This window comes from Triticum urartu, chromosome 2, assembly GCF_003073215.2.
Source record: "Triticum urartu cultivar G1812 chromosome 2, Tu2.1, whole genome shotgun sequence".
NCBI lineage: Eukaryota > Viridiplantae > Streptophyta > Magnoliopsida > Poales > Poaceae > Triticum > Triticum urartu.
Genome location: NC_053023.1, coordinates 535,050,377 through 535,194,555, shown reverse-complemented (window position 1 = coordinate 535,194,555; position 144,179 = coordinate 535,050,377). Strand labels below are relative to the sequence as shown.

Sequence of the window (144,179 nt, the reverse complement as noted above, 5' to 3'; positions counted from 1 at the left end):
TCAACAATATTAAATGTTGGTTAACATGGCAAGAGGTGGGGCATAACAAAACTACCCCATCTAAACCATTTAAATGGGGCCGGATATAACAAACAACAAATCCGATAAATCCCCATATGCCTTAGTAATTTATTGCAACAACAATTTAAACATTTCAATAGTTGTTATCATGATGCGGATGACATGGACAAGTTTATGCAATTTTTATTGAAGATGACAAGAGCAATAAGAAGCATTGGTCACCATGGCGGAAACAAAAGGGGTGCCACGACAACGATACCGAAAATGATGCCACGGCAACATATCGGTTCCGATAACTCGATTGAGATGTCGGTGCAAAAGAAAGTGCGGAGAGCGTGCCATGCAAGATGGTGGGGTGATCCCGGTTACCGGGTTCCCACGTGTTAACGGCAAGGCAATGAGGAACGCGCAAGGAACAACTCGGACATGGTGCAAAACACGGGCATCTCATACAACCCACATTCGCTCTCGGAAGGTCATCTCGGGGTTATACCTTCGAAGCGTGCATTTTCGAAGTGAATCGGTTCGGAGGGGAAGTAGTCGTTCTCGCGACGGTAGTGGTTCACGTTTCGAAGAGGAAGTAATTGTTCATGTTCCGTAGATGTTCGGGGTCATGACAAGGAACTTGACGTCCACGGGGTCTTCGCGGGTGGACGGTAGTGGTACACGTTTTGTAGATGTTCGAGCCATCTGTAGCGGTACTTGATGAATCCCGAAACGGACTTGGCGTCTTCGTGCGTATGGGTACTTGGCGTTTCCAGAGACGATGGTAGAGGTACTTGACGCGTCGTTGTGGTAGTTGGCAAAAAATCACAGAGAAGATGCTTGGCGGTCCTGGTATGGTCTTGGCGTCCATGTAGTCGATCTTGCAGATCTTGACGGTCCAACACAAAACATCACAAGGGGCCTCGGGGAGGCGGCAGCAAGGAGATGATGGTGGTGGTGAGCGGCAGAGGCTCACCGGAGAAGCTGGTGGCGACTGGGAGCGACGCGATGGGGCCCCTGGTCGCCGTAGAGGAAGCAGAGGATGGCACAGGTCCAACGGCTGGGCTCCGGCGAGTCCCCCATGGACCGGGACGAGGAAGCCACAGCCTCGGGCGCATGTGCAGGGGAGCACCGGGTCGGGAGGCGCGGGATACGCACCGGGCGGCGAAGCGGAGCAGTGGGCGGCTCCACGGGCCAGACGGCGATGGGATCTGGGCGCGAGCAGGGATGCGGTGGTCGGGGAGGTCTCGCGTGTGGGGCGAGGAAGGGCGAGGAGAGGGGCAGCACGAGGTGGAAGAGAGGAGTGGGGATCGGGCTGCGAGGGAAAGATGGGGGTCGGGCACGAGAGAGAGAGATCGAGGGAAGGAGGAGGTCGAGCGAGGAGGAGGCAGAAGGGATCGGGCGAGGCGCTCCTCTCGTGCGTGGTGACGGCGCGAGGGAGGAGATGAGGGAGAGTGGGGGATCGGGCAGGGGGGTTCGGGCTAGGGTTAGGAGGGATTGGTGGGGGCGGCTGGGCTTTGGCCTTGGGCCGGTGCGGGAGGTTGGGAGGCCCAGGCTGCTGGGCTCCTTCTCTCTCTCTCTTTCTCTAATTCTCTTTTCAAAACAGAAAAAAATAAAGAGAAAGAAAAAGGGAAGAAAAGAAAGGTTAGAGAAAGAGTTGGGCACGGGGATAATTTCCACGGACTCATAAAAATGTGCACGGTCCATGAAAAATAGGAGTGGCAAGATTGCAGGAATTAAATTCAAAATCATTTGAATTTAATTCAAAAGGTTTGAGCAAGGACTAGGAATTAGAGGTTTCCAAAAATGTTGAGGTTTTAGGAGGAGCCTCGATAAAAGAGATGAGAGATATTGGCAAGGTTTGAAGGTCAAACACGAAGAGGAATAGACATGGGGAATTATTGCACGTGTGTTCGTGGGTGATTCCGAAAATGGAATATTTAATATAGCTCCCTACACATATTGGGAGATATGTTATAAAGAGAATTTCACCATGTGAATATCCCTCGATTTAAATGGACCGAAGATCCATCCGATTTTATTTGGTTGAGTTAAGAAAAAGAAATGACAAGATGGCATGAAGACATGATGCAATGCACATGATGTAATGATGAATGCAAAGAACCAAACAAAACACACGACGGAACCCGGAAATATATGGAGGTCTTCTCGAGCATCGGTCTCGGGGCGTTACACATCGTGCGGTCCTGGCGGAGATGGAGATGGCTCTTGGATACCCACCAGTGCCCCCGGAGTCTCCCGAGGCTCCTGGGCCTAGGGGCTCCTGAGGTTCGACGTCTTCATTGCACATCGCCCGCTTCTTCAACATCACTCCATCTTCAACGGCACCAGGTGACACCTTTCTAAGTTCCATTCTTAGCTGGGAGCGCCCACAGGGCCGCATCATTCCCAGGCCGCGTGGGTCCGTCCCTACGGCATGTATCTGTTTTGCTTATGCTCTTTACATACCTTGTTGGGGGCGCCCCTCGGGCTGCATCATCCCCGAGCTGCTCGGGCCTGGCCCAGCGGCGTTTGCTTTTCTCACGTATATTTAAATGAATTTCCTCCTGCGTGCTTAACACACCCGACCTAATCGCCTGCTCAATTGACGCCTACCTATGGAGCTGCTCGCTCTGGCACGACATCTGCGCATGGGTCCATCCCTGCAACGCCGATAAATCTGAGTGGTCGAGTTCTGGCCGCGGCAGCCCTGCAAGGTGCCACCTCACCAGGCCCTCAGTGCCCCAATCACTTCCCCGGAGCGACAAAGGTTGGCTGGCAACCGTAACGATAGGTCTTGTTTCTCTTCATGATTGGTGTGCAGGACCTACTCCAGGAGCAACGCTAGGGACATCACGAGCTGTCTCTCCCTCTCTCCGGCACGGACCGCTTGCACGTTAAAAGGGGGGCGCCTGAGCATCACGACTCATGGGCTCCTACTGGCTCTCCAGCCCTCACACCCTGGCCTTGACCCACGGCATCGCGACCTGTCATACCAGCGGCGGCTGAGCTCGCTCGAGGGCCGGGACCTGAGGACGTAGAGCATTAAGGAAAGTGCGGGGGAGTGGGAAGAAGCTCGCGAGGACCTAACCCAGCAGCGCCTCAGCTGCCACCGCTCGGGCCAGGCGCTTCGTCGAGGAACTACACCAGACTCAAGAGATATGTCACGCCCTTACAGGAGTTGAACCAACGCAGCGCAAAAACCCTCGCCCAGTGCGGCTCTGTCATGGCGATGTTGCCTTCCTTTCTCGCCCAGCGAGGGCTGCTTGAGCACTAAAGGGGACCCCCCGAGCATCGCGACTCGGGGGCTCTTACCGGACCTCGGGCCGCACACCTCCTGGCCTTGACCACAACATCGCGACCTGGCATACCAGCAACGGCTGAAGCCTGCCTGGGGACTGGGACCTGTCAGTGTAGAGCGCCAAGTCCTCATGAGGATAGAAAGGGGGAGCCGAGTTGAGATAGGACAATCACCTCGCATTGATTCATATTAAGGATATAATATTCATAAAAGACATGGTAGATGCCTTACATGCCCCCGCGGGGTGTTGCTTCGATTCCTCGCAGGGAACAAGAGTACTAATCCCAAGGAACGCTAATCGCCCGCACCACCGCAAGGGACGCCATCATCAATAGTGGGCTGCCCAACGTCGACGCCAACCCCATCCAGATCAGTGGCGTCGGCGGCTGGACGCAGCTGCCCCGCTCTGAGCACGGCGCGAGCTCGAGGGCTCGTAGCTGTCGTCGCTCGTCTCTGGAGTCGCGAGGAGCTCGGGGGAGCCGCTGGATTCCCCAGCTCCTCTGCTGCCGCCTAAGGAGGTGCTGGAGGGCCGATGGGCGGGCCAGGTCCTCGCCGGTTCGTCGCCCCTGCTGCTCTCCCTAGGGCAGCACTCCAGCTAGCGTCCTTCAGCATCGAAGACCTTGAAGAACATCAGGGAGGCGCCGTCGTATTCAAGATGAATCACAAGGGCACCTACCGTCCGGCAGACCCGGGCGATTTCGCTCCAGCCCCGGGTCATGAAGACCTTGCCCGGAGCAACGACCGCGACCTATGCTCCGGTCGCAAGGGTACCGCAGTCAGCGTGCTGCAGCCAGAGCTCCAGAGCCCCGCTCGGTGGCATCTCGAAGGCGAAGGAGGGGGAAGGCGAATCCAAGAGCTCGGAGGCATGGCGGCGTGGAGCACGAGCTCGCGAGAGGAGCGCTCGGCGTGGACTCCAGGAGGAACGACACGCACCACCGTGACTCGCCGGTGTCGACGGCGGCACCGTCGATGTCGCTTGACGCCTTCTCCCCCAGGACCCACGACGCGGGCGTATAAGGGTGGCGGATACCCAGGCGGCGGCCGCTCGTACCAGGGCCTCGGTGCCTTCTGCTGAGCACCCTCATCTCGGTGGCAGAGGACCAGCCGCTTCTTCGGTGGAAGTAGGTCAGGACCCTCTCGAGGGGCCTTTCCCTTCTCTTCTGCAGAGAACCGGCAGATTGGTGCCATTGGCGTAAGGAGAAGCAAGAGCGAGGAATAAGAAGGAAAGGAGCGGCGACAAGGGATGGACTGAAGGGACTCGTGCAGCCCCGTACTTATAGCCGGAGGAGGCCAACCGCCGAGCGCCACGATCGCAGGTAATCATGACCGGTTTCTCTACATGCAGGGACATGTCAAGTCGTGCAGTTGCCGAAGCGTCGTGGGAAGCATAGACACCCACGTCCAATCGATCGCCATGCGGCGCCCAAGGCCGCATGCTGTTAGGGCCCGCGGCCCCTTCGCGCTCGCCCCTTCGCTTCCGTGCTAGGCCAAGCCCGGGCGCGCCTTGGGCCCGGGGGCTACTATTTATGTTCTGGGAATGGGGGTGCCCAGACTTGCCTGCCTACGGCCTGCGGCGTGGCTCAAGTGGGGGCCCAGCGCGGCTCATCTTCATCAGCTCAAGCTAAAGACCCTCGCGAGGGGCCAAGCCTCGTGGGGCGGACGATCGGAAGCTTCCTCAGAGGCAGCCTCATCAGGCAGGCTCGTGAGGAGGCAGAGAGATCAAGGCAGGGGTACCTCACGAGGAGCCCGTGACGCAAGCCATGACGATCGAGACCGGGCGGGCGCCAGGCGGGTGCCGGCCTGTGCAGTGTCCTTGTTTCCCCTTTGGTGCAAAGGGGGCAAGCACAGGCTAAGGCACCGGGCAAAGGTTACCATTCCGGTGCAACGAGACCAAGACCAGCAGAGCGGCAGGACGGAGGTCACCGTGGAGCCCAAGACGGCGTCATCACCAGTGCTTTTGGCAACCGAAGACCACCTTTGGTCAAGATAACTTGTACTAGATGTTCCCCTTCAAAATGGCCAATTGTTGGCGCCCTTCCCGCTCATTATTTGGGGAGAGGCCCAGGGCCTCTATAAATAGAGCTAGCCACCACAGAGTGGAGGAGAGAGAAGGAGGGACCGAAAAAGAGAGATAGAGAGAAAGAGAGAGGCGACTGAACTCGCCCAAGCAGTTCATCGCACCAGATCAAGAACACCTCTCGCGAGGTTGTTCTTCCCTTGTACTGTTCATCATTAGCCCCTGAGGCAATCCACCAACCACACACTGGAGTAGGGTATTACACCACAACGGTGGCCCGAACCATTATAAACCTTGTGTCCCTTGTGTTGTTCGTTGTTTCCAGCTCAAATCACGCGAGGAGATTGGACGTAGATTGGTAGGGTAGATATCTCCGCGCGCACCCCAGTGTTTGAACCTCAAGGGTCTGCCGAAACCCGAAATCCGACACACTATATGTTGTTCTCCTTGTCATCAGTATGTTACTTGACCGAGATTTGATCATCGGTATCCCAATACCTACTTCAATCTCGTTACCGGCAAGTCTCTTTACTCGTTTCGTAATGCACTATCCCGCAACTAACTCATTAGTTGCATTGCTTGCAAGGCTTATAGTGATGTGCATTACCGAGAGGGCCCAGAGATACCTCTCCGACAATGGAGTGACAAATCCTAATCTCGAAATACGCCAACTCAACAAGTACCTTCGGAGACACCTGTAGAGCACCTTTATAATCACCCAGTTACGTTGTGACGTTTGGTAGCACACAAAGTGTTCCTCTGGTAAACGGGAGTTGCATAATCTCATAGTCATAGGAACATGTATAAGTCATGAAGAAAGCAATAGCAACATACTAAACGATCAAGTGCTAAACTAACGGAATGGGTCAAGTCAATCACATCATTCTCCTAATGATGTGATCCCGTTAATCAAATGACAACTCATGTCTATGGTTAGGAAACTTAACCATCTTTGATTAACGAGCTAGTCAAGTAGAGGCATACTAGTGACACTATGTTTGTCTATGTATTCACACATGTGTTATGTTTCCGGTTAATACAATTCTAGCAAGAATAATAAACATTTATCATGAAATAAGGAAATAAATAATAACTTTATTATTGCCTCTAGGGCATATTTCCCTCAGTCTCCCACTTGCACTAGAGTCAATAATCTAGTTCACATCACCATGTGATTTCACATCAATAATTCACATCACCATGTGATTAACACCCACAGTTCACATCGTCATGTGATCAACACCCAAAGGGTTTACTAGAGTCAATAATCTAGTTCACATTGCTATGTGATTAACACCCAAAGAGTACTAAGGTGTGATCATGTTTTTCTTGTGAGAGAAGTTTAGTCTACGGGTCTGCCACATTTAGATCCGTATGTATTTTGCAAATTTCTATGTCAACAATGCTCTGCACGGAGCTACTCTAGCTAATTGCTCCTAATTTCAAAATGTATCCAGATTGAGACTTAGAGTCATCTGGATCAGTGTCAAAATTTGCATCGACGTAACCCTTTACGACAAACCTTTTGTCACCTCCATAATCGAGAAACATATCCTTATTCCACTAAGGATAATTTTGACCGTTGTCCAGTGATCTACTCCTAGATCACTATTGTACTCCCTTGCTAAACACAGTGTAGGGTATACAGTAAATCTGGTACACAGCATGGCATAGTTTATAGAAACTATGGCTGAGGCATAGGGAATGACTTTCATTCTCTTTCTATCTTCTGCCATGGTCGGGCTTTGAGTCTAACTCAATTTCACACCTTGTAACACAGGTAAGAACTCTTTCTTTGACTGTTCCATTTTGAACTACTTCAAAATCTTGTCAAGGTATGTACTCATTGAAAAAACTTATCAAGCGTCTTGATCTATCTCTATAGATCTTGATGCTCAATGTGTAAGCAGCTTTATCGAGGTCTTTCTTTGAAGAACTCCTTTCAAATACTCCTTTATGCTTTCCAGAAAATTCTACATCATTTCTGATCAACAATATGTCATTTACATATACTTATCAGAAAGGTTGTAGTGCTCCCACTCACTTTCTTGTAAATACAGGCTTCACCGCAAGTCTGTATAAAACTATATGCTTTAATCAACTCATCAAAGCGTATATTCCAACTCCGAGATGCTTGCACTAGTCTACAGATGGATCGCTGGAGCTTGCACATTTTGTTAGCACCTTTAGGATTGAAAAAACCTTCTAGTTGCATCATATACACCTCTTCTTTAATAAATCCATTAAGGATTGCAATTTTGTTATCCATTTGCCAGATTTCATAAAATGCGGCAATTGCTAACATGATTCAGACAGACTTTAAGCATTGATACGAGTGAGAAAATCTCATCGCAGTCTACACCTTGAACATTGTCAAAACCATTTTCGACAAGTCTAGCTTTGTAGATAGTAACACTACTATCAGTGTCCATCTTCCTCTTGAAGATCCATTTATTTTCTATGGCTTGCCGATTGTCCGTGTCAAAACCAGCGGATCTCGGGTAGGGGGTCCCGAATTGTGCGTCTAGGCCGGATGGTAACAGGAGGCAGGGAACACGATGTTTTACCCAGGTTCGGGCCCTCTTGATGGAGGTAAAACCCTACGTCCTGCTCGATTAATATTGATGATATGGGTAGTAAAAGAGTAGATGTACCACGAGATCAGAGAGGCTAAACCCTACAAGCTAGCCTATGGTATGATTGTATGTTGTCCTACGGACTAAACCCTCCAGTTTATATAGACACCGGAGGGGGATAGGGTTACACAAGGTCGGTTACAAAGGAAGAGATATCCATATTCGTACTGCCTAGCTTACCTTCCACGCCAAGTAGAGTCCCATCCGGACACGATACGAAGTCTTTAATCTTGTATCTTCGTAGTCCAACAGTACGGCCAAAGGATATAGTCCGGCTGTCTGGAGACCCCTTAATCCAGGACTCCCTCAGTAGCCCCCGAACCAGGCTTCAATGACAATGAGTCCGACGCACAGATTGTCTTCGGCATTGCAAGGCGGGTTCCTCTCCAAATTCCGTGTACCTGTTCAAATAGTGTCCGGCCTCTTGTGAATGTTGCGCTCCTTGGCTTCCACGCCCAATAATGGCCACTTTCCACGTGTCGAGCGAATGTGAAGAGGCAGGGTGTTTTTACATTTACCCCCCTAGCTGTGTGAATGAGCTGACGATTAAAAAGACGAGGATTCAGATCCAAATCACACCATCCTCCCTTGGCGAGCCTTCAATGGAGCGCATCCGACAGAGATCTATTCCATCATGGCCGGTCGACGCAGCTCCTCCTCTCGCTCCCCTAGCCCCAAGCCTGGAGATTGGGAGAGATGTTCCGTCCCGCACAGCAAATTAGTGATGCTTCAGACCAAGGGATTTCTTCCCCCAGCATTCATGGTCCCAGTTCGAGCCGGGCTCGCCACCTATAATGGCGGAGAGCAAGCGGAGAGCCTTCCCAATCCCTCCAAGGGAGAGCGGGTATGCCCTGTACCTCATTTGGTAAGAGGGCTCGGATTTCCAATTCATCCGTTTCTCCGGGGGCTCTTGGAGTTCTACGGCCTCCAGTTGCACAACCTTACGCCTGCCTCCATATTGCATATCGCGGGCTTCGTAGCCCTTTGTGAGCTGTTTTTGGGTTGTGAGGCTCATTTCACGCTATGGAAGAAGCTATTCTGCCTTGTGCCCCGTTCTCAGAAGGGGTCAATATATCAGGTGGGCGGAGCCGAAGTGTGTCATATTGCCGGGACCGGATATCTATCCGGAACCCCAAAGAAGACGTCCGAAGACTGGCCTTCAGAACGGTTTTATATAGAAGACGTCCCCCTCCCGGACCCTATTCGAATCGGCCTCCCTGAGTTCGACAACGCTCCTTTGAAGAAGCGCCGGAGCTGGCGTCCATGGAGCCCCCCGGAGGAAGATGACCGGGACGTTCTTTACCTGATGAGCCGGATAAGTTTGTTAGCTCGATCCGGATTGACCATGATCGAGGTCATGGCCACATGTATTATGCGGGGGGTGCAGCCGCTTCAGTATAGAGGCCACCCCATGTGGGATTTCAACGGGGAGGATGACACCACCCGCTACGGTCGTAAAGGGCCGAAATCGGTTGCTGCTCTAATAAAGATCTTATCCACTTTGTACAAGGGAGAAGAGGAGGAATTCCTCCGCGTCAACCCACAGGGCGGATTTTCTATGTACAATCCTCCGAGCTGGGTTAGCGGACACTTTTTTTTTGCCCATCCATTTCATATTCCCATAGTTAAGTATTCAGTCTAGCGATTTCAATGCAGGAGCTGCGCCAGGCTGTAAGGGAGATAAACAACGCCCCTCCACAACCCGAGGACCCGGAACGGTCCCTTGACCCGGCCTCCCAAGAGGATCCGGACATATCTGTGGAGCTAATCGATGGGGTATTTTACCAATTGAGCAATGACAACGCCTTGGTGGCCATTACGGCCGATTACCCTGGGCTACTTCCAGCCTCACAGGTAACTGAGACTGAAGTCCCAGTACTTTGAAATGGGATCCATCCTTGCATGTTTTTGATTATCGTATAACAACCATGTTTTGCAGGGGAGGTCCTCGAGGTGAAAGGCCGAGCCTGCGGCGACTAGCCAACAAGGGGCCGTGAGGCCAGGCAGGCTGAAAAGACACGCAGTCCAGATTGAGACACCGGCGCAGCGGTACGGCGTGCTGTCTCTATTCCAAGACATTATTCCCAAAGGCATATTAACGCCCATGCCTTCTTTTTAGGAAAAAGAGTGCTCGCCGGACTATACCCGGAGATGCTACTAATCGCGCCTCCACCAGCCAGGCTCCAAGGCCGGATTCGGAGGTGGGAACGAATACGAGGCGTGCGCCAGGCACTCCTCCGACAGAGGATGCGGATAGACTGCCCGCCACCAATTCCGAGGTGGAAAGTGCCATGAACCAAAGGCGTCGTCGGACTGTTCTTCGTGATGCTTGTTTCTCCCAAGAGGCATTGGATGCCTTCAACTCGGGAGACGCGTACCTCCGTGCCGCTCAAAATGGTCTAGCCAGAGCTACGGAGCAGTATGTAAAAGACATACGGGTGAGAAAATTTGGTGATTATATATATCAGCAGCCCCTGAGACTTGAAACAGTTAGAATAACTGATTTAAGGATCATTTGTTATGTAGGTTCATACAGAAAAGAATACCCAACTGTCCCAGGAGTTGGAAGAGTGCAAAGCCCAACTTCAGGCCGCACTGGCCGCAGCGGGGGAGCCCAAAGAGACCCCCTCTGGTAATATATCCTTCGAATGATAAGTATCATATAAAGTGCGGCGTTTATGCCGATCTGACGATAAAATTGCAGATGACGCTGGAGTAAATCCGGATAAGCAATAGCTCCTACGCTAGCTGAAGGCTGGTGAGAGCGTGCTTACGAGGGTGAGGTAGGAGAAGAATGATCTCCTAGATGCCAACACTAAGCTGGGCGTGGAACTAAAGGATGTTCGTGCCCAACTGTCAGACTCCGTTAAGGAGAATCAGCGGCTTCGACGCGGCATATTTAGTAAGTGCTTGAACGAACTTTGAAAAAGAGTTCGGCGAGGAAGTTGGCTGACAGAGTTATGTCTGTAGGTATGCTAACAGGTCGTCCTGCAAAGGAAATGCCCGGTTCTACGGGTGACCTTCTTCCCGAGCTCTCACAACTGCACGAATGAGTTCGGCACGTGATGCAAGGCGTCGCCCAGGCCTTGTGGCCATCCGTCTCCATGCCCGAAGGCCTTGGAGAGCTTGCAGAGAAGCTGAAGGGAGTGCGGTGGCGCTTCCGATTATGGAAGATATCGGTCTGCCGTCAGGGCGCCAGGGAAGCCTGGGCCATGGTGAAGACGCGGTACACGAAGGCTGACCCGAACCACATGGCCGAGGTCGGACCTGTGGGGCCCGATGGGAAGGAGATCCATGTGAGCTTAGTGTACGACCAAGTAGAATTGGCCGCAAAGTATTCCCAACAAGACTGTAGACTAGACAGTCTATTGGATGGTATTGAAGAGGAATTCAACCAGTCAAATTGACTATGTAATTTAAAGTGACATGTATAATGCCTTCTAGCCGGATTGTAGATCATTTGTCGTTGCGGACCTTTTCGCTTCAACCTCCAGGCCCAATAGTCTGGAGTGAATCCGAATACTCGCTCAGTTATATAAGAACTGGGGTATGCGTGGAGACCAGGCGTAGGGGTCATTAGTGCTTTATCAGACAAGTGCCCAACTAGTTATGTTATATTACATGGGTAGTAAGAAACATCTTCCAGGGAGAATAGTTCTGTTAAGGGTTCCTTTCCCTAGGTGAGCATGCCCTAAAGTGCATGTCCGGACTGTGATAAAAAACACAGAAAAAACATCTGGGGGCAGATATGGACAATAAATAAAATTCATCTTTTGTTCACCGACCGAATATTCCCTTAAGAACGCTAGCTTTCGGCTTCACCCAGTCTGAGGTACACATTCGGCTGACCCGGCAGTAACAATCGCAGAGGTGCTCCCCTTATGCCCTAGCCGAATTAACGGGAACGTAGGGCATAAATACAAGAGCTAGGCAACCCAGCTTGGCCAAAACTTAAGTCATATTGATGCATATAATGGTGAAAAAAGGTGCATGCGGAAGTGTAACACATGTGTTGGGTGTGAGGCCCAGGTAAATAATTTAAGCTTCTGTGAAAGAAGCCCCCAGGTATGGATAGTGCGGCTAGCGCATCTGTAATGTACAAGTGAGGCGCAAGGTCACCCTGGAAGGCCTAGTGAAATGATAAGAGAAAGAAAGAAAGGGAAACAAGACAGATGATGCATATGCAGAAAATGGACAAAGGGAGGTGACTAACATAGAGTCCGGTGCTAGGCGTACAATCTTCGGAGCCTGGCCGCGTTCCAAGGGTTCGTCTCGAGTTGACTAGTCGATGCATCCCGCAGTCGGTACACTCCACCGGTCAGAACTTGGTCAATAATGAAGGGACCTTCCCATTTGGGCTCGAGCTTATACTTTTTCTTATCCGGCAGGCGTTGAACTAGTTCGCCAACGTTATAAGTTTTGGCCCCTACTTCTCTGCTTTGGTATCTGCGAGCCTGTTGCTGGTAAAATGCGAAACGGGCTTTAGCTACGTCGCGCTCTTCCTCCAAGGTGTCCAGACTGTCCTGACGATCGAGCTCAGCTTCTCTTTCTTCGTACATGCGCACTCGAGGTGAGTCATGAATTATGTCACAGGGCAAGACTGCCTCTGCGCCGTACACCGTAAAAACGCTGTATATCCGGTACTACGATTCGGCGTGGTCCGCAGCCCCCAGAGTACGGAGTTGAGATCCTCTACCCAGTGCGTGTCAGACTCTGTTAAGGAACACATTAATCTGGGTTTAATGCCGCTCATTATAAGACCGTTTGCTCGTTTGACTTGACCGTTGGTTTGTGGGTGATAGACTGAAGCATAATCGAGCTTGATGCCCATTTTGCTGCACCAGAGTTTTACCTCGTCGGCCGTGAAGTTCGTGCCATTATCAGTGATGATGCTATGGGGGACGCCGTAACAGTGTACAACCCCGGATATGAAATCTATCACCGGTCCGGATTCGGCTGTTTTAACCGGTTTAGCCTCTATCCATTTGTGAATTTATCCACCATGACCAATAAGTATTTTTTCTTATGGGTTCCCCCTTTAAGGGGTCCAACCATGTCAAGCCCCCAGACCGCGAAGGGCCATGTAATGGGGATTGTTTGGAGGGCGGTGGGTGGCATGTGGCTTTGATTTGCAAAGAGCTGGCAACCGGCGCAATGTTGGGCCAAGTCCTGTGCATCTTCCCGGGCGGTTGGCCAATAGAATCCTGTACGGAAGGCCTTGCTTACAAGAGCCCGGGCTGCGGCGTGATGACCGCCGAGTCCGGCGTGAATTTCTGCCAAAAGATTCGGCCCTTCCTCTTCGGAGACGCACCTTTGAAGGACTCTGGTAGTGCTTTTCTTGTAAAATTCTCCCTCATGGACCCTGTAGGCCTTGGATCGCCGTACTATGCAGCGTGCCTCATTTTGGTCCTCTGGAAGTTCCTGTCTAGTTAGGTGGGCCAGGAATGGTTCTGTCCACGGGGCAATAATGGCCATTATTTCATGGGCTGAAGGTGTTATTTCGGTGGCGGAGCCTCCGATTGTGTCAGAGAGTTCGGTATCGGGTATTTTGGCCGGGTCCAGACTGTTGTTACCAGTGTCCCCTTCCCATGCTACGGATGGCTTGAAGAGCCTTTCCAGAAATATGTTGGGAGGGACCGCATCGCGTTTTGCGCCGATGCGGGCGAGGATATCCGCCGCTTGGTTGTTTTCCCGAGCCACTTGGTGAAATTCGAGTCCCTTGAACCGAGCTGACATTTTTAGGATGACATTTCGATAGGCCGCCATTTTTGGATCCTTGGCGTCAAAATCTCCATTTATGTGGGATATTGCGAGGTTTGAATCCCCACGCACCTCCAGGCGTTGAATGCCCATGGAGACTGCCATCCGAAGACCATGCAACAGAGCTTCATATTTGGCTGCATTGTTGGAATCTGTATACAATATTTGCAGTATGTACCGAACGGTATCTCTGGTTGGGGACGTTAGGACGACGCGAGCCCCTAGACCGGCCAGCATTTTAGAACCGTCGAAGTGCATGATCCAATTGGAGTATGCGCCATACTCTTTAGGGAGTTCGGCCTCCGTCCATTCGGTGATGAAGTCGTCCAGTACTTGCGATTTAATGGCTCGGCGAGGTTTGTATGTTATGTCGAATGGGAGGAACTCAATGGCCCATTTGGCAATCCGACCCGTAGCGTCGTGGTTGTTGATAATATCATTAAGTGGCACTTCCGAGGCTACTGTAATCGAACACTCTTGAAAGTAGTGTCGCAGTTTCCGTGATGCCATGAATACCGCATATGCTATTTTTTGGTAATGCGGGTAGCGTGATTTGCATGGAGTGAGGATAGTGGATACATAGTATACCGGCTTTTGAAGAGGGAATTTGTGTCCGTCTGCTTCCCGTTCGACAACGAGCACCGCGCTTACAACTTGATGAGTTGCTGCAATATACAACATCATTGGTTCGCCGATGTTTGGTGCGTCCAGGATCGGGTTGGTTGCCAGAATGGCCTTTATTTCTTCCAATCCGGCTGTCGCCGTGTTCGTCCACTCGAAGTGTTCAGTGTGCCGAAGGAGGCGATAAAGGGGTAAAGCATTTTCTCCCAAGCGGGAGATAAAGCGGCTTAGAGCCGCCACACATCCAGTTAGCTTCTGGATTTGTTTGAGGTCTGTTGGGGTAGCCAACTGTGACAATGCTCGGATTTTGGCCGGATTAGCTTCAATACCTCTACTAGAGACAATGAATCCCAGGAGCTTTCCGGCTGGTATGCCAAAAACGCATTTTTCCGGATTGAGCTTGATGTCGTATGTTCGGAGGTTGTCGAATGTGAGCCTCAAGTCGTCTATCAAAGAGTCGACGTGTTTGGTTTTGACGACCACATCGTCTACGTATGCCTCTACTGTTTTGCCGATTTGTTTCTCCAGACATGTCTGAATCATGCGCTGATATGTTGCGCCGGCGTTTTTGAGCCCAAAAGGCATTGTGTTAAAACAAAAGGGACCGTATGGTGTGATGAATGCCGTTGCGGCTTGGTCGGACTCCGCCATCTTGATTTGGTGGTAACCGGAGTATGCGTCGAGGAAACACAATGACTCGTGTCCTGCAGTAGCATCAATGATTTAATCGATGCGTGGGAGGGGGAAGGGATCCTTTGGGCAAGCTTTATTGAGGTCTTTGAAGTCGACACAAAGGCGCCAAGATTTGTCCTTCTTTGGTACCATCACCAGGTTTGCTAGCCAGTCCGGGTGTTTTATTTCTTTGATAAATCCGGCCTCCAATAACTTGGCTAGTTCCTCTCCCATGGCCTGTCTCTTAGGTTCAGAGAAACACCGAAGAGCTTGCTTGACCGGCTTGAATCCCTTTAGGATATTGTGGCTATGCTCGGCCAGCCTGCGGGGGATTCCTGGCATGTCTGAGGGATGCCAGGCCAATATGTCCCAGTTCTCGCGCAGGAACTCCCGTAGTGCGGCATCCACAGCGGGGCTTAGCTGTGCCCCGATGGAGGCTGTTTTTGTAGGGTCCGTTGGTTGGACTTGGAATTTGACTATTTCATCCGCTGGTTTAAAAGAGGTGGATTTGGATCTCTTGTCGAGTATCACGTCGTCCCTGTCCACTGTGGAGCGTAGCGTAGTTAATTCCTCGGCCGAGAGGGCTTCGGATAATGCCTCGAGGGCCAATGCGGCTGTTTTGTTTTCGGCGCGGAGTGCTGTGTCCGGATCGCTGGCGAGAGTGATGATTCCGTTGGGCTCGGGCATTTTGAGCTTCATGTACCCGTAATGTGGTACGGCTTGGAAGATTGTGAATGCCTCCCGTCCTAAAAGAGCGTGATAACCACTGCTGAACGGGGCCACTTGGAATGTAATTTCTTCGGACCTGTAATTATCCGGCGTGCCGAATACCACATCTAGTGTGATTTTTCCAGCACAGCGTGCTTCCCGACTGGGGATGATTCCTCTAAAGGTTGTGCTACTTTGCTCAATGCGGCTCCAGTCTATTTCCATCTTTTGAAGAGTTTCCTCATAGATGAGGTTTAATCCGCTGCCGCCGTCCATGAGTACCTTGGTGAGTCGAAAGCCGTCCATGATTGGACTGAGGACCAGTGCAGCTGGTGCTTGGGCTATTCGGAATTTGGGTTCATCACTGGCATTGAAGGTAATAGCCGTGTCACTCCAAGGATTTGTTGCTGCTACGTGGCAGATTTCGGCTATGCTGCGGAGTGTTAGCTTGCGCCTATTATTTGACGCAAAAGTCTCGAACACTGTTAACACCGTATTGTTGTCCACGGGATGGTGCTCTGTGGTATTTGGGAGAAGTAGATCCTCACCACTTTTGGCCACCTGCTGGAGTATCCAACATGCTCTAAGCCTGTGTGTTGGTATTGTATCCGTTGTACTATGAATTTTCCAGGGTCCATTGAGCCATCCCTCCAGTACGGTTCCTTGCCTCATAGAGGGTTTTTGCTTTTTGGTGGTTAACCCAGGTGTATTGTCATAATGCACCCTTTTATTTCGGACTGGGTTTATATTCATGGCCGGACTATCCCAAAATTTTACTTCGGTTTTCCAGGCACTTTCCATCGCACAGTTTTTTCGTACTATGGACGCCAAGTCAGCGAAGCGTGTTATCTCATGGCGACTTATGGCGTTAAGGATTCCCTTGTCCGTGCAATTATTGCAGAAAAATAGGATTGCGTCCTCCTCGCGACAGTCCTTAACCTTGTTCATCGCAAGGAGGAATCTGGCCCAATAGTGATGTACTGTTTCCTGGGGCTCTTGCCTAATGTGGGAAAGACCGCTTATGTTTGGGTGGGTGGGTGGAATTGGATCCGAACCCTCACCTGATCTGGAATCCAGGGGCCGAGGAATTTCCGATTTTGAAAGTTCCGATTCTGGGGTGTGACCCGATAATCCTGGCCCGCTGCCTGACTCTAAGTTCAGGGATTGGATGATGTCCTCCCGCAAATGGGCATCCGGCTCGGAGACCTTTGGAATCCGGACATATTTGGTCCTCGGGATAGAGGAAAGGTCGCCGCATTGTTCCTCCACCACTGCAATATGATGGGTGACCTGGGGAGAGTTGATCTCTCTCAGATCAGGTTTAGGCCCAATCTGATTGTAGTCTGTAGCGACTCCCAGGGCGGCGATGCGATCAAAGAGCTCGTTTAGGGAAGAAAGCTCCATTGGATCTAACTGCTCGGCGAGTTCTGACTTGACGTGACGCTTTTGATGACCCGAGAAGTCATCGTCGGCGCAGCGGCCGAACAGGCGGTCATAAGAAAACCACCTAGCCGGAGAGTTTGGTCGATAGCCAAAGCTTCCTTAGCAATAGTGCCATCTTTAAAGACGGGATGAGGCATCCTTCCTGATGACGACGGCACAGCGGAACTCTCAATGAAAGCACCAATGTCGGTGTCAAAACCGGCGGATCTCGGGTAGGGGGTCCTGAACTGTGCGTCTAGGCCGGATGGTAACAGGAGGTAGGGAACACGATGTTTTACCCAGACTCGGGCCCTCTTGATGGAGGCAAAACCCTACGTCCTTCTTGATTAATATTGATGATATGGGTAGTACAAGAGTAGATCTACCACGAGATCAGAGATGCTAAACCCTAGAAGCTAGCCTATGGTATGATTGTATGTTGTCCTACGGACTAAACCCTCCAGTTTATATAGACACCGGAGCGGGCTAGGGTTACACAAGGTCGGTTACAAAGGAGGAGATATCCATATCCGTACTGCCTAGCTTGCCTTCCATGCCAAGTAGAGTCCCATCCGGACACGAGACAAAGTCTTCAATCTTGTATCTTCATAGTCCAACAGTCCGGCCAAAGGATATATTCCGGCTGTCCGGAGACCCCTTAATCCAGGACTCCCTCACCGATCATTGGGAAGTCAACCAAAGCCCACACTTTGTTCTCATACATGGATCCTATCTCAGATTTCATGGCCTCAAACTATTTCACGGAATCTGGGCTCATCATCGCTTCCTTCATAGTTCGCAGGTTCGTCATGGTCAAGTAACATGACCTCCAGAACAGGATTACCGTACCACTCTGGTGCGGAACGTACTCTGGTTGACCTACGAGGTTCGGTAGTAACTTGATCTAAAGTTTCATGATCATCATCATTAACTTCCTCACTAATTGGTGTAGGCATCACTGGAACAAATTTCTGTGATGAACTAGTTTCCAATTCGGGAGAAGGTACAATTACCTCATCAAGTTCTACTTTCCTCCCACTCGCTTCTTTCGAGAGAAACTCCTTCTCTAGAAAGGATCCATTCTTAGCAACAAATGTCTTGCCTTCGGATCTGTGATAGAAGGTGTACCCAACAGTCTCCTTTGGGTATCCTATGAAGACACATTTCTCCGATTTGGGTTTGAGCTTATCAGGATGAAACTTTTTCACATAAGCATCGCAACCCCAAACTTTAGGAAATGAAAACTTGGGTTTCTTGCCAAAACACAGTTCATAAGGTGTCGTCTCAATGGATTTAGATGGTGCCCTATATAACGTGAATGCAGTTGTCTCTAATGCATAACCCCAAAATGATAGTGGTAAATCGGTAAGAGGCATCATAGATTGTACCATATCTAATAAAGTACGGTTATGATGTTCGGACACACCATTGCACTATGGTGTTCCAGGTGGCGTGAGTTGCGAAACTATTTCACATTGTTTCAAATGAAGACCAAACTCGTAACTCAAATATTCTCCTCCACGATCAGATCGTAGAAACTTTGTTTTCTTGTTACGATGATTTTCCACTTCACTCTGAAATTATATGAACTTTTCAAATGTTTCAGACTTATGTTTCATCAAGTAGATATACACATATCTGCTCAAATCATCTGTGAAGGTCAGAAAACAATGATACCCGCCGTGAGTCTCAACACTCATTGGACCGCATACATCGGTATGTATTATTTCCAATAAGTCAGTGGCTCGCTCCATTGTTCCAGAGAACGGAGTCTTAGTCATCTTGCCCATGAGGCATGGTTCGCAAGCATCAAAATGATTCATAATCAAGTGATTTCAAAAGCCCATCAGCATGGAGTTTCTTCATGCGCTTTACACCAATATGACCTAAACGGCAGTCCCACAAATAAGTTGCACTATCATTATTAACTTTACATCTTTTGACTTCAATATTATGAATATGTGTATCACTATGATCAAGATCCAACGAACCATTTTCATTGGGTGTATGACCATAGAAGGTTTTATTCATGTAAACAGAACAACAATTATTCTTTAACTTAAATGAATAACCGTATTCCAATAAACATGATCAAATCATATTCATGCTCAATGCAAACACCAAATAACATTTATTTAGGTTTAACACTAATCGCAAAAGTATAGGGAGTGTGCGATGATGATCATATCAATCTTGGAACCACTTCCAACACACATCGTCACTTCACCCTTAACTAGTCTCTGTTCATTCTGCAACTCCCGTTTCGAGTTACTACTCTTAGCAACTGAACCAGCATCAAATACCGAGGGGTTGCTATAAACACTAGTAAAGTACACATCAATAACATGTATATCAAATATAGCATTGTTCACTTTGCCATCCTTATCCGCCAAATACTTGGGGCAGTTCCACTTCCAGTGACCAGTCCCTTTGCAGTAGAAGCACTTAGTCCCAAGCTTAGGTCCAGACTTGGGCTTCTTCACTTGAGCAGCAACTTGCTTGCCGTTCTTCTTGAAATTCCCTTTCTTTCCCTTTGCCCTTTTCTTGAAACTAGTGGTCTTGTTAATCATCAACACTTGATGCTCTTTCTTGATTTCTACCTTCATCGATTTCATCATCATGAAAAGCTCGGGAATCATTTATGTCACCCCTTGGATACTATAGTTCATCATGAAGTTCTACTAACTTGGTGATGGTGACTAGAGAATTCTGTCAATCACTATTTTATCTGGAAGATTAACTCCCACTTGATTCAAGCGATTGTAGTACCCAGACAATCTGAGCACATGCTCACTGCTTGAGCTATTCTCCTCCATCTTTTAGCTATAGAACTTGTTGGAGACTTCATATCTCTCAACTTGGGTATTTGCTTGAAACATTAACTTCAACTCCTGGAACATCTCATATGATCCATGACGTTCAAAAACGTCTTTGAAGTCCCGATTCTAAGATGTCAAGCATGGTTCACTAAACTATCAAGTAGTCATCATATTGAGCTAGCCAAACGTTCATAACGTCTGCATCTGCTCCCGCAATAGGTCTATCACCTAGCGGTGCATCAAGGACATAATTCTTCTATGCAGCATTGAGGATAATCCTCAGATCACGGATCCAATCCGCATCATTTCTACTAACATCTTTCAACTTAGTTTTCTCTAGGAACATATCAAAAATAAAACAGAGGAGCTAAACGAGAGCTATTGATCTACAACATAGATATGCTAATACTACCAGGACTAAGTTCATGATAAATTAAAGTTCAATTAATCATATTACTTAAGAACTCCCACTTAGATAGACATCCCTCTAATCTTCTAAGTGATCACGTGATCCATATCAACTAAACCATAACCGATCATCACGTGAGATGGAGTAGTTTTCAATGGTGAACATCATAATGTTGATCATATCTACTATATGATTCACGCTCGACCTTTCGGTATCAGTGTTCCGAGGCCATATCTGCATATGCTAGTCTCGTCAAGTTTAACCTGAGTATTCCGCGTGTGCAAAACTGGCTTGCACCCATTGTAGATGGACGTAGAGCTTATCACACCCGATCATCACGTGGTGTCTCGGCACGACGAACTTTGGCAATGATGCATACTCAGGGAGAACACTTTTATCTTCAAATTTAAGGAGAGATCATCTTATAATGCTACCGTCGAACTAAGCAAAATAAGATGAATAAAAGATAAATATCACATGCAATCAAAATATGTGACATGATATGGCCATCATCATCTTGTGCTTTTGATCTCCATCTCCAAAGTACTATCATGATCTTTATTGTTACTGGCATGACACCATGATCTCCATCATCTTGATCTCTATCAATGTGTCGTCACATGGTTGTCTCGCCAACTATTGCTCTTGCAACTATTGCTATCGCATAGCGATAAAGTGAAGCAATTATTTGGCGCTTGCATATTATGCAATAAAGAGACAACCATAAGGCTTCTGCCAATTGCCGATAACAGAACATGATCATCTCATACAACAACTTATATCTCATCACGTCTTGACCATATCACATCACAACACGCCCTGCAAAGACAAGTTAGATGTCCTCTACTTTGTTGTTGCAAGTTTTACGTGGCTCCTACGGGCTGAGCAAGAACCGTTCTTACCTACGCATCAAAATCACAAGGATAGTTCATCAAGCTAGTGTTGTTTTAACCTTCTCAAGGACCGTGCGTAGCCACACCTAGTTCAACTAAAGTTGGAGAAACTGACACCCGCCAACCACGTGTGTGCGAAGCACGTCGGTAGAACCAGTCTCGCGTAAGCGTACGCGTAATGTCGGTCCGGGCCGCTTCATCCAACAATACCGCCGAACCAAAGTATGACATGCTGGTAAGCAGTATGACTTGTATCGCCCACAACTCACTTGTGTTCTACTCATGCATATAACATCTACGTATAAAACTGGCTCGAATGCCACTGTTGGGGAACGTAGTAATTTCAAAAATTTCCTACGCACACGCAAGATCATGGTGATGCATAGCAACGAGAGGGAAGAGTATCAGCCACGTACCCTCATAGACCGTAAGCGGAAGCGTTATGAGAACGCGGTTGATGTAGTCAAACGACTTCATGATCCGACCGATCCAAGTACCGAACGCACGGCACCTCCGAGTTCAGCACACGTACAGCTCGATGACGTCCCATGAACTCCGATGCAGTAGAGCTTCACGAGAGAGTTCTATCAGCACGACGGCGTGTTGACGGTGATGATGTTGCTACTGACGCAGGGCTTCGCCTAAGCACCACTACGATATGATCGATGTGGATTATGGTGGAGGGGGGCACCGCACACGGCTTGGAACAATCAACTTTTTTGTCTTGGGGTGCCCCCCTGCCCCGTATATAAAGGAGTAAGGGGAGGCCGGCCAGCCTCTCTAGGTGCGCCAAAGGAGGGAGGAATCCTCCTCCTAGTAGGAGTAGAATTCCTTCTTTCCTAGGCCTACTAGGAGGGGAAAGGAAGGAGAGGGGGAGGAGAAGGAAAGAGGGGGTGCATCCCCTCCCCTAGTACAATTCGTACTAGGCCCATGGGGGGCGCGCGACCTGCCCTCGTGGCTTCTCCTCTTTTTCCCTTAAAGCCCACTAAGGCCCATATGTACTCCCGTATTCCCGTAACACCCCCGGTACTCCGAAAAATACCCGAATCACTCGGAACCTTTACGATGTCCGAATATAGTCGTCCAATATATCGATCTTTACATCTCGACCATTTCGAGACTCCTCGTCATGTCCCCGATCTCATCCGGGACTCCAAACTACCTTCGGTACATCAAATCACATAAACTTTAAGCGTGCAGACCCTACGGGTTCAAGAACTATGTAGACATGACCGAGACATGTCTCCGATCAATAACCAATAGCTGAACCTGGATGCTCATATTGGTTCCTAGATATTCTACGAAGATCTTTATCGGTCAAACCACATAACACTATACGTTGTTCTCTTTGTCATCGGTATGTTACTTGCCCGAGATTTGATCGTCGGTATCCCAATACCTAGTTCAATCTCGTTACCGGCAAGTCTCTTTACTCGTTTCGTAATGCACTATCCCGCAACTAACTCTTTAGTTGCATTGCTTGCAAGGCTTATAGTGATGTGCATTACCGAGAGGGCCCAGAGATACCTCTCCGACAATCAGAGTGACAAGTCCTAATCTCGAAATACGCCAACTCAACAAGTACCTTCGGAGACACTTGTAGAGCACCTTTATAATCACCCAGTTACATTGTGATGTTTGGTAGAACACAAAGTGTTCCTCCGGTAAATAGGAGTTGCATAATCTCATAGTCATAGGAACATGTATAAGTCATGAAGAAAGCAATAGCAACATACTAAACGATCAAGTGCTAAGCTAACGGAATGGGTGAAGTTAATCACATCATTCTCCTAATGATGGGATCCTATTAATCAAATGACAACTCATGTCTATGGTAAGGAAACTTAACCATCTTTGATTAACGAGATAGTTAAGTAGAGGCATACTAGTGACACTATGTTTGTCTATGTATTTACACATGTATTATGTTTCCGGTTAATACAATTCTAGCATGAATAATAAACATTTATCATGAAATAAGGAAATAAATAATAACTTTATTATTGCCTCTAGGGCATATTTCCTTCAATATCAACCTCAGGGAGCCTCTGAGCTCAATGTCTGGCCTCATCGCAACACCTCCCCTCGGGAGAGTCGCGCGAGGGGGCTGGGCACGGGGGCTGTGCTTTGGTCATGCCTGAGCATACGCCACCCTGCCAGGTCCCTCGGACCTGGTCGTCATGCGCCCTCCCAAGCGGAGCCATGGTATGAAGGTCGTTTGAGCGTCAAGGGGGAATCCTGAGCATCGCGACTCAAGAGCCTAACTAGCCATGTAGCCCCTCACTCCTGGCCCGTCCTGATGATCTGGACGATCCAATGGCGGCTAAAGTATGCGCTGGGTCGGGCCCTGCCGACGTAGAACACTAGGCCTACTCCCGCATCTCCTTTCTATAGGTCGTTTGAACATCAAGGGGGACTCCTGAGCATGGCAACTCAGGAGTCTAACTGGCCACGTAGCCCCTCACTCCTTGGTCCGTCCTGGTGATCCGGACGGTCCAATGGTGGCTGAGGTATGCGCGGGGTCGGGCCCTGCCGACGTAGAGCACTAGGCCTACTCCCGCATCTCCTTTTCTATAAGCTGTTTGCGCGTCAAGGGGGACTCCTGAGCATCGCGACTCAGGAGCCTAACTGGCCATGTAGCCCCTCACCCCTTTGTCTCGTCCTGGTGATCCGGATGACCCAACAGCGGCTGAGGTATGCGCGGGGTTGGACCCTGCTGACATAGAACATAATGAAAATGGGAAGGAAATCGCAAAATCTCAAGAAAATATTACAAGACATACTGTTCTTCCGATACCGAACACAAGTTTAAACGCCTCCACGAGGCATGGTGCATATCGCAGGAGCTAAGAAGGAAAGGAGCCGCCAACAGGTCATCGCGTCATCCCCGGACGCCGCCGTCGCCCGCAAGGGATGCTTCTCCCATAGCGGCGTTGCCCTCACCTGCACCACCCGTCGGAGTTGCAGGATCAGTAGCACCGCTAGTTGAGGGCGCGAGATCGAAGGCGCGGAACCTCTTCAGCAGGGCCTCCACCTGACCCTTCACGGCTTCGTCAGCAGCTGCGCAGTGCTTGGCGTCCACAGGGTCTAGCAGCTTGTCGAGGTGGGCGGCAAGATCGCGAAGATGGAGGTGGCTGAAGACGCGCGTTTGCGCGGCTGAGGAAAGGATGCGGGCTTCTGCCTCTGCCAAGGGGCCGATACCGCTCACGACTTCCTCAAGCGCCCCGACCAGATAAGGAAGCAGCTGGGTGGGGCCCTCATCGTCGGTGGCCAGCGGCTCCTCCAAGCCCTTCTCGTAGAGTGAACACAGAGCCGCGCGAGACCTCTCCTCGAGGAACTTGAAGGCCATGCGGTCTTCTGCAAGGACATGTGTCTTGGCCTCTAGCTCGGCCTTTTCTGCCTCCACCTTCTACTCCAGGTTCTCCAACCGGCTGCACTCCGCAACCTGCGCCTCCGCCAACTGCCTTAGCTCGGTGTCGCGACCCCTGACGGCATCCTCCCGGGCCTTCATCTTCTCCTCCTCCACCCTGCGGCCCCGTGCTTCGTCCGCACGCTCACTGCGCATGGTCTTCATTTTGGCCTCCAGCAACTGGCAGCGATCTTGGGCGGCTCCGACATCCTTCAGCGCTACCTCGCGGGCAGCCGTAGCTTGGGTGACGGCCTGCTTGTCCTTCTAGGAGTCCACAACATCCTGGCTCAGCGCCGCCCGGACGGCCACGTCGGAATGGAGCTAACCAGAGATCAGCTCCAGGCACCCGGCTGCCAAGTGACGGTCGGTGCCTTGAAGATCCCCCCGCAGCAAGGTCAGTGCAGAAAGAGCGCGCTCCAGGATGTCGGGGAGGCGGAAGGATCCGGGGTCAGCGGAGCGGTGGAGGAAGGAAGAGGCAACATCGTCACGATGTCTTGGGAGGCTGAGGGCTCCTGTGCTTTGGGGACCTCAGCAGCCGAGCCGTATGCCGGCGCCTTTGGTTCCAGCGGGGCCATGGGGTGTGCCTCCTCCTGAGGACGCTCCCCAAGTTTCGTGAGGACGATCGGGCCGGGGAAGCACGAGCACCACCACCGTCCTTCCCTGTGGAGGAGGGAGCGGCCGCTGGGGGTAATTTGGTCCCGAGCAGTACCACCATGTCCTCCTTCCTCCTCTTCGCCGTGGGTGTCGGCCTAGTCAAGCAACAGAAGGCGTCAAGAATCAACAGCAGAAGCAGGAACAAGGCAAGACAAGGATACTTACTGGTCCACCGCGGTGTAGTACCTCTGCTTCCTGAGCTTGAAGCCTGAGAGCCTCCCAGCCAGAGGTGCTAGCGCAAGGGCTCTAGGCGCAGAAGAGGGGGCGGCAGGCAAGATGGAAGCAGCTTCAGGCAACGACAGAACAGGGGCGTCGTCTTGGGAAACCAGCACTGGCCTTCCTTTCATCGGAATACCGACCGGTGATTTCCTCCGGGGACTGACCTTGGACCTCGAGGAGCCCCCTGCAGTGTGCAGCTCCTCCCTTTCTAGGGGGGCATCGGCCTCAACATCGTCATCATGCAGGGTGCGAAGGATGTGGGCCTTGCGCAAGGGGGAGGTCTCCCCCGCCCCTTCGCGGGTCGCCTCCGAGTCGTGCTCCCCCTCCCCCCTTCTTCCTCCTCTCCCTCCTCGCGAGACTCACCGGAAGACACGACCACCGGAGTTGTCACCACCGGAGTGTTTGTGGGCGCAGGCGACATGAGCCCACGCTCGTCGAAGACAGGCAGAGCGGCGACAACCTTTTTATGTAGGGTGGAACCCTATACGGGCAATCTTTCATGAAAGGAGTGGATCCCGTGATGAACACGAGGGGAAAACACGAGGAGAAATCACAAAGGGGCACAAAGAGGAACACTCAAACCAACAAGATTAAGTCACACATGTGCTAGATCCACGGAACACGAGAGGAGATACAAGATCCAAAGTCAACAAAGGACGATGCAAGAGGTAACCGATTCTTCTCCGTAAGGAGGTCTTGAATCCATGAGGGGATCATCTCGTGAGGGGTCTTGGATCCAAGGTGGATCTTCTCCGAAGAGGGGTCGCGGTCTCTCTCGTGCAGTAGATCCGTATGGATGAGCGAAGCTCTATCTCACATATGAGCTAACACAACGCTACCCCTAACTTGGAGGAGGTGGAGGAGTATATATAGTCCAGTGCCACGAAGGGGTAAGTGGGGGATACATGGGCCTCGGACCGATACTCTGTGCACAGACAAGCGCCGGTCGTCCGACGGGTACCGGACGTCCGGTGGCTCACGAGGGTCCGGTCGTCCGGTAATTGTAGGACGTCCGGTGTTTCGGCTCGGTTGAGGTGGCGCCGGATTTCCGAAGACGGTCATACATCCGGTCGCTGGAGTGTGTCGGACGTCCGGCCGCTGTAGTTTTCGTTGGCTGGCCCTTCTTGCTGGATGAGTGCCCAGGCGTCTGACATCCGGCGTTGCCCGGTCGTCCGGTGGCTGAAGACTTCAGGCAGCTTCTTCTCTTGGTCCTTGTACTTGGCGTCCTCACTAGCTCGTTCGTTGGATGTGCTGGCTCTGTGGCTTTCCTCTAAGTACCTGATCATGCATAGCACACACGTTGGAGGTAGTAGCCATGTCTCACATGTGGAAAGTGAAAGTTCAGAGAGGAGCGAGTTCACCTTGTGTCCAATGGTGTATGTTCGATGCCTCGTCATATGTCCTTTTGGGGCTTGGAGAGTAGTCGGACTGTACATGGGGATGAACATGGGATGCTCCGCATCATCTCCCACCCCCCTTGGGAAAGATCCGACCTTGGATCATGATTCTCATCACCATGGAAACGGTTGTCGTGGACGGACTTGTAGTTGGACGGAGTTGAAGGCATTGCGCAATCAAAGTACTCCAAGGTGTCTCCGGTGTGATAGACATACAAAAAGAGCAAACACCACCGACACTCGGAAATACAATGGTTAGCGCACACAAAGTGTCCTTCAAGTAAGTATGAGTCCGTTCGGCAAGATTGTGCGTGGCAAGACACATGACGCTTATCCAAAAGATGTGAAATGATATGTAAAGCATTCATGGGAGAAAAAGCATTCATTGTGCACACAAATGTATATTGAATATGATCAGTGCAACCACGGTGCAAAATGATGTCATAGTGAGACGGTTTATCAATATCATGAATATGGCAATGGATGCTCAATATGATTATGCTATCATGCAATTGATGGTGGGAAATTTGATGATGATGTATAAATATGCCATCAAGGAAGATCACAACAAATTTGCTAAGGAAATGCACAAGCTCGTATATCATGGATGACATGGGAATACAAGGTGCAACAAGGCAATCATAATGTGAGTCGATCCATGCATAATATGCAAATTTGTCATGTATATGATATGTCCATCAAGCATGACATGTGTGAGCACAATCAACAAATATGGAGGTGTTGGTGTACCAATGCTCGATGTCGTGGCATGAGTGGATGTTCGAAGGTGCATCCAATAAGTCCGAGCGCTCCTCAATGTGAAGGTCCATAGAGCCAATCTCCCGTGTCGCTCCTCCATTCGCGAGATGTATCACGTAGACAACAACAAGGAGACAACAATGAAAGAGTGACCCCCCCCCAATATGCGTATTTGAGGATGGCTCAAAGGGAAGGAGTTCACCTTTATGAGAATGTCAAAAATGTTGGTGTCACGCATCGTGTACGCCTTCACATGACAAAGTTGTCTCGAGATGGTACCACCTTGTGAATCCTTCAAAACGAAAGAACATGACAAACACTCGGAAAAACAAATGAGGTTAGCAGTAGTGCAAAACCTATCATTCGTGTGGTAAGATATCCAACAAGTGTATGCATCATGCTCATCATAAGAAAGGACAAGGGAGCATGTCATAGTATGGAGGCATATGATGCGAGAACAACCAAATACAATAGGCTCAATCAAACAAGCATGCATCACAAGTGATATGTCCAACTCTCCAAGAGCAATAAGCATAGATGCAACAATTGGAGGCAAGCGACAATGAACAAGATATATCATCTGAGAGGCATTAACATATATCTCATCAACCCAAGAAAGAAAGTAAGAGTGGAACATGGGTGATGGGACAAAGCAAGCAATCATAGTGATCAAGTGGTGCAAGCTAGTAGTGCGAAGATGCAACGTACTAGAGGTAATCATGGCAAGCATGTCATGTGTGCGAATAGTGGTCATGGATAATGCACATGACATATCAAAGGCATCAGAGCAAGATATGAGAAATGTATCATCATAGTATTGGCAAGAAGTCCTATGTAATTAGCAATGGGACATCATGACTCTCCCAACACAAGAATCAACAATAGTATGAGGCACATTATAAACATGGCAATAGCAACAAGGATCTCCACCAAGCATGCAAATACACATCGGAGTATAATGATGAATGATGGGTAACTGCAAGCAAGGGTCACAATTGCATGGACATAGAAATAGGCATAACATGCAAAGTGAACATGGTACAATGGGCATAAATGAACAAGTAGTGTATAGCCCATAGCCGTGTGAGAACCAAGTAGAAGAGATGTGCATAGTCCTTGCACAAAAGGAACGGTGGTAAGGATAGTCCACGGGATCCCAAATCATCGTTGCTCTCAAGGGTTCATTTCGTCAACTCTTGGGATTGAGAGGTTGATGAGTATACGTGAGTACCTACACAAAACAAAGACAAAGGGAAAATTATGTGTGCGTGGTATATGTACACATCATCCATCATGATGCGCACATGCAAGTGTTGGTTAGCACAAAATAGCCAATGCTCAAATAAATGAGATGTGTGATATAGAAACATGTCATCCATCATGATTGGTTTGTTGTTATGTATAGCATAATGGAGACTCAAATTATGTAATGCATCATGGGAAATATCTAGAGCATTGTTATGCGTGGAATGCATATGGTGCAAGCAATTATGAGAATCATGCAAAGTATGGAATGCATCAAAATCTCCTAATATGTATGAGGAAACTATGGGGGTCTCCTCATGATCATTAGTGGAAACATCACACGGAGGATTTTGACAACATCCAAAACAATGCATATTTGGAACATTGTGATCATGGCATGGCATAGTAGATGAATTGCACAAATCATGTAAAGGAAGCATGGCAATATCATCACATGAAAAACAAAAGCCAATGACCATCATCTCGTCATCTATGCCATAGGTGCAAATGGGATTTATTGTAATGGGGCATGCATAGTTACTATGTTGAGATTGAAATGATCCAATATGGGAGATCTCACTCATAGCATATGACAAGTTCAATGGATTGTCAAACATGATGTGACCAATAGAATTTTCACATGGTGTCCTATGGAGCATAGCATCACAACTAGGGAAGTCAACATGCTCATCATCATATTCATCATAAATAGGTAAGTCATGACATGAAGAATTCGCACTAGCATGAATCATGGGAATAGGTGGATCAACATCATGCAAGCAATCATTGCTGAGATAGTCCATTAGTGGGACAAGAGAAGCGTCGTCACCTATGTTACGTTTGGAGCATCGCTCATGTGTTGTAGGTGAGGTGTCGAAGACCTAGTCATGGTCATCTTCATCTTCATGGAACCATGTGGGGGTGCATCATTGTCCACCATGGCCATCGTCGTCATTGGAGGTATGGACTCGTCAAGGATAGGTGTGTCGTCATGTAGGAGACCTAGCACCCAATAAGAAAACACACTCAGAGTAGAGGTTAAGTCATTAGAAATCATAGTGGCTCACATGCCGTGTCAACTACCTCACTCACTAAGTGTTGTGGCTCACTCACTCCCTCTTGGATGCTCTCACTCATATGGTAGGTGGAGTCACTCAAATGGCTCTCAACCTCACATAGGATATGTGGCATGCTCTCATGTGTGGGGGTAGTGGTGCTCACACTCATCCTCTCATAGGAAATGCACTCAATGTCATATATGGTGGAGTCACTCATGTCACTCATGTGGTGGTGGCTCTCCTCACATGGCAATTGGGGCATCTCATCATACGTGGGTGTTGGAGAGATGTTGGTGCAAATGTCTCCATGCTCAATCATGTCGTAGTTGTAGCCGTGGATGAAGGCCGGAGATGGCACATCATCACTCTCCTCTAAGACCAAAGATAAGGTCTCATGTGCGATCTCGTAGCTTGACTCAGAGTATGAGTCCAATATGGGTGTCGTCTTCATGTTGTTGAAGAGGTTCGTGCTCGTCGCCGTGGTCAAAGGGGATGGCCCTAGCTTGACCTTCTTGTCACCGTCTTGTTGTAGGAGGCCCATATGATGTGGAACCTCGTAGCTCGTCTCCATGATCGAAGGGAATGTACCATGCTCGGCCATCTTCCTTGGGGGGCTTCCGAAGATGGAAGTGTCGCCCTCGCTCGTAGGTGGTCTCCTTGTAGTTGAAGATGTTGATGTAGGCAAACTCATGGGAAGTAGGCGAAGATGGCGTACGTCCAAAGGTGAAGATGCCTTGATAGCACTTGGCGAAGATGCCGAAGTAGTTGTTGGAGCCGTAGCTCCGTCTTGGTGGTGCTTGTCTCGCGGTCTTCTGTCGGATTTCAGGTTCCGGCAAAACCCTTAAGGTTCGAACACTGGGGTGCGTGTAAAGATCACCCCTACCAACTCACGCCCTCAATCTTGCCATGATCTCAAAGGCAAGCTTGACGAACTCTCAACACAAGGGACACAAGATTTATACTGGTTCGGGCCACCGTTGTGGTGTAATACCCTACTCTAGTGTGGTGGTGGTGGATTGCCTCTTGGGCCGAGGATGAATAGTACAAGGGGAAGAACAGCCTCCTGAGGAGAGGTGTTCTTGTGCTTGGTGAACTTGTGGTTGTCCGGATGGATCTCTCCCTCTAATGTGGTGGCTAGTCCTATTTATAGAGGCCCTGGTCCTCTCCCCAAATATTGAGCGGGAAGGGAGCCAACAACGGCCAATTCGAAAGGGGACAACTAGTACAGCTTATCCTGACAAAAGTAGTCTTCGCCTGCCAAAGGCTCTGGTGGTGACGCCGCCTAGGGCTCCATGGTGACCTCCATCTTGCCGTCCTGCTGGTCTGGTACTCGTTGCACCGATATGGAAACCTTTGCTTGACGCCTCGGTACTCTGCGGCTGCGCTTGCCTCCTTAGCACCAAAGCAGAAACACGGACATTGTTCACGCTGGCGCCCGCCTGGTCTCGATCATCATGGCTCACGTCATTGGAACCTCGCTAGGTTTGCCTGGTCTCGATCTGTCTGCCCCTCGTGAGCCAGCCCGGTGAGGCCACTCCCGAGAAGATCTTGTGTCGTCCGCCTCGCGAGGGTCTTGAGTTCTTGCTGGTGAAGATGGGTTGTACGGGCCTGCTCGCACAGCCATGCCATGGGCCACAGGCAGGCAAGTCTGGGGAGCCCTATTCCCAGAACACCGACAGTAGCCCCTGGGCCCAAGGCGCACTCGGGCTTGGCTTCGAGGTGAAGTCAGAGGGAAGCGTGGAGTGCCGTGGGCCCCAATAGCCTGCGGCCTTGGTCAACACGTGGCGATTGATTGGACGTGGGAATATCCGATTCCCAACGTTGCCTCGGCAACTGCCTGATTTGACGAGTCCTTGCTGCATGCAAGGAAAAACCATCATTACCTGTGATCGTGGGGAGTTGTCGGTGTCAAAACCGGTGGATCTCGGGTAGGGGGTCCCGAACTGTGCGTCTAAGGCGGATGGTAACAGGAGGCAGGGGACACGATGTTTACCCAGGTTCGGGCCCTCTTGATGGAGGTAATACCCTACATCCTGCTTGATTGTTCTTGATGATATGAATATTACAAGAGTTGGTCTACCACGAGATCAGAGAGGCTAAACCCTAGAAGCTAGCCTATGGTATGATTGTCTGTTGTCCTACGGACTAAAACCCTCCGGTTTATATAGACACCGGAGGGGGCTAGGGTTACACAAGGTCGGTTACAAAGGAGGAGATATCCATATCCGTATTGCCTAGCTTGCCTTCCACGCCAAGTAGAGTCCCATACGGACACGGGACGAAGTCTTCAATCTTGTATCTTCATAATCCAATAGTCCGGCCAAAGGATATAGTCCGGCTGTCCGGAGACCCTCTAATCCAGGACTCCCTCAGTAGCCCCTGAACCAGGCTTCAATGATGATGAGTCCGGCGCACAGTGTTGTCTTCGGAGTTGCAAGGCGGATTCCTCCTCCGAATACACCACGGAAGAGTTTGAATATAAGGATAGTGTCCGACCCTGCAAAATAGGTCCCACATACCACCGTAGAGAGAATAATATTTCCACAAATCTAATCTGCTGGCACGTTTTGATAGCATGACATCACGCCACGGCCCGGTCATCATTAGAACTGTTTTTCTTTAACCAGCCCCGCACATAACGCGAGGCGGTCTCCTTGACACGTCTCGTCAAAGCAGAGATCGTGTTCCCCTTATCACGGGATTCTCATCAATACAAACGTGGGCAAACCCAACCGTGCCTGTTGGTATGACTCCTAGATCGTAGGTAAGTCTCAAACGGCCACGAGGAGGACGCATGATATTCACCCTCTTTATAAAGGTGACAAGGCTTTTTCTTTTTTCCCTCACGCGCTCAATCGAATCCTTCCCCCGCCTCGAGTTCCAACACCCAAAGCTCAGGTCAGGTGCTTCGGACCTTCAATCATGTCCAGATCCAGCCTTCAAGGCCGGTGGATGCCTTCCTCTGTCACGGAGGAGGACATCAAGAAGTTGAGGGAGGCCAGATATCTGACCGCCGAAATTTCGCATAGGCTGCCCGCCCAAGGGCAGGTCGTCCCTACTCCCGAACAAAACGAGAGTGTTGTGTTCGTCTCCCACTTCCTCTGAGGACTAGGCCTCGCTCTGGATCCCTTTGTTAGGGGTCTTATGTTTTATTACGGGCTGGATTTTCATGATCTGGCCCCGGATTCCCTTCTTCACATCTCGTCATTCATTGTCGTATGTGAGGCCTTCCTCCGCATTACCCCTCACTTCGGCCTGTGGCTCAAGACCTTCGATGTGTAGCCGAAGACGGTCGAGGGGCAGTACGTAGCGTGCGGAGGTGCTTTAATAAGCAAAATTGCTGACACTCCATGGCCAAAGGGTTCCTTTCCAGAGGTGTCCGGATTGTGGCAGCGGGAGTGGTTTTACATCACAGCTCCCCGAAGTGCCAAATGGGTAGCTGCCCCCACCTTTCGCTCGGGCCCCCCACCAGAACTGATGTCATGGATCAGCAGGGGCTGAGCTGGGGTCCAGCCAAGGACGTGCCAATACCGCAGAGCCGTATCCGAGATCTCTTCGAGGGAGATTTTAGTCTGGTTATGGCAATGCAAGTTATGCTGGTTCGTCGAGTCTAGCTTTGCAAACGCCGACCCCTCCGCATGTGGGAATTCAACCCGGAAGGACCACGCACTATTCAGCATTTACTCGACATGACACACGAGGAGATGTACAAATCATTCTTCGGACCCCAAATAGAGTGTCCGGACACCACAGAGGACGTGGGCCTAAGCTGCAACCGCCCCGCTACCCAAGTAAGTAATCCCATGACCGAACACACTGTCCTTTTATTTATCATGACATCATTCTGAAGAATCGCTCTTTGACCAGGATTGGATAACAAAGGCGAAGATGATCCGGTGTTCGGGCCCCCTTCCTAAGGGCTTGGACAATCCGGTGCTGGAAAAGATGCTCGAGCCAGCACCTTGTCTAGTGCACTCAAAGGAAGATGAAGGGGGGAATAAAGAGGGCGAAAGCGGGCCTCCATCGCTACCTATTCCAATCAAGGGAATGAGCAACTCCGCGAGGGAAGATAACCAAGGGGAAGAATCTGACATTCTCTCTCCCCGGGGAAGGAAGAGGACTACCTCTGAAGATCCGAAAACTAAGGTTTCCAAACGTGAGAAGAAATCTCCACCAGAGGGTCCTGCCTTGGAGGGTATTCTTGCCGCACAATGTCCGCACGGGGATCAGCCCTCTACCGAGCTGTAAGTAATCAAAAAGTACTTAATAGTGAAGATATCCTACCTTACTTCCGAGGACAATAACCGATGCTTATAAATTGTAGTCCGGATCGCAGCCCTTCTCGACAGTATTCATCTTCAGGGGATCTTCTTCCGGAGATGATGGAGAGCGAAACGCCCCCCCCCCAGACTCCCCAGCTCAAGAAGCGGGCGACCTTGAAGTGTCGTCGCGAAGGGTATCTCCGGATCCACTAGGGCCAGAGGATAACCCTTTGGCTGCCCGAAATCCCCAGTATCCGGCTCCTGAGGAGAGCGACAACAAGGGTCTTCTGGGGCAAGCTGTCGTCTCGGAAGCGCATCGTATGCTAATGGGTACGGTAATTGAAAGGATTTCAGCCGCTGAAAGCGGTTTGCACGAAGCTTTTATGAGTCTGCTGGAAGGCTTTGAGGTACGTGAAATATTGTATGCCTTTAAAGGTACCGCATACGTTAGGTATGACCATGCAAATAGTAGCCCCTGAGACTCTGGTTGTCGTCAAGAACGGCGGCAAACAGAGGATCATAGTCCCAGGTAATAACCAGACCGCCTTTATGTGCAGGTGGTTGAAGCTCCGGTGGCTAGCCCGACTGATGGGTTTGCCGAACTAAAGCAGCAACTGGATGCGGTAGATGCCGACATTGTGCTTGTCAACAAGCGGCTTGACGAGGCACAGGGTGAGTGATTTTTCTGGTGATCGTCACATAATGAGAGCAGCATGATGCCAGTATCTTTAATATGTTGTGACTGCAGATGGAGCTTCCATTGTGGAGACCCTTCGGGCGGAGCTTGCCCAAGCCAAGGAGCAAGCAAGGAGTAGCAATGTGGCCGCTTTAAAGGCGGCCGAAGAGTTAAGGGCCGAACAGGCCGCGCATTGCAAGAGCAAGGAAAAAATAGCTAAGATGGTTGTAGAGTTAAAAGATGCTGCTGACCATTACCAGCTTCTTGAAGAAGAAAACCGGGCGAAGGCGACGGACCTGGAGAAGGCCCGGGTGGCTGCCAAGGAAGCCCACTCCAAAATTAGAGCGACGAAGGAGGAGCTGAATCAAGCTGCAGATATCATGTCTGGGAAGCCCTTCCTGTTGCGGACTAAGTTCAGAGATCCGAAGTATGCTCCTCTGGACAGGCTATGGAGTTCTGCGGACGCGTACATGGATTTGGCTGCAAGTGCTGATGATGCAGCCGAGTACTTCAAGGATCAGAAAGGTCCAGAAGTGGAAAAGTTGTTTTGGTCACAGTTTCACGCTCCAGTCCGTCCGCTGCTGCTGAATGAGCGATTGACCGGTCGGGCCAAGCTCCATAGGTTGTCCGGACTTTCCATGAGGTCCGTTGTGGATCACCTGTGGCCAGGAGGGCCAAGGCCGAATAGCTACTTTAGCTTAGTGCAACAATTCCTTGATGCTGTGCCAGGCATCGATGTTGTAAAGAGATCGGCGTGCATAGAAAGTGCGCAGATGGCCCTTGCTCGTGTCAAAACATACTAGGCAGAGATGGTGGCCACCACTGTTGCGGCACAGGGTTCGACCATAGGTCGAGTGGCTGCCGAGCACTACTTTGAAGAAGTCCTTGAAGGCGCTCGTTCGATAGAGGCTCAGTGCTCGAAGAATATTATTTTCCCGTGACATGTAGTCCCATTGTACAAACAATGTTTTTCTGAATTCATCAAGGCGGTATTTATACTTTTCCCGAAAGTACTATGATGCCTCCTGTGCGGTCGTTTATGTATATATGTATATAACCTAAAAGTTTGCAGTCGCAGGCTTCCGCCCCCACGCATATAATGTGGGGGTGTTCGCAAAAGATGCATATCCACATTTGATGCAACGTCTTGGTCCGTTAAGGAGGTGATAGCATAGCGAACGAGGCAATCGGACTATATTGCTTTAACACTTTCACTTAGCCATAGGAGTTTGACAGTGGGGCTAATATATAGCCCCTGGTACTGCTGCGCTCGACCGAATACGGGGCGCGTACGTACATGACCGGGAAACGGCCCTTCGTTAATGCGGAGGAATCCCTAAGATTCCGATTAGTCATCGAGTGGTTGACCAGTCTCTCTCTATATCATGACAGTCAGTTTTCGGCTTTCTCTACTGAGGTGCTCATCCGGATGAACCAGGGCACAACGCAGTAGTTCTCCCAGTGCTACCTTAGCCTATATAACGAAACGTAAGGTATCAAAACATGGGAGCCAGGCAAACCCAACATTTGACCAAAGACATGATTCGGAGCTGATGCATATAGGGCCAAACTCGCGACGTCGAACACTCCCTAAGGTGTTTGGTCTTTATAACATATACCGGGCTAAACAATGCCCTTTATAAGAAACCCCATGTGTCCAGGTACATGCAAAATCCTGGCGTGGCCACATGCCAATAACGCCGGCATCCTTCTCGGTTGTGTGGAGTATCCGAAGGATGTGAGCAACAGGAGACAGTAAAAAAGGTTTACGCAGGGTCTTAATCTAAAAAGAAACCTTTGGGAGGGTCCCTGCTGCACGTCTGCGCCTGTGTCTCCGTTGTGCCGTGTCCTGGACGGGTGTAGCATGATTGTCATCTGCAAAAGGAAGGAACTTAGGTGAAAGTTACCGTGCCAAAAAGAAGAATGAATTATCAAAATTCCTGAGAGGCATAGTTGAGCCGGGCTGGCCCTGATTACACACGGGAAGCCCCTGGTATCGTTTTATGAGGGTTCGAAAACCAATCGCATGCATGTATGATGGAACGCCGGACTCGTCTAACCATGTCTGTGGTCTTGACGACCTACCGTGTTTTCTGGTTGGTGAGGCCGTCTAGTGTGCGGCTGTTAGAGCCGCCGCATCCTCTTCCGTACGTAAGGAACGGTTGGTATTTCCGCTAACTGTAATGACGCCTCGTGGACTGGGCATCTTGAGCTTGAGAAAAGCATAATGCAGTATTGTGTTAAAACGAGCGAAAGCCGCCCTTCCGAGTAGTGCTTGAAAATCACTTCGAAATGGAGCGATGTGAAAAGTTAACGTTTCACTTTGGAAGTTATCGGGAGAACCGAATACCACCTCTAGTAGTAGAGAGCCCGTGCAGTGGGCCTCTTGTCCTGGTATTACTCCCTTGAACGTAGTACTAGTAAACATGCCCGTGCGTTGCAACGGGAAAAGAAAAATATCACATTTCTTTAATCCAATAAAGACACCACATCCATATTAATCTAGACGGTGCTGGCGTGGATGAGGGCAAAGCCTGGACGGATTTGAAACAACCTCTGGCTTGGCATCGCGTGAGCAGCCGCGCCGTGCGCCGATCCACCCTGTCAATGTATTTGCCTTGCAAGCTCTACATCAACTTCTTCGGTTCGCTTCCCAAACGGCTCCTCCGTGCTTGCCACCACTGATCGGTAAAGTCAAATTCCGGGAGGTGTTTGTTTGCTGTAGTTGGCGAGAGTCATGACTATGATGCTTGCTCAAGTGTTGTATCAGCATACTTAGCGACCGAGGTGGAGTAATTTTGTCATAAATTTTGATGTTTTTGCCTGGAGGGACCAGACCAATTTATAATAGATGCCTGATAAATCACTTGACAGACTGATAAATCTGCCCCACCAATTAACACAACTGATATGACATAATTTTAGTTCTGACCCCCTATTGCGATAAATCGGCCTGACAAAATTTATATTTTTTACACAAAAAAGATTCCCTGTGCAGTGAATGAAATTTTAATTACAATTTTGAACACTGGCGAACTGTATATTTAGTTATTTACACAAAATGATTGCTCACGTGTTAAAATAAGTGGCATGTGCAAAGTAATGTCATTTCCATGCAAAGCATATATTTCCCACCTCGTCACATCTCACTGACAACATACAATCTATGGCCCACAAAAATTATCTAGAACCTCAAATATATGTCCTTAGATTGCATTGCTTACTAAGTGAACTGTCTCGCTGTGATCAAAGGGACTGCTTGCTTGGTATTTATAATTATATAAAATGTCTCGAGAATAAACACCAGACGAAAAAACTAAATCTTGTCGGAAAAACTGAGCTAACCTGAACCCAGTTAAGCAACAGTTGTCTAGCCTCGACCTGAACTGGCGGTATTCTTCTTATACAACCCAAATAACTCTATTGGCGTACTCTTCTTCACAATTAGGCGTGACTGATGTTTTCTTTTGATCCTTGTTAGTAAGCTTCTTCCTGATACAACATCTAGAGAAGAGGAATAATATCTGTGCCTCAGCCCTCGGAATGTAACCCCACTCCAACAATTAGCTAGCTGACTGGAATAACTGAAATTGAACTAACTTTTATCGTCAAATAATTGATGTTCTAACTGTGCAGGTAACGATTCCGAGATTACCAGGGATGTTCTCCATGAATACCATAGTTTAAGTTAGCAACAGTCAGAAATTCCCCAGGTTTTTCAATGCTCAGTGAAGAACACAGTTAGTGATCCCACCTTACACCAAAAAATGTATAGCTAAATCCTGCACAACGTGCTTGAAACCAGTTTACAAAACATCAGGGAAATCATACTCTACATCTGCAAGAATAAAATAAAACAAATCAACCTGGGAACCCAGCAACGATAGGCCAAAGCACGGGTAAAGAAATGAAATGACTGGCATGGAAAACTACATTTTCGTATATAATCAATAAGCAAGAAAGCTACATATAATATAAATTGTTACATCTAATGTGGATCTTGATGACTTCTCATTGCTCAAGCAAAAAACAATCACCATGGTTTAGTCACTTGTACTTCAAAACACATTATTTCACTGGAAAGATGGACAGAGATTATCCATGATGAAAGTGACATTATGACATGAATGTATAAAGACAGCAAAAGCAAATTTTCTAAGCTTCCCACTAATTTTATTACTTTTAGAAAATTGAAATACTCAGTAGATGTTTGTTTTCTTCTCAGTTAAATTGAGAGAAATATCCAATGAAACTTGATGGAGCAAAATAAGGATATATGGCCCAGTGACAGTCTGCTCGCTCGAGCTCTTGGTGGAATTTACTATTGTGGTTATAAATAGTTACGGATTTGATAACAATATATTCTGTCACAGTTGCTACGAAGACTCTATGAAGGCAAACTACCAACAACACGTTCAACTCTAGAAGAAAACTGGAAATTTGGAGGGACAAAGCAAAAGGTTTATATTGGCGGCAATAATCCTCTTAATGGCATATACTCTCAGACACTGTTTTGTACTGAAGATTTAAACACCGAAACCTGAAAAGTAGTACAATCCAGAAAAAAAACGATAGTGAAATTACAAACATTTAACTGAAGTTTAGGGTTGCATGAGCAACAACAATTTCCCGTGTCTCTACAGTAATACATATAAATGAAGCACTTTGGTGTAGAAACTGAAAAATATAAATTGGATCTCATAAGGCAGCTAAACAGTGATGAGGTCGTATATACAAACTCAATATAGAAAGCATCATTTATTTTCGTCGACAAATGTCCAACTAATGATTGGAAATTGTTGCAAATCGACTTGTTTCTTGGAAATAGTGTGATGTGCAGTATCAATCAGCTAACACTCACAGTTGGGGCCTACTTGACCAGCTTTCTAGCAAGCGTCACAGCTTCCGCATCCTGGACGCGTGGCTGAGCGTGGCAGTACTCAGTCGCGGGTTGAGCGCTTCATCAGAATTGTTTGAAACAATAAGATATCAAGCAGTCTCCCTCTAATTATTCAAGGAATGCCCATTGAGCAGTTAATACAAATTACACATCAAACTACAGTGCATTGGTAGTATATGACAAATAAAGGCGTGTGCATTATCTGGATGACAACCATGCTATCATATTCATGAAGCAGGGAAGATAACATATGAAATCTGAATTCACATCATTATACCATTTAGGCTTTGCTTTCTTCTTTCTACCATGTCCGATCCTGTCTTTAGCTCTTCCATAGGTTCCTCTTCATCTTCCACTTCAACAACTTTCTGCTGAACCAGAAGAGAACACCACCAATGCCAACAACCAAGATGTAATAAGAAAAAAGTTGTTCAGTACACACCGAGAGACATAGCCAACATACTCTACGATCTGATGCATCTTTTCAAGTGGAAATTCAGAATAGTTTGTCAGCAGCTCGTCCAACTTACTGAACCATGCCTTCAGATTAAAAGCCTTCTGCCTTGTAGCTTCATTCTTTCTGTCCTCCTCCTCTTCCTCTACATTGAGCTGGGCCTAACACAAATACAGAGATGGGGAATGGCAGGGGCTGGCTTCCTGTATCGACCGCTCGGTTTGGCCGTCCGCTAGATTGGTGATATTTCTCCTGATGACCGCGACGAAGCTATCGATCCATCAGGACGAACGTAAACTGATAATTCGAACTTTGTACCATTTACTCACTGATAAACACCATGTGCCGGACGACAGTGGCATCCAAAAAGAAATCATTTGCCTTCATGTATGGGAAGTGCAGGGCATACCTACAATTTTCTACATCATGCTCCAAGGCCCACTATGATTTTCAGACTAAAAGGACATGTAAATTTTTTCATCCAGGAACTGAATTATGCCAAGTCTAGACGTTAATTCTTCACTTCAAGAAGAACCAACACAAAGGGAGTTTAGCAAAGATTCTATAACGTTATTAATTAAAATAGCTAGTAAATATAGTTAGACCAACTAACCTCTGTCGTACGGACTATCAACTGGGCTGCAAATCAACATGAGCACACCATGATCCAAAAACAATGAAGAGTAAAGAAAACAAACTATGGCACCATCTAGCATCAATGCATCATATCCAGAAATCATAGCACGGGCAGACGGCCGCAAATTTCGGTGTGCGTCACGGGCTTTGGGCGGAGCAATTTTGGGCAGTACTTGGGCGCCAGCAGGAGGACGGAGTTGGAGGGGGGGGGGCTGGGGGTGCTTCGGTGAAGGGGCCGCCTGGGGGCGCATGACTGCTACTTGATGTGGTTAGATGGGATCATTGGCGTCGATCCGACCATATTGAAGGGGGAGCGCCGCAGCGGCAGCCGAGAGAAAGAATCCGTGCTGCGCCAGGTAGGAACCCTAGGTTGCTCGATATATATATACATATATATATATATAGACACACACACACATAGAGAGAGAGATAGAAGACCAGCACGAGCAGATCGGGACGGGAAAACCTGATGTTGGCCGCGCAGAAAAAAAATAGAAATAGGTGCGAAGAGCGAAGCGAGGGGATGACGAACGGAATTAATAAAAAGAGAAAAGGCAGAAAAAGGAAGAAATCGGGATCGAACCCAGGTCTCCCGAGTGGAAGAGTATGACTCTAGCCAGTAGGCTGCTTGTGCGAGAGTTACTTGTGGAGGGATTTTTTATATGAATCATGCGCGACGGTTGGAGACTCTAAGAAAAACGAATCGTTTTTGCCACTTACGGGTGGCATTGGTGGGTAATTTTTGTCAAATTTTAGGGCAATTTTTATGACGTACGACCAGAAGCAATAGGTGGTTTATTAGTAGGTAAAGATTACTGTGGCTTATTTGTGTCGGGTCTATCCCCATTTTGTGGACTGTGTCCTGATATATCAGATTTAGATCACTCCCGCCGTTCATGAGTATCCTTGTGAAATGGTACCTATTTATTATTGGGTCTAACACCAAGGCCGTCAGTCCTTCACGCCAGATATGCGTATCGTGATCCCTACGATCAAAAGTGATCGGGCAGGCCAACTAGGGGTTGGACCTAGGGGTGACGGGCTCTATGGCGCGTGTGCATCGGAGTGCGTGATTTCTTCTCCTCTTTGTCACATGGATCACGTTTACTGTTTTAACCTCTGGTGGGAACTTTTTTGTCCTCCAGTGCTTTGCTGGCGAGGTTCATCCTCGTCTTCGCTTGGTGTATCTTCCCCTTTGTGTTCGGCATTTAGCTTACCGGCCTGCTTGAAGAACAACAATCTCTATGGGTATGATTTGCAGGTTTGTCTGGGGTGCCGTGAATCTGACAAAGTTTGTCAAGAATTTTGTTTAGGCCAGATTGTCCTTCTCTGCTGCCTTTGAAAGGCTTTTTCCGCTAACCTGGTTGGGAGCCCCTGAATCCGGCGTTTACCGTCGTGTTATCTGGGCTACCTTCTTTATTTCGACGCTTGTTTTTGTTGCGTCATGGTTTACCATTGCCATCCCTGACTTCGGATGTGCTTGGGTCGCTGGTGCTACTACGGGCCAACCAGTTGTCCTCACCCGCACAAAAGTGGGTCATGAGGCTTGTTAGGGCTCCCATTGTTCTCGGTTTTTCTCGGCCGAGGTGTCTGGCGAGCCATTTGTCTCGGACGCTGTGTTTGAAGGCTGCTAAGGCTTCGACGTCCGGACAGTCGACAATTTGGTTCTTCTTGGTGAGGAACCTGTTCCAAAGCTTTCGGGCGGACTTTCCAGACTGTTGGATTATATGACTTAAATCGTGTGCATCCGGAGGTCGGACATAAGTCCCTTGAAAATTGGCCCTAAAAGCGTCCTCGAGCTCCTCCCAACTTCCAATTGAGTTTTCGGGGAGGATTTTTAGCCAGTGCCTAGCTGGCCCTTTAAGCTTGAGGGGCAAGTATTTAATGGCATGGAGATCGTCTCCACGAGCCATATGCATGTGGAGGATGAAGTCCTCTATCCAGACTCCAGGGTCTGTGGTTCCGTCATACGCCTCTATGTTCACCGGTTTGAATACTTCTGGGAATTTGTGATCCAGCACCTCATCAGTGAAACATAGTGGGTGTGCGGCACCCCTGTATTTGGATGCGCCATAGTGTTCGGACGGTTGTAGTATTCGGTGTTGATTGTGTACAGTAGCGCGCTTCCTAGATCCATAGATAGATCTGGTCGCACCGGATTTTTGACACAAGTTATCACGTAGAACGTGTGTTGACTTATGCATTACTTTGTTAGCCGCTCTATCACGTTCACAGGGTGGTGGATCCGGCCGGTTGGCCGTATCACTTTTCGGCTGTATGGGCTCTAAGGCCTCATCGTCGAATTCCGGTAATAGCTTGCGCTTTGGATAGCTATTTGGATGGTAACTTCCACTATACTTTGTTACTTTGTTTCACTTGCTGTTGAGCGTATCTTGTGCTACCTTGAGCCTTTGCTTCTATTTCTTCAGGCTTCTCGCTATGGCAGTAAGCCTTCTGCGGAGGTTCTCTTGCTCCAAGTGTGTTTCCGGGATGATGGATGCATCTTCGTCTGGACTGTTTTCTTCCCTAGACGGGGATTGATGAGGCTTATCTTTGGCATCATCGTGTTCGGACGTCGGATCCGTACTATGTTTGCAGTTTGCATCTTGATCGTTTTTTGCCACCGGGGTGGTGCAGTTGTCATCTCTTCCAGAGTCGCGTGGACTATCATTATCGCTGTTCTTGCTATGGCGGGACTTAGAGCGGCGCCACTGACGTCGGCGCTTGGGTTGCTTCTTGGAGGGGTCATCCTCCGCTTTCTCGTCGCCATTGGCTTCTTTGGGGGTGTCCACCATGTATATATCATATGATGAGGTGGCGGTCCAGTGCCCCGAGGGTGGTGGATCCTGTTCGTCTCTGGCTTCGTCGTCCATACCGTCGAAGTCTTCGGAGTCGAAGTCAAGCATGTCGGTTAAGTCGTCGATAGTGGCTACCAAATGGGTGGTGGGTGGGCAGTGAATTTCTTCGCCGTCCGCATCCCATTCTAGCCGGACATAGTTCGGCCAAGGTTCTCCTGACAGGGAGAGAGACCTTAATGAATTTAGCACATCTCCGAAAGGTGAGTGCTGAAAGATATCCGCGGAGGCAAACTCTATGATCGGCACCCAGTCAGACTCGACGGGCACGGATATGAGCGGCTCGGAGTTCGTGGCCGAAGATGAATCCAGTGGTTCGGCGACACGGCTCTCGTAAGGGGTGAAGTCAGTATCCGGCTCTATCGCCACTGAGAGTGCGGCCTCCATGGCAGGGTCCATCCCTCCTCTCTCGGATGGCGCGACTTGCTCCGGATTAAGGGCCGGAGTAGCTGCGGATGCGATCTCCCGAACACTGTCCGACGGTAGAGTTACGTCTTGCTTGCCATGACAGCGTGGCGCGTCCGGCATGGGCTCGAATCCGTCGAAGATCAAGTCTCCGCGGATATCGGCCGTGTAGTTCAAGTTTCCAAATCTGACCTGATGGCCAGGGGCGTAGCTCTCAATCTGCTCCAGATGGCCAAGCGAATTGGCCCGCAGTGCAAAGCCGCCAAATACGAAGATCTGTCCGAGGAGGAAAGCCTCACCCTGGACCGCATTGCTAGCGATGATCGAAGGAGCCATCAAGCCTTATGGTGACGACACGGTGGAACTCTCAATGAAAGCACCAATGTCGGTGTCAGAACCGGTGGATCTCGGGTAGGGGGTCCCGAACTGTGCGTCTAAGGCAGATGGTAACAGGAGGCAGGGGGCACGATGTATACCCAGGTTCGGGCCCTCTTGATGGAGGTAATACCCTACGTCCTGCTTGATTGTTCTTGATGATATGAGTATTACAAGAGTTGATCTACCACGAGATCAGAGAGGCTAAACCCTAGAAGCTAGCCTATGGTATGATTGTCTGTTGTCCTACGGACTAAAACCCTCTGGTTTATATAGACACCGGAGGGGGCTAGGGTTACACAAGGTCGGTTACAAAGGAGGAGATATCCATATCCGTATTGCCTAGCTTGCCTTCCACGCCAAGTAGAGTCCCATCTGGACATGGGACGAAGTATTCAATCTTGTATCTTCATAATCCAACAGTCCGACCAAAGGATATAGTCCGGCTGTCCGGAGACCCCCTAATCCAGGACTCCCTCAGGGGTGCTGGTTGGCCTTCTCCTTCTATAAATGGGGAGGGGGCAGAGCCCCCGTCGCCCATCTCTTCCCATTCCGCTCACTTCTCCCCCTTTGCTCCATCGCCAGTTGCGACACCAATGGCGCCGCCGAAGAGGTTCTCCACCGCGGAGAAGGGGAAAGCCCCTCGTGAGGGGCTCGGCTCTTCGGTGCCCAAGGGTGGACGCGGCCGTCCCCGCAAGCACATTGCGACCCCCGCCGCGGCCCCCCGCAGCCGTGGTGGTGCCGCCTCGCGTGGTAGGGGTCGCTCCAGTCATGGCAGTCCTGTTGATGAAGGGAGACGTGTCGTGGTCGCGCGGCCTCCCCGTCCGCTCTTCCACTCGGCGGAGGTGCTGCTGGAGTTCGTTGTCTGGTCGGAGAACCCTTCCGGCAACTGGCTTCAGCTCCCGCGCTTCTTCGCCGGCGAGCTGCCGACCTCGCATCCAGGCGGGCTCTGGCTACAGGCGGACGGCTGCTGCAGCAGGGCCTCATGGGTCGCGGTTGAGGTCTCCGTCATGGGAAACATAGCCCTGGCCCCGGCTGGCAGACGTTTGCCCGCGCGCGCGGCCTGGGCAGGCGGTGCACCCTCCATTTCAAGTACAACGGTGACGCGACCCTCTACATGAGGGTGTTTGGGGAAGATGGTCGCCGCGCTGGGTGCTGCCCTGAGGTCAATGACGGTGAGGAGGTGCTCGGCCTTGGCGATGGTCATGATGAGGATGAGGGTGAACCCGCCCTTTGGGCCGACCACGTCTCGTCCAGCTACGGCGGCTCTTCCTCCGGCGACAGCTCCAGCAGCGGTGGTTACGACCAGCCGCCACGCCTGCTTCGAAGGCGGCAATGGATTGTCCCGCCTCCGTGCCTTTGTGAAGCGCGAGGAGGGGTCTGGCTGAGCTCGGGATGACGCCAAAATCCCGTCTTCGCGGACCGCCGTAGGGGCACGCGCCGCCTTTATTTCGTTCTTCCTTCCCTTCATGTATTACGAAAGAAGCTAGTATGGGCCCCGGAGGGGCGTGCAACAAACTATGATTTCTTAAGTATTATGCTATGTTTATCGTTCCTGTGCCGTGTCGCAACATCGTCATTTTATGTAGGGATAACTTAGCTTGACTTGCTCGGAGTAGTCTCCTCCTCACGAGGCGCTTGCTTCCCGGTGCCTGTCGAGGCCCCCTTGGCCTAGTGGCGCTTAGGAACTATAAAAAATTCGTTAAGAGGCTTATCGTTCACCCGAGCCTTGGTCACAGGCGCCGCTGGCCTTGACCCAACGTTTTGTATCACGGTACCCGAGGGGCATGGATTAGGAGAGGTGCACCAGCTTGTGGGCTCGAACGAGGGTGCCTCGCGAAAAGCAGACGAAAGGCAGAAAAGGGAAAAGGCTCATGAGGGCACCCGTCCAGCCCCCTCGCGAGGAATGCGAGAGAGAGCATAGGCTAAATTGAAGACGGAAACAGAGGCACAAGGCGACAGAACCAAATCGGCGAAGAACACCAGAAGCAAACTTCAATTAAAAGAGGGGCGAGCCAAATTCAGAAAGCAAATGAAAAGCCGCGTCCGGCACCTAGTCTAGTCTTCATGTCTTCTCACCAGCGCGAAGCTAAGTGTCGAATTTCGGGTTCCGGCAGACCCTTGAGGTTCGAACACTGGGGTGCGCGCATAGATCTCTCCCCTACCGATCTACGTCAAATCTCCTCGCGTGATCTAAGCTGGAAACAACGAACAACACAAGGTACACGAGGTTTATACTGGTTCGGGCCACCGTTGTGGTGTAATACCCTACTCTAGTGTGTGGTGTGGTGGATTGCCTCAGGGGCTGACAATGAATAGTACAGGGGAAGAACAGCCTCGCGAGAGGTGTTCTTGAGCCGGTGCGATGAACTGTTTGGGTGAGTTCAGTCGCCTCTCTCTCTCTGCTAGGGCTCTACCAGATCTCTAGATCTCTGTGGTGGCTAGCTCTATTTATGAAGGCCCTGGGCCTCTCCCCCAAATAATGAGCGGGAAGGGCGCCAACAATTGGCCATTTTGAAGGGGAATATCTAGTACAAGTTATCCTGACCAAAGGTGGTCTTCGGCTGCCAAAAGCACTGGTGATGACGCCGTCTTGGGCTCCACGGTGACCTCCGTCCTGCCGCTCTACTAGTCTTGGTCTCATTGCACCGGAATGGTAACCTTAGCCTGATGCCTTGGTCTGTGCTTGCCCCCTTTCTACAAAAGGGGAAACAAGGACACTGCACAGGCCGACGCCCGCCTGGCGCCCGCCTGGTCTCGATCGTCATGGCTTGCGTCACGGGCTCCTTGCGAGGTACCCCTTCCTTGATCTCTCCGCCTCCTTGCGAGCCTGCCGGATGAGGCTGCCTCTGAGGAAGCTTCCGGTCGTCCTCCCCGCGAGGCTTAGCCCCTCGCGAGGGTCTTGAGCTTGAGCTGGTGAAGATGGGCCGTGCTGGGCCCCCACTTGAGCCACGCCGCAAGCCGCAGGCAGGCAAGTCTGGGGACCCCCTTTCCCAGGACGCCGACAGTAGCCCCCGGGCCCAAGGCGTGCCCGAGCTTGGCCTAGCAGGGAAGCGAAGGGGCAAGCGCGAAGCGCCGCGGGCCCCAATAGCCTGTGGCCTTGGGCGTCGTGTGGCGATTGATTGGTCGTGGGCGTATGCGCTTCCCCACGACGCCTCGGCGACCGCACGACTTGACAAGTCCCTACATGCAGAGAAACCGGTCATGATTACCTGCGATCGTGGTGCGCGGTGGTTGGCCTCCTCTGGCTATAAGTACGGGGCTGCGCGAGCCCCTTCAGCTCATCCCTTCCTGCTGCTCCTTTTCTTCTTGGCTACTCGTCGTTCCCATGGCTCCAAAGAGATTCTCGGCCGCGGAGAAAGGAAAGGCTCGTCAGGCAGGGCATGACTCCCTCCCGACCAAGCGCGGCGAGGCCGCCCTCGCAAGTATTCCACGGTCCCCTTAGTGGCCTCCCGCGGCCATCGAGGCGGTTCCCTGCGCGGTGGTGAGCGCCCGGTTGCCTATGGGGGGCACGCCGTGGCTGCGCGCCCCCCTAGGCCACGCTTTCGCTCTACGGAGGTGCTGCCGGAGTTTGTCGTGTGGTCGGCGGACCCAACCAGCACCCGGCTCCAGCTCCCCCGTTTCTTCATAGGTGAACTGCCGACCAGCGCCCGGTGTGGCCTCTGGCTCCAGGCAGACGGCTGCTGCAGCAGGGCCTCCTAGGCTTCGCTGGAGGTCTCCGTCTCTGGGAATGGGGCCCTGAACCGCGGCTGGCAAACGTTTGCCCGCGCGCGTGGCCTTAATCGGCGGTGCACCCTGCACTTCAAGTTCGATGGCGACGCCACCCTCTACGTGAGGGTGTTCGGGGAAGACGGTCGCCGTCCTGGGTGCTGCCCCGAAGACGACGACCGTGGCCGCCTGCCCAACCCCGGTACCGACCAGGATGAAGACGGCGACAGGCGTACAGGCGGCGGTGCTCGGGGTTCGCTAAGCTTCGGCGACTCCCTCTTAGGCAGCAGCTCCTCCAGCGGTGGCCGCGACCAGCCCCCTTGCCGTCGCGCCCGCCTGGGTGAAGGTAGTGGGTCAGCCCGCCGTTGCGCCCCGGTGAATGTGAGAGGAGGGATTCGCCTGAGCCCCAGGAGCAGCTCGAACCTTCGCCGTGGGTCAGTGCAGGACGGACCGCGCCCATTTTGTTTTTCTTCTTTTCCTGCGCAGAAATAGAAGGTAGTATAGGGCCCCGCGGGGGCGTGTTAGAACTGCAGCTGTTAACCATCGCACCGCTTCCTCTATTTCTGTGCTGTGTTTCCACGCCATGCACCCATGTGCGGGAATTATTTTAGCTCGGTAAGGCTTGACGCGGTCCTCGCCTCCCGAGGTCGTGGCCTCGCCATGCGCTTCGTGCCCTGCAAGGATTAGTAGGAGGGGTAACTTTTGGTCTTGGTTGTGGGGGCGATCGGCCCAGGTCCTACGCTTGTGTCGCGTTGCCCGTGGGGCACGGACTGGGAGGGGTGCTCCCACAGAGGACTCGGATAGGAAAGCTCCAAACGATCGGGGCACAAAACACTCGCGAGGGCGCCCGCGAACCTCCCTCGCGAGACTTGTGCGAGAGAAAACGAGGCAAGCGAGTGAAAAATATAAAGAGTCACAAGCCGAGAACGCCAACAGCTCCAATAAAACTTCAAACGGGAATAAACAAGCCAACTGCAGAAAGCAAATCGAAAAGCCGCGTCCGGCACCTATTCTAGTCTTCGATGTCTTATCACCAACGCGGAGCTAAGTGCTGCCACTGGGCGTGGGCGGGAGCCCCCGAGGCCCGAGGGCGGCACCCCGAAGACTCCGGGGCGTGTACAGCCCCACTCCGGGGTGGTGAGCTTCACATGCATTGGCCTTCTTCACAGGCACCGGGCCTTTCCTGAAATGCGGCAGCTTCACAGGCATTTGCCTTCTTCACAGGCATCGGGCCTTTCCCAAAACACGGCAGCTTCACAGGCATTTTCCTTCTTCACAGGCACCGGGCCTTTCCCAAAACACGGCAGCTTCACAGGCATTTGCCTTCTTCACAGGCACCGGGCCTTTCCTAGGTGCTAGGCCTCGCTCAGGGGTCGAACCTCCGAAGATGTTGAATGTTCCACCTGTTCTGGATGGGTCCCCCCTCCATGGTCTCCAAGCGTGCGGAGCCAGGCCTGGAGACATGAACAACCTTGAATGGGCCCTCCCACATGGGAGAGAGCTTGTGCAGCCCCTCCCTGGAGAGAACCCTTCTGAGCACGAGATCCCCTACCTCAAGAGTTATGGGGCGGATGTTGCGGCAGTGGTATCGTCGCAGCGCCTGTTGATACCTTGCCGCTCGCAGTGCGACTTCTCGATGGTGTTCCTCCCCCAGCACGAGATCCGTCCCCCGCATGGCGTCCTGCTGCGTCTCGTCGAACACCAGGACCCGTGCGGAGCGACGCCTGACCTCGTGAGGGAGGACAGCTTCTACCCTGTAGACGAGGAAGAACAGGGTCTCGCCAGTCAGCTTGGTCGCAGTGGTGCGGATTAACCACAGCACGGACTGGAGCTCGTCGTACCAGCCCCTGCCACAGGCCTCCAGCTTCTTCTTGAAGGTCCTGGCTTTGAGGCCCCTCAGGACCTCCGCGTTAGCTCGCTCGGCCTGGCGTTGCTCCGGGGGTGTGCTACCGAAGCGTAGCATATCTGCGTTCCAAGGTTAGCACAGTACGTTTTGAAGAGATTACTGGTGAATTGTGAACCGTTGTCGGTGATGATGCGGTTGGGCACCCAAAATCGGCTCACAAGGCCCTTGATGAACTTGACCGCATAGCTTGCCGGGATTGTACGGATGGCTTCCACCTCAGCCCACTTGGTGAACTTGTCCACAGCGACGTAGAGGTAGCGATAGCCCCCTGGCACCCGAGGAAACGGGCCCAGAATGTCCAGCCCCCAAACTGCGAACGGCCATGAGAGGGGTATAGTCTGTAGACCTGCCGCAGGCTGATGGATCTGCTTAGCGTGAAACTGGCAGGCCTCGCAAGCCTTCACTAGCTCAACGGCGTCGTTGAGCACCGAGGGCCAGTAGAACCCACTACGGAACGCCTTGCCAACGAGGGTTTGCGACGACGAGTGGTGCCCGCAATCTCCGCCGTGTATGTCCGCCAGCAGCTCCTTCCCTTGCTCTTGGGAGATGCAACGTAGGGACACGTCATTTAGTCCCTTCCTGTAGAGCTCTCCATCCTTGATGCAATAAGTTGTGGCCTACCGTGCCACACACTCCGCTTCCTCCTCGTTCTCCGGCAGTGTCCCTTGCGTCAGGTAGTTCTTGAGCTCCGGGATCCAACACCCTTCCTGAGGCCCCAACTCCAGGAGCAGGCGTGCCCCTGAGGCCAGGCCGCAGACCGGGGTTCCTGAGGCGGGCGGCTGAGGGAGCTCCTCCCTTGGTTGTGCCGTGCTCGACAGTGATGGCACCGCCAAGGGTTTGAAGAACCGCTCCTCGAAGACACCTGGCTCCTGAGGCAGCTGCCTAGATGCCCTCTTGGCAATGTCATCAGCCTCCTGATTGGTGCCGCGAGGCACATGCTGCAACTCCAGCCCCCCAAACTGTTTCTCCATCTTGCGAACCTCAGCGAGGTAGGCCTCCATGTGCTCGTCCTTTGGCTTGTATATCTTGTTGGAGAAGTTGACGAGGAGCTGCGAATCCCCCTTGATGATGAGGCGCTTCACCCCTAAGGCAATTGCGGCCTTCAAGCCTGCTATCAGGCCTTCGTACTCCACTATGTTGTTGGAGACCTTTTCTCCGTGCTACAAGTAGAGTTGTACGGCATAGTAGAGTTTGTCATGGGTAGGGGATATGAGCACTGCGCCAGCTCCCGCACCATGTCGGGAGAACGCCCCATCGAAGTACATGACCCAGCCGTCCGGTGCTTCACTTCCCGGGGAAAGTGATCGGTCTTCGCCTGCCTCGAGACCCGGTGCTTCTGCCCATTCTGCCACGAAATCCGCAAGTGCGGCTCCCTTGATGACTCTGGTCATACTGAATTCTAGCTGAAATGCCTGTAGTTCAATGTTCCATTCAGCAATCCTTCCAGCTGAGTTGGGGCTCCTGAGCATTCTTTCCAAGGGGTATGCTGAGATGACTTTGATGGGATGGCCTTGGAAGTAGTGGCGCAGCTTGCGTGAGGCCACTAGTAGTGCGAGGAGGAGTTTTTGAGGCATGGGATACCGTGCCCTTGCGTCCCGTAGCACCATGCTGACGAAGTACACGGGATGCTCGACGAGGTTGAGGGTGCTGGCGCAGCTTGCGTCCTCCAGAGGTCCAGACGTCTCTTGAGACGACGGAGCTCCCAGCGCTTGGTCACCTGAAGAGGCCTCTCCTGCTCCGGGTGCGTTCTCCTGCTGCGGCTGTTCCTTTCCGGCCGCGGTTGCGGCCTTCGCGAGGCCCTCCTAGCTCTGCTTTGCTTCAGTTCGGACGGTCGATGCGGCCTTGGCACAGTGCTCCTCCCTGACCGCCACCAGGGCTGCGCTAGCGGAGTAGGGGGTGGCCGCAAGGTAGAGCACCAGGGGCTCCCGAGGAAACGAAGCTACCATCACTGGTGGGCTAGTAAGGTACCTCTTGAGGTCTTGGAATGCCTTGTCGGCCTCTTCAGTCCATTTGAAGGACCCCTTTTTCTTCATCAGCTTGAAGAAGGGCAGCGCTCGTTCCCCCAGCTTGGAGATGAAGCGCCCCAGCGCAGTTACATGCCCGGTGAGCTTCTGCATTTTTCTGAGGGTCCTTGGCGGGCTCATGTCTTCGACTGCCCTGACCTTCTCTGGGTCGGCCTTGATGCCCCTGTGGGACACGAGGAAACCCAGGAGCTTGCCCGAGGGGACTCCAAACACGCACTTCCCCGGGTTGAGCCGTAGGTCCACTTCGTTTAGGCTCGCAAAGGCTTCTTCTAGGTCCTGTATCAGGGTTCTTGCCTCACGACACTTCACCACAATGTCATCGACGTAAGCTTCAGCGTTCCTCCTGAGCTGCTGGCCTAAGGCGATGTGCATCAGCCGCTGAAAGGTCGCACCTGCGTTACGCAACCCAAATGGCATGCACGTATAGCAATACACTCCACACGGGGTCAGGAAAGCCGTCTTTTCCAGGTCTTCTACCACCATCTTGATCTGGTGATAGCCCGAGAAGGCATCTAGGAAGCACAATAGGTCACACTCTACGGTGGAGTCGACTATCTTGTCAATGCGGGGGAGCGGAAATGGATCCTGCGGGCAGGCCTTGTTGAGGTTGGTGAAGTCGACACACATGCGCTCCTTTCCTCCCTTTTTTGGCACAACGACCGGATTAGCCAGCCAATCAAGGTAGCGGACCTCGTGGATGACTCCTGCCGCCTCTAGCTTCCGGGTCTCTTGAACGATGAAAGCATGTTTCTCAATGGACTGCCGCCTCGCCTTCTGCTTCATGGGGCGCACATTGGGGCACACGTTGAGGTGATGCTCAATCACATCCCTTGGGACCTCTGCTAACTGATCAGGTTCCCACGCAAACACCTTCTTGTTCGCACGCAGGAACCTCACCAGGGCCTTCTCTTGCTCGGGCTCGAGGTTGGCCCCTATGGTGAAGGTGGCGTTAGTGGACTCGTCCTCGTCGACTGGTACCTGCTTGGTTTCCGCCTTGTCTTGGGTGAATAGCTGCTTCTTTTTAGCCGGCGCAGCCCCCTTCGGCTCAAGGGCGTCGGTGCTAGTGGGCTGCGCCACCACGGCCTCCTTGAAAACAAGCTGGAGCACCTGCAGCGCATCCCTTGTGTCTCCTGACACGGTGAGGACGCCGCTGCTCCCAGACATCTTCATAAGGTTGTACGCCGGGTGAGTTGCTGCCATGAACCGAGTCAAGGCCGGATAGCCGAGGATGGCGTTGTAGGGGAGGCCGATGGGGGCGATGTCGAAGTCGATCAGCTCCGTGCGGAAGTTGTCGTAGGTGCCGAAGGTCACTGGGAGGCGGATCCGTCCCCAAGGAGGCGGTGGAACCGGCTCCGACGCCCGAGAAAGGCCTGCTGGGTTGGAGCCGCTCCAGCGGCACGTGGAGGAGGCTGAAGGCCTCCACCGAGAGCACGTTGAGGCCGGCACCACCGTCGATGAGGGTCCTAGTGACGGCCACTTGGAAGATGGTGGGAGTGCACAGCATCGGGAGCGCGCTCGAACCGATGGGGTTGAAGGGGTGATCCTCCGAGTCGAAGGTTAGATCGGCCTCGGGCGCCACCCAGCCGGGGGGGCTTCTCGGCGCTTGGAGGCAGTGTTGATCCGGTGGGTGAACGGCTTAACGTGATGGCTGGAGGGTGGTGCCTGGGAGCCACCTAGGAGAGCTGCGACGACGGGCGGCGCTGGTGCGGCAAAACAGGCAAGGAAGAGGTCGCGCAGCTCCTCCTAGGAGGTGACAGAAGCCGTCGGCAGGTGGAGGAGCCACACGCACGGGACGCCGCTGAGGGCCATGGGTAACCAGTTGGCCATCACCCGGACGTCGCCCCCGGCTCTGAGGACGGCCTCCCCGTATGCCAGCAGGAAAATCATCAGGTCCGTCGCGTCGTTGTAGCACAGCGGCATCTCGGTCTTGAACTTGCGTGGCCACTGCACCTGTCGCAAGGTGGGGGCCAAGGCCCGGAGCCCCCTGGCCCCAATGCTGGCATCCGTTGCTGGAGCGGCCGGCGCGTTGTCCGCCATGAGGGCGGAATGCGATGTTGGGGGAGAGCGGGTCGTCAGGAGGGAGGACTCCGGTGCACCCCTACCCGGCGCTCCAAATGTCGGATTTCGGGTTCCGGCAGACCCTTGAGGTTCGAACACTGGGGTGCGCGCAGAGATCTCTCCCCTACCGATCTACGTCCAATCTCCTCGCGTGATCTAAGCTGGAAACAACGAACAACACAACGGACACGCGGTTTATACTGGTTCGGGCCACCGTTGTGGTGTAATACCTACTCCAGTGTGTGGTGTTGTGGATTGCCTCAGGGGCTGACGATGAACAGTACAAGGGAAGAACAGCCTCGCGAGAGGTGTTCTTGAGACGGTGCGATGAACTGTTTGGGTGAGTTCAGTCGCCTCTCTCTCTCTGCTAGGGCTCTACCAGATCTCTAGATGTCTCCCCCTCTACTCTGTGGTGGCTAGCTCTATTTATAAAGGCCCTGGGCCTCTCCCCCAAATAATGAGCGGGAAGGGCACCAATAATTGGCCATTTTGAAGGGGAACATCTAGTACAAGTTATCCTGACCAAAGGTGGTCTTCGGCTGCCAAAAGCACTGGTAATGACGCCGTCTTGGGCTCCATGGTGACCTCCGTCCTGCCGCTCTGCTGGTCTTGGTCTCGTTGCACCGGAATGGTAACCTTTGCCTGATGCCTTGGCCTGTGCTTTCCCCCTTTGCACAAAAGGGGAAACAAGGACACTACGCAGGCCGGCGCCCACCTGGCGCCCGCCTGGTCTCGATCGTCATGGCTTGTGTCACGGGCTCCTCGCGAGGTACCCCTGCCTTGATCTCTCCGCCTCCTCGTGAGCCTGCCTGATGAGGCTGCCTCTGAGGAAGCTTCCGGTCGTGCACCCCGCGAGGCTCGGCCCCTCACGAGGGTCTTGAGCTTGAGCTGGTGAAGATGGGCCGCGCTGGGCCCCCACTTGAGCCACGCCGCAAGCCGCAGGCAGGCAAGTCTGGGGACCCCCGTTCCCAGGACGCCGACACTAAGTGCTACCGCTAAGACATGGGAGGGAGCTCCCGAGGCCCAAGGGCGGCACTCCTGAGACTCCGGGCATGTACAGCCCCACTCATTATTACGTAAGAGTGTCACAGGGGGAGACCTTCACAGGTACGGGGCTTTGCTTCACAGGCACTGGGCCTTGCTTCATGGGTAGAACTTCCGGAGGTGCTGGATGTTCCAGGCGTTCTGGATGGGTACCCCGTCCTGTGTCTCCAGGCGCACGGCGCCAGGCCTGGAGGCATTGTCGACCTTGAAAGGGACCTCCCACATGGGTGAGGACTTATGCAGCCCTTCCCTGGAGAGCACCCGCCTCAGGACGAGGTCACCCACCTCGAGCATCCTGGAGTGGACGCTGTGACAGTGGTACTGCCGCAGCGCCTGCTGGTATCTTGCCGCCCGTAGTGCATCTTCACGGCGGCATTCCTCCCCCAGCACGAGGTCCATCCCCCGCCTGGCGTCCTGCTGCATTTCATCGAACGCCAGGACCCGTGCGGAGCGATGTCTGACCTCGTGAGGAGGACTGATTCTGCTCCGTAGACGAGGAAGAACGGGGTCTCGCCCGTCGGCTTGGTGGCGGTGGTGCGGATGGACCATACCACGGACAGGAGCTCATCGTGCCAGCCCCTGCCGCAGGCCTCGAGCTTCTTCTTGAAGGTCCTGGTCTTCAGGCCTCTTAGGACCTCCGCGCTGGCGCGTTCGGCCTGGCCATTGCTCCTGGGGTGCGCCACCAAAGCGTAGCAGATCTGCGTTCCAAGGTTAGCACAATATGTCTTGAAGAGATTACTTGTGAACTGCGAGCCATTATCGGTGATGATGTGGTTGGGGACCCCAAAACGGCTCACGAGGCCCTTGATGAACTTGACCACAGATCCAGTTGGGATGGTGCGGACAGCTTCCAGCTCCGCCACTTGGTGAACTTGTCGATAGCAACGTAGAGGTATCAGTAGCCCCCAGGCGCTCGAGGGAACGGGCCCAGGATGTCCAGTCCCCAGACTGCGAATGGCCACGAGAGTAGAATGGTCTAGAGGCCCTGAGCTGGCTGATGGATTTGCTTGGCGTGGAATTGGCTAGCCTCACAGGATCTCACCAGCTCAGCTGCGTCATTGAGCGCCGTAGGCCAGTAGAACCCGCTGTGGAATGCCTTGCCGATGAGGGTTCGTGACGACGAGTGGTGCTCGCAGTCCCCGTCGTGTATGTCGGCTAGCAGCTCTTTCCCCTGTTCCCTGGAGATACAACGCAATGAAACGTCATTTGGCCACTTCCTGTATAACTCACCGTCCTGGATGCAATATGCCGTGGCTTGCCATGCCACACGCTCCGCATCTTCCTTCTTCTCCGGCAGCGTCCCTTGCATCAGGTATTCCTTGAATTCCTTGGTCCAGCATCCCTCCTGGGGCTTGAGCGCCAAGAGTAGACGCGCTCCCGAAGTCGGGCCACAGGCTGGGGCTCCCGCGGCAGGTGGTTGCGGGAGCTCGTCCCGAGGCTGCGATGTCCTTGAAAGCGGTGGTGTCGCCGATGGCTTGAAGAGCCGCTCCTCGAAGATGCCAGGCTCTTGGGGTTGTCGCTTGGATGCCCTTCTGGCGATGTCGTCGGCTTCCTTGTTGGTTCCCCGGGGCACGTGCTGCAATTCCAAGCCCAGGACCTGCTTCTCCATCTTGCGTACTTTCGCGAGGTATGCCTCCATGTGTTCATCCTTTGGCTCATATACCTTGTTGGAGAAGTTGACGAGGAGCTGCGAGTTTCCCCCGATGGTGAGATGCTTCATCCCTAGTGCCGCCGCAGCCTTCAGGCCGGCTATGAGACCCTCGTACTCTGCAATGTTGTTGGAGACCTTCTCGCCCTGCTGGAAGTAGAGCTGCATGGCGTAGTAGAGCTTGTCCTGAGTGGGCGAGATGAGTACTGCTCCAGCCCCCGCGCCTTGGCGCGCGAAAGCACCATCGAAATACATGACCCAGCCACCGGGCGCCTCACTTCCTGGCGGGAGGGACCGGTCCTCGCCTATTTCAAGCTCCAGGGCGTCCGTCCATTCTGCCACGAATCGGCGAGCGCGGCTCCCTGGATGACCCTGGTGGTGCTGAACTCCAACTGGAATGCCTGCAGCTCGATGTTCCACTCGGCGACCCTCCCGGCGGAGTTGGGGCTCCTGAGCACCCTCTCCAGTGGGTAGGCTGAGACGACCTTGATGGGGTGACCTTGAAAGTAGTGCCGCAGCTTTCGTGAGGCCACCAGGAGCGCGAGTAGGAGCTTCTGAGGCATGGGGTACCGTGCTCTTGCGTCTCGCAACACCGTGCTGACGAAGTATACCGGGTGCTCGACGAGGGTAGGCGCGCTGATGAGGCTTGCGCCTTCCGGGGGTTGGGGAGCCTCATGAGGTGGTGGAGCCCCCAATGCTTGATCACTTGTCGGGGCCTTTGCGGGTTCGGGGGCATCGTCCTGCTGAGCTTGATCCTCTACTGTCGCTGCTGCAGCCCTTGCGGGTTCGGGGGCATCGTCCTGCTGAGCTTGATCCTCTACTGTCGCTGTTGCAGCCCTTGCGGCACCCTCCTTGTCTTGCGTTATCTCTGCTGGTGGCGTAGCTCGGCGCGATGCGCCCTTGGCTTGGTGTTCTTCCCGAACCACCACTGTCAGATCACGGGTTCTGACAAAACCCTTGAGGTTCGAACACTGGGGTGCGCGCGAAGGTTTTCTCCCTATCGATCCACGCCCTAGCTCTCTAAGATCTCGCGGACGAACTCGACGAACTCACAAGACAAAGACACAAGATTTATACTGGTTCGGGCCACTGTTGTGGTGTAATACGCAACTCTAGTGTGGTGGTGGATTGCCTCTTGGGCTGATGATGAACAGTACAAGGGGAAGACCAGCCTTCTGAGGTTGAGGTGCTCTTGTGCTCTCTTTTCCTTGTTGTTGTTCTCCTCTACTGTGGTGGCTAGTTCTACTTATATAGGCACTGGTCCTCTCCCCAAATATTGAGCGGGAAGGGAGCCAATAACGGCCAATTCAAGAGGGGACAGCTAGTACTGCTTATCCTGACAAAAGCAGTCTTCGCCTGCCAAAGGCTCTGGCAGTGACGCCGTCCTGGGCTCCACGGTGACCTCCGTCTTGCCGTCCTTATGGTCTTGGTCTCGTTGCACCAATATGGAAACCTTCGCTTGATGCCTCGATACTCCGCGCCTGCGCTTTACCTCTTGGCACCAAAGAGGAAGTGAGGACACTGCGCGCGCTGGCGCCCGCCTGGTCTCGATCGTCATGGCTCACATCACGAGGACCTCGTGAGGTTTGCCTTGCCTTGATCTCTCCACCCCTCGTGAGCCTGTCTGGCGAGGCCGCTCCTAAGGAGGTCTTGCGTTGTCCACCTCGTGAGGCTTGGCCCCTCACGAGGGTCTTGAATGCCTTGTCGATGAAGATGTGCCGTACAGACCTGCCAGCCCAGGCACGCCGTGGGCCGCAGGCAGGCAAGTCTGGGGACCCCCGTTCCCGGAACACCGACACTAGCCCCCGGGCCCAAGGCGCGCTCGGGCTTGGCTTTGAGGCGAAGCCAAAAGGTCAAGCGTGGAGCGCCGCGGGCCCCAAAAGCCTGCGGCCTTGGTTGACGCGTGGCGGTTGATTGGACGTGGGCGTCTCCGCTTCCCCACACTACCTTTGAATCCGCCTAGCTATGTGGCCCTCGCGACCTACACAGTTATTCTCCCATCGCCCACCCCTTGCTTCCCCAGTTCTTATGCTTCCTTGAGACTCCGCACCTCCTCTCCAATCTGACCTGCACTCCGCCCGCTTCATCGCCATGGCGCCGAAACAAGCAGACAAGGGGAAGAAGCCTCTGTCTTCGCCAAGTGCGCCTCCTGCCGCCGAGCTAGCAGTCGGCCGATCCTTGGTGCTCAATGACGAGGCCATGGACAAGGTGCGTCCCATGCTCGCCACCAGTTTCAACGAGTGGGGGAAGACGGTGGCTTGGCCTGCGTCTCGCGCTTGCATTGCTCGGGCGGTCATCGAGGTCCCGATCTTCATTGATGCCCTTTATGCAGGCCTGATCCCCCTTTCTCCGCCTTCTTCGGCGTGGTGCTTGAACATTACCAGATCCATATACTGCATATCGACCCACAATTCATGACTCTCCTCGCCGTCTTCGCCTTTGTGTGTGAAGCCACGGTGGGCATCGCTCCTTCTGTGGCCCTTCTCCGCCATTTCTTCTCGTTGCATATGTCTGATCCCCGGCAAAGCTCGGGGTGCGTGAGCTTCCAAGTCGTGGCCGCGACGGTGGGCACGGGGATCGACTTCGAGCTTCCTCCATCCACGAGTGAGTTACGGACAAGGTGGTTATTTGTCGATGCCGGTGTGCTCAACCCTCTGCTCCACGCCCCGTCAGCGCCTGCCGTTTCCCACTCCGGCTGGGGCCGCGAGAGGCTCGCAAGCCCCCGCCTTGTCCCCGTCTGGCTGGGGCTAAGGATGCTAAAGGACCATGGCGTCACCGCATCGATGGTGGTGAAGGAGTTCATCAAGCATCGGGTTGCTCCGCTTCAGCGCCATTCTCGCCCGATGTGAACCTTGCTCAGCAGTCATGACCATATGAGGTTTCAGGAGTTCGGGCTCCCCCTTGGGACGCGGCAAACGGTGCTCAAGGTCTTGACGGGAGTCCCTTCGCCGGATGACTTGCCTGGGAAGAACTGTCTGTTGTACCGCTGCAAGAACAAGGCTAAATTCGCCGGGAGCATGCCTCCCTTTGACGAGTGGGGGTTGCATCCGGACGGCCTGGTGGGGTCCCGCGAGAACCCTGTCAGCATGGTTCCCCTCTTCGTCACTGGCACCGAGCTCGTGCCGAACGTGGGTGCAGGGGGACGAGCGTCGCTAGAGGCTGGCAGCACGAGTGCTGATGTGCGGACGCCGCCTAGGGCTCCTGGGGCGTCGTCCTTAGGATCCCGTGATTTTGTGACGCCGGTTACTGAGGCGATGCAGTATGCGGCTCCCGAGGCTGAAACTCTGGAGGCCTCGGGAAGTCGCGGTGAGACGGCGCCCGACTGTTTTCCGCAGCCAGGCACCCCTGAAGTTGTTCTCTTAAGCACTTCTCCGGCTACACCCCGTACTGGCCGCCACGTTCAGCGCTTCGGTCGGCTTTGCGTGGACTTCTAGGAGCTCCGCAAGAGGAAAGGATCTCCGAGCGGCAGCGATATCTTCGGGCCGTTGGAGCGACAAAAGTAAATCGCCATCGACGAGTAAGTACCTTATCTTGGTGATCTTCTTTGTGCCGCCTTCCTTCCCTGACGATTGTCCCCTCTAGGACCCCTTCCGCCAAGGCTGTGAAATCTCCTGAGGAGTAGCTCCCTCTCGTCCTGTCGCACCCGCCAAGCTCCAGTGCTGCAGGCTCGGGTGCTGCCCACGGTGTGGGGTCAGCCACGGGAGTTGGTCCGTCATCAAGGCACCCCGAGCTTGCGCCTTCGCCGTCCTTTCTTCGTGGCCTTGCTCGGAGCGCAGCAGGCATGCCAAGGGCTCCTCCCCTGGCCACGGTCGGCAGCTGGCTCGCCTCGACCCTGGGGTCTTCTTCAAGCAGCGGGCCTTGTTCGGTTCGGGCCCCTCGCGAGGGCCGGCTGGCGCCTGGGGCCGCGCCAGCCCCTAGCCCCCTGCTGAGAGGGGGTGCACCGTGCCGGGCGTCTCCCATAGCCCCCGTAGCAGAGGGCGAGATGGGCCGTGTGCTCGAGTTCGAGCGCAGGCGGAGCGCCGTTCGTCATGAGTTCTTCCAGGAGGCGATGGACGCGATGAACCGACTCGGCGAAGAACTTGGGGGTGTCGACGCGCGCCTTGGGGCTGAGGGTCTTTGGTTGGCGGAGGAGTGGCACAGGCTGAAAGTGGCCATCAACCTCGGGCGCTACCAGCATGAGATAGATAACATGAAGGCTGAGGCCTCCCTTGCGGCCTCCTGTGAGGCCTGCTCTCAAGCTCTGGAGGAGGCTCGTGAAGCTAACCGCCGTCGCGAGGCTGCGGAGAAGCGCGTGTGGGAGCTCCACGCCTGGAGTGCATCCCTCGAGCAGAAAGTGGAGGTGCGCAAAGCCGCCCTCGCGTCGCTGAGGGGGACGCCTGCCGAGGAAGAGGAGGTCCGGAAGCGCGAGGAGGCATTGGCTATGGAAGCCATGGAGCGTAGCCTCGAGCTTGAGCAACTGGAGACGAGGAGCGTCAAGTTGCCCAAGCGGAATATGTCATCGGGGCTCGCGAGGCCAAGGTCCAGGAGGAAGTCGACCGCTGGGTGGTCGAGGTTTGCGCAGATCTTGAAGGTCGGCACGACATGAAGTTGAAGCTTGTGAAGACCGAGGTGGCAGGCAGGACCGCCGCTCTTAGGCCCAGGTTAGATGAGGCGGAGAGGCGTGAGGAGGCCACGGCCTCCGCCCTGGTCACGGCGCAGGCGGACTTGGCCTCCACCCGCGCCGAGCTGCTTTCTCTTTGGAAGCAGGTTAATGACGCCGAGGCCGTCGCGCGGCAAAACAGGGAGGAAGTGCTTCCATGGCGGACGCTGGAGCACAAGCACGCCCCCATGCTTCAGGGCCTCCGGAACAGGGCTAATACCGCCCTGGGCTTCATCTGTGTCGAGAATGCACCGCCCCCCCCCCCTCGAATGACTACGCCAGTCACCTGAGCTTCTTCACCAACGTGGTGACACGCCTGGAAGCCCAGTCTTATAGGGCTCGCCAGCTTGTGGAAGAGAGAAGTCGCAGTCTGCTTGGGCGTGCGTTCTCCCATGTCTTCAGCCACCTCCAGAACATTGATCTCAACTTCGATTTTGACACCGCCATTGCTCCCGTACCGGAAGCCATCCAGGGCGACTTGGCGCGATGGGTTGAAGACCACGTGGATGCGCTGGTCAGGGCCTTCGCTTCTGACGATGACGGGTGTCGGTGTCAAAATCGGCGGATCTCGGGTAGGGGGTCCCGAACTGTGCGTCTAAGGCGGATGGTAACAGGAGGTAGGGGACACGATGTTTTACCCAGGGTCGGGCCCTCTTGATGGAGGTAAAACCCTACGTCCTGCTTGATTTATTCTTGATGATATGGGTATTACAAGAGTTGATCTACCACGAGATCTGAGAGGCTAAACCCTAGAAGCTAGCCTATGGTATGATTGTATGTTATTGTTGTGTCCTACGGACTAAAACCCTCCGGTTTATATAGACACCGGAGAGGGTTAGGGTTACACAAGGTCGGTTACAAAGGAGGAGATATACATATCCGTATTGCCTAGCTTGCCTTCCACGCCAAGTAGAGTCCCATCCGGACATGAGACGAAGTCTTCAATCTTGTATATTCATAGTCTAACAGTCCGGCCAAAGGATATAGTCCGGCTGTCCGAAGACCCCCTAATCTAGGACTCCCTCAATAGCCCCTGAACCAGGCTTCAATGATGATGAGTCCGGTGCAGAGTGTTGTCTTCGGCATTGCAAGGCGGGTTCCTCCTCCGAATACACCACGGAAGAATTTGAATACAAGGATAGTGTCCGACCCTGCAAAATAAGTTCCACATACCACCGTAGAGAGAATAATATTTCCACAAATCTAATTTGCTGACTTGTTTTGGCGATACGACATTATGCCATGGCCCGGTGATTATCCGAACCATTTCCTTTAACTGGCCTCGCACATAACACGAGGCAGTTTTTTGACATGTCTTGTCAAGGCGGAGATCGTGTCCCCCTTATTATGGGATTCTCATCAATACGGGCGTGGGTAACCCAACCGCGCCATTGATTACGGCGCTTGGGGGATAAGCGAGTTTTACCAGGCTAGTGGGGGCGCATAGTTTCGGCCACCCTTATAAAGGGACAAGGTTTATCCTTTTTCTACCCACGCCTTCTTCCTCCTTGCTCATCCACTCTTGCGCACTCGAGCTCCATCGCCCAAGTCCACATCTTTCTCCTCAACCTTCTCCAAACATGTCCGGAGCGGGAGGAAAGTGGATGGCTTCCTCTATTACGGAGGGACACATCAAAAAGCTGCGCGGAGCCGGATACCTAGCCGCGAATATCACGCATCGGCTGCCCGCTCGGGGCAGATCGTCCCTACCCCGGAACCTCATGAGAGGGTAGTTTTCCTCCACCACTTCCTCCGTGGACTGGGGTTTCCACTCCATCCATTCGTCCGTGGTCTCATGTTCTACTATGGGCTGGACTTCCACGATCTGGCCCCGAACTTCGTCCTCAACATTTAGGCGTTTAACGTCATGTGTGGGGCTTTCCTCCGCATCCGGCTCCACTTCGGCCTGTGGTTAAAGACCTTCAATATCAAGACGAAGGTGGTGGGCGGCCAACAACCAGAATGTGGTGGAGCCATGGTGAGCAAGATGCCCAATGTTATATGGCTTGAAGGCTCCTTCGTGGAGACCATAAAGGGGTGGCAATCGGCGTGGTTCTACATCATCGAGCCGCGCGACACCAAATGGGTGGCTGCCCCAAGTTTCGATCCAGATTCCCCACACAGCTACTTCCTGGAAAGAGAAGGGCTTGTCGTGGGGTTCATCGATGGAGCTGGACGGACTCCAGAAATATATCCTGAACATGGCAAGCAAGAAGCTCAATCTTGTCAACATAGTCCAGGTCATGCTCGTCCGCCGGATCCTCCCGTGCCAACAATGGGACTTCAACTTATGGGAGTTCGACCCGGCCCAGCACCACACTCTGAGCAAGCTCTTCGACACGACGCACAAGGACGTCTGGAAGGTGCTGTTCAAGGGCGCAGAGGTCCCTCCCTCTCTCACCGAGGAACGCGGGCTAAGCGCGAAGCGCCGAGCGCATTCGGTGAGTTCTATACATCCGGTAGGATATTTTATTTCCCCTAGCTTAATCACGCGCGGGGTCTGATCTCCATGCCTTTGACAGGACTGGGTGGAGACGTCGGGGCAAATTAACTGTCCGGCCCCTCTACCCAAAGACACTGCGGACGCTCTCCTTACGGAGATGCTGACTCCGGCCCCTTATAAGGTGCCGGAGAAGACCAAGAAGGCCAAGGGAACCCGAAAGAGTTCCCGACGCCAGGCGTCAACGGACTTATCGTCCGATAACTCCGCGACGCACTCCTCCCCCGAAGACGAGGAGGAAGATGAAGATGCTCCCCCTCCAGTCGGGGGAGACAAGAAAAGGAAGGTCACCCCTGCTGGGGGGCGAAGGGTCCAAGAAGGGAAGGACTCTCCTTCCGAATTACTCCACCACCGCCGCTGAAGGCGAAGACGAGTGGCTGCTCAGGGCCAAGCCCCTGGCGAAGTCGTAAGTATTCAGATACCAGAGTAACTCATAGCATTCCTTTGTCGCACTGCTTCTCCTAACGCCGAATTATGATTATGCAGACCGCCACGAGCCCGTATCGACGTGTCGTCGGACGGCTCCCTGGGCTCGTCGGATATGGATAGCGATCCACTTCCGACCGCCACCTCCCCTTGCCCTACGGACAATGTCGAGGTATTATCTCAAGAGGCACCGGGTCGAGGGGAGACAGTCCCGGAGGCGCCTCAAGGCGACCTTCCGGACTCCGGGAGCAGAGGGAGTAAGGCTCCCGAGGGCTCCAAGTTCGGCCCTCAGCCGAACACCGCGCCGGAACCTCCAATGGTTCCGGACTCAGGCAGGCGGCCTCCTTCCAAAAGGGGCAAGACGCCTGTGCCGGTGACCTCTGTCCAACCAGAGGCACCGGACAATCCGCTGGGAGCGCTTCACAGCGCTTCCATCGACGAAGAGCACCGCATTATTATGAGTGCGGTGGTCCAGAAGCTTCAGTCCACCAAGAGCGGATTGACTGAAGCCTGTGCCAGCCTTCTAACATGCTTTGAGGTAAGTGTTTAAAATATAGGAAAAATATTACCGCATAGACAGTAGCCCCTGATGCTCTGTTCGGTGTTCACAAAGAAAAGCCGAACAGAGGATCAAACAATATCGCAGGAGTCTAATATAAGTATGTCAATATGCGTATGCAGGCTTCGCTGCTGGCATCTGCCGCACTGAAGCAGGACCTTAAAGGGTCCAAGGACGAGCTCGGCCTTGCCAAGAGGCAGCTCAAGGAGAACAAAGGTAAGTAGTACCTAGTCTATGGATATGTATAAAAAGAATGCGATTGCAAAATGACAGGATCATCATGAATTTGCCAGAGGCCACGACCGAAGTGGAGACCCTAAAGCATGTGATGTCGGAGGCCGAAGATAAAGCGGCCAAGGAGCGCACTGAGCGGGAAAGGCAAGAGGCTCGGGTGGGTGAGGTGCAGCAAGAGCTCCAGGCTCTCGTGACGAAGCACGAGGCGTTGGAGCTTGACTCGAAGACGCGAGAGTCTGAGCTTGCCGTGGCCCTCGAGAGCGCAAAAAGTGCCAAGGCCGAAGCCCAAAAGGCCCTCCAGGAGATTGATGCGATGAAGAAAATAGTGGCGGGTAAGGCATTCTATATGCAAAGCAAGCATGTGAGAGTAAATTACCTATTACTTACCGGAATCCGGAGCTCTCCAGGAGCATTCGCAGATTTGCCCCGCAGCATGTCGAATGCCGCATAGTTTTACCAGGCCGAGGAGGGAAGCTCAACGGAGAAGCTGTTCTGGTCTCAGTATACTGGGACCAAACACCCGATGCCTCTGAGCGACCAGCTAAAGCAGCTGGTCGAGCTACACAAGGCGGCCGAACAGGCCATGAAGGGCTTTATAGTCCGGCTGTGGCCTGGCGACGCCCTTCCGAACAGCTACTTCGGCCTGGTGAGGCGGCTTGTGGATGCCTGCCCACGGCTGGAAGACGTCAAGCGGTCTGTCTGCATCGAAGGTGCACGCCGGGCTTTTGCCCGTGTGAAGGTGCAATCGGCCAAGCTAGACGTCGTGAAGCTGATCAAGGAAGGACCGCCGCAGGGCAAGGAGCATCGCACCCCCGAAATTTATTATGAGGATGTTGTCGGTGTCAAAACCGGCAGATCTCGGGTAGGGGGTCCCGAACTGTGCGTCTAGGCCGGATGGTAACAGGAGGCAAGGGACACGAAGTTTTACCCAGGTTCGGGCCCTCTCTATGGAGGTAAAACCCTATGTCCTGCTTGATTAATATTGATGATATGGGTAGTATAAGAGTAGATCTACCACGAGATCAGAGAGCCTAAACCCTAGAAGCTAGCCTATGGTATGATTGTTGTTGTCTATGTTGTCCTATGGACTGAAACCCTCCGGTTTATATAGACACCGGAGAGGGTTAGGGTTACACAAAGTCGGTTACAATGGTAGGAGATCTGCTTATCCGTATCGCCAAGCTTGCCTTCCACGCCAAGGAAAGTCCCTTCCGGACACGGGACAAAGTCTTCAATCTTGTATCTTCATAGTCCAGGAGTCCGGCTGAAGGTCTAGTCCGGCCATCCGGACACCCCCTAATCCAGGACTCCCTCAGTAGCCCCTGAACCAGGCTTCAATGACGACGAGTCCGGCGCGTAGATTATGTTCGGAATTGCAAGGCGGGTTCCTCCTCCAAGTACTTCATAGAAGATTTTGAACACAAAGATAGTGTCCGGCTCAGCAAAATAAGTTTCCACATATTGCCATAGAGAGAATAATATTTACACAAATCTAATCTGCTGACGTATTCCGTAGTGTGATACACCACGGCCAAGCCTTTATCCGAGTCGTTTTATTATCCCACCTCAGCGCGTCACGCGAGGCGGTTTCCTTGGCACGTCTTGTTAAAGCAGAGATCGTGTCCCCTTATTCCGGGATTCTCATCAATACGGGCGTGGGTAACCCAACCGCTTCTAGGACCCCTAGATTATAGGCAAGTCCAAATGGAAACGGAGAGGACGCTTGATATTCACCCTCTTTATAAAGGGGACAAGGCTTTTATTTTTCCCTCCCGTGCTCAATCGAATCCTTCCCCCACCTCAAGCTCAAATGCCCGAAGTTCAGGTCAGGTGCTCCAAACCTTCAGTCATGTCTGGATCTAGCCTTCAAGGCCGATGGATGCCTTCCTCCGTCACGGAAGAAGACATCAAAAAGTTGAGGGAGGCCAGATATCTGACCGCCGAGATTTTGCATCGGCTGCCTCCCCAAGGGCAGGCCGTCCCCACCCCTGAACCCAACGAGAACGTCGTGTTTGTCTCCCACTTCCTCCGAGGTCTAGGCCTTTCTCTGGATCCTTTCATCAGGGGTTTGATGTTTTATTACGGGCTAGACTTCCATGATCTAGCTCCGGACTCCTTTCTTCATATCATGACATTTATTGTTGTGTGCGAGGCCTTCCTCCGGGTTACCCCTCACTTTGGCCTATGGCTCAAGACCTTTGAAGTAAAGCCGAAGATGATCGAGGGGCAACATGCAGCGTGTGGAGGTGCCTCAATACGCAAGATGACAGGAGCTCCATGGCCCAAAGGTTCCATCCCAGAGGTGTCTGAATTGTGGCAACAGGAGTGGTTCTACATCACGGCTCCTAGAAGTGCCAAGTGGGCGGCCACCCCTGTTTTCCACTCGGGCCCTCCACCACAACTGATGTCATGGATCAGCAGAGGTTTGAGCTGGGGTCCAGCCAAGGACGTGCCTATACTGCAAAGCCGCATTCGAGATCTCTTCAATGGAGATTTCAGTTTGGTGGCGGTAATACAAGTTATGCTGGTTCGTCAAGTCCAGCCTTGCAAACGCCGGCCTCTTTGCCTGTGGGAGTTCAATCCCGAGGGACCGCATGTCATTCAAAATTTTCTCGGCCTGACGCATGAGGAGATGTACAAGTCATTCTTCAGACCTCAGGTGGAGTGTCCGGAAATCACCGAGGACGTGGGCCTGAGTAGTAACCGCGCCGCTGAACAGGTAAGGCATCTTCCGGCAGAACATACTATCTCTCCCTTGTTACGAAGTTATTTCTGAGAGTTTGCTTTTTGACCAAGACTGGCTAACAAAGGCAAAGTTGATTCGGTGTTCGTCCCCCCTCCCCGAGGGTTTGGAAAATCCGGTATTGGAAAAGATGCTCCAGACCGCACCTTGCCCGGAGCCCTTGAAGGAAGATATAGTGGAGGATAATACGGGCGGACGCGGGCCCCCAACGCTGCCCATTCTAACCGAGGGAGCGAGCGTCTCCATGAAGGAAGACGACCAGAAGAGGAAAAGGACTGCGCCCGGGGATTCGGAAGCCAAAGCTTCCAAGCGGGAGAAGAAGTCTCCCACAGAGGGTCCTACCTTGGGGGGCGTTGTTGCCGCACAAAGTCCGCAGTGGGATCAATGCTCCCGCGAGTCGTAAGTGACCCGAAATACTTTAATAGTACATATATGCCATCTTTTTCTTCTGAGAAAATGACCACCGCATATATCTTTGCAGTTCGGGCCTTAGCCCCTCTCAAATGAGCTCGTCTTCGGGGGATCTTATTCCAGAGATGATGGAGAGTGAAACGCCTCCTCCGGACTCCTCCGCTCCGGAAGCGGGCGACCCTGAAGTGTCGTCGCGGAGGGCCTCTCCGAGTCCGGTGAGGCCAGAAGATAATCCCATTGACCCCCGAAGCTCCCAGTGTCCGGCTCACGAAGGGAGCAGACAAAAGAGTCTGGCACCGTCTAGTGTGCGATCAGATGTTCTGAGGGAGTTGGTGGGGCGAGCGGCCATCTCAGATGAACACCGTGTACTGATGAATACGGTGATGGAGAGGATATCGTCCGCCGAAAGCGGATTGCATGAAGCTTTTATGAGTCTTCTGACAGGCTTTGAGGTACGTAAAAGATAGTCCTGCACATGCTAGGTGTGCCCTGTGTAGATAGTAGCCCCTGAGACTCTGGTTGTCGTCGGAAACGACAACGAACAGAGGATCATATTCCAAGGTAATAACCATACTGCCTTTATTTGCAGGTGATGGAAGCTCCGGTGGCTAGCCGGACTAGCGAGTTTGCCCATTTAGAATGGCAGTTGGATGTGGCAGACGCCGACATCGAGCTTGTTAACAAAAGGCTTGAAGAGGCACAGGGTAAGTGTCATTATCTGGTAAACGCCACATAGGAAGAGCAGCATGATGCCAGTATCTTTAACATGTTGTGACTGCAGATGGAGCTTCCACTGTTGAAGCCTTGCGGGCGGAACTTGCCCGAGCCAAGGAACAAGCGAGGTTGGGTAATGCGGCTGCTTTGAAGGCGGCCGAAGAGTTGCAAGCCGAGAAGGCCGCGCATGGCAAGAGCCGAGACAAGATGGCCAAGATGGCCATAGAATTAAAAGCCACCGCCGACCGTTGCCGGGTTCTTGAAAAGGAAAACCAAGCGAAGGCATCGGACCTTGAGAAGGCTGATGCGACGAAAAAAGACCTCCGCTCTGCTATGAGGGCAAAGGAGGAGCTGCGGGAAGGCGGGGATATTGTAGCTGGGAAATCCTTTATGTTGTAGAGGAAGTTCGGAGATCCACGGTATGCCCCTCTGGATCAGCTGTGGAGTTCGGAGGATGTGTATATGGATTTGGCGGCGAGCGCTGCCGATGCGGCCAAGTACTTCCAGGGTCAGACGGGCCGTGAAGTAGACCAGCTGTTTTGGAGACAATTCCATTCTCCCGAGCGTCCACTTTCATTGACTGACCAATTAGCCGAATGGGCCGAACTAAATAGGTTGTCCGGACTCTCCATGAGGTCTATTGTGGATCAGCTATGGCCGGAAAGGTCAAAATCGAACAGCTATTTCAGCTTGGTGCAGAAGTTCCTTGACGTGGTGCCACACATTAATGCGATGAAGAGGTCAGCATGCATAGAGGGCGCACGGATGGCCTTTGCCCGTGTTAAGGCATACTGGGCGGAGATGGATGCTACCAATGTTGCAGCGCGGGATTCGGCTATAGGTCGAAAGGCTGCTAAGCACTACTTTGAAGAAGTTCTTGAGGGTGCCCGTTTGATAGAGACCCAGTGCTCAAAAAATATTATGTTTGAGTGATATGTAATCTCATTGTAAGAGAAATGCTTTTATAAATTTTCATAAGGCTATTTTTATACTTTTGCCTAAAAGTAATATGATGCCTCCTGGGCGGCCGTTTATGTATACATGTGTATAACCTGAAAGATTGCAGTCGTCGGCTTCAACCCCCACGCATATAATGCGGAGGTGTGTGCAAAAACACGCGTTCACACTTAACCCAACGTCTTGATCCTATTAAGGAGGTGATAGCGGAGCGAGCGAGGCAATCGGACTATAATGCTTTAGCACTTTCACTTAGCCATAGGAGTTTGACAGTGGGGCTACTAGATAGCCCCTGGTGGCTCCACACTCTCCCGATTCCGGGGTGCGTACATGCCTGGCCGGAAAACGGACCTTCGTTAAGGCGGAGGAATTCTAACATTCCCACAGGTCATCGAGTGGTTGACCAGTCTCACGCTATATCATGACAGTCAGTTATCGGCTTTCTCTACTGAGGTGCTCATCCGGATGAACCAGGGCACAATCGCAGTAGTTCTCCTGGTGCCACCTTAGCCGGTAAAGCGGAACGTAAGGCACCAAAACACAGGAGCCGGGCAAACCCAACATTTGACCAAAGACAATGATTCGGAGCTGATGCATATAGGGCCAAACTCGCGACGCCGAACACTCCCTAAGGTATTCGGTCTTTGTGGTATAAACCGGGCCTAAACAATGGCCTTTGTAAGAAGCCCCTTGTGTCCAGGTACGTGCATTGTTCTGGCGTGGCCACATGCCAAGACGTCAGCATCCTTCTCAACGGTGGATATGTATCAACAAGAGACAGTAAAAAAGGTTTACGCAGGGTCTTAATCTAAAAAGAATCCTTGGAGCGGGTCCCTGCTGCACGTCTGCGCCTGTGTCTCCGTTGTGCCGTATCCTGGACGGGTGTAGCACGATGATCGTCTGTAAAAGAGAGGAATTTAGGTGAAAAAGTTGTCGTGCAAAAAGATAGTTTTTAAAGAAACCATGTATAATTCAAGATGATAAGAAATTGCCACTCGTCTACGCGTGTTGAGCCCCTTGTATTGAAAAATAGGGGTGTGACCATTTATTCGGTATAAGCAGCGACGCGGGACTCGATTAGTTGTATCTGAGGTCTTGACGACCTATTGGATGCTTTCGCTTGTCCGGGCGCCTTTAGTGTGCGGCTGCCAAGGCAGCCTCACTCTCTTCGGCGCGCAGAGATCGCTTGATATTTCCATGCACTGTGATGATGCCACATGGACCAGGCATCTTGAGTGTGAGGGAGGCATAGTGTGGTATTGCATTAAAGCAAGCGAAAGCTTCGTGTCCGAGCAGTGCTTGATAGCCACTTCGAAACGGAGCGATGTGGAAAGTTAAATGCTCGCGACGGAAGTTATCGGGGGAGCCGAATATAACTTGTAGTAGGAGGGAGCCCGTACTACAAGCCCATGGGCCTGGCGTTACTCCTTTAAAGGTAGTATTGCTATGGCGAATTTGTGTTGGGTCTAACCCCATCCCGCGGATTGTATCCTGGTATATTAGGTTTAGGCTACTGCCGCCGTCCATCAAGACTCTTGTGAAGTGATATCCGCCAATTACTGGGTCTAATATCAGGGCAGCCCATCCTGCGTGTCGGATACTTGCTGAGTAATCACGATGGTCGAAAGTGATCGGTTGAGATGACCAGTGGCAGGACTTCGTGGTGACAGGCACTTGGGTATATTTTCCTGGGAGTGCGCGTTGTTTTTTCCCTTGATTACGTGTAACACGTTTACTGTTTTGACTTCTGGTGGAAATTTCTTTTGTTCCCCCGTGTCTTGCTTGGGGGGCTCATCCTCGTCTTCACTTGGTGTATCCTCCCCCTTGTGTACGGTGTTGAGCTTGCCGGACTGCTTGAAGACCCAACATTCTCTGTGGGTATGATTAGCAGGTTTACCAGGGGTACTATGAATCTGACATACTTGGTCCAGAATTTTGTTGAGGCTGGACAATTCATCCCTGGTGCCTTTAGGGGGCGGCTTTTGACCTGGCCAAGAGCTTTTGAATCCGGCATTTACTGTCGTGCCCTTCGTGCTATCTTCTTTATTCCGGCGTTTGTTATTGCTATTGCGCCGTGATTTCCCGTTTCCATCTCTAACTTCAGATGTGCTGGTGCTGCATCTGGCTAGCCAGCTGTCCTCACCCGCGCAAAAGCGGGTCATGAGGTTTGTTAATGTGGCCATTGTTCTCGGCTTATTTTGGCCGAGGTGTCTGGCGAGCCATTCGTCACAGACGCTATGCTTGAAAGCTGCCAAGGCTTCGGCATCCGGACAGTCGACAATCTGGTTCTTTTTAGTAAGAAACCTGTTCCAAAGCTTTCGGGCTGACTCTCCGGGCTGTTGAGTTATATGACTCAAAACGTCCGCATCCGGAGGTCGGACATAAGTCCCTTGAAAATTTGCCCGAAAGGCGTCTTCGAGCTCTTCCCAACTTCCAATGGAGCTTTCGGGGAGGCCTTTGAGCCAGTGATGAGCTGGCCCTTTGAGCTTGAGGGGTAGGTACTTGATGGCGTGGAGATCATCTCCTCGAGCCATATGGATATGAAGGATGTAGTCCTCAATCCAGACCCCAGGGTCTGTTGTTCCGTCGTATGCCTCTATGTTTACGGGCTTGAATCCCTCTGGATATTCATGGTCTAGCACCTCATTGGTGAAACATAGGGGGTGTACGGCACCCCTGTAGCTGGGTGTACCGCGTTGTTCGGATGTTTGTTGTGTTGCATTGTATGCTGGGGCGCGCTTGCGTGGTCCATAGATGGATCTTGTTGCGCCGTCCTTTGGGTGCGAGACCTCGCATGGGTCGCGTATTGTATTGTGAGCGGCGTTGTATGCCGCTCTGTGTTGGTAGAGGGGTCGTCTATCCGACCAGGTGGCTGCTTTGATATTTGGTTGTGGGGGTTCTGAGGCCTCCTCATCGAATTCGGGTAGCAGCTTCCGCTTTGGGTAGCTTTTGGAGGGGCGATTGTCGTCGTACCTTGCTGCAGTGTTGAGTATTTTACTCCATCTGATTTGGAGTGTGTCTTGTGCGGCCTTGAGCCTTTGCTTCTGCTTTTTCAGACTCCTCGCGGTGGCAACAAGCCTTTTACGGGCAGTCTGCTGCTCCGGGTGTCTGTCCGGCGTTATGTCGTCTGGACCATTATCCTTGATAGGATTTGTTTGTTCAGTTTGATTATCCGGATTGCCTTTGTCCGGCAGCGGTTCGCCCTGCTCCAGCGCTGGGTCTGTGTGATCGCTATTTCTGTCAAGGCGGGATTTGGGGCGGCGCTTGCGTCGCCGCTTTGACTGTTTTTCGAGGGAACAATCCTTCGGTGCGTCCTTCCGCTCCGCGTCGTCATCTTTTGGTGCGTCCACCATGTATACGTCATATGACGAGGTGGCGTTCCAAGGCCCAATAGGCGTTGGTTCTTCATTGTCTCCTTCATCGGCGTCCATACCGTCGATGTCTTCGGAGTCGAAGTTGAGCATGTCGGTTAAATCGTCGACAGTGGCTACAAAGTGGGTGGTGGGTGGGCTTTGAATTTCTTCATCGTCCGCATCCCAATCTCGCGGGCCGTAGTCCGGCCAGGGCTCTCCTGATAAAGAGAGAGACTTTAGTGATTTTATAATATCGCCAAAGGGCGAGTGCTGAAAGATGTCCATGACAGTAAACTCCATGATCGGCGCTTCGACCGGCAGAGGCGCGAATGGTTTGGAGTCCGGAGAGGAGTCCGGCTCCTTGGAATCATGAGTCTCGCCGAGTGCGGGGCTGGTGTTTGGCTCGATCGCCGTTAGGATCGCAGCCCCCGAGGCGGCGTCCAACCGCCCATCCTCGATCGGCGCGGCTGGCTCCGAATTAAGGGTCAAAGCCGATGCGGGTGCGGCCTTCAGGGCACTGTTAGGCGGCAGAGCTAGATCATGCTCGTCATGGCAGTGCGGTGCGCTCGGCAGTGGCTCGAATCCGTCGAAGATCAAGTCCCCGCGGATGTCAGCCGTGTAGTTTAAACTTCCAAATCTGACCTGACGGCCAGGGGCATAGCTTTCGATCTGCTCCAGATGGCCAAGTGAATTGGCCCGCAGTGCAAAGCCGCCGAAGACAGAGATCTATCTGGGGAGACAAGTTTCACCCTGGACCGCATCACTATCGATGATCGTAGGAGCCATCAAGCCTGACGGCGACGACACAGAGGAACTCTCAATGAAAGCACCAATGTTGGTGTCAAAACCGGCAGATCTCGGGTAGGGGGTCCCGAACTGTGCGTCTAGGCCGGATGGTAACAGGAGGCAAGGGACACGAAGTTTTACCCAGGTTCGGGCCCTCTCGATGGAGGTAAAACCCTACGTCCTGCTTGATTAATATTGATGATATGGGTAGTACAAGAGTAGATCTACCACGAGATCAGAGAGGCTAAACCCTAGAAGCTAGCCTATGGTATGATTGTTGTTGTCTATGTTGTCCTACGGACTAAAACCCTCCGGTTTATATAGACACCAGAGAGGGTTAGTGTTACACAAACTCGGTTACAATGGTAGGAGATCTGCATATCCGTATCGCCAAGCTTGCCTTCCACGCCAAGGAAAGTCCCTTCCGGACACGGGACAAAGTCTTCAATCTTGTATCTTCATAGTCCAGGAGTCCGGCTGAAGGTCTAGTCCGGCCATCCGGACACCCCCTAATCCAGGACTCTCTCAGGTGTCCTGAAGGGTTCCCGTCTTGTAGCGGAAGAATGTCCAAAGGATGTAATATTTGAGTAAACTTGCTCGTGTGATCCTGTATGATGAAAATTTGTTTCATATGCGCTATGCAACGCTTGTTTGAATTTAAAATATTACCTTCTGTTTGGCTGTTTATCCAATCTGAAAGATGGCTAGTCCTCGGCTTCTGCCCCCATGCCGTGAGTGCTGGGGTGTTCGGGATAAACCTGAGCACTCTTGTTCCCATTTTTGGGTCCTTCGAGGGAGGTGCTTAGCACAGCGAACAAGGCAACCAGACTAATAATGCTTTATCACTCTCACTTAGCCATAGAATTCTATAATTTTAAATTTCGGCGAAGCCCCTGGTATTCGGAAGGCCGAATTCGGGGCGGGATACATGCCTTTAAGCCGGACAGGACCGGCTCCTCGCTCTAAGCGGCATAAGTCTTTAGGGACTCGAAACCTCGCCGAACAGCGACCAGTCTCTCGCCTTATCATGACAGTCAGTTTTAGCTTTCTCTACTGAGGTGCTTAGCCCAGCAGAACCAGGGCACAATCGTAGTAGTTCTCCTAGTGCTACCTTTGACGACAGAGCGGAACATAATGTACCAAAACATAGGAGCCGGGCAAACCCAACATTTGACCAAAGACATGATTTGGAGCTGATGCATATAATGCTATAAGTTCGGGGTGCCACACTTGTGAAAGTGTTCGGACTTCTCACACCATAATGTGGGGTACTTAAGCCCCTGGTGTATTGGTTGTACCAAAGTGTACGGTTGCAAGGCGTCATTAATGAACACATATATATAAAAACAAGAATGCAATAATAGTCATAATGTTATGCATTGTTTATTCAAAAAGGTGCGCTAAAGCAGAATGATACAGATAGTGCGATAAGCAAAAAGTAGGACTATGTCCCTTCCAAGGGCAAGCTGAGGAATAGTATTAAAGAAAATATTTCACTCGTTGTCGTAATCCACCTAGGAGTTCCGTGGTGTGACATAGCTTTCTGCCTCCTTGGTTGCTGCATCATGTGTTCGGCAATCATGCTGCCGGACAGGGTTTCCAAAGATTAAAGTCCTGAAATATAAAATTAACAAAGCGGGAAGCCCCTAGTGCAGTTTAAGCTGTGTATTGGGGCGTGCCGTAGTTGTGCCCCCCTCCCCGCTTGTGCCCATGGTATTTTTAATGCGTAATTATGTACGCGTGGCACGAATTTCGCCGTTTGGCTTGGGCCGGGGTGGGGGCCACATTGCTACGCAAGCTCAGATCGTGCCAGGCGGTCTAGTTACCGATTACTCCGAGCGCTTGAAGGTGTCCGGGTCTTGAAACGCCGAACTGGTGGATTGCCTTGAGAGGCTGCTTTGTGCTTCTGCTGCGAGGACCGCAGTGTGCTCCTTCATGCGGAGAGAGCGCTCTGTGTTTCCATTAACTGTGATGACCCCCCGAGGTCCTAGCATCTTGAGCTTGAGGTATGCATAATGCGGTACCGCGTGGAACCTTGCAAATGCGGTTCGCTCGAGCAGTGCATGATAGCCACTGCGGAACGGGACTATATCGAAGATTAATTCTTCGCTTCGAAGGTTATCCGGGGATCCGAAGACCACTTCTAGTGTAATTGAGCCTGTGCAATGGGCCTCTACACCTGGAATGATGCCTTTAAAGGTCGTTTTTGTGGGTTTGATCCTTGAGGGGTCTATACCCATTTTGCGCACTGTGTCCTGGTAAAGCAGGTTCAGGCTGCTGCCGCCATCCATAAGGACTCGAGTGAGGTGAAATCCGTCGATGATTGGGTCTAGGACCAGTGCGGCGAATCCACCATGACGGATACTAGTGGGATGGTCCCTGCGATCGAAAGTGATCGGACAGGAGGACCATGAGTTGAACTTTGGGGCGACTGGCTCCAACGCATATACGTCCCTAAGCGCACGCTTCCACTCCCTCTTGGGGATGTGGGTTGCGTATATCATGTTCACCGTCCGCACTTGTGGGGGGAACCTCTTCTGTCCTCTGGTGTTCGGCTGTCGGGGCTCTTCCTCGTCATCGCTATGTGGCCCCTTATCTTTGTTTTCGGCAATTAACTTGCCGGCCTGCTTGAGTACCCAACAATTCCTCTTGGTGTGGTTGGCTGGCTTGTCGGGGGTGTCGTGTATTTGACACGAGCGATCGAGTATGCGGTCCAAACTAGACGGGCCCGGAGTGCTTCTTTTAAATGGCTTTTTCCGCTGACCGGGTTTAGAGCCTTTGAATCCGGCATTGACTGTCGTATCCTCGGTATTGTCGCTGTTAATGCGGCGCTTACGTTTGTTGCGACGTGACCTGCTATTGCCATCCATGGTGTCTGAAGTACCATGGTTCTTTGATATGTTATTACTGCGAGCCAGCCAGCTATCTTCTCCCGCACAAAAGCGGGTCATGAGTGTCGTGAGGGCTGCCATAGATTTCGGCTTTTCCTGACCAAGGTGCCAGGCTAGCCACTCGTCGCGGGTGTTGTGTTAAAAAGCTGCTAAGGCCTCTCCATCTGGACAGTCGACGATTTGATTTTTCTTTATTAGGAACCGTGTCCAGAATTGCCTGGCCAATTCCTCTGGCTGCTGAATTATATGCCTTAGGTCATCGACGTCTGGTGGTCGCACGTAAGTGCCCTGAAAGTTGTTGAGGAATGCGGCTTCCAGATCTTCCCAACAGCCAATGGACTCTGCTGGCAAGCTGTTGAGCCAGTGCTGAGCTGGTCCTTTAAGTTTGAGTGGGAGGTATTTGATGGCATGTAAGTCATCACCGCGGGCCATGTGGATGTGGAGGAGGAAATCCTCGATCCATACCGCAGGATCTGTTGTGCCATTGTATGATTCAATATTTACGGGTTTGAAACCCTATGGGATTTGATGATTCATTACTTCGTCTGTGAAGCATAGGGGGTGTGTGGCACCTCTGTACTGGGCTATGTCGCGACGCAGCTCGAATGAGTCGTGTCCGCTGTGGTCGGCCTGGCCGGACTTACTTTTACTGTATCCGGCGTGATGTTTATTGTCTTGCATAGTGGCGCGCCCTTGTGATCCGTAGATCGATCTTGCATGTTTTGTTTTGTCCTCCAATACGTCTCGCGGGTCTGGCGTATTTCCCCATGCCTTTTTATTTGAATGGCATCGGGGTGTAGGCTGAGTTTTTGGCTGGAATGCCTCTCTATCGCGGCCATGAGGTGGCCGATCAGCCGCGTCATACGCTTCTTGCTCCAGTCGGGGTAGCAACTTGCATTTTGGGTAACTCTTGGAGGGGCGCTCGAGTTTATATTCCTCGGCCGCGAGGACTTCAGTCCATCTGTCAGCTAGCAGATCTTGATCAGCTTGAAGCTGTTGCTGCTTTTTCTTAAGGCTATTTGCCGTGGCTATAAGCCGGCGCTTGAAGCGCTCTTGTTCGACGGGATCCTCTGGCACGGAGAATTCGGCATCGTCGAGGCTTGCCTCGTCTTCGGAGGGGGGCATGTAATTATCGTCCTCCGCCTCTCCATCTGCCGCTCTCTCTGGAGGGCTGGCATTTCCATCCTCCTGTCCTAGATCGTGCTAGAGGGGATTGTTGCCATCTTCGACACTATCCGGAGTGTTATTATCTCGTGTGCCGGTATCACCACTTTTGCTTTGGCGGGACTTAGAGGCGCCGCTAACGTCGGCACTTGGGTTGCTTTTTGGAGGGGTCGTCCTCCGCTGTCTCGTCGCCATTACCTTCTTTGGGTGTGTCCACCATGTATATATCGTATGATGAGGTGGCTGTCCAATGCCTTGTGGGCTGTGGTTCCTCTTCGTCTCCCGCATCGTCGTCCATACCGTCGATGTCCTCAGAGTCGAAGTCGAGCATGTCGGTTAAGTCATCGACAGTGGCTACTAAGTGGGTGGTGGGTGGGCAGCGAATTTCTTCGTCATCCGCATCCCAATCCTGTCGGACATAGTTCGGCCAGGATCCTCCTGACAAGGAGAGAGACCTTAATGAGTTCAGTATGCCGCCAAAGGGCGAGTGCTGAAAAATATCCCGGAGGTAAACTCCATGATCGACGCCCAATCGGATTCGCTAGGAACGGGCGCAGGCGGCTCGGAGTCCGTGGCCGGAGAAGGATCCGGCAGTCTGACAACACAGCTCTTGTGTAGGGTAAGGTCGATGTTCGGCTCGATCGCCGCTGAGGGTAAGGCCTCCGTGGCGGGGTCCATCGACCCGTCCATGGGCGACGCAACTGGCTCCGAATTGAGGGTCAGAGCGGCTGCCGGTGCGATATCTTGAACACTGTCTGATGGTAGAGCTAAATCGTACTCATCGTGACCGCGTGGCGCACAAGGCAGAGGCTCGAATCCGTCGAAGATCAAGTCTCCGCGGATATCGGCCGTGTAGTTTAAGCTTCCAAATCTGACCTGGTAGCCAGGGGCATAACTTTCGATCTGCTCCAGATGGCCAAGCGAGTTGGCCCGCAGTGCGAAGCCGCCGAACACAAAGATCTGTCCGGGGAGAAAAGTCTCACCCTGGACTGCATCGCTATCGAAACGGCGACGACACAGAGGAACTCTCAATGAAAGCACCAATGTCGGTGTCAAAATCGGCGGATCTCGGGTAGGGGGTCCCGAACTGTGCGTCTAAGGCGGATGGTAACAGGAGGTAGGGGACACGATGTTTTACCCAGGTTCGGGCCCTCTTGATGGAGGTAAAACCCTACGTCCTGCTTGATTTATTCTTGATGATATGGGTATCACAAGAGTTGATCTACCACGAGATCGGAGAGGCTAAACCCTAGAAGCTAGCCTATGGTATGATTGTATGTTGTTGTTGTGTCCTACAGACTAAAACCCTCCGGTTTATATAGACATCGGAGAGGGTTAGGGTTACACAAGGTCGGTTACAAAGGAGGAGATATCCATATCCGTACTGCCTAGCTTGCCTTCCACGCCAAGTAGAGTCCCATCCGGACACGGGACGAAGTCTTCAATCTTGTATCTTCATAGTCTAACAGTCCGGCCAAAGGATATAGTCCTGCCGTCCGGAGACCCCCTAATCCAGGACTCCCTCAACGGGGTACTGGTTGCGGCGGACGAAAGCGACGTGGTTGATGACGGCGACGTCGGCGCCGGCGATGGTGGAGGCAATGCCAACGATGGGACAGCGACGCCAGCGGCGCATCTGAAGATGACATGGGGGACGCGGCGGGCGGCGTATCCGGATGACTCCTCTTTTCTCTGTTATTTACACTGTAAAAACTTGGGCGTGACCCTGGAAAATTGTAAGAGCATTTTGAGAGGGGGAGCCCCTCATGTAAACAATCGCAGCTTTTATCCTTTCATGCTAAACTGAGTACGCGTCTTCATGAGTGTACACATGCCGAGGCAAGGTCTTTGTTGCGGTTTACCTTAGCTTGGGCGAGCCCAAAACTGGCCCGAGAGATTGCGGGTTTTTGAGGAGCTCCTAATGAATTTGTTGCCATGCCTGAGAGGGCCGTGTGATAAGCGAGCGGTTGCCATGGCTCGGCACGCGCGTGGCTCGTGTGCTTCATGCCCAGCCCGGCTCGAGAGGGGCCCGCAAGGGGGGAACGACTGGCGTGAACTCCGAAGTAAGGCAAGAACAAGAATGCGAGAAATAGCTCGAACAAGAAAAGGCATCCCCCCTCGCATCAAATGAAAATTCAACTTCAACTTAAATCCAAACCCAGAAGGTAGGGTTACAGAAAAGAGATCCAAAGCAAATGGCCGCGGCTGGCTCCTAGTCTAGTCTTCGACGTCTTCTCACCAGCGCGGAGCTAAGTGCTACCACTAGGCGTGGGAGGGAGCCCCCGAGGCCCGAGGGAGGCTCTCCGGAGACTCCGGGGCGTGTGCATCCCCACTCATTATTACGTGAGAGTGTCATGGGCGGCGATCTTCACAGGCACTGGGCCTTCTTCACAGGTACCGGCCTTGCTTCATATCGCCAGGCGAGGGGCCCGCCTTGTGCCGCCCTCGACCACCTTTGAGCCGACCGGCAACCAGGATGACACAAATGGGGGAAAGGGGACACCAGCGGCGCCCTTGGCGACCACGGGTCCTCTGCCAGGGGAAAGGTCGCCGCCGCCACCCTGGTAGAGGGCCTACCTCCGGGGGGACTTGCTCTGTGCGACGCGGTGAGGGATCTGGCTCCTGGCTTTTCTCCTGCTGCCCCAGCATGATCCTCCTGGAGGGAGGGTGGTCACCGAGCTGGGGCCGCCAGCCGCTCTAGTGACCTGATTCTCCCGCAACCCATGGTTAGCGTAAGCTTGCTCCTGAGGGATTAGTGGTACCATGTATCTGTTGTCGACGGCACGGTTGGCGGGGCTCTCCGGTGGCTCCTGGAAGGCTTCAGCTCCTAACGCCTCCTCCTCCCAACCTGGCCCGAAAAACGAGCCAGGGTTGTCCTCCGGCGTGTACTCCTGGTCCATCATGCAGGGCACATGGGCTTCCGGGGTTGTCACCCCAAACACCTCGCCGTAGTACCCCACACTCCATGTCGCGCGGCCCAGCGTGGCGTCCCGAGGACGATAGCGCGATGCCTCGCTGGGGCCTTGGGGGGCAACGCTCATGCCCATGCTCATTAGAGGCGGCATGGGGGCAACGGGGCCCCCGGTGATGTCGGCGCCGCTGGCCGTCCTGGTGTCGATGAAGCCCCCAGGCGCACCCGGGGGCGCGCGGTTGCAGCGAGGCCCGTCGTGAGGTCCAGTAGCAGCTCAGGAAGGGAGCAGATAGAAGAAAGGAGGTGCTCCTGATGCCGCCGCATCTAGCAGCTCAGCGACACATTCCAGCAGTGTGTCGTGGCCACTCTCCATCAGCCGGCACCGCAGCAACTCCCGCGCCACCGTGAGCGCGGCCTGCATGTTCTCCTACTCCCGTCGGGTGTGTGGTGCCGTTGTTGCGGCGTGGCTTCGGCCCTTACAGCGGCTCGCACTTGTTGTGGAATGAGGTTGGATGACGCATGGCCACGCCGCCCGCACCCCACAGCGTTAGGTGGCGCTCGCGCCGCCTGGAGCGTGGGGTTGAGGTCTTCATGAGCAGGTGGCGCCGCCCGGGCTGGCCAGGCTGCCCATCGGTCGGAGTCGGCCCTTGGGTCGCCGGACATCGGGGCCATGGATCGTCGGCGGGTCGATTGGTGGGGAACAGACTCTGGCGCACCCCTACCTAGCGTGCCAAATGTCGGATCACGGGTTCCGGCAAAAGCCTTGAGGTTCGAACACTGGGGTGCGCGCGAAGGTTTTCTCCCTATCGATCCACGCCCTAGCTCTCGAAGATCTCGCGGACGAACTCGACGAACTCACAAGACAAAGACACAAGATTTATACTGGTTTGGGCCACCGTTGTGGTGTAATACCCTACTCCAGTGTGGTGGTAGATTGCCTCTTGGGCTGATGATGAACAGTACAAGGGGAAGAACAACCTCCTGAGGTTGAGGTGTTCTTGTGCTCTCTTTTCATTGTTGTTGTTCTCCTCTACTGTGGTGGCTAGTTCTACTTATATAGGCCCTGTTCCTATCCCCAAATATTGAGCGGGAAGGGAGCCAACAATGGCAAATTCGAAAGGGGACAGCTACTACTGCTTATCCTGACAAAAGCGGTCTTCGCCTGCCAAAGGCTCTGGCAGTGACACCGTCCTGGGCTCCATGGTGACCTCCATCTTGCCGTCCTTCTGGTCTTGGTCTCGTTGCACCAATATGGAAACCTTTGCTTGATGCCTCGGTACTCCGCGCCTGCGCTTGCCCCCTTGGCACCAAAGAGGAAGCGAGGACACTGCGCGCGCTGGTGCCCGCCTGGTCTCGATCGTCATGGCTCACGTCACGAGGACCTTGTGAGGTTTGCCTTGCCTTGATCTCTCTGCCCCTCGCGAGCCTACTTGGCGAGGCCGCTCCTGAGGAGGTCTTGCATCGTCCGCCTCGCGAGGCATGGCCCCTTGCGAGGGTCTTGAATGCCTTGTCGATGAAGATGTGCCGTACATACCTGCCAGCCCAGCCACGCCGTGGGCCGCAGGCAGGCAAGTCTGGGGACCCCCGTTCCCAGAACGCCGACAACCACTAGAGCCGCGCTGGCAGAGTGGGGAGTGGCTGCAAGATAAAGCACCAGGGGCTCGAGAGGTCGCGGTGCCACCATCACTGGAGGGCTGGTCAGGTATCTCTTGAGGTCTTAAAATACTTGGTCGGCCTCCGGGGTCCACTCAAATGGGCCCTTCTTCTTCATCAGCTAGAAGAAGGGTAGGGCGCGCCCTCCCAGCTTGGAAATGAAGCATCCCAATGAAGTCACCCGTGCAATAAGATTCTGCATTTCCTTGAGGTTTGCGGTGGACTCATGTCTTCAATGGCCTTGACCTTCTCCGGGTTGGCCTCGATTCCCCTATGGGACATAAGGAAGCCCAATAGCTTGCCGGAAGGGACGCCAAACACGCACTTCTCCGGGTTGAGTCGCAAGTCCACCTGACAGAGGCTTTCAAAGGTCTCCTCCAGGTCTTGGACCAAGGTCCTCGCCTCCCGAGACTTCACCAGGATGTCATCGACGTAGGCTTCAGCGTTTCTCCCGAGCTACCGACCCAAGGCGATGTGCATGAGCCGCTGGAAGGTTGCACCTGCGTTGCACAGCCCGAAAGGCATGCAAGTGTAGTAGTATACCCCACACGGGGTCAGGAAGGCTATCTTCTCCACATCTTCTACCGCCATCTTGATCTGGTGATATCCTGAGAACGCATCCAGGAAGCATAGCAAGTCGCACTTGACAGTGGAGTCGATGATCTGGTCGATGCGTGGAAGAGGGAACGGATCTTGAGTGCAGGCCTTGTTGAGGTTGGTGAAGTCGACTGAGGGAGTCCTGGATTAGGGGGTCTCCGGACAGCCGGACTATATCCTTTGGCCGGACTGTTGGACTATGAAGATACGAGATTGAAGACTTCGTCCTGTGTCCGGATGGGACTCTACTTGGCGTGGAAGGCAAGCTAGGCAATGCGGATATGTATATCTCCTCCTTTTTAACTGACCTTGTGTAACCCTAGCCCCCTCCGGTGTCTATATAAGCCGGAGGGTTTTAGTCTGTAGGACAACATACAATCATACCATAGGCTAGCTTCTAGGGTTTGGCCTCTCCCATCTCACGGTAGATCAACTCTTGTACTACTCATATTATCAAGAATAAATCAAGCAGGACGTAGGGTTTTACCTCCATCAAGAGGGCTCGAACCTGGGTAAAACATCGTGTCCCCTATCTCCTATTACCATCCGCCTTAGACGCACAGTTCGGGACCCCCTACCCGAGATCCGCCGGTTTTGACACCGACATTGGTGCTTTCATTGAGAGTTCCTCTATGTCATCGTCATTAGGCTGGATGGCTCCTTCGATCATCGATAGTGATGCAGTCCAGGGTGAGACTTTTCTTCCCGGACAGATCCTTGTATTCGGCGGCTTTGTACTGCGGGCCAACTCGCTTGGCCATCTGGAGCAGATCGAGAGTTACGCCCCTGGCCACCGGGTTAGGCTCGGAAGCTTAAACTACACGGCCGACATTCGCGGAGACTCGATCTTCGACGGATTCGAGCCCTTGCCAAGAGCGCCGCACGGTCGCGATGAGTATGATTTAGCTCTACCATCGGACATTGTTCAGGCAACCGCTCTGACCCTCAATTTGGAGTCAATTGCGCCATCCATGGACGGGTGGATAGACCCCGCCATGGAGGCCGCACTCTCATCGGCGATCAAGCCGAGTATCGACCTTACCCTTCACGGGAGCCGTGACGCCGAACTACCAGATTCTTCCCCGGCCACAGACTCCGAACCGCCTGCGCCTGTGCCTATCGAATCCGACTGGGCGCCGATCATGGAGTTTACCTCCGCGGATATTTTACAGCACTCGCCCTTCGGTGACATACTGAACTCATTAAGGGATATTAAGGCAGGATTGGGATGCAGATGACGAAGAAATTCGCTGCGGATGACGAAGAAATTCGTTGCCCACCCACCACCCACTTAGTAGCCACTGTCGACGATTTGACCGACATGCTCGACTTCGACTCCGAAGACATCGACGGTATGGACGACGATGTAGGAGACGAACAGGAACCACTGCCCATGATAACCCACAAGTATAGGGGATCGCAACAGCTTTCAAGGGTAGAGTATTCAACCCAAATTTATTAATTTGACACAAGGGGAGCCAAAGAAATTCTTAAGTATTAGCAGCTGAGTTGTCAATTCAACCACACCTGGAAACTTAGTATCTGCAGCAAAGTGTTTAGTAGCAAAGTAATATGATAGTGGTGGTAGCAGCAACAAAAGTAAACACAACAAAAGTAATGTTTTTGGTATTTTGTAGTGATTATAACAGTAGCAGCAGGAAAGTAAATAAGCGAGAACCAGTATATGGAAAACTTGTAGGCACCGGATCAGTGATGGATAATTATGTCGGATGCGGTTCATCATGTAACAGTCATAACATAGGGTGACACAGAACTAGCTCCAATTCATCAATGTAATGTAGGCATGTATTCCGTATATAGTCATACGTGCTTATGGAAAAGAACTTGCATGACATCTTTTGTCCTACCCTCCCGTAGCAGTGGGGTCCTATTGGAAACTAAGGGATATTAAGGCCTCCTTTTAATAGAGAACCGGAACAAAGCATTAGCACATGGTGAATACATGAACTCCTCAAACTATGGTCATCACTGGGAGTGGTCCCGATTATTGTCACTTCGGGGTTGCCGGATCATAACACATAGTAGGTGACTATAGACTTGCAAGATAGGATCAAGAACTCACATATATTCATGAAAACATAATAGGTTTAGATCTGAAATCATGGCACTCGGGCCCTAGTGACAAGCATTAAGCATAGCAAAGTCATAGCAACATCAATCTCAGAACATAATGGATAATAGGGATCAAACCCTAGCAAAACTAACTCGATTACATGATAAATCCCATCCAACCCATCACCGTCCAGCAAGCCTACGATGCAATTACTCACGCACGGCGGTGAGCATCATGAAATTGGTGATGGAGGATGGTTGATGATGACGACGGCGATGAATCCCCCTCTCTGGAGCCCCGAACGGACTCCAGATCAGCCCTCCCGAGAGGTTTTAGGGCTTGGCGGCGGCTCCGTATCGTAAAACACGATGATTTATTCTCTCTGTTTTTTTCTCTCCGAAAGCAAATATATAGAGTTGGAGTTGGTGTCGGAGGGTTTCCAGGGGGCCCACGAGGTAGGGCGGCGCACCCTAGCGGGGGCGCCCCCCACCCTCGTGAGAAGGGTGTGGGCCCCCTGGTCTTCATCTTTGGCGAGGATTTTGTATTGTTTTTTCTAAGAAGTTCCGTGGAGTTTCAGGTCATTCCGAGAATATTTGTTTTTTGCACATAAAACAACACCATGGTAATTCTGCTGAAAACAACGTCAGTCCGGGTTAGTTCCATTCAAATCATACAAGTTAGAGTCCAAAACAAGGGCAAAAGTGTTTGGAAAAGTAGATACGACGGAGACGTATCAACTCCCCCAAGCTTAAACCCTTGCTTGTCCTCAAGCAATTCAGTTGACAAACTGAAAGAAAGAAAGAAAAACTTTTACAAACTCTGTTTGCTCTTTTTGTTGTAACTATGTCAAGCCAGCATTCAAGTTTTCAGCATAGATCATAACTAACCACATTTGCAATAATTCTCAGGTCTCACAGTTACTCATATCAATAGCATAATCAACTAGCAAGTCATAATAATAAATCTCGAATGACAACACTTTCTCAAAACAATCATAATATGATATAACAAGATGGTATCTCGCTAGCCCTTTCTGAGACCACAAAACATAAATGCAGAGCACCTTTAAAGATCAAAGACTGACTAGACATTGTAATTCATGGTAAAAGAGATCCAATCATAGTCATACCCAATATAAATTAACAGTGATGAATGCAAATGACGGCTGCGCTCTCTAGCTAGTGCTTTTTAATAAGAGGGTGATGACTCAACATAAAAGTAAACGGATAGGCCCTTCGCAGAAGGAAGCAGGGATTTGTAGAGGTGCCAGAGCTAGGTTTTGCAACAGAGATAAATTGTATTTTGAGCGGTATACTTTCATTTTCAACGTAACAACTAAGAGATGGCGATATCTTCCATGCTAAACACATTATAGGCGGTTCCCAAACAGAATGGTAAAGTTTATACCCCCTCCCTCCACCAACAAGCATCAATCCATGGCTTGCTCGAAACAACGAGTGCCTCCAACATACATCAGGTCCCAGGGGGAGTTTTGTTTGCAATTAATTTTGATTTAGTTTGCATAAAGCATGGGACTGGGCATCCCGGTGACCAGCCATTTTCTCGTGAGTGAGGAGCGGAGTCCACTCCTCTTGAGAATAACCCGCCTAACACGGAAGATAAGGACAGCCTTTGTTGATACATGAGCTATTCGAGCATACAAAACAGAATGTTTATTTGAAGGTTTAGAGTTTGGCACATACAAATTTACTTGAAACGGCAGGTAGATACCGCATATAGGAAGGTATGGTGGACTCATCTGGAATAACTTTGGGGTTTAAGGGATTGGATGCACAAGTAGTATTCCCGCTTAGTACAGGTGAAGGCTAGCAAAAGACTGGGAAGCGACTAACTAGAGAGCGACAACAGCCATGTACATGCATTAAAATTAATAAGCATTGGATGCAAGTATGAGTAGGATATAATCCACCATGAACATAAATATCGTGAAGGCTATGTTGAATTTGTTTCAACTACATGCGTGAACATGTGCCAAGTCAAGTCACTTAAATAATTCGAAGGAGGATACCACCCCATCATACCACATCATAATCATCTCAATAGCATGTTGGCACACAAGGTAAACCATTATAACTCATAGATAATCAAGCATGGCACAAGCAACTATGATCTCTAATTGTCATTGCAAACATGTTTATTCATAATAAGCTAAATCAAGAACGACGGGCTCATCATATTTACAAACACAAAAGAGGCCAAGTTCATACCAGCTTTTCTCATCTCAGTCAGTCCATCATATATCATCATAATTGCCTTTCACTTGCACGACCGAACGGTGTGAATAATAATAATAGTGCACGTGCATTGGACTAAGCTGGAATCTGCGAGGATTCAATAAACAAGAGAAGACAAGGCAATAAGGGCTCTTGGTTAAATCAACAATAATGCATATAAGAGCCACTTCAACAATTTAATTATGGTCTTCTCCTACTGACCCCAAATAAAAGAAAAGAAATAAAACTATTTACACGGGAAAGCTCCCAACAAGCAAAAGAAGAACGAGAAATATTTTTGGGTTTTCTTTTTAATTATTACTACTACAGTAGAGAAATAAACTACTACTAATTTTTTTGTTTTTTCTTAAGGTTTAACAGACACACAAGAAGAAAGCAGGAAAAAGAAAATAAACTACCATGGATATTATAGTGAAAGAGTATGGGCACCGACATCTAGCAATGAGTGTGTGTGAGCATAAATGTAATTGTCGGCGTTCTGGGAACGGGGGTCCCCAGACTTGCCTGCCTGCGGCCTGTGGCGTGGCTCAAAGGGGGCCCAGCACGGCCCATCTTCATCAACACAGACCCAAGACCCTCGCGAGGGGCCAAGCCTCGCAGGGCGGACGACACAGAACTTCCTCAGGCACGGCCTCATCAGGCTGGCTCGCGAGGAGGCGGAGAGATCAAGGCGGGGTACCTCGCGAGGTGCCCGTGACGCAAGCCATGACGACCAAAGGCGCCAGGCGGGTGCTAGCCGCGCAGTGTCCTCCTTTCCTCTTTGGTGCAAAGGGAGCAAGCGCAGGCGAGAGCATCAAGCAAAGACACCCGTTTCGGTGCAACGAGACCAAGACCAGTCCAACGACAGGGAGGAAGTCATTGTGGAGCCCAAGCCAGCGTCACCACCAGAGCGTTTGGCAGGCGAGGACCAACTTTAGTCAGGATAAGTGTACCAGATGTTCCCCTTTAAAATGGCCAATTGTTGGCGCCCTTCCCGCTCAATATTTGGGAAGAGGCCCAGGGCCTTTGCCTATAAATAGGACTAGCCACCCCCAGGGTAGAGGGGCAATGAAGAAGGGAGAATCTAGAAGCCAAGAGAGAAACTAGCTAGGATCGGATCGAGTAGCATCACACACAGAGAGAGAAGGGCGACTGAACTCCTCCTAGCAGTTCATCCCCCCAGCCAAGAACAGACCCTCGCGAGGCTGTTCTTCCTTGTATTGCTCATCATCATCAGCCCAAGAGGCAATCCACCACACCACACACTGGAGCAGGGTATTACACCACAACGGTGGCCCGAACCAGTATAAACCTTGTGTCTCTTGTGCTGTTCTTTCCATAGCTTAGATCTTAGCGAGACGGAGGGGTGCAGGTAGGTAGAAGGCGAAATCTCCACACGCACCACAGTGTTCGAACCTCAAGGGTCTGCTGGAACCCGAAATCCAACATTTGGCGCGCCAGGTAGGGGTGCGCCGGAATCCACCTTCTACCGCTTCGTGTCCCGTCGCATCGTCATCACCTTGTCCGGCGACCAGGCGGGCAACCCAGATCCATGGGCGGCGTGGCCCGCCCGCGCAGAGCCGCTCGCCTCGGGCGACCCCGTGCCCCAGGCAGCTCACGGTCCGCAGGGCGCTACGGGCCGCGGGCGACGCGGACAGGCTTCGACAGCTCTCACACCGTGGCAGGCGCGGTCGGCAGCAAGGGCCTCCAATCACGCCGCGACCACGACACCGTACACCCGCCGGGAGCAGGCGAACTCGAGGGCCGCGCTCATGGTGGCCCGAGAGCTGTTGCAGTGTAGGCTGCTGGAGGGCGGCTGCGACGTGCTGCTGGAGCGGGTGGCAGAGCTTCTGGGCTTCGCCGCCTAGGGGGCTCACCCCTTCTACACCCAGCTCCCATCTCAAGCCCAGGGCGGCCCGCGCGGGGGCTCCGCGCGCGCCCGCAAGCTCCAAGGCTACCCCAACGCCGGCGAAGCTGTTGGCACCGGACCGGCGGCGGCGCTGCCCCCGCTCCCGGTCCGCGAAGAAGAAGGACTCGACGCGACCCACGGCCTCAGTGGACAGCCACGCTACCACCCCACGGTGGGTGCATCAAGCAGGACTGCGTGGCACGCAGAGCACTACGGCGTGGCCTTCGGGATGACGGCGCCAGAAGAATACGGGCCCCTCATGATGGACCAAGGACACCCTCACGAGGACGAACAAGGCTCGCTCCTCAGCCCAAGCTGGGGGATGAGGCGCCAGAAGCTGAGCCCTTCCAGGAGCCCCGGGACGGTCCCACTGGCCATGCTGGAGGCAACGATTATCGGGTACCACTAATTCCTCAGGAGCAGGCATACGCTAATCATGGATCACAGGAGGTGCAGGTCGCCACAGCGAGCAGCTGCCCCGCTCCCATAGTCTCCTACCCCTCGGGAGGAAGGCGCGGGGGGCTGCAGGAGAGGGGCCGAGATCCGACATCACTACCGCGGTGTTCGGAGCAAGGTGTTCTCAGGAGGTAGGCCCTCTGCTGGGGAGGTGCCTCAGGGCCTGCCCCTGGCGGAGGACCCGTGGTCGTCGGGGGAACCGCTGGCGACCGCTCTACCCCATCGGCGGCGTCCTGGTTTCCGGTCGTCGTTGATGGCACTAGAGTGTGGCGCAAGGTGGGGCCCTCGTCTGGCGATATGAGGCAAGGCCGGCACCTGTGAAGAAGGCCCAGTGCCTGTGAAGCTCGCCACCCCGTGACACTCTCACGTAATAATAAGTGGGGCTGTACACGCCCCGGAGTCTCAGGGGTGCCGGCCTCAGGCCCTGGGGCTCCCTCCCACGCCCAGTGGCAGCACTTAGCTCCGCGCTGGTGAGAAGACGTCCAAGACTAGATTAGGTGCCGGACGCGGCCTTTTGTCTGCTTTCGTTGCTTTTCCCTTTGCTTGTCACTTTCCCCTGCTGGATTCAAGTTGGATTCGAATTTGAGATTTGTGTGTGTTCGGGGAAGGGGTGCTTAGTCTCGTTCGAGCAATTTCTCGTGTTTTGATTACCACTTCGCCTCAGCTGCCTCCCCTCGTGAGCCCCTCGCGAGCCGGGTCAGGCCTAGCTTGCGCGCAGCCCAGACTGCCGCCGCCGTGTCCTCTCAGGAGGGTTTTTTTTACTGCAGATCCTACGGATTCGATCAGGGAACACTCGGGACACCACAGCCTCCCACAGGCTACCTTAGGGCCCACACGGGACGAAGGTAAACTAGCCAACCAGCGCGTTGCTTAGCCAACCACTTGGCGCGGGCGCATGTGCAATGTAACATCTACTAATACGATGAACACAAGTTTTACATGAGGGGCTCCCCCTCCCAAAATGCTCTCACAGCCATCAGGCCAAAACCTGAGTTCTATTCATGCAGGGCAAGGAAACAAGAACGATGCATGATCAGTCGGATAAATCCCCCAATGCGTCCTCAGGAGCACCACCCGAACCGTTGCTGGCGTCGCTGGACTCGCCATCGCTGTCTGCGTCGCCGCCAGTGGCGTCAGGGCCGTTCACCGCACCGCCCTCGTCGGCAGCCGCGATCACGCCGTCGTCGTCTGAAGCGAAGGCCCTGACAAGAGCATCCACATTGTCTTCCACTCAGTGCGCCGGGTCGTCTCGGACGGCCTGGGGGACTGGGGCGATGGCGGCGTCGAAATCAAAGTGGGGATCCATGTTCCGGAGATGGCTGAAGACGCAAGAAAAGGCGTGCCCGAGCAGGGCGCGGCTCCTCCCCTCCACCAACCTGTCGGCCCTGACCGACCGCGCCTCCAGCTGCGTCACCACGTCGGTGAAGAACTGAAGGTTGCCGGCGTAGTTGACTGCGTGCGACTCACCAACAGTCGCCTCGCAGATGTTGCCCAAGGCTGTGTTGGCTCTCTCCCGGAGCGTGGTGAGTATGGGGCCGTGCTCATGCTCCAGGATCCGCCGCTGACGTATCTCGTCCGCATTCTGGCGCGCGACGGCTTCAGCCTCCTCCACCCGATGGCGAAGAAGGAGCACCTCGGCCTGGGAGGTGGTTGACTCCCCTTGCACTACTTCAAGGGCGTCCCGAAGAGCATCGGCCCGCCGCGTCGCTTTCTCCAGCTTGGCCCTCAAGGCAGCAGTCCTACCTTCAGCCTCGGCCCCGATCAACCCCAGCCTCTCCTCGGACTCATGCTCGAGGTCCAAGCGCGCCATCGCCACCCGACGTCCGACCTCCTCCAGGACATGGGCTTCCCGTGCAGCGACATCATTCTCCGCCTGCGTCACCAAGCGCTCCCTCGTCTCCAGACGCTCGTACTCGCGGGTACGTTCGGCGGCTTCCAGCGTCAGCGCCTCCTCACGCTTCTGGAGCTCTGCTGGGTCGCCAGAGGCCACCTTCATCGACGCGAGGGCTGCCTCGCGCAGCTCCACTTGCTCCTCCAGTGAGTGGCACCAGGCCAGGAGCTCCCGAGCCCGCTCCTCCGCCGCCTCTTGCCGCCGGTCAGCTTCCCGGGCCTCCTCAGCGGCCCAAGATCGGGCCTCCCGAGAGGCCACCAGCGACGCCTTGGCCTCTTCGTCATCAAGATCGCGCTGATGGCGCGCAAGGGCGATGGCGCCCTCCAGCTCGCGCCTCTTTGCAGCCAGGCGCAGGCCCTCGGCCTCAAGGCGCGCGTCTTCATCAGCAAGCTCCTCACCAAGCAGGCTCACCGCATCAGCCGCCCTTCGAAGGAATCCTTAGCGAAGAGTGCGACACTCCCGGGCGTGCTCGAGCACGTCTTCCACACCATCATCTGCCCCAAGCAAGCGCCGGGGGCCACAGATCAGCACTCCCCCTCCGGGCAGGGGGCTGGGGGCTGGCACCCTCACGACGGGCGGGTATGCCACGCCAGAAGCCCGGCCTGGAGCCAGCCCGTCCCCAGATGAAGAGCGCAGGGAGCGCCTCAGCCAGTCGCAGTCCACAACCAGGCGAGAAGCCCACGATAGGCTGGCTATGCCACGAGAAGTCCCGCGAAGGAGGATCGCGAGGTGCGCAGGACCTCGATGCGCCTCGGGACGGTTCGCCTCTCCGATCGTCCTCACCACAAGGGCTCTGCTGCTCGGAGCGCTTGAGAACGGTAGAGGGGGCGAAGCCAAGGGGGACGGCACCTCAGCCATCTCCGCGAGCTCGGCTGGAAGGGGCCTGCGGAGCAAGGATCAATAAAATCAACAGAAGGATCGGGAGCTGGAAAAGGAGAAGGCTTACTCATCAGTGGCGAAGTACTTCCTACGCTTCAGCAGGCGACAAGGGTAATCGTCGCCCAGGGCCTCCCTTCTCTTCTGGAGGGCCTCAAAGTCCACGCGGAAGCGGCCCAAGAGTTGAGCGCAGGGATCAACCTGCGACGAGGACGAAGCGTCAAGGCGATCCGTGTCAGGGGCGCCTGCCTGATGCGCACTGCCAGTCGCCTCGCCAAGAGAAGCAGCTGGAGCCTCAGGGGCCTCAGCCGCAGGCGCTAAGGGCAGCTGCTTGCTGCCCTCAGCCTCAGCGGCACGGGCCCCAAGAGCTGCTCCCTCATGAGCATCGCCCGGCGCTGTTATCCCGCCGGGAGCCCCCTCGGCATCTGGCGCCTCACGCCTCCCTGCTCCGCCACCCGAGAAAGAGTCGCCTTGGCCGACTGGAAGGACAGTCACCATCACTGGGTTCTCGCGAGGCCCCCGGAGGCCGGCGGGGTGCGGCCCCCACTCATCAAAGATAGGCATATGATTCACAAAATCGCCCCTGTTCTGGCAGAGGTACAACAAGGCCCCTCCCTGCTGGATGCTGCCAGGGTTGGGGTCCCCAGTCAGGATCAAGAGCACTGTCCTCAGCACTTCAGGCGTCAGGTCCTCTTCCTGGAGCCTCATACGATCATTACGCCCGCTGAAGGCCCACATCCGGCGGGAGTGGCGTTGGAGAGGAGCAATGCAGCAAAGCAGGAACTCCTTCACCACCTTGGGCACTGTCACGCCAAGCGACCTCAAGAACGTGAAGCGGTGCTAGACGAAGACGAGCCGGGGGCTCTCAAGCGTCTCCTGGCCCCAGCCCGAATTGGGGACAGCAGGCGAAGTTGGCTCCGATAGCAGGGGGCTGGGCACCCCTGCATCCACATACAGCCACCGCTCGCGGAACCCAGCCGTGAGCAGAGGGAGCCTGAAGTCAATCCTTGAGGCCGCTGACTCAGACGCGGCAATGAAGCTCACGCACGCCCAGCATTGGGTAGGGTCGACAAGGCGCAGAGAGAAGAAGTGGCGCAACAAGGCAACCGAAGGAAGGATGCCCATCATTGCCTCGCAAACAAAGGCGAAGACCGAAAGGAGGGTGATGGATTCAGGACCCAGATGCATCAGGTGGATCTGATAGTGGGAAAGCACGGCATTGAAGAAATCAGAAAAGGGGGGAACCAGACCCGCCCACAGGGCGTCGGCAAAATACTAGACCTCGGTGACTATCCTGTCGATGGAGAAGTGGGATGCGGGCCAGGCCGTCGTCCTCCCGCATTCGTTGAAGATAGTGGCCAGAGCCGAGCTGACCTTGCCCAAGCCCTCGGCGGGGGCCGCCAACGGCGGCGAGCAAGGCGGAGGCATGGGTTTCTTCCCTCTTCCCTTCTTCGTCGGAGCCATGGAGATGGGAAGGGGGGGAAGGTTCGAGATTGGGTTGAAAACAGAAGCTGGAGTTCGAGAGGAGGAAGGACAGAGGGCGCTCGAGCAACAGAAAGGGGAGCGGCTGTGTACGACTACGAGTCCGCCTAGCATGGCGCAAAATAAAGGGACGTGGGGGAACAGTGCTGCCCACGTCCAATCAACCGCCACGTGGTGCCCAAGGCCGCAGGCTGTTAGGGCCTGCGGCGCTTCGCTCTTGCCCTTTCGCCTCCCTGCACGGCCAAGTCCGGGCGCGCCTTGGGCCCGGGGGCTACTGTCGGCGTTCTGGGAACGGGGGTCCCCAGACTTGCCTGCCTGCGGCCTGCGGCGTGGCTCAAAGGGGGGCCCAGCACGGCCCATCTTCATCAACACAGACCCAAGACCCTCGCGAGGGACCAAGCCTCGCGGGGCGGACGACACGGAACTTCCTCAGGCATGGCCTCATCAGGCTGGCTCGTGAGGAGGCGGAGAGATCAAGGCGGGGTACCTCGCGAGGTGCCCGTGACGCAAGCCATGACGACCAAAGGCGCCAGGCGGGCGCCAGCCGCGCAGTGTCCTCCTTTCCTCTTTGGTGTAAAGGGAGCAAGCGCAGGCGAGAGCATCAAGCAAAGGCACCCGTTTCGGTGCAACGAGACCAAGACCAGTCCAACGGCAGGGAGGAAGTCATTATGGAGCCCAAGCCAGCGTCACCACCAGAGCCTTTGGCAGGCGAGGACCAACTTTAGTCAGGATAAGTGTACCAGATGTTCCGCTTTAAAATGGCCAATTGTTGGCGCCCTTCCCGCTCAATATTTGGGAAGAGGCCCAGGGCCTTTTCCTATAAATAGGACTAGCCATCCCCAGGGTAGAGGGGCAATGAAGAAGGGAGAATCTAGAAGCCAAGAGAGAAACTAGCTAGGATCGGATCGAGTAGCATCACACACAGAGAGAGAAGGGCGACTGAACTCCTCCTAGCAGTTCATCCCCCCAGCCAAGAACAGACCCTCGCGAGGCTGTTCTTCCTTGTATTGCTCATCATCATCAGCCCAAGAGGCAATCCACCACACCACACACTGGAGCAGGGTACTACACCACAACGGTGGCCCGAACCAGTATAAACCCTGTGTCTCTTGTGCTGTTCTTTTCATAACTTAGATCTTAGCGAGACGGAGGGGTGCAGGTAGGTAGAAGGCGAAATCTTCGTGCGCACCCCAGTGTTCGAACCTCAAGGGTCTGCCGGAACCCGAAATCCGACAGTAATGTCGGTGAGAAATACGTACTCCCCCAAGCTTAGGCTTTTGGCCTAAGTTGGTCTATGGCCACGGCTGCCCTGGCGGATATCCATCCATACCTATACTAATTACAGACTCCCTAGAAATTAACGCTTTGCCGTCCATCTCGTGGGACCGAATTATTACTGTTTACATCCATCAATATAATTTTTTTTAAGTATAATTAGTTGCTACAATTTTGCAATTCGAGAAATTTGCTTCATCGGGCCGGAAAATAATAATCAAGGAAAAGGTATGAATCGTTTCTCTTCACGATCTCCTCTAATTATCTATACGTACCAGGTAACAAAAGTTTCCTTGAAAAAGAAAACAGATTTTTTTTTATCTATCCTAACTAATACACGTATGCCCTCAAAAAAAAACTAATACACGTATACTACATGGATTCTCTCCTCCACGATGTCTCTTCTCCATTACCTCTCTCTCCCCACGTACTACACGGTTCCTCTCTCCTCCATGATCTCTTCTTCTCCATTATCTCTCTCTCCTCAGATGCAAAGCAAACCCATCCACGGTCTCCCCCCTTCTCCATTATCTCTCTCAATGTCCCGATGGAATACAAATCCATATTCTCTCTTAACCTGAAGGCATAGATCTGAAAAATCTATAGCGCCTACTACGCGCTAGCCCGACGTGCGGCTGACCACCTGATCTAGCGCGCTGGGCAGACCCGGCTGGACACACGGCAATAGATTTCCTCATCTATATCGGATTTGTATAGTCGTGTAATTTATTCTCGGTTTGTTTTCTTGCTGACTTATACTTGAATCCATCATGACTTTTCCTTTGGATCCAGATTGATTTCTTTGTGTCATGCCGCCCTACAAATCCTCAGGCCGCCCAATGAATCCCCAGGCTCCGTCACCTCTGCTCGCCGCCATCCTCACCCCCGAACATCTGAACAGCCTTTGTGGGTACATATTTTGCTATAAAGGAGTTCAGCTATGCCATGGTGTATACGTGGTTGTTCATGTGCAGTAGTGTGCAGGTATGGAGAGGTACGTACTGTAGTAACTAAAATTATCAGATTGTGGTGCAAGAATGCTTGGTGAGCACTGAGCAGACATGTTGATAAGCCAGTCACTGCCTTGTGAGGTTCACTGTTGATGATCAGAGACTAATAATTCATATATGAGGACATTTGATTTTTCTGGTCAGGGAGTATTTATCGGTGGAAGACCCATCAGTACTTGCCAGAATATACATGTACATACCTGACTGCAATGCATGCTTGCATCCCGTTCCATCTGCAGAAAAATTAAGGTAATTGAATCAACTAGGTTTGATCTGCTATATGTGCAATACAATGTAATTTGTTGGCAAAAACAATTAATTTCTTACTTAAGTACACATATGGCAGATCAGATTGAGGCTCAGAGCCTAGCGTAGAATTGCATCGGCGATACCGATGGCCATCAACAATCCAATAGACATAGACGTAGTGAGCCCATGTCGTAGTGCCCAAATGGCAGGCCATTGCGACTAAGACGAAGGCTTTGGTAGGCCCCAGATGATAATAGCATACTTTGTATGTCGCTGCATGGCAGAATGACTCCACGAGAGAATTTTTGTCATGGTTGGAGACCAGATGATATTATGGCCTCCAATATCCACTTTAGCAGACCAATGTGCATGCTTTGGTTCAGCGTTCTGCATATAATAAGAGACCAACAGGAGCAGCCTATGATGGAGTCCTAAGAAAAATTGCACAAACAACTGCAAGTCTAGGCTATGTTGTGGTCTGATTTGGGCAGAAAAACTGCTTTGAAAATTGGGACTACTGAAGATGGTATAAGATGTTTCACTTCTCATGTTTACTATTTTCTTTTCTACCGAGATCTAATTAGTGTCGTTTTCTTCTATCATTTTTATAAAATTGTATGTACACTATAATACAGTTTATACCCTGAGAAAATAATAGCATCGGAGAGCTAGCGGTTTGGGCGTAAGGGGCATGGAGAAAACCTGGCATTGTTGAAGGCACCGCTGCCGGACGCGTTGTTCTACAAGCCATGTTTTCTGCTGTCCAGTACAATAGACCAGGAAAATTAGTAGCTTCATACATGGATGTTCAGGTATGCAATCATCTTTTATACACAAATGATCTTCATAATATAAATATGGATTTTGATTGCGCTATACCAGCACAGCTACAGGCTTCTATATTATGCATGAACTGAAGTATGTGATGGTTGATCTATGGAGGGCACACTATACAGCAGGTACATTTGAAAAAATAATACAACTTACAACTTACATTATCACAATCTTTCCTGTAAATTAATAATCTTTGTTCCCTACTATGGTAGTAGTAAATAATCGACCATCTATTGTCTCATCTCAATATCTCTTGCCTTGAAGCTTTGTCTGTGTGAGCTACCGGATGACCTATTCTATTGCGTAGTGGCGATTGCTATGCGTTTGGGCTCGCGTAGCCTCATGGCCCTCATTATAGGATGTGTGGTATCCTAGAAGCAGCTTCAATCGCTGAGAATGGGATGCATGCACGTGTGGGCAGTTTTTCGACACCTCATGCAAATAAATTCAGAGCACAACCATGTTCATCAGGTGAGCTTACACAAATTAAACATCATGTTGGTTCACAACATCGTCGACCATGACCATCTGGCGAGGTTATACAAATTAGACACCATGTTGGTTCACAACATCGTAGATGGTTCGCTTCTCTAACTAGGTGCCAATGTTTTCTTTGGTCCGTTGTTCTCACTGTGCATGTTAGGGAATCATCTTTTGTGTTCTTTCGCAGATTCAATTTTTTGTAATCCTTTAATTTGTTATATCAAGTTCAACTATTTTTCTTGGCAATTTAATGTTTAAAGAAATTGCGTGTGATATGAAGGCCAGATTAATTAAGATGTGGGATGCCATTAACGTGAACAGTGAACTTACTTGATGAAGAGGTCAGTTTTATGATTTGCCAACATAAACATTATACAATCAGTTATAGTAGTTATTACAAATACTGAGACATCTTCTCCCTAAATTATTATTGTTTCAGGGCATGATGCATGAGAAGGTAATGTAACATATTGTTATCAAGTTCAGTCGCTGATCCAAGAAGGTTCAGTCTAAGTTTATATCTTCGCCGTATTTCCATCAAATTGGAGGTGAGAAGACACCTTATTTCTTGCACACTAATCCAAAAAAACTATTGGCGAAGATTGAATTTTCAGTTTTGACTGAATGAATATAATCTCAATTCTCAAGTACATTTACCAATATTACACTATTTATGCAAAAAAATCACAGATTTTGAAGAAGACACGTCATTAAAGCATACAAATGTCGAACAGGTTCTGTTATTTCGACCATGAGGCTCTATATTGTTTTGTATGTGCAAGCCATATTAAAAGTTTGTTATGCTTTTCTAGGAGACTATTACCAGGACACCAAATGTCAAAATTTGAATGGACAGCAGGCAGACTATAAATCAGTTGTAAAGGTAACTAAAAATTCTAGGAATAGGAACAGCTGTCGTGTTGTACATTCCGATGGATAATCAGAAAATGAGGGTAGTATGGAGAAATATGAATCCATATTCAAGGAATTAAGAGTTGAGAGAAAGTATATAATAGCTCACAGATGTGGTGGCATTCGTAGAATACCAGAAAACATTATTGAGATTAACCATATAAGCTTTTGTGGTGTATTTGCATGTTCTTTCATAGTTTTTCACGTCTCTAATAATTGCTAAAAATGATTTTGCAGGGGCAAGTGCAAAACTTATTTGTTCTGAAAAATATAAAGCAAGAGCCGGAGGATGATGAACTCCACCTCCATACTACCTAAAAGGATTAGGGGAAGGAGCACAAGTCGTGTCACATGTAGAAGAGGAATAAAAAAAGGAAGGTACTCAGGTGTTGATATAAAATCACCGAATATAGAATGTCCAGTGTGTCCTGGACTCGAAAATTAGTTATAATTTGAACAGGTACAAGCATTCTTATCTGACAAAATGTAATATGGTCCAGATATAGCACCTTTTTTAAATTGTTCCACCATCCATGTGTCACAGTTTCTCACTCTCTACCCTGCTTGCATCTCTCAGTTCCCCTCGGCAAAATTTTATTTGTGAGCATGGTAGTTCTCTATGCATCTACATCTGAACATCTACCTTTTTTGCCACTGATGTAAACATCTACCATTGTGCAGCTAATTTTTTTAGCAAGGGCTAACAACTGATTTCAGACAATCAAGATGAGTTATGTATGCATCACGGTTATGAATTTGACTCGTTGAAGCTAAAGAACTATAGACGAAACAAGAACATTTTGTCAGTACCTATAACTTTCTTTTCTTAGATGGACCCTGAAATTCACATGCAGATTAAAAAAATAAATGGAAACTAGCCAATGTGATTCATATGTCCACAGTACAACAATAACCATTTTAGGTGTTGTATCTGCCTGGCACTGACCTTCCTCTGCTATAATCTCTCCAGGATGCAATGTTGAATCACCTAAAAAATGAAAGGAGGTTTGGGATAATGTAGAGAGCGTTGTTTGACATCTCAAATTTTATTTCATAGAGAGAGGAGATTGGAAAAAATTGACAGGACATCTGCGCCAAACGCTACTACCGAGACCGTCGACGATCCTCGGGAAAACCTGTTACTGATCTAAAAAGACACACATATCAGTAGTAGCTGTGGTGTGTCTCCATACCAAAAGTACAATTATTACAGATATATACTTTTTTAATATAAAAAACTGTAATAAATTATATGGGGACTAATTTGAGTTAACCATCGAAAAATGTGCAATGAAGATCGGGATAATTCTTTTTTATCTTTCTAACAATAACTTCCCAAATGAATGTCAGCTCTCCGACCAAATAATCTATTACGCCACAAAAAATACTCCAATTTATATAAATAAAATGTCATGACTTTCAATAAAGAAAATTTTGAAATCGTGACAAACGCTTACTCTTGGATAACCGATCCTTCGTAGGATTTTTTGAAAGCATTATAGAATTGTCTATCGAGCATAGCAAGTCGATCTGAGATGCCAACGAGGATGTATGGACCACTAGATATAAAAGCGAAAGATGAGTAAACATATGATAAAACAACGGTTTCGACTGCAAATTAACAAGAGTAATCTACCTATAATGTTGAATAAATTAAGACATTGGTTTTTAAAAATGGACAACGAGCTTTTTGAATTGCTCTAAATCCATTAATTAGTATGTGAACCGGGCACATGAATAACCATGTTGTGTGTTTCATGGGAATACATATTTATCACTACTAAATATCTAGCGCGTGCGAATGCACGGGTTGACGACTAGTAATAATAGTTGTTGGGGTCGTACTGTGATGAGGAGGAATATTTGAGACCATACTGATGTGCAGCGGTTATCGCCTCCTGTGCTGCAGCGTGGAGTCGAGCTGCCTCCGCTCTCCTCTCGTACTCTTCTGCCTCCTCTCTGGTAATAACATATCTTCCTTTTGTCTGTGAATCAAAGAAGGCAGGAGCAGGGAGAGTAATACGGAAAATACGTCGTTTATCAAAAATTAAGCGATATAAGAGAGGTGATTCAGGCCTCTCGACAAACTGGTGCGAAGCCATAGAGTCATAATCTAAATATGCAGGAGGCAACTCCATATCACCCTCATGAATGTCTATCTCAAGAAAATGAGCTAAGCGGGTTGCATAAATTCCTCCAAAGAAATCTCCATTATGTCTATTATGATGCAACCTACGAGCTACAATGGCTCCCATATGATAAGATTGGTCTCCTAACATAGCACTCCTAAGAATGCTAAGATCAGGGACACACATGTGACATGCTTCATCCTTAACATTTATGCATCTACCGATGAAGAGAGCAAAATAATGTATAGCAAGAAAGTGAATGCTCCCTATGGTAGCCCGTGTTATATCTCTAGATTCCCCCACAGTTATACTAGCAAGAAAGTTTCTAAATTCAGATTTAGGGGGATCTCTAACACTACCCCATGATGAAAGTTTGCAAGCAGAAGTGAAATCCTCTAAGTCCATGGTATAACATTTGTCATAAAGATCAAACATGACTAAAGAAGAATTATGCGAAGATGAATACTCAAACCTCCTCACAAATGAACTTGTGAGATCATGATACTGGGAGCATTTGTTAGCCTCAAAATCCTCAAGACCGGCATTGCACAAATATGCTTTGAATTCTTCTTTAATTCCCGCACGGTCCATAAAATTTTCTGACGGCCATTCGCAAGGTCGTACTGGAGCGTCTCTTGGTGGATCCTCGCCAGCATCGCGCATAGCAATCCTGGGTCCTTGCTTCTTAGAGGAACCACCTTGGAACATCTTCCTAAGCATATTGTTTTTCTCTGAAAAATTCTGAATATAACTTCAAACAAAAGTGAACAAACTTTAATAAAACTGATAGCAACTACTCCTACAAGTGCCTAGAGCCTAAATCAAGCATTAGAACTACTTGAAACCATATAAATTTGACATGCAAGCTCAAGAACATGGTCACCTATGCAGGACAAATTTGCAAAGAATAAAGCACTAGAACAAAAACTAATTGGACCAATGGAGGAGTCACATACCAAGGAACAATCTCCCCAAGCAGTTTTGCGAGAGGTGCTTTGAGCAAGGAGATCGAAAATCACAGCAAAAGTGGCTGGAACGCGTGCTTGAGTTTGTTTTTCGGGTTTGTGTGAGATAGAGGAAGAAGATTGGTGCTGGGATAAGTGGAGGAGGGCCACCGTGGGCCCACGAGGCATGGGGGAACGCCCTATAGGGGGGGGGCGCCCACCATCCTCGTTGCCAGGTGGCAGCTCCTCCCGCGGTAATTTTTGCATAGTAAATCCTCAAATATTCCCGAAAAAATCATATTAAATTGGCATGGCATTCTGAGGACTTTTATTTTCAGGATATTTTTATATTGCACTGATAAGTCAGGAAACAGACAGAAAAATACTATTTTTACTTTATTTAATATAAATAACAGAAAGTATAGAGAGGGTACAGAAGTTTGTGCTTCTAGTTTCATCCATCTCATGCTCATAAAAAAGTATCCACTAATAAGGTTGATCAAGTCTTGTTAACAATCTCGTTCCGATAATCATGAAACCGGAGAAATTTCGAATAACACTAAGTTACCTCAACGGGGATATGCACATCCCCAATAATAAGTATATCATATTTCTTTTTGACAGTAGGAAGAGGAAATTCAAAACCTCCAATTATAATCGATGGAATTTTTCCAATGGAGTTGATATTATGAACTTGAGGTTGTTTCCTCGGAAAGTGTACCGTATGCTCATTACCATTAACATGAAAAGTGACATTGCCTTTGTTGCAATCAATAACATCCCCTACAGTATTAAGAAAAGGTCTTCCAAGAATAATAGACATACTATCATCCTCGGGAATATCAAGTATAACAAAGTCCGTTAAAATAGTAACGTTTGCAACCACAACAGGCACATCCTCACAAATACCGACAGGTATAGCAGTTGATTTATCAGCCATTTGCAAAGATATTTCAGTAGGTGTCAGCTTATTCAAGCCAAGTCTACGATATAAAGAGAGAGGCATAACACTAACACCGGCTCCAAGATCACATAAAGCAGTTTTAATATAATTCTTTTTAATGGAGCAAGGTATAGTGGGTACTCTGGGGTCTCCAAGTTTCTTTGGTATTCCACCCTTAAAAGTATAATTAGCAAGCATGGTGGAAATTTCAGCTTCCGGTATCTTTCTTTTATTAGTAATGATATCCTTCATATATTTAGCATAAGGATTTGTTTTGAGCACATCAGTTAATCGCATACGCAAAAAGATAGGCCTAATCATTTCAGCAAAGTGCTCAAAATCCTCATCATCCTTTTTCTTGGATGGTTTAGGAGGAAAATGCATGGGTTTCTGAACCCAAGGTTCCCTTTCTTTACCATGTTTCCTAGCAACAAAGTCTCTTTTATCATAACGTTGATTCTTTGATTGTGGGTTATCAAGATCAACAGCAGGTTCAATTTCTACATCATTATCATTACTAGGTTGAGCATCATCATGAACATTATCATTAATATTTTTACTAGGTTCATGTTCATTACCAGATTGTGTTTCAGCATCAGACATAGATATATCATTTGGATTATCAGGTGGTTCAGCAATAGGTTCACTAGAAGTTTGCACATTTCTATCATTTTTCTTCTTCTTCTTTTTAGAAGAACTAGGAACATCAATATTATTTCTTTGAGAATCTTTCTCGATTCTCTTAGGGTGTCCTTCAGGATACAAAGGTTCCTGAGTCATTCTACCAGTTCTAGTAGCCACTCTAACAGCATAATCATTTTTCTTACTATTCATTTCATTAAGCACTTCTTTTTGAGATTTAAGTACTTGTTCTACTTGAGTGCTAACCATAGAAGCATGTTTGCTAACAAGTTTAAGTTCACCTTTAATCACCCAAGTATTTAAGCATATCGGAATCATATTTCAATTGTCTACCAACATAAGCATTGAAATTTTCTTGTTTGACAATAAAATTATCAAACTCATCAAAGCATTGCCTAGCAATTTTAGTAGGAGGAACTTCAGCTTTATCATATCTATAGAGAGAATTTACCTTTACTACCTGTGTCGGGATATCGGAATCAGGAGGTTCTTCAGTAAATAAATAATTAAGATCATATGTTTCTTCAACAGGCGGTATATTAAGACCATGTATTTCTTCAATAGGAGGTAAATTCTTAATGTCTTCAGCTTTAATACCTTTTTCTTTCATAGATTTCTTTGCCTCTTGCATATCTTCGGGACTGAGAAATAGAATACCTCTCTTCTTCGGAGTTGGTTTAGGAATAGGCTCAGTAATTGGAGCAGGAGTTGGCTCAGGAGCTGGCTCAGGAGGTGCCCAATTATTTTCATTTGTCAACATATTATTCAATAGAATTTCAGCTTCATCCGGTGTTCTTTCCCTAAAAAGACAACCAGCACAACTATCCAGGTAATCTTTGGAAGCATCGGTTAGTCCATTATAAAAGATATCAAGTATTTCAGGTTTCTTAAGAGGATGATTAGGCAAAGCATTAAGTAATTTGAGAAGCCTCCCCCAAGCATGTGGGAGACTCTCTTCTTTAATTTGCACAAAGTTGTATATTTCCCTCAAAGCAGCTTGTTTCTTATGAGCAGGGAAATATTTAGCAGAGAAGTAATAAATCATATCCTGGGGGCTACGCACACAACCAGGATCAAGAGAATTAAACCATATCTTAGCATCACCCTTTAATGAGAACGGAAATATTTTGAGTATATAAAAGTAACGCGATCTCTCGTCATTAGTGAACATGGCAGCTATATCATTTAACTTAGTAAGATGTGCCACAACAGTTTCAGATTCATAGTCATAAAACAGACCAGATTCAACCAAAGTAATTATATCAGGATCAACAGAGAATTCATAATCCTTATTAGGAACACATATAGGTGAAGTAGCAAAAGCAGGGCCAGGTCTCATTTTATCTCTAAGTGATTCTTTGTTCCATTTAATTAATAACCTCTTAAGCTCATATCTATCTCTGCAAGCAAAAATAGCGGCAGAAGATTCCATATTAAAAAGATAACCCTCAGGAATAACAGGCATATTTTCATCATCACTATCATCATCGTATTCAGATTCAACAATTTCTTTTTCTCTAGCCCTAGCAATTTGTTCATCAAGAAATTCACTAAGGGGCACAGTAGTATCAGGCATAGAAGTAGTTTCATCATAAGTATCATGCATAGCAGAAGTGGCATCATCAATAACATGCGACATATCAGAACGAATAGCAGAAGCAGATGTAGGTGTCGCAAACTTACTCATAACAGAAGGTGAATCAAGTGCAGAGCTAGATGGCAGTTCCTTACCTCCCCTCGTAGTTGAGGGATAGATCTTGGTTTTTGGATCTCTCAAGTTCTTCATAGTGTCCAGCAGATATAAATCCCAAGTGACTCAAAGAATAGAGTTATGCTCCCTGGCAACGGCGCAAGAAATTAGTCTTGATAACCCACAAGTATAGGGGATCGCAACAGCTTTCGAGGGTAGAGTATTCAACCCAAATTTATTGATTCGACACAAGGGGATCCAAAGAATATTCTCAAGTATTAGCAGCTGAGTTATCAATTCAACCACACCTGGAAACTTAGTATCTGCAGCAAAGTGTTTAGTAGCAAAGTAATATGATAGTGGTGGTAGCAGCAACAAAAGTAAAGACAGCAAAAGTAATGTTTTTGGTATTTTGTAGTGATTGTAACAGTAGCAGCGGGAAAGTAAATAAGCGAGAACCAGTATATGGAAAACTCGTAGGTACCAGATCAGTGATGGATAATTATGCCGGATGCGGTTCATCATGTAACAGTCATAACATAGGGTGACACAGAACTAGCTCCAATTCATCAATATAATGTAGGCATGTATTCCGTATATAGTCATACGTGCTTATGGAAAAGAACTTGCATGACATCTTTTGTCCTACCCTCCCGTAGCAGCGGGGTCCTATTGGAAACTAAGGGATATTAAGGCCTCCTTTTAATAGAGAACCGGAACAAAGCATTAGCACATGGTGAATACATGAACTCCTCAAACTATGGTCATCACCGGGAGTGGTCCCGATTATTGTCACTTCGGGGTTGTCGGATCATAACACATAGTAGGTGACTATAGACTTGCAAGATAGGATCAAGAACTCACATATATTCATGAAAACATAATAGGTTCGGATCTGAAATCATGGCACTCGGGCCCTAGTGACAAGCATTAAGCATAGCAAAGTCATAGCAACATCAATCTCAGAACATAATGGACACTAGGGATCAAACCCTAACAAAACTAACCCGATTACATGATAAATCTCATCCAACCCATCACCGTCCAACAAGCCTATGATGCAATTACTCACGCACGGCGGTGAGCATCATGAAATTGGTGATGGAGGATGGTTGATGATGACGACGGCGACGAATCCCCCTCTCCGGAGCCCCGAACGGACTCCAGATCAGCCCTCCCGAGAGGTTTTAGGGCTTGGCGGCGGCTCCGTATCGTAAAACGCGATGATTTCTTCTCTCTGATTTTTTTTCTCTCTGAAAGCAAATATATAGAGTTGGAGTTGGCGTCGGAGGGTTTCCAGGGGGCCACGAGGTAGGGGGGCCCGCCCTAGGGGAGGGGGCGCCCCCCACCCTCGTGAGAAGGGTGTGGGCCCCCTGGTCTTCATCTTTGGAGAGGATTTTTTATTGTTTTTTCTAAGATGTTCCGTGGAGTTTCAGGTCATTCCGAGAATATTTGTTTTCTGCACATAAAACAACACCATGGTAATTCTGCTGAAAACAGCGTCAGTCCGGGTTAGTTCCATTCAAATCATACAAGTTAGAGTCCAAAACAAGGGCAAAAGTGTTTGGAAAAGTAGATACGACGGAGACGTATCAGCCCACAGGGCACTGGACGCCCACTTCATCATATGATGTATACATGGTGGACACACCCAAAGAAAATGACGACGAGGAACGGAAGGACGCAGCGAAGGGTCGTTCCCTCGAGAAGCAGTCAAAGCGGCAGCGTAAGTGCCGCTCCAAATCCCGCCTCGGCAGAAACAGCGGTCATATAGACCCAGCGATAGAGCAGGGTGAACCATCGCCCGACCAGGGCAACATGGAGAATCAAACCGAACAACCCGACCCCGTCGAAGATAACAGTCCGGACGACATCACACCGGACAGGCACCCGGAGCAACAGAATGCCCATCAAAGGCTGGTTACCACTGTGAGGAGTCTGAAAAAGCAGAAGCAAAGGCTCAGGGCTGCACAAGACACACTCAGAATCAGATGGAGTGAAGTACTCAACACTGCAGCGAAGTACGGCGGTAATCGCCACACCAAGAGCTACCCGAAGCGAAAGCTGCTACCTGAATTCGATGAGGAGGCCTTAGATCCCCCGCAATTGGAAAACAAAACAGCCATCTGGTCGGATAGACGACCTCGTGGCCAACATAGAGCGGCAAACGACGCCGCACATAAGCCGGTACTCGATCCACGTGAGGACTCGCATCAAAAGTATGGCGCAACCAAATCCATCTACGGGCCACGCAAGCGCGCTCCAGCACGCAATGCAACACAACAAACATCCCAATACCACTGTACACCCAAATATAGGGGTGCCGCACACCCCCTATGTTTCACCGATGAGGTGCTGGACCATGAATTTCCAGAGGGATTCAAACCCGTAAACATAGAGGCGTATGATGGAATGACAGACCCTGGGGTCTGGATTGAGGACTACATCCTCCATATCCATATGGCTCGAGGAGACGATCTCCATGCCATCAAGTACTTACTCCTCAAGCTCAAAGGGCCAGCTCGGCACTGGCTTAAAAGCCTCCCTGAAAACTCCATTGGAAACTGGGAAGAGCTCGAAGACGCCTTTCGGGAAAATTTTCAAGGGACCTATGTCCGACCACCGGATGCGGATGATTTAAGTCATATAACTCAACAGCCCGGAGAGTTAGCCCGAAAGGTTTGGAATAGGTTCCTCACTAAAAAGAACCAAATAGTCGACTGTCCGGACGCCGAAGCCTTAGCAGCTTTCAAGCACAACGTTCAAGACGAATGGCTTGCCAGACACCTCGGCCAAGAAAAGCCGAGAACAATGGCAGCATTAACAAGCCTCATGACCCACTTTTGCGCAGGCGAGGACAGCTGGTTAGCCCGATGCAGCACCAGCGACCCAAGTACATCCGAAGTCAGGGACGGAAACAGGAAATCATGATGCAGCAAAAACAAGTGCCGGAATAAAGAAGACAGCCCGAAGAGCACAACGGTAAACGCCGGATTCAAAAGCTCTCGGCCAGGTCAGCAAAAGCTGCTCCCCAAAGGCAACAGAGACGAACTGTCCAGCCTAAACAAGATTCTGGACCAAATATGTCAGATCCATAGCACCCCTGATAAACCTGCAAATCATACCCATAGAGAATGTTGGGTCTTCCAGCAGTCCGGCAAGCTCAACGCCAAACACAAGGGGCAGGATACACCAAGCAAAGACGAGGACGAGCCTCGCAAGCAAAGCACTGGGGAACAGAAGAAGTTCCCACCAGAAGTCAAAACAGTAAACGTATTACACGTGACAAAGGGGAGAAACAAAGCGGCACTCCTAGAGACACATGCCCAGGGCCTATCACCGCAGAGTCCTGCCACTGGTCGTTCCAACCGGTCACCTTCGACCATCGAGATTACTCGGCAAGTATCCGGCGCGCAAGATGGGCTGCCTTGGTATTAGACCCAATAATTGACGGATACCACTTCACACGAGTCCTGATGGACGGTGGCAGCAGTCTAAACCTGATATATCAGGACACAGTCCGCAAAATGGGGATAGACCCAACAAAAATTAGCCGCAGCAATACTACCTTTAAAGGTGTAACGCCAGGCCCAGAGGCCCATTGCACGGGCTCCTTGCTACTCGAGGTTATATTCGGCTTCCCCGATAACTTCCGCAGCGAAAATTTAACCTTCCACATCGCTCCGTTCCAAAGTGGCTATCAAGGACTACTCGGACGCGAAGCTTTCGCTCGCTTTAACGCAATACCGCATTACGCTTCCCTCATGCTTAAGATGCCCGGTCCACATGGCATCATTACAGTAAATGGAAATATTGAGTGCTCCTTGCGCGCGGAAGACCGTGCGGCTGCCTTGGCGGCCGCACACTAAACGGCCTCACCAACTAAAGCATCTGACATGTCGTTAAGACCACAGACACGGTTGGACGAGTCTGGTACAGCTATATGTAATTGATACATGTTTGATGGCTATACCCCTATTACAATACAAGGGGCTCAACGCGCGCGCACAAATGGCTATCAGGCTCAACTTTAATCATTTTGAACTATATATTGTTTATTTAGTATAACTTACCTTTTGCACGGCAACTTTTCAATTAAGTTCCTCTCTTTTTCAGATGACCATCGTGCTACACCCGTCCAGAATACGGCACAACGGAGACACAGGCGCAAACGTGCAGCAGGGACCTGTCCCAAGGATTCTCTTTAGATTAAGACCCTGCGTAAACCTTTTTTACTGTCTCTTGTTGATACACATCCCTCGGATTCTCAGTACAATTGAGAAGGATGCTGACGTATTGGCATGTGGCCACGTCAGAATATTGCACGTACCTGGACACCAGGGGCTTATTACAAAGGGCACTGTTTAGGCCCGGTTTACACCATAAAGACCGAATACCTTAGGGAGTGTTCGGTGTCGCGAGTTTGGCCTTATATGTATCATCTCCGAATCATGTCTTTGGTCAAATGTTGGGTTTGCCCGGCTCCTATGTTTTGCTGACTTACGTTCCGCTCTATCGGCTAAGGCTGCACCAGGTGAACTACTGCGATTGTGCCCTGGTTCATCCGGACGAGCACCTCAGTAGAGAAAGCCGAAAACTGACTGTCATGATATAGCGTGAGACTGGTCAACCACTCGATGACCTATCGGAATCTTCGGGATTCCTCCGCCTTAAGGAAGGGCCGTTTCTCGGCCAGGCATGTACGCACCCTGAATTCGGATGAGTGCGGAGCCACCAGGGGCTATATAGTAGCCCCACTATCAAACTCCTCTAGCTAAGTGGAAGTGTTAAAGCATTATAGTCCGGTTGCCTAGTTCGCTGCGCGATTACCTCCTTAATGGACCAAGACGTTGGATCAAGTGTGAACATGCGTCTTCTGCGGACACCCCCGCATTATATGTGTGGGGGCTGAAGCCGACGACTTCAATCTTTCAGGTTATATACATATATACATAAACGGCCGCACAGGAGGCATCATAATACTTTCGGACAAAAGTATAAATACAACCTTGATAAACTTAATAAAACATTGTTTTTACAATGGGAATACATGCCACTCAAACATAATATTCTTCGAGCACTGGGCCTCTATCGAACGAGCGCCTTCAAGAACTTCTTCAAAATAGTGCTCGACAGCCACTCGGCCTATGGCCGAACCCTGCGCCGCAACAGTGGTGGCATCCATCTCCGCCCAGTATATTTTGACACGGGCAAGGGCAATCCGCGAGCCTTCTGTGCACGCCGACCTCTTCATCACATTAATGTGCGGCACCGCACCAAGGAACCGCTGCACCAAACTAGAATAGCTGTTCGACATTGGCCTTTCCGGCCACAGATGATCCACAATAGACCTCATGGCGAGTCCGGACAATCTATTCAACTCGGCCCATTCGGCAAGCTGATCAGTTAATGGAAGCAGACACTCTGGAATGTTAAATTGGGACCAGAATAGATTGTACACTTCACGATCTGTTTGATCTCGGAAGTATTCGGCCGCATCGACAGCACTCGCCGCCAAGTCCAGATATGCGTCCGCCGAACTCCACAGCTGGTCCAGAGGGGCATACTGAGGATCTCCAAACTTCCTCTGCAGCATAAAGGGTTTCCTAGCCGCGATATCCCCGGCTTGACACAACTTCTCCTTTTTCGCTCTCATCGCAGAGCGGGTGTCTTTGGTCGCCATCATGGCCTTTTCCAGGTCCGTCGCCTTCGCCCGGTTTTCTTCTTCAAGAAGCTAGCAACGGTCGGCAGTATCTTTTAACTTTACAGCCATCTTGGCCATTTTATCTTTTCTCTCGCAATGTGCGGCCTATTCGGCCCTTAACTCTTCGGCCGCTTGCAAAGCAGCCGCATTGCTACTCCTTGCTTGCTCCTTGGCTCGGGCAAGCTCCGCCCGAAAGGTCTCCACGGTGGCCGCTCCATCCGCAATCACAACATATTAAAGATACTGGCATCATGCTGCTCTTATTATGTGACGATCACCAGAAAGGCCACTCACCCTGTGCCTCGTCAAGCCGCTTGTTGACAAGCACGATGTCGGCATCAGCCGCATCCAACTGCCGCTTTAGTTCAGCATACCCATCAGTCCGGCTGGCCACCGGAGTTTCCACCACCTGCACATAAAGGTAGTCTGGTTATTGCTTGGGACTATGATCCTCTGTTTGCCGCCGTTTTCGACAACAACCAGAGTCTCAGGGGCTACTATCTACACAGGGAACATCTAAAAATGTGCGGTACTTTCAAAAATATACATCATTTCACGTACCTCAAAACCCGTCAGTAGACTCATAAAGGCTTCATGCAGCCCGCTTTCGGCGGACGAAATCCTTTCAATCACCGTACCCATCAATGTGCGGTGCTCTTCTGAGATAGCCGCCTTCTCCAGCAGATCCCTCCGTACATCCGACCGCGCACCAGACGATGCCAGACTCTTTTGATTGATCTCTTCGAGAGCCGGATACTGAGGACTTCGGGTGGCCATAGGATTATCTTCTGGCATTGCCGGATCAGGAGAAGCCCTCCGCGATGACAACTCAGGGTCGCCCGCTTCGTAAGGCGGTGTGGCAGGGGGAGGCGTTTCGCTCTCCATCATCTCCGGAAGAAGATCCCCCGAAGACGAGCTCAGTTGAGAAGGGCTAAGATCCGAACTGCAAGATAAATACTTCGGTTATTTTCCTCAGAAGTAAGGTAGGATATCTTCACTATTAAATACCTTTTGATTACTTACAGCTCGTTAGAGGGCTGATCCCCGCGTGGACATTGTGCGGCAAGAACACCCTCCGAGGCAGGACCCTCTCGCGGAGATTTCTTCTCCCGTTTGGAAACCTTGATTTCCGGATCTTCGGAGGTAGTCCTCTTCCTTCCCCGGGGAGAGAGAATGTCAGATTCTTCTCCTCGGTTATCCTCCCTCGCGGAGGCGCTCATTCCCTCGGTTGGAATAGCTAGCGATGGAGGCCCGCTTTCGCCCTCTTTATTCCCCCCTGCATCTTCCTTTGAGGGCACCAGACAAGGTGCTGGCTCGAGCATCTTTTCCAGCACCGGATTGTCCAAGCCTTCAGGAAGGGGGGCCAAACACTGGATCATCTTCGCCGTTGTTATCCAGGCCTGGTCAAAGAGCGATTCTTCAGAATGATGTCATGATAAATAAAAGGACGGTGTGTTTGGCCATGGGATTACTTACTTGGGCAGCGGTGAGGTTGCTGCTCAGGCCCACATCCTCGGTAGTGTCCGGACACTCTATTTGGGGTCTGAAGAACGATTTGTACATCTCCTCGTGTGTCATGCCGAGGAAGTTCTGAATAGTGCGCGGTCCTTCTGGGTTGAATTCCCACATGCGGAGGGGACAACGTTTGCAAGGCTGGACTCGACGAACCAGCATGACTTGCATTACCATAACCAGACTGAAATCTCCCTCGAAGAGATCTCGGATACGGCTCTGCAGTATTGGCACGTCCTTGGCTGGACCCCAGCTCAGTCCCCTGCTGATCCTTGACATTAGTTGTGGTGGAGGGCCCGAGCGAAAGGTGGGGGCAGCTACCTACTTGGCACTTCGGGGAGCTGTGACGTAAAACCACTCCCATTGCCACAATCCGGACACCTCTGGAAAGGAACCCTTTGGCCATGGAGCATCAACAATTTTGCTTATTAAAGCCCCTCCGCACACTGCGTACCGTCCCTCGACCATCTTTGGCCTCACATCGAAGGACTTGAGCCACAAGCCGAAGTGAGGGGTAATGCGGAGGAAGGCCTCACAAACGACAATAAATGACAAGATGTGAAGAAGGGAGTCTGGGGCCAGATCATGAAAATCCAGCCCGTAATAGAACATTAGACCCTTGACAAAGGGATCCAGAGCGAGTCCTAGTCCCCGGAGGAAGTGGGAGATGAACACAACGCTCTCGTTGGGTTCGGGAGTAGGGACGACCTGCCCTCGGGTGGGGAGCCTATGCGAAATTTCGGCGGTCAGATATCTGGCCTCCCTCAACTTCTTGATGTCCTCCTCCGTGACGAAGGAAGACATCCACCGGCCTTGAAGGCTGGATCCGGACATGATTGAAGGTCCTAAGCGCCTGACCTTGGCTTTGGGTGTTAGAACTCGAGGCGGGGGAAGGATTCGATTGAGCACGGGAGGGAAAAAAGTAACAGCCTGGTCCCTTTATAAAGAGGGTGAATATCAAGCATCCTCCTCGTGGCCGTTTGGGACTTGCCTAAAATCTAGGAGTCCTAGGCATGGTTGGGTTACCCACCTCCGTATTGATGAGAATCCCGTAATAAGGGGAGCACGATCTCTGCTTTGACAAGACGTGTCAAGAAACCGCCTTGTGTTATGTGCGGGGCTGGTTGAAGAAAAATGGTTCAAATAATTACCGGGCCGTGGCGTGATGTCATGCTGCCAAAACGTGTCAGCAAATTAGATTTGTGGTAATATTATTTTCTGTACGGTGGTATGTGGAAGTTATTTTGTAGGGTCGGACACTATCCTTGTATTCAAATTCTTCTGTGGTGTATTCGGAGGAGGAACCCGCCTTGCAATGCCGAAGACAACACTGCGCGTCGGACTCATCGTCATTGAAGCCTGGTTCAGGGGCTACTGAGGGATTCCTGGATTAGGGGGTCTCCGGACAGCCGCACTATATCCTTTGGCCGGACTGTTGGACTATGAAGATACGAGATTGAAGACTTCGTCCCATGTCCGGATGGGACTCTACTTGGCGTGGAAGGCAAGCTAGGCAATGCGGATATGTATATCTCCTCCTTTGTAACCGACCTTGTGTAACCCTAGCCCCCTCCAGTGTTTATATAAGCTGGAGGGTTTTAGTTCGTACGACAACATACAATCATACCATAGGCTAGCTTCTAGGTTTTAGCCTCTCCGATCTAGCGGTAGATCAACTCTTGTACTACTCATATTATCAAGAATAAATCAAGCATGACGTAGGGTTTTACATCCATCAAGAGGGCCCGAACCTGGGTAAAACATCGTGTCCCCTGTCTCATGTTACCGTCCGCCTTAGATGCACAGTTCGGGACCCCCTACCCGAGATCCGCCGGTTTTGACACCGACATCGACGCACATCCGCTCTTTCCCACCTTTCTTGGGGACGGCGACGGGGTTTGCCAGCCACTCGGGGTACCGAACCTCGCGAATGACACCCGCAACCTCCAACTTGCGGGTCTCTTGGACGATGAAAGCTTGCTTCTCCATGGACTACCGCATCGCCTTTTGCTTTATGGGGCGTACGTTGGGGCACACCTTCAGGTGGTGCTCTATCACCCCTCTTGGGAACCCTACCAGCTGATCGGGCTCCCAAGCGAACACTTCCTTGTTTGTGCGCAAGAACTTCACGAGCGCCTCCTCCTGATTAGGCTCAAGGTTGGCGCCTATGGTAAAGGTTGTCCCCGAGGACCCATCCTCCTTGACTGGCACTTGCTTGGTTTCTACCTTGTCTTGAGTGAAAAACCGCTTCTTCTTCGTTGGTGCGGCTCCCTTGGCCTTGGAGGTATCCGCGTTGGCGGGTTGTGCTGTCACGACGGTCTTCAAGACGAGCTTGAGCGTCATCAAGGCTTCCTTGGTGTCCCCAACTACCGTGAGGACACTCTTGCTCCCGGGCATCTTCATGAGGTTGTAGGCCGGATGGGTCGCCTCCATGAACTGAGCCAGGGCCGGATACCCGAGGATGGCATTGTATGGGAGGCTGATGTGGGCGATGTCGAAGTCGACCAGATCGGTGCGGTAGTTGTCGTGCATGATGAAGGTCATGGGGAGGCGGATCTGACCGAGGGAGCGGGCGAAGCCTCCACCAACCCCTGAAAAAGGCTTGCTAGGGCGGTGCCACTCGAGCGGTACGTGAAGAAGGCTGAAGGCCTTGACGGAGAGCACATTGAGGCTAGCGCCGCCGTCGATGAGCGTCTTGGTGATGGACACATGACATATGGTGGGAGTGCAAAGCATTGGGAGCGCACCCGAGCCGACGGTGGAGACGGGATGATCCCCTGAGTCGAAGGTGAGGTCGGCCTCGGGCGCGGCCCCCGGGCGCTTGGAAGTGGCACCGACCTGGCGAAAGAACGGCTTGACATGACGATCCGAGGGTGGTGCTTGAGAGTTGCCGAGGAGGGCCGCAACCGCATGGTGCACCGACGCTGCGTAGCGCGCAACGAGGAGGCCGCGCAACTCCTCCCAGGACACCACCGTGGATCTAGGGAGGTTGAGCAGCCAGGCGCGCGGTGCGCCAGTGAGGGCCATGGGAAGCCAGTTGGCCATGACCTTGTCGTCACCCCCGGCCTTAAGGACGGCCTCCTCATACGCCAGTAGGAAAGCCGATAGGTCCGCCGTGCCGTCGTATCATGGTGGCATCTCCGGCTTGAACTTGGGTGGCCACTGCACCTGGGCATCACTGTGGGCACCCGTAGATCCAGCCGGAAGGGCGGCGTCAACCATGGAGAATGGGTGTGAAGATGGTGGAGCTCGAATTGATGGAAGGAAAACTCCGGCGCACCCCTACCTGGCACGCCAAATGTCGGATTTTGGGTTCCGGCAAAACCCTTAAGGTTCAAACACTGGGGTGTGCGCGAAGATCTCCCCCTACCAACTCACGCCCTCAACCTCGCCACGATCTCAAAGGCAATCTCGACAAACTCGCAACACAAGGGACACAAGATTTATGCTGGTTCGGGCCACCGTTGTGGTGTAATACCCTACTCCAGTGTGGTGGTGGTGGATTGCCTCTTGGGCTGAGGATGAATAGTACAAGGGGAAGAACAACCTCCTGAGGAGAGGTGTTCTTGTGCTTGGTGAACTTGTGGTTATCTGGATGGATCTCTCCCTCTAATGTGGTGGCTAGTCCTATTTATAGAGGCTCTGGTCCTCTCCCCAAATATTGAGCGGGAAGGGAGCCAACAACGGCCAATTTGAAAGGGGACAGCCAGTACAGCTTATCCTAACAAAAGTAGTCTTTGCCTGCCAAAGTCTCTCATGGTGACGCCGCCTTGGGCACCATGGTGACCTCTGTCTTGCCGTCCTGCTGGTCTTGGTCTCGTTGCACCGATATGGAAACCTTTGCTTGATGCCTCGGTACTCTGCGTCTGCTCTTGCCTCCTTCGCACCAAAGAGGAAACAAGGACACTGTGCACGCTGGCGCCCGCCTAGCGCCCGCCTGGTCTCGATCGTCATGGCTCATGTCATTGGAACCTCGCAAGGTTTGCCTGGCCTCGATCTCTCTGCCCCTCGCGAGCCAGCCCGGTAAGGCCGCTCCCGAGAAGGTCTTGTGTCGTCCTCCTCGCGAGGCTTGACCCCTCACGAGGGTCTTGAGTCCTTGCTGGTGAAGATGGGCCATACTAGCCCGCTCGCAGAGCCACGCCGTGGGCCGCAGGCAGGCAAGTCTGGGGACCCCCGTTCCTAGAACGTTGACATCTTCTCTTATGCTCATGATGTTTGGACTTGGCGTGAAGTAGGGCTCGTTGGGACTTGTGCATTTGCGCTTGCGGAGAATCATCATGATGATGCTGTCGTTGTCGTGCTTGAGCTCATAGTAGATGTCGTTCGTCGTTTTCGTGCACATGTTGCTTGGAGGTGACTTGCCCTTCATGATGATGTTGACGATGGTCGCCATGGGGATGTGGACGTGGACGACTTGCACTTGCATCTTGTTTGCGCTCCGAAGACTTGTGACTTGAATGTCGCCGCCTTGAGGATGATGAGGGGGAAGAATGGTTGATCAACAAGTTCTGAATCTCCTCCATCCTTGCATCTTGTGTGTGGAAAGCTTGTTGTCGATGTAGTCCCTTTTCCTTGCTTCGGAGTGATGAAGAAGGTAGCCCAGATAACACGGTGGTAAACGCCGGATTCAGGGGCTCTCGACCAGGTCAGCGGAAAAAGCCTTTCAAAGGCAGCAGAGAAGGACAATCTGGCCTAAACAAAATTCTTGACAAACTCTGTCAGATTCACGGCACCCCAGACAAACCTGCAAATCATACCCACAGAGAATGTTGGGTCTTCAAGCAGGCCGGTAAGCTAAACGCCGAACACAAAGGGGAAGAGACACCAAGCGAAGACGAGGATGAACCTCGCCAGCAAAGCGCCGGAGGACAGAAAAAGTTCCCACCAGAAGTTAAAACAGTAAATGTGGTCCAGGTGACAAAGAGGAGAAGCAATCACACACTCCGAGGCACACACACCATAGAGCACGTCACCCCTAGGTCCAATCCCTGGTCGGCCTGCCCGATCACTTTTGATCGTAGGGATCACGATACACATATCCGGCACGAAGGACTCACGGCCTTGGTGTTAGACCCAATAATAAATGGGTACCATTTCACAAGGGTCCTCATGGACGGCAGCAGTGATCTAAATCTGATATATCAGGACACAGGCCGCAAAATGGGGATAGACCCGACACAAATAAGCCACAGTAATACTACCTTCAAGGGAGTAATACCAGGGCAAGAGGCCCACTGCACGGGCTCTCTACTACTAGAGGTGGTATTCGGTTCTCCCGATAACTTCCGGAGTGAAACGTTAACTTTTCACATCGCTCCATTCCAGAGTGATTTTCAAGCACTACTCGGAAGGGCGGCTTTCGCTCGCTTTAACGCAATACCGCATTATGCTTTCTCAAGCTCAAGATGCCCGGTCCATGAGGCGTCATCACATTTAGCGGAAATACCAACCGTTCTTTACGTACGGAAGAGGACGCGGCGGCTCTAACAGCCGCACACTAGACGGCCTCACCAACCAGAAAAAATGGCAGGTCGTCAAGACCACATACACGGTTAGACGAGTCCGGCGTTCCATCATACATGCATGAGATTGGTTTTCGAACCCTCATAAAACGATACCAGGGGCTTCCCACGTGTAATCAGGGCCAGCCCGGCTCAACTAGGCTTCTCTGGAATTTTGATAATTCATTCTTCTTTTTGGCATGGCAACTTTCACCTAAGTTCTTTCCTTTTACAGATGACAATCGTGCCACACCCGTCCAGGACACGGCACAACGGAGACATGGGCGCAGACGTGTAGCAGGGACCCGCCCAAAGTTTTCTTTTTAGATTAAGACCCTGCGTAAACCTTTTTTACTGTCTCTTGTTGCTTACATCCTCCGGATACTCCACACAACCGAGAAGGATCCCGGCGTAATTGGCATGTGGCCACGCCAGGATTTTGCACGTACTTGGACACATGGGGTTTCTTATAAAGGGCATTGTTTAGCCCGATATATGTCATAAAGACCAAACACCTTAGGGAGTGTTCGGCGTCGCGAGTTTGGCCCTATATGCATCAGCTCCGAATCATGTCTTTGGTCAAATGTTGGGTTTGCCCGGCTCCCACGTTTTGGTACCTTACGTTCCGTTATATCGGCTAAGGTAGCACTAGGAGAACTACTACGATTGTGCCCTGGTTCATCTGGATGAGCACCTCGGTAGAGAAAGACGAAAACTGACTGTCATGATATAGCGAGAGACTGGTCAACCACTCGATGACTGATCGGAATCTTCAGGATTCCTCCGCATTAATGAAGGGCCGTTTCCCAGTCATGTACGTACGCGCCCCGTATTCGGACAAGCGCAGAAGTACCAGGGGCTATATAGTAGCCCCACTCTCAAACTCCTATGGCTAAGTGAAAGTGTTAAAGCAATATAGTCCGATTGCATCGTTCACTACGCTATCACCTCCTTAACGGACCAAGACGTTGGATCAAGTGTGGATATGCATCTTTCACGAACACCCTCGCATTATATGTGTGGGGGAAGAAGTTGACGACTGCAAAATTTCAGGTTATATACATATATATGTAAACGGCCGCACAGGAGGCATCATAGTACTTTTGGGCAAAAGTATAAATACAGCCTTGATTAATTCAAAAAAACATTGTTTGTACAATGGGACTACATGTCACTGGAAAATAATATTCTTCGAGCACTGAGCCTCTATCGAACGAGCGCCTTCAAGGACTTCTTCAAACTAGTGCTCGGTAGCCACTCGGCCTATGGTCGAACCCTGTGCCGCAACAGTGGTGGCCTCCATCTCCGCCCAGTATGTCCTAACACGGGCAAGGGCCGTCCGCGCACCTTCTATGCACGTCGATCTCTTTACATCATCGATGTGTGGCATAACACCAAGGAATTGTTGCACTAAGTTGAAGTAGCTATTCGGCCTTGGCCCTCCCGGCCACAGGTGATGCACAACGGACCTCATGGCAAGTCCGGATAACCTATGGAGCTCGGCCCACCCGGCCAATCGCTCATTCAACAGCAGAGGACGGACTGGAGCTTGAAACTATGACCAGAACAGCTTTTCCACTTCGGGACCTTTCTGATCCTTGAAGTACTCGGCCGCATCAGTAGCACTTGCAGCCAAATCCATGTACGCGTCCGCAGAACTCCATAGCCGGTCCAGAGGAGCATACTTCGGATCTCTAAACTTAGTCCGCAATAAGAAGGGCTTCCCAGACACGATATCTGTAGCTTGATTCATCTCCTCCCTCGTCACTCTAATTTTGGAGCGGGCTTCCTTGGCAGCCACCCGGGCCTTCTCCAGGTCCGTCGCCTTCGCCCGGTTTTCTTCTTCAAGAAGCTGGTAATGGTCAGCAACATCTTTTAACTTTATAGCCATCTTGGCTATTTTTTCCTTTCTCTCGCAATGCACGGCTTGTTCGGCCCTTAATTCTTCGGCCGCCTTTAAAGCGGACGCATTGCTACTCCTTGCTTGCTCCTTGGCTCGGGCAAGCTCCGCCCGAATGGTCTCCACGATGGCAGCTCCATCTGCAGTCACAACATATTAAAGATACTGGCATCATGCTACTCTTATTATGTGATGATCACCAGAAAAAACACTCACCTTGTGCCTCGTCAAGCCGCTTGTTGACAAGCACAATGTCGGCATCTGCCGCATCCAATTGCCGCTTTATTTCAGCAAACCCATCAGTCCGGCTAGCAATCGGAGCTTCAACCACCTGCACATAAAGGCAGTCTGGTTATTACCTGGGACTATGATCCTCTGTTTGCCACCGTTCTCAATGACAACCAGACTCTCAGGGGCTACTATCTGCATGGGCATACCTAACGTATGCGGTACTGTTAAAGGCATACATTATTTCATGTACCTCGAAGCCTTTTAGCAGACTCATAAAAGCTTCGTGCAAACCGCTTTCAGCGGATGAAATCCTTTCAATTACCGTAGCCATTAGCATAAGATGTGCTTCTGAGACGGCAGCTTGCCCCAGAAGATCCTTCAGCGCATCCGACCGCACACTGTACGGACCCTTGCTGTCGCTCTCCTCAGGAGCCGGATACTGGGGATTCCAGGCAGCCAAAGGGTTATCCTCTGGCCCTAGTGGATCCGGAGATACCCTTCGCGACGACACTTCAAGGTCGCCCGCTTCTTGAGCTGGGGAGTCCCGGGGAGGCATTTCGCTCTCCATCATCTCCGGAAGAAGATCCCCCGAAGATGAACTCTGTCGAGAAGGGCTGTGATCCGGGCTACAATTTATAAGCATCGGTTACTGTCTTCAAAAGTAAGGTAGGATATCTTCACTATTAAGTACTTTTTGATTACTTATAGCTCGGTAGAGGGCTGATCCCCGCGCAGACATTGTGTGGAAAGAATACCCTCCGAGGCAGGACCCTCTGGCGGAGATTTCTTCTCCTGTTTGGAAACCTTAGTTTCCGGATCTTCAGAGGTAGTTCTCTTCCTTCCCCGGGGAGAGAGAATGTTAGATTCTTCCCCTGTGTTATCCTCCCTCGCGGAGGCGCTCATTCCCTTGGTTTGAATAGGTAGCGAAGGAGGCCCGCTTTCGCCCTCTTTATTCCCCCCCTTCATCTTCCTTTGAGGGCACTAGACAAGGTGTTGGCTCGAGCATCTTTTCCAGCACCGGATTGTCCAAGCCCTCAGGAAGGGGGGTCGAACACCGAATCATCTTCGCCTTTGTTATCCAGTCCTGGTCAAGGAGCGATTCTTCAGAATGATGTCATGATAAATAAAAGGATGGTGTGTTCGGCCATGGGATTGCTTACTTGGGCAGCGGGACGGTTGCAGCTTAGGCCCACGTCCTCGGTAGTGTCCGGACACTCTATTTGGGGTCCGAAGAATGATTTGTACATCTCCTCGTGCGTCATGCCGAGGAAATGCTGAATAGTGCGCGGTCCTTCCGGGTTGAATTCCCACATGCGGAGGGGTCAGCGTTTGCAAGGCTGGACTCGAGAACCAGCATAACTTGCATTACCATAACCAGACTAAAATCTCCCTTGAAGAGATCTCGGATACGGCTCTGTAGTATTGGCACGTCCTTGGCTGGACCCCAGCTCAGCCCCCTGCTGATCCATGACATCAGTTGTGGTGGGGGGCCCGAGCGAAAGGTGGGGGCAGCTACCCATTTGGCACTTCGGGGCGCTGTGATGTAAAACCACTCCCGCTGCCACAATCCGGACACCTCTAGAAAGGAACCCTTTGGCCATGGAGCGTCAGCAATTTTGCTTATTAAAGCACCTCCGCACGCTGCGTACTACCCCTCGACCGTCTTCGGCTTCACATCGAAGGTCTTTAGCCACAGGCCAAAGTGAGGGGTAATGCGGAGGAAGGCCTCACAAGCGACAATGAATGACGAGATGTGAAGAAGGGAATCCGGGGCCAGATCATGAAAATCCAGCCCGTAATAGAACATAAGACCCCTAACAAAGGGATCCAGAGCGAGGCCTAGTCCTCGGAGGAAGTGGGAGACGAACACAACGCTCTCGTTGGGTTCGGGAGTAAGGACGACCTGCCCTCGGGCGGGCAGCCTATGCGAAATTTCGGCGGTAAGATATCTGGCCTCCCTCAACTTCTTGATGTCCTCCGTGACGGAGGAAGGCATCCACCGGCCTTGAAGGCTGGATCCGGACATGATTGAAGGTCCGAAGCACCTGGCATGAGCTTTGGGTGCTAGAACTCGAGGCGGGGGAAGGATTCAATTAAGCGCAGGAGGGAAAAAAGAAAAAGCATTGTCCCCTTTATAAAGAGGGTGAATATCAGGCGTCCTCCTCGTGGCCGTTTGAGACTTACCTAAGATCTAGGAGTCATACCAATAGGCATGGTTGGGTTACCAACGTTTGTATTGATGAGAATCCCGTAATAAGGGGAACACGATCTCTACTTTGACAAGACGTGTCAAGAAACTGCCTCGCATTATGTGCGGGGCTAGTTAAAGAAAAATGGTTCGAATAATGACCGGGCCGTGGCGTGATGTCATGCTGTCAAAACATGTCAGCAGATTAGATTTGTGGAAATATTATTCTCTCTACGGTGGTATGTGAAACTTATTTTGCAGGGTCGGATACTATCCTTGTATTCAAACTCTTCCGTGGTGTATTCGGAGGAGGAACCCGCCTTGCAATGCCGAAGACAACACTGCGCGCCGGACTCATCGTCATTGAAGCCTGGTTCAGGGGCTACTGAGGGAGTCCTGGATTAGGGGGTCTCTGGACAGCCGGATTATATCCTTTGGCCAGACTGTTGGACTATGAAGATACAAGATTGAAGACTTCGTCCCGTGTCCGGATGGGACTCTACTTGGCGTGGAAGGCAAGCTAGGCAATATGGATATGTATATCTCCTCCTTTCTAATTGACCTTGTGTAACCCTAGCCCCCTCCGGTGTCTATATAAACCGGAGGGTTTTAGTCCATAGGACAACATACAATCAGACCATAGGCTAGCTTCTAGGGTTTAGCGTCTCTGATCTCGTGGTAGATCAACTCTTGTAATACTCATATCATCAAGAACAATCAAGCAGGACGTAGGGTTTTACCTCCATCAAGAGGGCCCGAACCTGGGTAAACATCGTGTCCCCTGCCTCATGTTACCATCCGCCTTAGACACACAGTTCGGGACCCCCTACCTGAGATCCGCCGGTTTTGACACCGACACCCTGGTATTCGGAAGGCCGAACTTGGGGCGCTATGTATGCCTAAGTCGGATAAGACCGACTCCTCGCCCGAAGCGGAAAAAAATCTTTAAGTATTTGAGACCTCTCGAACAGCGACCAGCTCTCGTCGCATCATGACAGTCAGTTTTTGGCTTTCTCTACTGAGGTGCTCGTCCGGAAGAACCGGGACACAATCGCAGTAGTTCTCCCAGTGCTACCTTAGCTGATATAGCGGAACATAAGGTACCAAAACATGGGAGCCGGGCGAACCCAACTATTGACCCAAGACATGATTCGGAGCTGATGCATATAATGCTATAAGTTTGGGGTGCCGCACTGTCAAAAGTGTTCGGACTTTTCTTGATGTGTTATGGGGCACACTGAAGCCCCTGGTGCACTGGACGTACCAGAACGTACGGGTGCAATTTGTCGTAAATATGCAGACAGGAAAAAGGATGAAGAAATGTAATAATAAGCTAACGTTGTACATTGTTATTGAAATGATACGTCAAAGCATATCTATACAAATAGTGCAATAAGCAAAAATAGGACTATTTGATATGTCCTATCCAAGGGCAAGCTGCGTGTGGGTATGTAAAACAGGTATAGTGATCGTTATCAGAGACCACCTGGGGATTCCCTTGTACGTCAAAGCTTCTTGCTTCCTTGGTGTTTTCTTCCCATGATGGGTCCGATAATCAGACTACTGGAGAGGGCCTTTGGAGAGTAGGGGCCTGAAAGGAAGAAAATGTTAAAGGTATACGGGACCTGAAGCGGTTGAGCCGCATTGTGGGTTGTGCCATGGCCGTGCCTCCGCCTATGCCCATGGTATCTTGAGTGCGTAATTATGTACGCGCGCCACTAATTTCGCCGCTTGGATGAGACTAGGACGGAGGCCGAACTGCTAGGCGAGCTCTAAACGTGCCTGGCGATCCTCTTGTAGGGTACTCCGGACTCGCTTGAAGGTGTTCGGGGTCTTTTTCGCTGAATTGGCGGTTTGCCTCATAAGGCTGCTTTGCGCTTCTGCTGCGAGGGCCGCAGTGTGTTCCTCCGTGTGGAGTGAGCGCTCTATGTTTCCATTAACTGTTATAACCCTGTGAGGTCCTGGCATTTTGAGCTTTAGGTATGCATAATGCGGTACCGCATTGAATATGGCAAATGTGGTTCGTCTGAGCAGTGCATGATAGCCGTTGCGGAAGGGGACGATATCAAAGATTAATTCCTCGCTTCGGAAGTTATCTGGAGATCCGAAGACCACTTCCACATGATTGAGCCCGTACAACAGGCCTCTACACCTGGGATGACACCTTTAAAGGTGGTTTTGGTGGGTTTGATCCTCGACGGGTCTATACCCATTTTGCGCACTGTATCCTAATAGAGCAGGTTCAGGCTGCTGCCACCGTCCACAAGGACCCGAGTGAGGTGAAATCCTTCAATGATGGGATCAAGGACCAATGCGGCAAAACTGCCATGACGGATACTGGTGGGGTGGTCCCTGTGATCGAAGGTGATCGGACAAGAAGACCATGGGTTAAACTTTGGGGCGACTGGCTCCAACGCATAGACGTCCCTTAGTGCATGCTTCCGTTCCCTATTGGGAATATGGGTTGCGTATATCATGTTTACTGTTTTCACTTGTGGAGGAAATTTCTTCTGCCCTCTTGTGTTCGGCGGCCGGGGCTCCTCCTCGTCGTCGCTATGCAGCCCCTTTTCCTTATTTTCGGCATTGAACTTGCCGGCCTGTTTGAACACCCAACATTCTCTGTTGGTGCGGTTGGCTGGTTTATCGGGGGTGCCGTGGATTTGACACGAAGGATCGAGTATGCGATCCAAGCTGGACGGTCCCGGATTGCTTCTTTTGAACGGCTTTTTCCGCTGACCGGATTTAGAGCCACTGAATCCGGCATTAACTGTCGTGTCTTCGGCGTTGTTGCTGTTGTTGCAGCGCTTGTGCCTGTTACGACGTGGCCTGCCGTTGCTATCTTTGGTATCTGAATTGCCAGGGTTTCTTGATGTGTTGTTGCTGCGAGCCAGCCAACTATCCTCGCACGCACAAAAGCGGATCATGAGTGTCGTGAGGGCTGCCATGGATTTTGGCTTTTCTTGGCCGAGGTGTCGGGCGAGCCATTCGTCACGGATATTATGCTTAAATGCCGCTAAGGCCTCGGCATCCGGACAGTCGACAATTTGGTTCTTTTTAGTTAGGAACCGAGTCCAGAATTTCCTGGCTGATTCCCCTGGCTGTTGGGTTATGTGACTCAAGTCATCAGCATCTGGTGGTCGCACGTAAGTGCCCTGGAAGTTGTCAAGGAATGCATCTTCCAAATTTTTCCAACTGCCAATGGAGTTTGCCGGCAGGCTATTGAGCCAATGCCGAGCAGGCCCTTTGAGTTTTAATGGAAGGTACTTGATGGCGTGTAGATCGTCACCGCGGGCCATGTGGATATGTAGGAGGAAATCATCGATCCATACCGCGGGGTCTGTTGTGCCATCATATGATTCGATATTCACGGGTTTAAAACCTTTTGGGAACTCGTGATCCATTACTTCATCAGTGAAGCATAGGGGGTGTGCGGCGCCTCTGTGCCGGGCTATATCACGACGCAGTTCATATGAGTCTTGTGTGTTGTGTTCGGCCTGGCCGGATTTGCTTGTGTATCCGGCATGACGGTCGTCGTCACGCGTTGGGGCGCGCCCCCATGATCCGTAGATCGATCTTGTAAGTCCTGCTTTGTTTTCCAATATGTCTCGCAGGTCCTGCGTGTTGCCCCGGGACTTTGTGTTTTTAATTGGCTGGTGACGGGGTGCGAGCTGGACTTCGGCCTGATATGCCGCTTTGTCTCGGCCACAAGGTGGTCGGTCAGCCGCATCATACGTTGGGAGCGTAGGCTTTAATGCTTCCTCCTCGAGTTGGGGTAGCAACCTGCACTTTGGGTAACTTTTGGTTGGGTGTTCGAGTTCGTATTCCACGGCCGCCAGGACCTTGGTCCATCTATCCGCTAGCAGATCTTGGTCGGCTTGAAGCTGTTGTTGCTTTTTCTTCAGGCTTTTTTGCTGTGGCTATAAGCCGGCGCTTGAACCGCTCCTGTTCGCGGGATCCTCAGGCACGATAAATTCATCGTCGCCGAGGCTCACCTCGCCTTCGGAGAGAGGCATGTAATTGTCATCCTCTGATTCTCCGTCTGCTGCCTGTTCCTTAGGGCTGGCTTGCCCATCCTCCCGCTCGAGGCCTGGCTGGAGAGGATTGTATTCGTATTTGGCGCTATCCGTAACGTTATTGTCTCTTGTGCCGGTATTGCCGTTTTTGCTATGGCGGGGCTTAGAGCGGCGTCGTTCACGTCAGTGCTTAGATTGCTTCTCGGGGGGATTATCCTCTGTTGCCTTATTGCCATCGCTTTCTTTGGGGGTGTCCGCCATGTATATATCATATGATGAGGTGGCGGTCCAGCGCCCTGTGGGCGGTGGTTCCTGCTCTTCTACATCGTCGTCCATACCGTCGATGTCATCGGAGCCGAAATCAAGCATGTCGGTTAAGTCGTCGACAGTGGCTATTAAGTGGGTGGTGGGTGGGGAATGAGTTTCTCTGTTGTCCGCTTCCCACTCAAGCCGGACATAGTTCGGCCAAGGGTCTCCTGACAAGGAGAGAGATTTCAATGAGTTTAGCAAGGCTCCCAAGGAAGAGTGCTGAAAGATATCCGCGGAGGTGAACTCCATGATCGGTTCCCAATCAGATTAGATAGGCACGGACGCGGGCGGTTCAGAGCCTGTGGCCGGGGATGAATCCAAGGGTCCGGCAACACAGGTCTCATAGGGAGTGAAGTCAGTATTCGGCTCTATCGCCGCTGAGTGTGCGTCCTCCATGGCGGGGTCTATCCACACATCCTCGGACGGCACGATCTGCTCCGGATCGAAGGCCGGAGTAGCCACATGTGTGATCTCCCGAACACCGTCCAACGGCAGAGCTAAGTCATGCTTGTCGAGACTGTGCGGTGCACCTGACATGGGCTCGAATCTGTCGAAGATCAAGTCTTCGCGGATGTCGGCAGTGTAGTTTAAGCTTCCAAACCTGACCTGATGGCTGGGGGCGTAGCTCTCGATCTGCTCCAGATGGCCAAGCGAGTTGGTCCGCAGTACAAAGCCACCGAATACGAAGATCTATCCGGGGAGAAAAACCTCACCCTGGAGCGCATCGTTGCCGATGATCGAAGGAGCCATCAAGCCTTATGGCGACGACACAGCGGAACTCTCAATGAAAGCACCAATGTCGGTGTCAAAACCGGCGGATCTCGGGTAGGGGGTCTCGAACTGTGCATCTAAGGCGGATGGTAACAGGAGGCAGGGGACACAATGTTTACCCAGGTTCGGGCCCTCTCGATGGAGGTAATACCCTACGTCCTGCTTGATTGATCTTAATGATATGAGTATTACAAGAGTTGATCTACCACGAGATCGTAGAGGCTAAACCCTAGAAGCTAGCCTATGATTCTGATTGTTCTTGTCCTACGGACTAAACCCTCTGGTTTATATAGACACCGGAGGGGGCTAGGGTTACACAGAGTCGATTACAAGGGAGGAGATATACATATCCGAATTGCCAAGCTTGCCTTCCACGCAAAGGAGAGTCCCACCCGGACACAGGACGAAGTCTTCAATCTTGTATCTTCATAGTCCAACAGTCCGGCCAAAGTATATAGTCCGGCTGTCCGAGGACCCCCTAGTCCAGGACTCCCTCACTCCTACTTCTATGACAAAAAATCATGACAGAAAATGGGCTTTTCCTCTTGCGCAGGGCGGAGATGTAGCTGTATGACATTTTTTGGGACGTCCATGATGGAAAAACCGTGGTAGAAGCGAGGGCAAGGAAAATATCGGGGAGTTACCGGTTACGGTGGGTGGTCGGGCCCAAGCGATGCATGGAGGTTTGCGCATTTCTCTCGTACACGTACACGCGTGTGTGCGAGGTGTTACGTTCTAACTGAACCCGAGCGAGGCATTGGGCTCTAACTGAATCTGAGTGATTGCACTAGCTACGTTACTGAATCCCGATCGAACCCTTGCTATTAACTGAACCCGAGTGTTTCCTTCGCTACTGTTGCTAACTGAAGCCGATCGAAGCTGCCTCTTGATGAACAGTTCCTGGTGGGTGTTCGATGAACGGGATCTCGTGGTAGTAGAGGCCATTGCCGCTGGATGAACAGGACCCCGATCGAGGAGGCATGGGGGTGGATGAACAGTAGCCGATGGAGGGACCCCGTACGTGGAGGGCTAGTTGAACAGGTCCACATGGAAGGGCTGGTTGAACAGGACCCCGTGGAGGGTTGGTTGAATAGTAGCCGATGGAGGCTGGATTAATAGGACCCCGTGGAGGGCAGGATGAACAGTAGCAGGGGAGGTCGGATGAACAGGACCCCGTGGATGAACAATAGATGGTGGAGGCTAGAGGAAGTCGATGGTGGATGAACAGTAGCAGGTGGAGGCTGGAGGAAGTCGGCGGTGGATGAAAAGTAGCCCGTGGAGTCCCGTTTTGCGGTACGCCACACCCCTCCCGATCAACAGGACCCCGTTTCGACCATAGGCACTCCAACACTAGTCTGTTTCCTCCATTTTGCGGTATGCCACACCCCTCTCGATCAACAGGACCCCGTTTCGACCGTACGCGGTCGATCACAAGTCCATTTTCCTCTGTTTTGCGGTACGCCAGACACTTCCCGATGAATAGGACCCCGTTTCGACCGTATGCGGTCGAACAGAAAGCTCGTTTCCTCCGTTTTGCGGTACGCCAGACCTTGTTTCGGCTGTTCCGTCCAAGCCGGTTGGCTCCCGATGAACATGACGTATTCCGTAGCCTCCCGATGAACACGACGCATTCTGTTGCCTCCCCATGAACACGACGCAGTTTCTCCATTCCAACCCAGCCAGTTGGCTTCCGATCAACAGGATTAGTCGTTGTACGCGTTAGAGACCCCGCCCATATGTACGTACGTAGCTGTATTTACTATCTTGCAGCGTGGTCGTACATATGTGTACACGATATAAACGGGACTGCGTGACATGCTACATCGGCGCCTCTACTTCAACATATGCCGCTCCTTACTCGGCCACGATACGTCACTGCAGAGACACCGATCGACCGCTATGTACGTACACGCTCGCGGCCGAACAGATAACACTACCTTCGCTTCAACCTGGTGGGTCCCGACTGTCAGGGGGTAAGAAGGCAGTTCCTTCCATGCGGAGATAAAGCCGGTGGGTCCCAACTGTCAGGGGGTGTCGTGGTTCTAAGGCTGACAGTAGAATGGGGGTAGGTATGAGGAGGTAAGATCCTAGCTATGGAGTAGTTGTACACACGAGTTTTACGAGTTCAGGCCCTTCCCGGAAGAAGTAACATCCCTACGTCTCGGTGCCCGGAGGCGGTCGACAAGATTATATGTGTGTGTGAGTTTACAAAAGATGCGAACCCTTGTGCCTGTGGAGGGGGTGGCTTATATAGAGTGCGCCAGGACCCCAGCCGACCCACGTTACAAAGGGTTTAAGGTACATTAAAGGGGAGACGTTACTGGTAATGCTAGTGAATAAAGAGACACAATGGCCATTAAATCTATGAGGTGATGTCTGACCGTTGTAGTCCGGAGCGACCTTAGACCTTCTAGTGGTCGAGTGATAGTCTCCGCGGTTGAGTGACTTCAAGTCTTCTGAGTGGAAGTCCTCATGGTCGAGTGGATGATGACTCCTCTTCGAATGCTTCTGGTTTTGGGGTGACGTCCTAGGGGAGGGTGTCTAGGTCGGGCCTATGACCCTACCCTAGGTACATATCTTCATCATTAGCCCCCGAATGGTTCAGGGTTCGAGTGGAGAAGGAGTTGATAACCTCTCCGATTCAGTTTTTGCGCTTCCAAATTGTCTTGTCCAGAGGTCGAATGAACATTCATGATGACTTCAACTGCTTGTTCAGTCGCCTTGATCCATTCTTGGTTTTGTCGAGTGAACTTTCATTGTTAAGCTTCGAGTGTTGATATGGGAAAATCCCTCCGTCTGACGGGTTGTCCTGTTGTCTGCGGATTTTGCGGGATTCAAATTTTGGGAAGCGCGCCAGGAGGAGGAGGCCGCAGTAATCGGGATGGATTAGGCAGGCCGCCTCGATCACCACGCCACCTTTTTCGCCACGTATCGCGTGCGCGACTATTGCAGATTTGATCAGATCGCCTGGGCCCATGAGTCAGCCACTCGGAAATGACTTCATATAAGGTGTCGAAGGGGGTTTTCGCACAGTGCGTTCCCATTCTTCCCCTTCCTCCTCTGTTTTCTCCACCGCACCTGTCTCCGCTCTCGGCGTCGTCACTCCGTTCGAACTCGATCCGCTGCCATGGGGAAGGAGAAGACGGTGGCGTTGGAGCGTGCGAAGAAAGTGTCTGCGAAGGCGAAGGGGAAGAAGTCCGGCCGGGGTGGATCTTCTTCGAGGGTCGGCTTGCCGCCGGGCTGGATCTAGGGCGACTGGATTCGCTCGACGATCCGCCAGGACGACATCGACGACCTGGTCGAGGGGGGATTGATTCCCCACGAATCGGCATGACTCCCGGGGAACGAGACCGAGCCACAGCCACAGGAGGGTGAGCGCGTCCTCCTCGCTACTCACGTCGACTGCGGGTTTTCTTTGCCTCCCCACCCTTTCTTTCGAGGTTTCTTGAACTTCTTCGGGGCGCAACTCCACCACTTCACCCCGAACACTATCATGTATCTTGCTGCTTTTGTGTCCATGTGCAAGAGCTTCCTGGGCTGTAGGCCACATTGGGGGCTCTTCAAGCACATATTCACCTGCCGTTCTCAGTCGGTCAAGAAGGCCAACCCGAGTGACGAGAGAACGCAAGTGATTCAGATGTGCGGGGGTCTTGGGATCCAGATGAGGGTAAGAGTACTTTCCCAGCCATGATCCTTCCTGAGTCGGTTCGAGGGTGGCAGTCGACCTGGTTCTACTGCAAGGACCAGCCGACTCCAGGTCAGTCGACTGGACTTCCCCCCTTTTCCATGGCCGAGTGGAGAAGCCCTCTGCTTTGAAAGTGATCCCGGAGGAGAAGGCGCAAGTGAAGGTGCTGGTTGAGCCAGTAGTTCAACTTGTTCGTGATGGGGTCACCGGTATGGATCTGTTGGAGGTTTTCCTCAGGCGACGCATCCAACCACTTCAAGCCTGTGACCACCCGATGTGGATGTATTCGGGCATTGACGACACCACTCGGATCCATCCAAAGGAGGGCAACGATGCTATGTTGGAAGGGTGGCTGAAGAGTATCACTGGCAACAAAGACAACCCCAGGGGATCCCGGAGGATTCGTCCACTCAACAACTCATACGAGACTGACAAGGTATGACTCCACACGGTCGAGTGTTTTCTTGATTTATCAAGTTGATGTCTGCTGTCACCCGACTGTCTCTTGTCTTGGTTGTTGTCTTCTAGGCCCTGACTGAGATGTACTCGATGCCCAGTGGGGAGCAGGAGCAGGACCCAGAGGGAGGAGCAAGTGGAGGTGAAAGCGGTGAGTGGCGCTCTGACGACGAGGAGGACGAGGACAGCGACGACCCAAGTGATGAAGAAGAGGTCGACTCTCCTCCTCATAGGGAAAAATGATCCAAGCTTTCTCACGATCCAGCAAGTGCCGACGGCAAGGTGGCCGTGCAAACTTGGCAGTCACCGAAGCGCCCTCGAATGTCTTCTCCAGCACCGACTGAAAAGGCGTCAAAGCAACCGAAAGCTACGCCGTCCAAACCGCCAAAGGCTTTGCCGAAGATCAAAGTGGACATCCCCATTACTTCCGGGTATTAGTTGGACTTGATTTCTTGTTTTAGTATGGATCTGGATTTGAGTCGACTCATTTTGTCATACGTGACCGACTGAACTCTGAAATTTGTAGTGCTGCTACCTCTGGGACTTCCACTCGCCAGTATGAAGACAAGGACATGGAAGATGCGGTCACCTCCAATCCGGGTATAATCTTCGTGATCTCGTTCTCGATTGTACAGTCGATTAACTTCTGGTGACTCACCTGGGGTCGACTGATTTCTTTGCAGCCCCTCCCAATGTCATTGAGCTTCCGGATGACGACGAGGACGTGCCGCTGAGGCCCAGGAAGAGCAAGAAAGCAGCTGCTGGCAAGATAAATCAGCCGGAACCAGCGACAGAACCAACAGTCCAACAGCCCGAAGATGCAAGTAGAGCCTCTGTAACCTTTGTTGTCCCAGTGTCGAGTGAGCGCCCCACACCGTTGACTATACCAGTGTTTTCTTCAGCCATCCAACCTCATGCTGGAGCGTCTGTCCCCTTCTTCACCACCTATCAAGTTCCTGAAAGCCAGTCGAATGCCGCCGCGGAGGCTATCCATCAGGCCGGCGTAATGATGGAGCAGATGAAGGCGGTGCATGACAATAGTCAGGCTACTAACGACGCCAGCGCGGCTCTTCGAGCCAATGTCCAGGTAAGTTGACTTCCGACTGAACTTGACTTCCAACTAAACTTGCCTTACTAGGATATGCTACCTGAATATTTTCCTTCGCACAATCCCTTATTGTCTGCTTCGAATCTATACACCCACTGGGTCTTTTGTCGTCTTTATTATTTGCACTCTTCCACTCGGTCTGGTCAAATGGGATCTGAACCAGTGGGGGCACGCTTAGTGCACCCACTGGGTGTAGTCCCCAAGACCGCAGTCGACTGCTGGCAGTCGGCTGGGGTCTGAGCACTTTTCGTCTCTTTTCTTTATTTTGTGCACTCGGTCTCGGCGGACCAGCCGAGTGAAATCCAAACCAGTGGGAGCACGCCAAGTGCACCCACTAGGTGTAGTCCCCGAGACCACAGTCGACTGCTGGCAGTCTGCTGGGGTCTGAGCACTCTTTTTTTAGTATTCGGTCTGGGCGGACCAGCCGAATGGAATCCAAACCAGTGGGGGCACACCAAGTGCACCCACTGGGTGTAGTCCCTGAGAACACAGTCGACTGCTGGTAGTCGGCCGGGGTCTGAGTAGTCTTGAAGCTTTATTCACTCGGAAGTAAATAATCTTTGATCTCGTCGATTGATATGTCTTTTACTTACTGCAGAAATCTTGTACCCTCATTTCCAAGTTCGCCGAGTTTGAGGAGAAGTAGAGGCAACTCAACCTTGAACTGGAGCTGGCCCAACAAAACTTGAAGAAGGCTCAAGATGAATTTGCCGGTATGGAAGGTAACAGCCTGTCGACTGCTCATGTTGATCGTCCTTTAAATTATCCCCTCGATCTTCTGTTTGATCTAAATGTGTATTTTGCAGAGAAAATGAGGCTGGCCCTAGAGAAGAAAGACTTGGACCTTGCAGCTACGCAGAAGGAGGCTCAAGAGAAGGCTGCCCATGCTGACCAGAAACTGGCTTCAGTCGGTGTGTTAGAGGAAGAAATCAACAAGCTGAAGTCGTCTCTCACCGAATCCAATCGAGAGGCGACTCGTCTGAAAAAAGATAAGGTGGCTCTGACCGACCAGCTGGAAAGCATGACGCGTAGGAGGAACGATCTGGAAGCTTATTTGAAGGCTCTCGCCAAGAAACTCTTTCTTATGCTCGAAGGTATCCTCTTTTACCCGACTGTTTTACTATTTGTAGATTAGTCCTGGCCAGTCGACTCATTAACTCCTTGACTGCAGAATTTTGCCAAAACTTTGAAGAGGAGACTGGACAGATCAAGACGGGATTGGACCCAGTCGTTTCTCCAGTCGGCGACGAGGCTGCTATGAATGTGCTTCTACTGGAATCCCGTGTCGCTAGTGTTACAAGTTACCTTGCCCGTCTGAAGGTGGCAGTTTCACGCATCGACTCATCACTCTGGCCAAGGGCAACATTTCAGAATGATCTCGAGTCTCTGATGGCTCGACTCAATGAGGTCCCTGACTGAGTGCAGGAATGGAAGAAGTCCTCTGCCCGCTGCGGTGCTGACATGGCTCTGTCACTGGTCAGGGTCCACTGCAGAGAGGCTCGAGAAGAGAAGCTGGCGCCGATCAAGGTCTCCAACACAAAAAGGCACGACTTCCAGTCCTTCATGGAAACTTTCATTGCTGCTGCCACTCGGATCACGGACGGGATCGACTTGGATGAGTTCTTCAAGCCTGCCAGTCCTCCTCCTGCTGAGTGAACCAACTTGATACTCAAACTTGCTTTAAATTTGCCTTGGTATGCCGAGTGGTTATTGTAACCATTAAACTCTTTCGGGCCTGACGCCCGAGTACTTTTATCTTCGTCCTGAGACCTTTGAGATTTTATCTGATCTTGGTTTATCTTCTGCATGTGCTTGCATTTACCTTCGAGTGGAACTTATTCTTCACTCGGAATATTCTTTGAGATGTAACTTTGAAGGAAATATCCCAGTCGACCTGCACCTCGTCGTCCTTGCAGATAGGGATGGAGTGGACATTGTACTTGTGGTGCAGCTCCGAGGAGAGGTCCGCAGTCGACCTGCACCTTGTCATCCTTGCGAATAGGGATGGAGCGCACATTGTACTTGTGGCGCAGCTCCGTGGAGAGGATTGCAGTCGACCTGCGCCTCGTCATCCTTATGGATAGGGATGGAGCGAACATTGTACTTGTGGCGCAGCTCTGAGGAGAGGTTCGCAGTCGACCTGCACCTCGTCGTCCTTGCGAATAGGGATGGAGCGGACATTGTACTTGTGGCGCAGCTCCGTGGAGAGGATTGCAGTCAACCTACGCCTCGACATCCTTAGGGATAGGGATGGAGCGAACATTGTACTTGTGGCTCAGCTCCGTGGAGAGGATTTTTCAACTTAGGCGAGTACTAGACTGCAACTAAGCCCCCGAGTGTGAGGTTTGCTCATCACTCAGTAGGATTTTTGAAACTTAGGCGAGTACTGGACTGCAGCTAAGCCCTTGAGTGTGAGGTCTGCTCATCACTCGGTAGGATTTTAGAAACTTAGGCGAGTACTGGACTGCAGCTAAGCCCCCGAGTATGAGGTTTGCTCATCACTCGGTAGGATTTTTGAAACTTAGGCGAGTACTGGACTGCAGCTAAGCCCCCGAGTGAGAGGTTTTCTCATCACTCGGTAGGATTTTTGAAACTTAGGCGACTGCGGCTAAGCCTCTGAGTGAGAGGCTTGCTCATCACTCGGTAGGATTTTTAAAACTTAGGCGAGTACTGGACTGCAGCTAAGCCCTCGAGTGAGAGGCTTGCTCATCATTCGGTAGAATTTTTAAAACTTAGGCGAGTACTGGACTGCAGCTAAGCCCCCGAGTGAGAGGCTTGCTGATCACTTGGTAGGATTTTTTAAAACTTAGGCGAGTACTGGACTGCATCTAAGCCTCCGAGTGAGAGGCTTGCTCATCACTTGGTAGGATTTTTTAAACTTAGGCGAAACGGATTCGCAGCTAAGCCCCCGAGTGAGAGGCTTGTCCATCACTCGGTAGGATTTTTTAAAACTTAGGCAAGTACTGGACTGCAGCTAAGCCCCCGAGTGAGAGGCTTGCTCATCACTCGGTAGGATTTTTTAAACTTAGGCAAAACGGATTCGCAGCTAAGCCCCCGAGTGAGAGGCTTGTCCATCACTCGATAGGATTTTTTAAACTTAGGCGAAACGAATTCGCAGCTAAGCCACCCACTGGGGGATTTCAGAAACAAACGTAAACAATCGACAATCTCTTTAGAAGACTATAAAACTCTTGTCTTTGATAAACAAACTATAAAGGTCTTATTACATCTCAATAGACTGAGTGCTTAAGTATAAAAGGGGCGGAGCAGCTCCGCATTCCAGGCGCGTGGCTCGTCTTTCTTGTGCTCGACGTCGTAGAGGTGGTACGCTCCATTGTGGAGCACTCTGGTGACCACTAAGGGGCCTTCCCAAGAGGGAGCAAGCTTGTGCGGTTTCTGCTGATCCACTCGGAGAACTAAGTCTCCCTCTTGAAATGCTCGACCCCTCACGTTTCTGGCATGGAATCGACGCAGGTCTTGCTGATAGATGGTTGATCGGATCAAGGCCATCTCTCTTTCTTCTTCCAGGAGGTCAACCGCATCCTGCCTTGCTTGTTTTGCTTCTTCCTCTATGAACAGCTCGACTCTGGGTGCATTGTGGAGCAAGTCACTCGGAAGTACAACTTCGGCTCCATAAACCAAGAAAAATGGGGTTCTGCCAGTCGACTGATTGGGAGTTGTTGTCAATCCCCATAATACTGATGGATGTTCATTGACTCAGGCTCCTGCTGTGTGTTTGAGGTCGTGCATCAGTCGGGGTTTCAGTCCTTTGAGAATCAATCCATTTGCTCTTTCAGCTTGCCCATTCGACTGGGGGTGGGCGACTGAGGCATAGTCGACTCGAGTACCTTGTGAAGCACAGAAAGTCCTAAACTCATCAGAATTGAAGTTTGACCCGTTGTCAGTGATGATGCTGTGTGGAACACCATATCTGAATGTTATCTCTCTGATGAAGCTGACAGCAGTACTGGCATCAAGGTTCTTGATAGGCTTGGCTTCAATCCACTTGGTGAACTTGTCGACTGCTACAAGCACATGAGTGAATCCACTCCTGCCAGTCCTCAAAGGTCCAACCATATCCAACCCCCAAATAGCAAAAGGCCAGGCGAGTGGAATGGTCTTTAGGGCTGACGCAGGCTTGTGAGACATGTTGGAGTAAAACTGGCAACCTTCACATTTGTCGACTATTTCTTGTGCCATCTCATTTGCCCGAGGCTAGTAAAATCCTGCTCAGTATGCTTTGGCCACAATGGTCCGAGAGGACGCATGGTGACCACAGGTCCCCGAGTGGATATCATTGAGGATCACTCGACCTTCTTCAGGTGTTATGCATTTCTGGCAAACTCCAGTCGCACTTTCTCTGAACAACTGTCCTCTTATCACAGTAAAGGCCTTAGATCAACGGATGATCTGTCGAGCCTCTTCTTCATCTTCTGGGAGTTCTCTTCTAAGAATGTATGCGATATATGGTACTGTCCAATCAGGGGTGATGACCAAAACTTCCATGATCAAGTCGACCACGGCTAGAATCCCGATTTCAGTCGGATCGGTGGCGCTCTTCGGCTGTGGGGGCTCTTCAATGAAGGGATCTTCTTGAACTGAAGGTGTATGAATATGCTCCAGGAACACATTACTGGGAATGGCTTCTCTCTTGGAGCCTATCTTTGCCAGATCATCGGCTGCTTGATTTTTCAGTCGAGGGATGTGATGGAGCTCTAACCCCTCGAACCACTTTTCTAACTTTCTTACTGTGTTGCAATAACCAGTCATGGCTGGGCTTCTGACGTCCCACTCCTTCATCACCTGATTGACTACTAAATCCGAGTCGCCATAGACCATGAGGCGACAGACGCTGAGTGAAATGGCCATACGCAACCCATACAGAAGTGCCTCGTATTCAGCCTCATTGTTGGAGGAGTCAAAGTGAATCTGGAGAACATAACTGAGTTTGTCACCACGGGGGGAGACCAACACCACTCCAGCACCGGAACCATTCAGCATCTTGGACCCATCGAAGAACATGGTCCAATGCTCTGAGTGAATCTGGGCCGGAAGTTGCTGTTCGATCCACTCGGCGAGGAAATCAGCTATTGCTTGGGACTTAATAGCCTTCTTTTCTTCAAACTTGATATCCAGGGGAAGGAGTTAAATCGCCCACTTTGCCACTCGACCAGTTGCATCTCTGGTGTTCAAAATCTCTGATAATGGAGCGTCACTGACGACTGTAATAGAATGATCAGAGAAATAGTGCGCAACCTTCTTTGTGGTCATGTAAATTCCATAAACACGCTTCTGATAATGGGCATATCTTTGCTTTGATGGAGTCAGAACTTCAGAAACATAATATACTGGGCGCTGAACTTTATAAGTTTTTCCTTCGTCTTCCCCCTCGACCGTGAGTACTGTACTGACAACTTGTCCAGTGGCTGCAATGTAAAGCAGTAAAGGCTCTTTGCTGATTGGTGTAGCAAGCACCGACTGGGTGGAAAGCAAGGCTTTGAGCTCTACAAACGCTGCATCAGCTTCGGGAGTCCACTCGAACTTATCAGACTTCTTCATCAATCGGTAAAGAGGTAGTGCCTTTTCACCGAGAAGAGAAATGAATCAACTCAAGGCGGCCAAACAACCGGTAAGCTTCTGGACATCGTGCACACGCACAGGGCGTTTCATCCAAGGAATAGCACCAACTTTCTCTGGGTTAGCATCGATTCCTCGTTCGGAAATGAGAAAACTGAGTAACTTTCCACCAGGCACTCCGAATGTGCACTTTGATGGATTAAGCTTGATATCATACCTTCTGAGATTGGCAAAGGTTTCGGCAAGGTCAGCCAGCAGGTCGGAACCTTTACGTGACTTGACTACAATGTCATCCATGTATGCTTCCACATTCCGACTGATTTGAGTGAGCGGACACTTTTGGATCATCCTCATGAATGTGGCTCCGGCGTTCTTCAGGCCGAATGGCATAGTGACATAACAGAAACATCCGAATGGAGTGATGAAAGCTGTTTCTATCTCAACGGGTCCATACAGTCGGATCTGATGGTACCCGGAATAGGCGTCCAAGAAGGACAAACGCTCACATCCCACAGTTGAGTCGACAATTTGGTCGATGCGGGGAAGAGGAAAATGATCTTTTGGGCAGGCCCGATTGATATGCTTGAAGTCAATGCACATGCGAAGTGAATCATCCTTCTTGGGGACCATGACAACATTGGCAAGCCACTCGGAGTGGTAAATCTCTCAGATGAACTCAGCTGCCAAGGAGCCGAGCTACCTCCTCGCCAATTGCTTTTCTCTTCTGGACGGCGGACCGTCGGAGATGTTCCTTGACTGGTTTTACTTTCAGGTCGACTCACAAACGATGCTCAGCCAGTCCCCTGGGTACGCCCGGCATGTCATAAGGTTTCCATGCAAAGATGTCCCAGTTCTCACAGAGGAACTGGATGAGCGCTTCTTCCTATTTGCTATCGAGTGTTGATGAGATATGGGTCGGAGCAGCATTGGGATCGGTCGGGTGAATATGAATCGGCTTCGTTTCCCCTGACGACTGAAATGCAGAGTCTGTGGCAGGCTTCTTGGCTCGTAGCAAATCACTCGGAACTGCATTTTTCTGATACTCTTGCAGTTCTACTACTGCCATATGCGCATCTGCAATTTTTGAGCCCCTCTGGAAGCATTCTTCTGCCTTCTGCCGATTGCCAATGACAATGATTACTCCTCTGGGGCCAGGCATCTTCAATTTGAGATACACGTAACATGGTCGAGCGATAAAACGTGCATAAGTGGGTCTCCCCAGAATGGCATGGTAAGCACTCTCAAAATCCACTACCTCAAACATCAACTTTTCCTTGCGGTAATTCTTAGAATCACCAAAAACCACATCAAGGGCGATCTGGCCGAGTGACTGAGCCTTCTTGCTAGGTATAACATCGTGGAAACTCATGTTGCTTTCACTAAGCTTGGACATCGAAATGCCCATTCCCTTCAAGGTTTCAGCATAAAGGATATTCAGGCCACTGCCACCATCCATCAGCACTTTAGTCAGTCGAGTGCCTTCGACTACTGGGTCGACCACCAGTGCTTGCCTCCCAGGGGTGGCTATATGCGCTGGGTGGTCTGATTGGTCGAACGTGATGGCCGTCTGGGACCACTTCAAATAACTGGGTGTTGCCGGAGCAACCATGTTCACCTCCCTATTAATAACCTTCAATCGACTTTCGCTTTCAACATCAGCAAAAATCATCAACGTGGAATTGACATTGGGAAAACCATCATCATCTTCTTCCCTATCCCCACCTCTGTCCGACTCCTTTTCCTTTTCTTGGGTTGTTTCTCTCGGAACTGCTGGATCAAGAAACGACACTATCGAGTGGTGTGTTTAGGGTAAATGATGTTCCCTTCTTCATCTTTTTTGGTATGAATATGGCATGGTAAATCCAACACATCATTCCCATCTTTATCCTTAACTTTTTTGGGAGTCCAAGGCCCTTTGGGCTTTCCTTTGAACTTTCCTTGGGTAACAGCTAAAGCTTCACCAGGAGCGGCTGGTTCGGCTTTTCGCTTCTGTTTCTGACTGGAATTCCCTCCTCTGATTTCTTGGGCGACTGTTTTGTGTTTGCCACTCCGGAGTCGGTCTTCCTCCTCACCATTGGCATATTTGGTGGCAATCTCCATCATTCGAGTCAGAGTCATATCTCCTGTCCGACCGAATTTCAGGTTTAACTCCCGATATTTAACGCCTTCCTTGAAGGCACAAATTGCTTGGTGATCTGACACATTCTCCACTATATGGTGTAACGTGATCCATCTCTGGATATAGTCCCTCAAGGTTTCATTCGGCTTCTGAACACAACACTGCAATTCTGTCAACCCTGCCGATCTTTTGCAAGTGCCTTCAAAGGTTCTAACAAACACTCGAGCAAGTTCCTCCCAACTATATATGCTGCCAGGAGCCAACTGGTTCAACCACGCTCTGGTTGAGCCCTCCAACATCAAGGGGAGGTGCTTCATGGCCACATCGTCATTGCCACCACCAATCTGCACAGCTACCTGCTGACTCCAGTCGCCAACCTGAAGTTGGGAGGAATCACTGTTGCTCTGATGGCTCTACTGAAACACTCGGGTCCTGAAACGTGCACCCTGCTTCCAGTCGGATGATCTCTATTGTGGCCTTCTCTGTGAGCTCTATTCCTATCAACCAGACCTTGAACAAGGATAGATCTTGCATCAAAGCCTAGCTCTCTGGGGTCGAAAGGAATTCTTCATTTGCTGCTGTGGGGGCGCCTGTCATCTTGCCGCCGAGGCACGTATGACCCACTCCTCGGAGGAGGCGTGGGCACTCGACGACGATCATCATGGTCGAGTCGATGATCATACTGTGGTTCCTGTACTGATCCTGTTGGTATCCATGTCCCTCACGCCATGGAGGCGATCTTGGGCTATGAGCAGATTGGACAGTATCCGCCACCACAGACCTGCTATGAATCCTATTCCGCCACTGAGATACTGTTGTATTCTGCTCCCCCGTTGCCTGGAGTAAAGCCCGGATCTGCATCAAACCTCGGCCAGCTTCTAACTGGGAAGGTTGAATTGACTCTGCTATTCGAGCTGCAGCTCTGAGATTCTGGATCGGAGTTTGGTATACCTGAGTCGGAGGCGGAAAAGGTTGTCGTCGACTGGACTCGGGAATCCACTGCCGAGCACGCTCGTCGAGTGCGCGCTGGAGATTCTCCAGTCGAGTGCGCTCAGCCAAGTTGGCCAGACGCGCCTCCTCCAAGGCCTGGGCCTCGGGGGTTTCTCCAATGATAGGAGTGTGAAGTGCATCCATATTACGGTGGCGAAGATCTTCCCTCCGCTGCAAAGAGAGGGGTTCAGGGAGGTACTCCTCATGGACATGTGATGGATCGATGACGCCATCGCCCCCGTCTTCATGGGTGAATCCAGGACGATTACGTGGTCCATTGACCATCAAGACTTCCGCCGCGGGGTCGCTGCTGTCGCACTCGGATGTTGTCTCGACGGAGCCATTTGAACAGGCCGTAGAGAGTTTCATCAGGCTCGATTGCCGCGAGTTGTGGAGTGGTCGATTGGCAAGCCACCGCATGCCGCACCCATCGCTGAAGCCGCGACCGACCGGATCGCTGGCGCCGACGAACAACGGGAAGCGAGGATGCCGTAGGACCCGACCGGTACTGAGTCGACGACTGTCGAAGAAGGACACCACGGACGCAGGCGCGGAAGTGCGTCGCCCCGCGGACGAGGAGCGCCTCGACATCGACTGGAGCCTCGTGGAGCCAAGCGGAGTCGTCGATGATGAAGACGAGCGCACCGAGACGGATCTCGCGGCCTTCTACCAACCCTCCGCCGGAAACCATGATGATGGGAATCGGAAGAATCGCAACTTCTCCAATAAACTGCTAAGACACCTGCCCCATGGTGGGCGCCAACTGTCATGGTTTTAAGACTGACAGTAGAATGGGGGGTAGGTATGAGGAGGCAAGATCCTAGCTATGGAGTAGTTGTACACACGAGTTTTACGAGTTCAGGCCCTTCTCAGAAGAAGTAACAGCCCTACGTCTCGGTGCCCGGAGGCGGTCGACTGGATTATATGTGTGTGTGAGTTTACAAAAGATGCAAACCCTTGTGCCTATGGAGGGGGTGGCTTATATAGAGTGCGCGAGGACCCCAGCCGACCCACGTTACAAAGGGTTTAAGGTACATTAAAGGGGAGACATTACTGGTAATGCTATTGAATAAAGAGACATAATGGCCATTAAAGCTATGAGGTGATGTCCGACCATTGTAGTCCGGAGCGACCTTAGACCTTCTGGTGGTCGAGTGACAGTCTCTGCGGTCGAGTGACTTCAAGGCTTCTGAGTGGAAGTCCTCATGGTCGAGTGGATGATGACTCCTCTTCGAATGCTTCTGGTTTTGGGGTGACGTCCTAGGGGAGGGTGTCTAGGTTAGGCCTATGACCCTACCCTAGGTACATATCTTCATCAGGGGGGACATTTTTTCGCGAAATATAGAGGCCCTTCCGGTAGGTCCAGGTCTCAGGTGGAGGAATCATTATTTTGCACGTAATAAGGAGGCACTTCCTTGCGTGCGGCCATGGACCTAGCTGTCAGCCTCTCCACTTGTAGTCCTCTTCTGATGGTTGTCATTCGTTGACCTCATTGACGACGCCGTACCGCCTGAGAGCAACAAGGTGGTGGACGATGGCACGACCTAGGAAAGGAATGACCCGAAGCTGGGGAATATGCAGCAGTGGATGCCCACGCGGAGGGGAGTACGAGGTTTGACTGCTTCGGTTGCGGTTTGAGGCTGTCGTCTTTGGAGAATAACAAGGGGTGTGGGTGAGTAGAGGGAAGGCTTGGCCAGTAGTAGTATGGTCGAGCGGTGAGTCCTGCACGGCAGCACAGCCGGCCACGGGAGGCTGGAGCAGGCGGTACGACCGGCACAGGTTTAGGCGGCTGGAGCAACAAGACCAGAGGTTGAAGACGCAGCTTAGCCGTTGGATTAACATCGAACGGTCAGTGCAGCTAGAATCGTTTATTGACTAAGATGACAAAGCTCTGCATACGCATTAACTTAGTAGGCCCACAAGTCAGCCTCCAAATCTGGTGGGTCCCAGCTAGCAGGGGAATAAAAAATCGCGTAATAAGGTGGCACTTCCTTGCGTGCAAAGATGTTTTCTGTTTTTTTATTTCTTCTTTTTTGAGTTAGAATAAAAAGAAACAATTTAGCATCTTCAGTACAATCTATATTTTCACGAAAAGGGTCATAATAAAGCTGGTGGGTCCCAGCTGTCAGGCAGAGGAAACTTTTTATTTCCGCGTAATAAACCAAGCACTTCCTTGCATGCGAAGATGTAGCTGGTGGGTCAAACCTGTTAGGGGGAGAAATTATTTGTTTTTGCATAATACAGGGGCATGCTACCTCTTGAGCATTGCGTTGGTTTTCCCTTGAAGAGGAAAGGGTGATGCAGCAAAGTAGCGTAAGTATTTCCCTCAGTTTTTGAGAACTAAGGTATCAATCCAGTAGGAGACTACACGCAAGTCCCTCGTACCTACACAAACAAATAAGAACCTCGCAACCAACGCGATAAAGGGGTTGTCAATCCCTTCACGGTCACTTACGAGAGTAAGATCTGATAGATATAATAATAATAAGATAAATATTTTTGGTATTTTTATGATATAGACTGGAAGTAAAGATTGCAAAATAAACGATAATAGAAATAGCTTGTTGACTGAAGATTAATATAAAGGA

The 144,179-nt window shown here is 51.4% G+C and overlaps 1 long non-coding RNA gene across 18 annotated transcripts; it reads left to right on the top strand.

Annotated features, from left to right (window-relative positions):
• Window positions 1-96,062: 96,062 nt before the first annotated feature.
• LOC125538563 lies at window positions 96,063-99,713 on the top strand. Of its 18 annotated transcripts, none has more exons than XR_007296428.1 (6): window positions 96,066-98,255; window positions 98,548-98,608; window positions 98,707-98,815; window positions 98,958-99,001; window positions 99,080-99,150; window positions 99,417-99,713. It is a non-coding gene; the product is annotated as an uncharacterized LOC125538563 (long non-coding RNA). The 18 variants fall into 18 exon arrangements; XR_007296431.1 differs by having other exon boundaries at window positions 96,068-96,950; window positions 97,586-97,762; window positions 97,838-97,909; window positions 98,049-98,608; window positions 98,707-99,150; XR_007296426.1 differs by having other exon boundaries at window positions 96,068-97,762; window positions 97,838-97,909; window positions 98,049-98,255; window positions 98,707-99,150.
• The last annotated feature ends 44,466 nt before the right edge of the window (window positions 99,714-144,179 follow it).